Source organism: Rhinatrema bivittatum, chromosome 7, assembly GCF_901001135.1.
Source record: "Rhinatrema bivittatum chromosome 7, aRhiBiv1.1, whole genome shotgun sequence".
NCBI classification, from domain to species: domain Eukaryota; kingdom Metazoa; phylum Chordata; class Amphibia; order Gymnophiona; family Rhinatrematidae; genus Rhinatrema; species Rhinatrema bivittatum.
Window position 1 is genome coordinate 66,071,169 of NC_042621.1, and position 120,438 is coordinate 66,191,606.

Sequence of the window (120,438 nt, forward strand, 5' to 3'; positions counted from 1 at the left end):
TAGATTTAGAAAGTGCCGTATTTACATGGCGTAGCGTTTTACTTGCAGTTGTCTTTTGTGGATGACTGGTGAATTTTATTCTTGTGAGTAGGGATGGCCTCTAAACCAAAAAAAATGAACCGTGAGTCATAAGTCTGACAATATTTGCCAAGCGTAGGCTCCAGCCTGACTTGATTTAGGGAAGGTAACCCGTATAAGACGGAATCGCTTTTTGCATGTTTAACTTTAAGCCACAATATAATAAGGGAATGTTGTGAACAGGGCTGGTGTTTCCGTTAGGCAAACTAGGCGATTGTCTAGAGCGCCAAGATTTTATTTTTTTTTTACCTCTTTATTTATAATTTAACATATCAATGCAATCATATCATGCTACAAGAAAAGAAAGCATTCGATAAAGAAAAAAAAAAGTAGATAAGAAAATATACATACTATTCAATCAGAAATATAATATATCGAATTGCTAACTTACGCCACCATCATCTGTGGAGGCCCAGAAAATCAGGGCGTGAAAATTCAAAGGAAAAAGGAAATCTATTCCCAAGGACACATCTCAACATTATACAACAATCCAGGAATAAACCCACATTAACACCTTCTTCTCCATAACATCAGACCGCAGGAAGACTCTCATTGGGAACCCTAGAACTGATAAAGCTATGCAATTGTGAGGGTTCAAAGAATTATCACATTTTTCAGTGGAAGAAACAACCAGACGTTTGCAGGGAAAACGCAAGAAGAAACGTGCCTCCAAGGATACCACCTCCTGGCGCATAGCCGAGACTTTCTTTCTACGAACTTGCGCAGATCTGCAGAAATCAGCACGTTCTGGGGCTTTGAACCCCATAAAAGGCGAATGAGCAAAACGATAAAACAGGTGGAGAACCGAGTCTCTATCCTGAATAGAGGAAGACGTCGCCAACAGAGTGGCCCGATCTGTCTCATCAGTCACTGATGATTCCAAAACGGCTGTGGTGTCTAAGCCTTCACCCGCCTGAAAGGGCAAACCGGGGCATTATCCCCACTTGCTGCCTCTCTTCCAATAGGGAGGTAGAAAAGCTTTAACCAAAACAGGTGCGGCACTATGGGAAAGACCAAGAGCATCCCGCCTATATGCTTTAAAAAGTTCCGCCGGCGAAATCATAGCCATCACAGGAAAGTTGAGAATACGAAGATTCCTGCTTCTAGCAAAGTTCTCAAGATGCTCAGTCCTACGATGGATCACATTTCTGTCCTGAACAAGCAGACAGTTTCTCAGTAGATTGCTTTAAATCTGCAAGATTTTGGAGGCAGAAAATTCTGCCAGTGTGAGATTCGGAAGGGTGTTATACCAGATCCAATATCGCCAAAGAGGAGAACACTGTGCTGGACCCGCAGCAACCAGTGAGCGCAAGAACTGTGCTGGAGCTGCTGCCAATAGTTACATGGGGGGTGTGTGTGTGGGGGGGGGGGGGGGGGGGGGTGTGTGTGTGGGGGTGTGAATGACCAAGGTTCGCCTAGGGCGCCAAAGATGCTTGCACTGGCCCTGGTTGGGAAATCAATGGACCGCACACCGCAGTTATGCATCAGCACGAAGAGGCAAACCCTGGGGCTGCTCAGCAGGACAACGGGTGGCTCCTGTGCCTGCTCCACCTACCTCTGATTAACCTGGAAACAAGATGATGTCATCTCTGTCAGGTGGGCAGGTCAAAGCATGGGCGGGACCAGAGACAATGCAGCTTTTGTGCAGAGGAGTCAGTCCAGAAATAAGGTAGTGATGGGCCAGTTTTGCCCATCCCTGATGTAGTAAACCCAGAGCCTACAAAAGACCAGGAATATTTTCTGCCCCTTTGAGTGTAATGTGAATTGCCATTCGCGATCTTTGAATAATAATTTGTTCTTTTGCATAACTTTTTTTTTTTTTATACATTCCTAGCTGTAGCTTTTTGGTATAATCTGATATTGCAAAGCTCGCTCTGGACTAAGCTCCATCTTTTACTGTTCACATGTGTATGGCTTGTATTTTGTGCAAAGGAAATTAACAAATAAAAAATAAACAAAAGAAATGAGCCTGTACAGCAATTAGACACTGAGAGCACTGAAATGCAGCATCGAAATACTTTTTTTTTTTCTTCTCAGTTTGAATATCTCTGGTATAAGTTTCCATTCTTTCTGACTTCACTTTCAGCCATCTTCAACAGAAAGAATGAATGCAACTGAATTTAAGAAAAAGCGAGAGGATTGTCCCCCCTTTAATAAGAATTGATTTTGAAATAAATGTATACCCTGGTTAGCAGACATGAGGGAAAGAACATATTTAGTATGTTTGATTTACTAATGACTTTTCAAAATAGTGTATTGTTCTCTGTAGATGTATTTTTTTCTTTGTTGTAAATGGAATAAAAATTTAATTAAACTGATTTTAGCAACTCTACACAGAAATGTCTCCTCTGTAGTCATGCCTCGGGCAAAGATATAATGGTGCAAACAGAGCAGACTATTTCCAGCTGAATAGTTGTTTTTTTGGGTTGGGTTTTTTTTTTTTTTATCACAGCTGGTAGAATAAAAATGATGAAGCGTCACCTCAGGCCTGTAACAGATCATTAACCGAACAGCAGAAGATCTACACAGCAAACATTACTGCTTATGACCCATCCCTTCCCCAATTACAAATATAACTTGCACTTCCAGAAAGAAGAAGCTTCACCTTTAGGGAATATATTGATTTTTTTTTTCCCTTCTAAGAATGTGTTGTAATGCAGTCAACGTCTTCATGCTATTTTTTTTTTCCAACAGCGTTTGACTCTCCAAGGGATTTAAGTCATCTGCTGGTCTCGACATTCACAAAAGCATGGCGGTTCTGTCTGGAAGGGCAAGGGCGGGGGGCCATCCAGCATTATTTCAAGAATGAGGGTTTACAAAAAGTTAATTTCTTGATTAGAGGATAATGTCGCAATAATTTTATTGGAGGTCCCTCTTTTCACAGAATCTTTTCTCATGGGTCTTCCTGCAGAATCTTTTTGGGTCAGTGCACATTTTGAAACTAAAATGATGAAACAGTTTGAAACAAACACATATGGGTCCATTTTTGAAAGATGAGCCCCTGAACCTAGGATCATAACGTTTGTCAGGTTTTCAGTTGAACTAAAGCCCCCGAGAGGTCAATATTCAGAGAGCCGGTGAGCGGATAAGTTATCTGAGTGAAGTTTTATGTGCATATCCAGATATTCAGACATCCAGAAATATCCAGATATCCAACAAGACCGACGTGCACGGGTCTACTGCTGAAAATACCCAAATTAAGTAAGCTGCATAACTTTTCCTGAATAACATTATGGCAACTATTTTTCCAACCAGACTTATATGCATAACTTTAACCAGACAGCGCTCAATATATAGCCCCCCCCTCCCCCAGTGCCACTTCTTATCATCCAGACAAATTTTGTGCACACAATGAGTTATGTGCACACATGTATCAGCAAGGTGGGGGAAATGTTCAAATCGAGACTTTTGTCTAGCTAACTCCAGACAAAGCTTTTGAATATCAAACTTAAATTTTAGGCTGAAAATTCACCTAACTTAGGGCTTGATTTACTAAGGCTTTTCTCCCATTCTGCGTCTGAGAGAAAAGCCATATCATTAGTAAATGCTTATTACAGGAGACCTTTAGGTACCTAAATTTAGGCAGCTAACTCACTTCTCCCACCCTGACTCTGTTCACCCCTTTAGTAAACATAAGAACCTAAATTTAGGTGTTGAGAGGGAGGACATTTTTGTGAGGGAAGGGGTTGTAAATTCAGAGAAACACTCAACCTTTACCCAGACTTTAACCTCTACTTGTGCTACAAAACCCACGCTGGTGTGCCCTTTATGAACTGGACAGAAAGGGGAATGTACCTAAGAGAAAAGAGAAACCTGGCCTCATACTACACACCCTTCAACATCAAGTACAGATAATAACAGCTTGCAAGTATTGTGCTTTCTGCCTGCACTGGCTCCCTGCCTCAGGACAAAGAAAAAACAAAACAGCAGATGCAGGGTTAATAGCCAGAAACTAGTGATGCAATCATGCTCCACAGTTTTTTGTCTGAGTTCAGCTGACTTTGTAAGCCAATGAAAAGGGCACTTCCTGTTTTCTTTGCTCTAGCCTAGTGGAGCTTCAGGCAGCTAGAGAGAACCCGCCAAAAAAACGTTACCAGATGAATTGTGTTTTGTCTGGAGAGAGAGAGAGGCAGTATTTGTTCAAAGGCTTGGAAGGACAGACCCAGGAGCTCAGATCAAAGAGCAAAGGAGGAGGCATCAGGATGGAAAGGTTGATGTTGGAGCTGTGTGTTATAATTAGTGAGGTTTGAATGGACCCTTGGACACTGTGGCAGCTGACCACGCCCACGGGGGGACGTCCCGTGAGGGGCCACAGGTCAGGCTCAGCTTAGGACACACAAACACAGAGATTGATCTTTTATTAGACAATGTGGTGAAGCCACCCGAGGTGGCAGTGGTGAGCAGCAGAAGTAGCCCGGTTGAGCTAGTATCCCTCAGGCGCTGGAACAGAGACTCCTCCGGTAGCAGTGCTGTAGTGGAAAGAACTGAGAATAATGAGTACAGTGGAATATGCACAAAGCCCCAGTATGGAGAACCCCAGGATAGGGAGAGTAGGCCCTCGAGGAGCAAGTACCTGATCCCTGAGAGCTGAGAGTCTTGAAGGTAATGTACTCACACAGCGGTTCCACGTAGGAGATGGCACTAGGGCTGGAAGGGAGGCAGACCCTCGAGGAGCGAGTACCTGGTTCCAGGGAACAGCTCTGAGGTGGAGATGGGAGTACTCACTGGTGTTGAAGATAGCAAATCCTTCCAGGCAGAAGAGAAGGTAGGAGCAGGCAGCGAGTCAGGGAACATGGGCCCTCGAGGAGCGAGTACCGGTTTCCTGATAGCGACCTGAAAAGCAAGTGAGGCCCCTGAGGAGCGGGTACCCCGCTAGCGTTAAGAGTCCAATGAAGATTTGAGAGGCAGAGTAGCTGGGTACAGAGAGCGAATCCCATCCTTAAGATGACCCCCCTTGCTAACTCAAAGGCTAGCAAACATCGTAGGCTTTAAATATCCGGGCAGCATGACGTCATCACAGGGGGACGCCCCTGAGGTTCGTGCCAAGTAGGAAATAAGAGTGAGGGCCGCGCGGCGCGTGCGCCCTAAGGTACCAGCGGAGCATGGCGGGAGGCAGCGCCCAAGCCGGTCCGGGGACGCCGGAGAGGACGGCAGGCAAACGCCGCGGCAGCCAGACATCCATCCATAGCGAGAGGAGGTGCAAAGAGAGAAAGGTAGGCGGAGTGAAGCCGTCGGGAAGGGACGGTCGCAACACTGTGCCAGGAGCGAGACTGTGCTCTCCCCATTACTGCAAGAAAGCCGGCTGGAGAGATTGGACTACAGATAATCAACTGTGATCCTTTCTACTTGCCAACAGATTCGCAGACTGGGCAGAGAGAAGAGACGCTTTTCAAGCATAGGACGACCCAGGTCAGTGAGCATTTACAAAAAAAACCCCTTTAGATCTCTAGGGAGGGAGGATGGGTAATATCAAGCTAGTTTGAGAGGACATTGTACAAATCTTCACAAGAGAGCACTGTTCTGTTCGTAAGTCTCACTCTGCATGAAAAAGTGGCCCCTAACCCCTACACTACTACCTAAACCTCGCCTCGAGTTACTAGGTGGGCCTCCTATAGTAACTGAACCTGCGCTGTCACACTCTTTTTCCCTTTTACAATCAATGGAGAGTTGAGCAGTCTTATTTCTGGGGGGGAATGTCACATTTACCTTCAGGAAGATCTAGGTGCCCAACCTCTTAAGATCTTTCAATATCTACCTCATAGGGGCATTGGTTTCTCATTCATTACCAGTTCTAGGGCTTTATTCAATGAATATTTCTTTAGGAGCAGAACTGAGGAAAGGTCCTTTTTTAATATGGCCCATCCTACAGCTGAAAGCTATGCTGTTTCTTACCTTTCTTACTCTTCTCCAAACAAACATTGTCCTCTTTCTCAATCCTTTTTTTTTTAAATTTTGTAGCCCTTTACAATTTTAAAACAAACACCACCATTCTAATGCAACCTGCAATTTGCTTGTATATTTAGTTAAAAGCGTTAATAGTATAATCAGGGGTTAAAATGTACCAATGTTAAAAAAAAGAGAAAAAAAACTCGTGTATTTTGCAAATGGCTGCTACTGTCTCTTTAAGGGGAGCTGTGAGCTGAGCTAAAAACAAGCCCTGGCTGTGTATGATGTCATGCAAGGAAAAAAAGGGAATGAAAGCACCAGGTAGAGACTGGCTAGACTGCTATGCCAAGGAGACACAGGAACAGAAGAAAATTTATGCAAAAAACCCCCCTAAGAGCTGGTGCACAGCAGGAGATCATAGTAGGAGTTCTGCAGGGAATTGTGAGAAGCAGAAAGGCTGCTGATTGAATTATTTGACGGCAAGGTAAAACTGACATTGCTTTGCGTGGGATCAGAGATGCTGGGGATCTGAAGCCTCTCTCAAAAGTACGAGATAGATCCTGAGTAAGAAAAGCCAAAACGGGGAGTTATTAAACTGCTTCACTGTGCTGACTCCCAGGTGGGGTAAGTACGTGAGAGAGCCTGAGCTTACCACTTTGGGGAGGGCCGACGCAATAAAAGCTCGCGGTAAAACAGGTGCGCGTGTTTTTGAGCGCCTGTTTTCCTAACGCACGCACATCCGCAGACCCTGGGCATCCCATGTAATTATATAAATTAGTAGCCGTGCTCTAAAGGATGCGCGAGAGACAAATTGTGCGTCCCTAGTACTCAAAAGCAGTGGGCGCCCTGGAGATGTGCCTGTGCACGGGTTAGGAAAACGGATGCTCGATACAAGTGTGCGTTTTATCCTGCCACAGATAACTCACATACACAATATGCACGCACGCCTGCAGCCTGTATATTGTGCATATATATACATATATATATACACACACACACATATATATATACACACACACACATATATACACAGACATACATACACACACACACACACACATATATATGTGCCTACGATTTTTTTTTTTTTAAATCGATTCCTTCATTTTTTTGTAAATTTCATTCCCTGCAAGCAGTGACACCAAGTAGGAAGAACCACTGACAGCAGGATTTTTTTTTTGTTTCTTTCTTGAGCCCTCGGCTCGCAGTATGACACCACAAGCTGCGGGGCTGCCATTACGTTTGCCGTGTTCACGAGGGTGTTTTGGGGGCCCTGGGAGGTTTTCCTGCATCGGGGACAATGATGAGCACTATTAGCTGCGCACTTGTTTCAACGTGCGGTTTTTGGACGCACTAATCCCGTTACTGCTTCGGGAGTTATTCCAGCTGGTCCAACCATGCGTTAAGCTGTGCGCTAGGCTGAGTGCAATATATTGCATTGGCCCATGAGTCGCTATTCAAACAGCCAGAGCCCCCAGGGGAATCCAGAGGGGCTGACGCCATAGGCCTGCATTAAGAGGACCTACAGAGAGCAACGGGTTTGGTGGGAATAACTACAAGAAAGGATAAGGAAACTACAAGAGACACTAAAACTGTTTCCTCTCATTCAGCCAATGGGAGATATTCCTGTGCACTCTGCAAACTGCTGTGATTTGAAAGAATACGACACCTATGATTTTTGGGTTTTTTGTGTTACCTTTTTTCTGTGTCAAGTCCAGAAACCCCCAGGCAAGCTGTAAAATATAGGGAGAAACCATCAGTTTGCGGAAGATCTACAGTGAAAGTGTAGGCAGAGTTTGGCTTCTTGATTTGTTTAAAGTTAAGGAGACAGGTAACGTCTGGAAAATAGGGTGATGGGATCAAGGGGGTTTACCTGTTTTGCTGCAACTGGATCCCTACTGTGGGACTGGATGACAGCAGCCACAGGACACCTTTGACTGGACTCCATCCAAGTGTAATCATGAGCTCACAACTGTTGTGAACATATAAGAACATACCATACTGGGTCAGACCAAGGGTCCATCAAGCCCAGCATCCTGTTTCCAACAGTGGCCAATCCAAGTCACAAGTACCTGGCAAGTACCCAGACACTAAATAAATCACAAGCTACTATTGCTTATTAATTAATAGCAGTTTATGGATTTTTCCTCTAGAAACTTATCCAAACCTTTTTTAAACCCAGTAACACTAACTGCTGAAACCACATCCACTGGCAATGAATTCCAGAGCTTTACTATGCGCTGAGTGAAAAAGAATTTTCTTCAATTTGTTTTAAATGAGCTACTTGCTAACTTCATGGAGTGCTCCCTGGTCCTTCTATTATCTGACAGTAAATAATGATTTACATTAACTTGTTCAAGTCCTTTCATGATTTTGTAGACCTCTATCATATTCCCCCTCAGCCATCTCTTCTCCAAACTGAACATCCCTAACTTCTTTAGCCTTTCCTCAGAGGGCAGCCGTTCCATGCCACTTATTATTTTGGTCACCTTTCTCTGCACTTTCTCCAGTGCAACTATATCCTTTTTGAGATGCGGTGACCAGAACTGCACACAGTATTCAAGGTGTGGTCTCACCAAGGCATGATACAGAGGCATTATGACATCCATCCTTTTGTTTGCCATTCCCTTCCTAATTCCTAACATTGTTTGCTTTTTTGCTCGCCACAGCGCAGTGAGCCGATGATTTCAATGCAGAAGCACAGCAGAATTTTCTTGCTTTGTGTAAATCACATTAACATCCCTAACAGAAGCAGAGTGGCTCTAGAGTGTGTTTGCAAGATCGCAGTGTTTTTCTGATGCTGTTCATATGTGTTGTATAACTTGTAGAATAAAGAGAAAAAAAAGGAAAGAACAAAAATATTGTTCAGAAAGTTAAACTGGAGGGGAAGAGCGAAGAGGATATTTAAAAAATATATAAATAAATAAAAACTCCTGCCTAAAGTTGTGTTTACAAGGAAAGTGAAGTAAGAAACTGTTTTAGAGTGTCTGTGAAAACTGGGATATTGGCATCTTAAAACTTCAATGATTCAACCGTTTTCAAATTTCATTCTTCTGCTAATAGGCACAAGAAAATAAATGAAAGTTGATGCACTGAGCGGATATCTGGTTCTTGAGACAGTTTTACTGTTTTTGTGTCCCCTCCTAACCTATCTGGGAGCAGTTTTTTTCCAAGTCTTTTTGCATCAGAGAATCTCTGAGGGGCTACATTGACGCGTCACAGTAGGTAGGTGGTGTCCCTCTTTCGTGTAAATCCCTGGGAAAGCAGCGGGGGCCCCCCAGATTTCAACCGGGCAGCAAATGAAGCCCCCATGGTCTTGCTAGGACCCAAAATGTGGGAGGGACCCAGGAAAGCGGTCGCTCACCTTCAGCCGGTTTCCATTACACTGTTAAATTGTTAACCTATGCTCCCCTGTTATACTGTTCCTACAATTGTTTTAATGTTTCAATGTAAAAAATGGTACGACTCCCGTCATGCTATTATCCTGTTATAATGTGAACCGATGTGATGTACCCCAACGAATGTCGGTATATAAAAGCAAACAAATAAATAATAAAATTGTGCGCTGAGCTGATGAAAAGCGCGTAAATCCCGAAAGCCAGCCACAAAAGTGATCGCTGATCCATTAAAGAACGGACCGCGCTCACAGCTCGTTATTGACCCTTACTTCTCCCCATGCTGATGCACAAAATCTGGCAAAGCCTAATTATTTTAACGTCACGAGGAAATGGGTAAACCGCTTATTGTGCAGGCAGAGTTACAAAGTTAAGGCAGGATAGAGGCAGTTCAGAAAAGGGCTACTACAATCATACAGGGCCTGCACAGCAAAGCCGACAAAGAAAGGCTTCAGGCACTTAAAATATTCTTGCTGGAGGAAAGAAGGGATAGAGTGGAAATGACCAAAACTTTGACATGTATGATGGGCTTCAATAAAGTATGGGAAGGCGAAAACTTCCCAAGCAAAAGACATTCAAGGACAAGGAGTCATGATTGTCCAGCTGCAGGATGGAAGGTGTAGAGGAGACATTGGAGACTATTTCTTCGCCGAGAGGATTGTGGCCACCAGCGCGGGTGGTGGCGGCAACCAAACCTGTGGAAGAATTGATAAATGGGTGGGAGAGGCACAGAACCCGACGATAAAGGGACGGTGGGGAGCATGACACACAGAAGATGTGACAGGGAGGGCTGCTCATGGGACAGCTGTGGATGGTGGTGGTAGAGGAAGAGCTGAGAGGTCAGATGGGGGGGGGGGATATGAGAGAGGGAGCTGGTGCAGGTTTAGGCAATGGGAATTTGTGGGCTCATCTACCCACGTGGTAGAAAATCAGAGAGCGAGAGAGAGAGTCTCAGTCAGGGCAGACAGGATGGGCCAGTTGGTCTTTGTCTTGCCGTTGTTTACTACGTCACTGGTAAATTTGCAAGGAGTGAACCCTCTCTGGGTTTTGTCATTTTGACTGTTTTGGGGAGATATTCACACATCTCTGATAAAGAGTGGATTTCCCCATCCCGCCTTTTCTGTTCAGGATGGCCATAGTGGAAGGTAACAACGTTAGTATCAGAGGTGTGGCTAGATACTTGAGAAGATTTGGGGCTCGGGCACCTGGGCACACTGGCAATTTCCAGATCCCTGCAAGCACAAAATATAAGGCTCCAATGCAAACATTGGGAGCCAATGCAAAACAAAGCGCGGAAAGCGGGCGCTGAAAAGTCAGCGCCTGCTTTCTTAATGCGCGCACGACGCCTGCAAGGGGGGGGGGGGGGCGCCATGCTATATTATAATTAGGGGGGGGCGCCTAAGGGGGACCCTAGCGCCTCCTTGCTAATGTGACCTGGTGGTCTGCCGGGTCACGAGTTTATCGGCGTCGAGTTTTCATAGCGCAGCCGGCCCGTTATGAAAACCAACACCAAGCATATTGGTGTCGGTCTTCTTAATGCGGCGGCAGGCAGGCGATAATAGCTGAGCAATAAACGTGCATCTGAGACGCACATTTATTTTTTTCCATTCGGAGTGAATGAGTAATAGGCTCCTTTCTCATGCATTTGCATGTGGTGAGCGCTATCCCATTCACTCCGCGTCGGACGCGTGTTAAATAGGCGCTAATTCCCCTATTGCATTAGGGGGTGGATTAGTGTCTATTGAACCCCTGTCCGACTGCGGGTTATACAGTGCGCTCGGCTGAGCCCACTGTATTGCATCAGCCCCATTCAGGGCCAGTGGAAGAATATATTATGCAATTAATTTTGTGTTGGATAAAATAAACACCCAATTACATTTAGCAGTTCTATTTGTAAATTCTCTCTGGAGGGATGCGTCCATGATACTTTCTTACATTGATTAGCTGATTTATATCCTCTTTCAGGCAAAAACAACTCTATCGACCTTTGAAGGCTCTGGCTTGATGTCTCTCTTTTCTCATTTGCTGCTCACATCTCTATTTCTTTTACATTTTTTCTCTCTTTGGTGTCCCCTCCTTCCTTTTTCTGTTTCAGATTTGTCTCTTGCTCTTTTTCCTTTCTTCAGCTCTATATTTTTCATTACTTTTTTCTCTCTCTCACCCCTTCTTCTGCTTCTCTTTTTTCCTCTCCTTCCAGTTTTCTCCTGTGTTTTCTTCTCTCTGTCCCCACCTTGTTCATTCTCACCTTTCTCCCTTCCAGCTATGTTCTCTCCCCTTATCCTCTGCTATTCCTGTAGCCCACCTGCCTGCTCTCTCTCTTTCCATCTCCTGGCTCCTCCCCCTTCCTCCCGGGTACTGCCACCTCTTCTCCTCCTCCTGTTATGTATGGTGCATTGTCCTGCCTGGTTTTCTTATGCAGTTGGATTTTATGTTTTCAGCTGCTTCACCCGCTAGGAGCAAGCAATTTTAGGATCAGAGGGCTAGAAAAGCGCCAAGAGAAACAAATAATTAAAATGAAATCCTCTCCCCACACGTTTTTCTCTTCACCCTTTCCTTCTGCATCCTCTCCCTCTCGCTGCTTCTGCGATCTCTCTCTTCTTCCTGCAAATGCTGTTTCTTTCTCATGCAGGGGACTCTTTCTCCCCTTTCCATCTTTCTCCTGTGGGTGCTTCCTCTGCTTCTCCTTCCCACCCCCCAGCCAGCTTGGTCCCTAGCACTTTCCCATACCCTACCTTCCAGCTCAATACCTTCTCTGCCACCCCCCCCAGCTGAAATTATGTGCTGCTGCCTGCTCCAGCCCTCCCCAAAAAGCATGTGGCTGGGGGAGGGGCAAGGGGAGGCTGCGGTATGGAGCAGAGCAGCTTTTCTTCTGCTTCTCTGCTCCACCTTCACCTCCTTCTCTCTTGTTTCCTGCAGGATAAGAAGGGAGAGGCTGGATTGGGAGGGGGGGCAAACTTTTTTTTCTTTTCTTTTCTATCTGCTCTTTCCCAGCTTCACCTCCCTGTATGCTGCCTGGGAGGGGAGGGGCTGAAGCAGGAAGCAGATGGCTGTTCCCTGTGGAGAGACATTTGGGGCCCTGGTCATTTCCCTGGCATGAGCCCTGCGCGCCCAAGACTTGCAATGATCCCTGGTGCTTATTATGTGCTCGAACAAACTGTTCTGTATCTTTAAAAAAAAAAAAAAAAAAAGGAGAACATGGACTTGGTGAGAGCCCTGTTATAAACTAGCGGTGATGCTCGCTGTTCCTGACACACCGAAAGGCACTACTCCCCTCTCACCCCGCATCCCAGCAGCTTCTTCTTTCGCCTCTGGGCTTTCCAGCTTAAAATGATTTCCCTTTGGGACTCCGGTCCACTTCTGCTCCTGAGCCAAGCAGCAGATTACACACTGTCACTCTCTGGCAGAAGGGCTGTGAATAGTCCCCGCCACAGCACCCCTGGCCTGGGCCAAAAAAGGAGGAAGAGATTTCATTGATGGTTTAGGGTTTTGCATATTTTTATACCGTGAAGGAAACATCATGAACCCGAGTGAAATGTACAATGCTGCCATTTCAGTAGGACTGAGGCTGAAGGGAGGTAGATCCTGGTATTGATATAAATCAGTTTTCAGCAAACAGTCTTCATGGCTTCTGAACTGGACAATAAAATCTAGAAGTAGAAAAATGCTGGTAATTTGATTGCTCAGTAAGACTGCGATCGCCTTAAACTACATACATGATTATAGCCTGAGTAAAAGGCAGTTCTCTTTTAAATAGGATTATATACTTTATCACCTTTGAGAATTTCATTAGATTGAAGCATAAATGGGTCATTGAACTGAAAAGCACAGTATCCCTCAGCTATGATTTCATTATAATCCAATTTGCATTCAAAATGATGCCTAGTATATAGTTCCATGCTTTCATATGTTCAAGGAAGAGATGTAACCTTTATATTCTTCAGTATTATTCCAATAACATCATTTGTTCTAGAGTGGAACACGTCTGCCAGAATGAATGGGTGTAAGTTGTGTCATTGTGCCACAGTCAATGGCTATTGTGTTCTAACATTTATTGTACAAGAATTCAAAGAGCAACATGATCTCTTTGCTCTGGTCTTGTTATTAATACTGCTACTAATATGGTATAGACAAAAATCTTAAAAATAAGTCTCACATCTACTACCTTGTATTAAATTGTAGATGAACACAGCATCAGATCGTTAGTGCTAAAAAATTCAATAAACTGTCCTTTGCAACATAATGGGGTGCAAACATTCTTAAAGACATGGCGCTATAGATATCATTCATTTGCTGATTCACTACATTCACATGGTGACTAAACACACCCGTTAACAATCTTAAATGTATTTAGTTTATATTGTTTTCTCAGTACATCAATTTAAAAAAAATCACCAGATGCTGTGACATCTGAACTCTCCTTAAGTAACATTATTTCACAGCCCAACCCAACATAGGCCCATGTTTCGGCAACTCACTCATCTGCCTCAGGGGTCATCGTATCTAAAAATATAAAGAGCAAGATTACAATATCAACTCTAATAACACTGACAATACCAACTCAACACCTAAATAAAATAAAATAGAACAGAATGTCCCCCAAAACTAGAACACTCGCATACCTTGCCTTACGTAATGTGTCATTCATTAACAGCTTGACATTGAACCGCGTACCCAATGAAATGCATCTATTTAAATACACCACTAGCCAATTACACATCATGACGCAAACATATCATGTTTCCAAATAAATCAGCTCAATAGAATAATGTGCATGAAAAGATTCGACAGCAAGCATCCCAGTCAATTTCCTTATTAAGTCCTAATGGATGTACAGAATTTAGCCTGCGAATCCATCGTTGTTCTTTACATATTAAAAGGGCATCTAAATCACCCCCGCACTTATCACAAAATACCTTTCCCAATACTGCAAAGGTGAAATTATCGAATGAATGAGACATACAGTGCCCAACTAAATATACCTCAATCCGCTGTCTCGTGATAGAGCTACAATGTTCTATCATTCTTGTTCTCAAAACCCTTCTGGTTTCCCCAACATAAATAAGAGGGCAAGTGCACCATAAAATGGAAACACCACTACCACTCGAAGAACAGGTAGTCTGAGAATTAAACCTGTGCTTCGAAAGGTATTGCGTTGCCGTCAAAAGACTACGCGCACACAGAACAATTTCCACTATCTATTTTTGTGGATACGTTTTTACATCCTCATGTTTCCTGATTGGCTTCGTATGTACTGGCTTATTTAGGTGTCACCCATCGCATGAACTCCGGATCGGCTCATTCAGGATCCCGGTACCTGGGAGGCACACTCCCATGCACCTACAAAACTCCAACTGACGTCAATTGGAAATCCCTCCTCCAAGTCCAGGAGGTTCCCCTAGTGAGGCTCAAACCCACAGTCTCTGCCTGGTTGGGGAACTGAAGCTCTCCCAGTGAGCTACCAACTCCAGCCAGCTACCACTGAGCTTGGCTTCCTGCCTGAGTCTCAGACAGGAACAGATTCGAGTCCTTGCTAACTCGGGGAGCTAGTAAATGAGTGAATGTAATATACCCGGATGGCGTGACGTCAGCATGAGGGAATGCCCTGTAGGTTCGCGCCAAGGGTGGTACAAAGATGTGGGTTGCGCGCGCGCACGCACCCTAGTAGGTACCTGGGAGGAGCAATGGCGGGAGGCTGCACCATAGCCGTTCTGGGGATGCCAGAGAGGTTGGCTTGAAGATGCGGCAGTAGCCATCTTGCCCAGGTAAGCGGGAGGAACCGAGAATAAGGTGAGGCAAGAGGGGCGAAGCCGTCGAAGACCGACGGACGCAACAGGTGGATGTGGTGCATTGGTTTGATCATGCTGCTATTTTTTTCTTTTAGAGAAATGGGTCGAAGGGGTAGAGGAAATAATAGATGAGAGGGAGTTTGGTTTCTGTCTTGATAGCTTGGCCCTGCAGTTATGGGAGAAAAGATTGAGATGGTAGTGGAATGGGTCTATTAATTCGGTTCTGGATGACATCGCTCCTTTGAAATGGATCTCAAATAGTAAACAGCCACTTCCATGGTTTGTGGAGGAAGTCTAAGTGATGAAAAGGGAAGTTCTGCGCTTGGAGTGCCAATGGAAGAAGTTCCATTCCTCATCTGCTTGTGTTGATTGGAGGAGGATGACAATTAGATATAGAAAGCAAACCTTAGAGAAGAAAACAGAGGCTTTTTCATGAACTATAAGTTGAGCTAACTGTGCAAACAGGGAAATGTTTAGGGAAGTCAGGATGTTTTTAGACCACAAGAAAGTGCTGACTGTGCTGCTTTTGCATTGTTTTCTGAGGAGAAGATTAGAGACTTGGTGCAATGGTTGAAAGCACCTATTTATATACAGTCTTAAAGGGTTTAGGTGTTTCTGATATGTACATATAATCAATAAATACAAACATTTATATGCTCAGTTCCCCAGTCTTGCAATGTCTCTCTGCAGTACCTCAGTCTGCTTGCGTTTTTACTACTTTGAATATTTTTGCGTCATTTGCAAATTTGATCACTTTAGTTAATTTTCCCTTTTCCAGATTATTAATGAATAAGTTATACACTGGACCCAGTACAGCTCACTGGGGCACCCCACTATTTACCTCTTTGACCTACTCGTGTTTCCTGTCTTTTAACTAGTTACCAAGCATCCTATCCCTTGACTTTTTAGTTTTCCGAGGAGTCTCTCATTAGAGAATTTATCAAATACCTTCTGAAAATCCAAATATATTATGCCAGTTTGCTCACTTTTATCTATATTATTATTCACACCTTCAAAGAATTCTAATATGACAATAAGGCACAGCCTCACTTTGCTAAAGCCATGATGGCTCTTCACTATTAAGCCATGTTTATCAATATCTATATGATCAATAATTTTGTTCATAATAGCAGCTTCCACCATTTTACATAGCACTGTTGTCAGGCTCATCCATCTGTGGTTACTTGAGTCACCTCTGGAACTTTTTTTGATCCTTGGTATTGCATTTGCTACCCTCCAGTCCTTACGAATAGAGACAGATCTGAACGATGGATAATAGGTTACCAGTAGCAGATCTGCAATTTCATATTTGAGTTCCTATAGAATTCTGCTGTGAATAACACCAGGTCCTGATGATTTGCTACTATTTAGCTTGCCAATTTGCTCTAGCACCTCTTTCTAATTCACACTGATTTGATTCAGTTCCTCTGAATCATCATATAAAGTATAAAGAATGGTTATTGCAGTAGTTGTATTTATTCATTTTCTTCCAGTGGTTATCTCAAATTTGATTGCATTATGATCACTATTGTCAAGTGGTTTCACAGTTCCTCTTTGCATCAGTTCCTGGATTCCAGTGAGAACTAGAAGTAACGCAACCCACCACCATCTCTCATCAGTTCTAGGACCAGCATGAAGCAGTCATTTATGGCATCTAGAAAGTTGACCTTCCTGACATTCACCCAATCAATATTGGAGTAACTGAAATCTCCCCCTATTACTGTGTTTTCACATTTGGTAGCCAGTCTAATGCCTTAGCATTGTACAGTTCATTTCACCATGCTAGTCAAGTGAACAATAATAAACTCCCACTGCTATACTTTAAATCTCTATCTTACTTCCTTCTATGGAACTCTTACAATATAGTGCCATGCCACCACCATTTCTGTCATTTTGATATATTTTGTACCCTGGAATCACTATGCCCCATTAGTTGTCCTTTTTCTACCAGGTCTACTAGATGTCCATTATGCCAATATTCTCATCTAGTGCCATACACTCTTAACTATCCCATCTTATTTTTTAGACTTCTGACATTTACATACAGATACCTTTGTTGTTTCTTGGCCCTTCCTACGTCACCTTCCCTTCTATTATCTTCTCTCATCCTGCTGTGGTGGGTAGGAGGTGTCCCTCAAGTTTCAGTAGGTAAGATTTCCTCACTTTCTGCAGCCTGCTAAGTTCTGCCTCCACAGAAAGTCAGCAAAAGGAGCAACAAAGATTGTTGCTCTTAAGAGTCCTCCTGTCGCAAAGATCCTATTAGTCAAAGGACTGCTATCTTCTATGTACATCTTCCTCTCTCCTCCAACACATAAAGTAGATCAGGGCGCGCTCATTCAAATTATACCACATAAAGGACAGGAAACGCTGGGGAAATCAAGTGTATGGACTCATGGGCTTCACCAGAACTTAGGTTTACCATTCAAATCTAGGTAAGATATGCTATTGTCCAAATGAATTTATCTCTAGTTCAGAGTGCATTGATGGTCTGTGCCTTGGAAGGAGGATTAGATCCCTTTAGAGAATTAAGGGTGAAGGTTTGAAGCTGGATCTTGGACTGTAAAAAGGAGCAGAGGGCTTGAAACTTGCCCTCTGGATGGAAGAGGGCAAAACGCGTTCCCCTGTGAGTAAAAATGATTAAGGCTTGACCTCCAAAAGTTCCCTGGAGTGCTGTAGCTGAAAAACGTTTGGAAAAGCAAAATCATAGGGAGGAGTTTGATTAGTACAATAGAAGCTTAGCAGTTTCAAGTTTACCATCAGAGAGTGGTCTTTCCTGCAAGGAAGGCAGGGTAAACGTACACTCGATGGTGAAGGATTTCCCTTCTGTGGGATCACTAGGATATTTTCCTACCAGTCCAGAATAAGAAGAGAGAGTGAACATAAAGAAGGTGGTAATGTAATTTGGGAGCAAGGGAGCAAGCTGACAGTGGATATTCAGGTAACCTACATTTGGATCTAACAGCATTTATTGGAAAGCAATGGAAAGAGCAGTACAGGTTCAACACTCATATTACTATCTACCCCCACCCCATCCCTCTCCAAATATTTCAGTTCAAACCAGGCGCTCGCCCCAATCATCTCAACAAACTGACCACCCCCTTTGCTACACTCCAAAGCCCCCTGCCAGCCAGAGCAGTAGTTGTACCTCTCGAGAGGCATCCAGCATTGCTCTTGATGGGGGAAAGGTTCTGGAGGAGGGTTGGAGGGACCCAGAGCCTGGTTTACAGTGAAATATCTCCGGGGAGCAGAGGGGGGAGGGAAGGGAAGGGAGGGCTGGTTGCTATAGCACGCTAACTTGTTTTTAATTAATTTGGGGATAGAGGAATGGCTGTTTGTTTTAATTATGTGGCTGATTATGTACAGATGAGTAAAGGAGTGTACCATTAATCTGGGGAGATTCAACAGGAAACAACTGAGAGAGGTTTGTGTTTTGTTCCCTATGTGGGAACATGAGGATGGTGTGTCCTTGATGTTTATCATCTCAAAGTTCCTGCTTTTCTTGTGGATTTTTAGTTTGGGACTTGAGTTAACAAGCTGTGGATTTTCAGTTAGACTTTCAAGGAGACAGGAACAGTCTGCCTTGTCTCTCCTAATTTTTCCTCCTAATTTAAGGGAAAGGAGAAGGGACGTTCCCTTTAGGGGTCGATGTTGGAGTAATGAATAGGCATCAGACAGCAGCATTCATGGCAGGCAGGAGGAGGGAAGGCAAAGAGGGCAAAGAGGGTTTGACCTCCCGAGCCTCTTCCTTTTATTGTACATTCATACAAAGGCAGATGATGTGTCATTACATGATTGGCTACTTTCCCATAGCAACAGAAGAGTCATTACACCATTGGCTTTGGCTCAGGGGGTGTGCACGGATCATATCATTGGCTGCTGAAATCTATACCTCCTGACTTTGTCCTGCCTCTGACTAGGGAACACCCAGCCCTTCTTTCAGGCTAACAGGATTAATTATAGGCCAGAGAAATACATGAAGTCAGGTATCCTCTCCTAGGCAGAGGGGCTTAAGCACAAGTGATGCTTTTATTCAGGCAAATGTCAGGGAGAAGGGAAGTTAGTATTTAACCCTGATGAAATGGCTTGCTGGCAAGCGCATATTTCCCACATCTCACCCTTTTTGTTTTTGTTTAGGGCAGCTCAGTAAAGCTTTAGACCCTAACTGAAATCTGTTATGTCTTGGTATGGGCTGGAAATAGGGGAAGAGGGATTATGGAGAGAAGAAAGCTGATTCGGCGTGGTGTGCCAGCCACCGATGAGCTTCTGAATCTCCATATCACCCAGAGCTGGTGCAGGTGGTGTGCCAACGCTGCAGGGCTCGTGATTCCCTATTAGGCATCTTACAAGACATCTTTGTATTCGGGCTGAGAGCAAGGTTTCAATATGGATATGAGGGTTGGGTATGCACTGAATACAGCATCACAGGCAAATAATTAAGACAATTATGGTCATTATAATAGAAATCACCCTTTTGAGACCAGAAATATCAGGGAGCCAGGACCATAGCCAGTCCCATGGAGAAGTTGGTATTCTGTCTGAAAATGGTGCATCAGCAACCATGGTTTCTATCTGCTCTGTGGTATGTGTGAGGTTTGCTTTATAGTCTGATATGTACACACAGCAATGAGATCCAATTAATGCACAAACACCACCCTTAAGGCTAAAATGGTTTGTAAGGTATAGCTGTTCTGAATGCTACTTCTCTAATCTGAGAGACTTTTGTTGTAAGTAGTTTTAATGCATGGACTGTCTGATTAAATAGGGCAGTCGTCCAGTTAGCTAGGATGTGTAAGTCTCTGTAATTCATAGCTGTTCCCATTGGGGGAAACAGGCTTCTAGCTATCTGAGTTTCTGTATACTTTTCTATGGGATTATTTATCACCTCCCTTTTGTTACGGAGCCTTGCTTTGGGTAAATTTATGACTGCATAGTATAAGGGGAGGATGTAGCCTAAAGTGCATCTGTCTTTCCATCTTGGGGAAATGTACATATATGCTCTACGCCCACATAACATCCATATGTTTCATTGGTTATCATTTGGGCTATATAACTACAAAAGGTAAATCCTTCATCCCCTCTATACTTTCTGTACCTGCTTGGGTCTCCCACTGCACATCCTGAAATCTGCCAATTGCATACATATATGTGGTATAATAATGTAAGTGTTCAGTGATTAATACAAATGTTCGGTTACAATATGGATATTTCCCACCTGAATTCCCTTTCCCATCCCCTGTATCATAGTCCCAACAAAGAGCGGCAGTCTCTTGAATACAGCTACCAATGTGTAGTATGGTATTACCACTGGAGAAGTAATGAAAACCTCTCTGTAAAGGATAATTAGTCCATACTGTAAGGTTAAATGGTACAGCATGCATCAGTAGTTCTCCGCAGGCTTGGGTTGGCATGTGTGTGCAGATCCAACAGTCTGTTCGATTCAACAGGTGTGAAAAGTTCTGATTCGAGGATGTACATGTTGTCCTGTCAGAGTCCTTGTTCTGAAATCACCATAGCTGGAGAAATAAGGCAAAGGAGGAGGATGCAGAACACAATTGTTAATGAGTTGGCATTCAGGCAAGAAAAAGCGGCTAATAAGTTCTCTGGAGTTTTCTCAAGGCCTTGCTGTTCTAAGAGTTGTGCAGATTGGTTGGATAGGGCCTTGATCTGTCCCCAGGTCATGTGGTGCTGCTTTTTGCAAGGAGTCCGGTCTCTGTCCTTCTGAGGGCTGTGGAGGCTCAGGGAGAAGTTGGGGTCGGGTCCTGTAGACCTGGACACCTTTCCATCGTTCCACGGCTTGATACCTGTGGAAGCAAGCAGAGAAACATATCCTCGTTCCCCATTTTAAGGGAACGGGACCGTACCAGACATTAAATATTCTATACAAAACTGATGGCTGTGGGTGACTAACCCTAGTCCCATAATGATTACTCATGGCTGTGGTCTTAAATTTATTTTAAGTGATTTAAAACAATACTTTGTTCAGCCAATCCTGTTTAGGGGAAAATCCAGGGGCAATCCCCCTTTTTTCTTTTTGTTTGGTCCAGAGCTCTTAAGGGTATGATTTGCTCTCTCCACAATGGCTTGCCCTGTGGTGTTGTAGGGGATGCCAAATAAGTATTTAATATTCAATTAACAAAATTCATGCAAAGGAATGGCTGCAGTAAGCAGAGCCATTTTTAGTTTTCAGAACATAGGGTAGGCCCATTATCAAGAATTTTTTATGCAGTGATCAATTTTCATTCAGTAAAATAGCAATAAATGTAAATTAATCATTTAAAGGAAAAGTCATTTGCAGTAAGCAGAATCAAATGACAAGTATATTAGACATTACATTAAACATATGTTACACAAGACTGACATATATTCATTCATCTTGCAAATATTAATTTACACAAAACTGACACATATTCATCCATCCTGCAAATATTTCTTGCATCAAGACAGACAACAGATAACACATAATATGAGCTAAAAATCTTATCAAAAAGTTATCAAAAACAAAATTAGATCAAGGATCAAAAAGTCAAAAGTGAAAAGGTGTTAGAAAAATGTTAAAATAAACTGCAAAGTGTTCATCTTCACATCTCTTCATGGCAGGAAGGCTGTAAATCTGGAAAATATTAAAAACTGGCATACAGCAAAAAATTACTAAGGTAAGGATTAAAGTGAAATTCTTACTTTTTTAACCTTGAAGAAATCAATTCTATCATTCAATTTAATAAAATCAATTTGGAGTTGCAAGAAAAGGTTTGTGAGGGATTGCTTTAGATGTAGCAACCTCTATCAGTAAAAATTTTAAGGTTCAGAATTCTGTAAAAGTTTTGTGAAAAAGAAAATAAAACTGAAGTGTCCTTAATACAGAAGGTCTGTAGGCCTGAAAAATAAAAACTATTATACAACAGAATTATTAAAACAATAATATAATATAACTTGTAGAATAACATAGCGCCTCCTAGTGGAGACCCCATCATTACTTTATAGATTGCAACTATTGTTCCAGGTTGCAATCAATAATACTCTGAGCTTAAATTCAATGTGGAGTATCAGAATAGAATTTCTTCTTATAATTATTAGAATAGGAAATTAAACACGCTGTTTGCTCAGCTCTGTCTGCTGCATGCTAAAGTGACTGTAACTACTATTAATCTGTCTGAGTTATAACATATATAAACTAGAGAGAGAAACTGCAGTACTAAGTCCAGTTTTTTTTTTTTTTCAAAAGTTCTCCCTCCCTCCCCCATGAGTGGCTAGCAAGAGTTACAGAAAAAGGGGGGGAGGAGCAGTGTTTCTCAAAAGAAAAGAACTGCACCCAAGGAATTAATCCTTCAGTCAATAGGAACTTGAAGATAGCATTGTTTAACAAATTAGATAACATCGACCACAGACAATGGCTTGGCAAGGACTGGTTCCTTGCAGACAGATACTATTTTTCTCCTATAGGAAAATTGCAATAAGAAACTGTGCGCTGGCAATTCAAACTATAAACTTAAATCTCAGAGAAATGGAGTCATTTTAAATGTGAGCCAAATAAACTTTGCAAAAGGGAAACTTTCACATGTAATTTACACAGAATATTATTCAAATTTCAGTACAGTTTGTAACATAAGGCTGTGCATACACTTTGTGTGGGGGAAATACTCTCAGAGTATGCAGATTTTTTGTAACAATTCAAATAGGAATAGAAACCATTTTTTCCAAATTTGTACTGTCTGCACAGTTACTTTGCCTAATCTGTTCTGCAAGAGGTCATTGAAGTGTATAATTAAATCAATTTTTTCATAGTGATATTTTCTTTGCTTGTAACGCAGGAGTCTAATTAAATCCTTTTTTTCATAATGATATTTTCTTTGCTTGTAACACAGGCCCAAGGTCTTACACGCTGATCTCTTTGAAGACCTGGGGGCATAGTCACTGCACATGGCACTCAACTCTATTGCTGCCACACCTAGTTCTTTGTTTCTTTCTGTAATGGGAAGGGCTTGAATCCCTTTCAATAATTCCTCTCTTGTGAGATTTCCATGTTCTAGGTGAAATCCCATGGTGGTTGGTGGGGGAAGGGCTTGCAGGCAAGATGGAGGAAGGCTAGTTTTTTCTGACCTCAGTGTTTTCTATTTCCTGGGGCATTTTCTCTGAGGTGGATGCAGAGGAAGCCACAGGAGCCATGTGAGTGTGTGTCCCCAGATGTTCTATTTCATTTTCTGTCCCCCTTTGTTCATGGTTCTTTTCTGAGATGGGGAAGGCTTGAAGTCCTTCTAATAATTCTGTTTCTGTAAGGTTTTCTTTCTGCAGTTTCTGCTGAAATTCAATGCTAATCGCCCACCCAGGCCAGGTGGTGGCTCTATTGTTCTCAAGGGTTGCTTTTCTGAAGAGATGGGGAAGGTGTGAATTGCTTGTGCTTTGGGTGTAGGTATGAGGAGCTGAGGATACAAAGAATTTGCTGTCTCTGAGGAAGACTGAGAAGATGGGGGAAGGGTATGTCTGCCTGCTTCTAAAAGCACATGGTTTGAAACTGCTGTTTTTAAACCTTTTTTTTCTTTGCATTCGATGGCTTCTGTACATTTTTGCCAGATTAATCTTAGCTTTATGGGAGCTCTGGGAGCCGTATGAAGATAATTGCCGATTGAGATCCATTCCTGGGTATTTAGAGTTCCAGACTCCATGGAATACCAAGGGCAACGGCAAGCTATTTCACTTATTAATTTTTCTAAGTCCCCCAGGCTGACTTGCGCTATTTTTCTTCTGGTGATGAAATAATGATTATTGATGATTTGCTGCAACTTTCTGGCATGTAGCCGCTGCTGTACAGTCAAATCATTACCCATTCTTACGAGTGTGGGGAACAAACTTGCTGAGAAATACTTAAATATACTAAAAAGTACTTTAATATACTTACGATTGCAAATCTGTTGAACGATACGTATCTAGGCTATGACCAGCCGAAATAAGCATGGAGTTTATCATCACTGTCGCGGGTCACCAGATGTAGCAGTAATGAAGAGCTTTCATCGCAGGCAGGAGGAGGGAAGGCAAAGAGGGCAAAGAGGGTTTGACCTCCCGAGCCTCTTCCTTTTATTGTACATTCATACAAAGGCAGATGATGTGTCATTACATGATTGGCTACTTTCCCATAGCAACAGAAGAGTCATTACACCATTGGCTTTGGCTCAGGGGGTGTGCACGGATCATATCATTGGCTGCTGAAATCTATACCTCCTGACTTTGTCCTGCCTCTGACTAGGGAACACCCAGCCCTTCTTTCAGGCTAACAGGATTAATTATAGGCCAGAGAAATACATGAAGTCAGGTATCCTCTCCTAGGCAGAGGGGCTTAAGCACAAGTGATGCTTTTATTCAGGCAAATGTCAGGGAGAAGGGAAGTTAGTATTTAACCCTGATGAAATGGCTTGCTGGCAAGCGCATATTTCCCACAGTCAGCCTACAGTTGACTCATCTACCTGCTTTTAAAGATTGTTTTGGACTCTTTTAAGCCAATTATTGAGACTTTGCTGTGAGAGCCTCGGTACCGCTTCACAGTGGATAGGGAATTTGCTATGTAAGGTTACATCATGTGTAAAGGAAGATTCATTCTGGCAGAGTTTTATCTTTCCTCCAGAGGATTTAAGCTCTCTGGTGACCTGATGCAGAGGAATTATATTTTTGCATTAACTGTCTTTTTGCACTATTTCCTCTTTTTGGAGGCAAGGAAAGTTTATTCCACATTTCCTGCTTCTTGCTTGATTTTTTTTCCCTTTTTGGGTTCACTCTAATAATTTTTCCACTTGGAACTGATAATCCATGGTACCTGGGAGTCAGCATACCAGATCTTTCATCCAGTAAAATGCAAATTACAAATTTCATCTAAAGCAAGGGATCCCAGTAAAGTGCACTATCAGGAGACACAAAGAAGATACAACATAAAGGTAACGAGAACTTTGTTGCTTTTGAGGGAAGTCTTATGTGAAGGGGTGAGAAGTGCCCCCCAAGTGCTGCCCAAGGGGTTAATGGAATCAAGAGACAGCGTGAAGTACCCTCCTGGTGTTATCTGAGGAGTTAAAAGATGTCTAAAGGATTTCTTGGAAGAGATTAAATCTGGGACCAAGTTCTGATTAAATATTGGAACAGTATATATTCTAACCATTTCCAGTGGGATGATTTAAGAAGTAAACTGGGAGATAAAAGATGACTAAGCTAATTTCAAACCACATAATCTGAGGAATCTGAGTAAGAGAGAGAGAAGAAGAAATTCGTTGAAAATAAGGAGCGCTTTCAAAGTGAGTAACAGACTTTGCTAGAAGACATAAAATCACAACTTTATGCTATCTACCTGCTGTCTTGTTATTTATTGATGCTAATCAATCAAATACAAGAAGTGTAAATATTATTCAATCCTCTGATCAAACTATCAGTAAAGAAGCTGACATCTTCTCCAGAGTGTTTATTGGTTGTAAATTGGCAGTGCTGTGAACCAAAGGAGAGAGACAGGGCCTGATTGCAAAGAAACAGGGTGTAAGAGTTATTGTTCATCCCCACAACTTGGAGCCTGGCCTGAGAGACTAAAGCTATCCATGGAGCAAGGGAGAGGTGTTTGAAGCAGAAAGGGTCCATCCTTTATTCTTTCTACGTGCCCTGGATGCCAAGTAAAGGATCATTCCTACCCAGGGGTTACACAAATTGCCCCTGCCTGCCTCTCCACCCCTTACCAAATATAGCCATTAAAGTTCTGTTTATCTGGGTAAATGAATGTACCCATGCAGCTATATTCAGAATAGAAACTTACCCACATAAATTTAGCCAAGTATATTCGGCAGGAGATGTATCTCACTGAATATCCTGGATAAAGTTACCCCGTTAACTTTATCCAAGTAACCTGCTGCTCACTGGCTTATCAAATATGGAACTCTTATGTGTTCTGTAGCCATAAACCAGGCACCCAGCCACCTATTAGTGCATTTTGTGAAAATCCATCCTGTAGGTGAGCAGTTCACAACAGTCCAGCAATGCCCCTCCCATCATCTTAGAAGATTTTTTTTTTAATATCCACAACACGAGGGAAAGCGTCTAAGAGTTATCCTAAACTCTGCACTGGCCATGGAGAGGTAAATAATAAAGAAAACACTGGGAAGCCTCTGAATAGTGAAGCAACTACGCCCCTTTCCTTTCTAACCTCGAAAGAGTAATGCAAGCACAGTGCTAGCACACTTAGACTGCTGCAATACCATCTACACTGGCCTATCCCCCCAAAGAAACAACTTCACGCACTTTAAAATGCTGCTGCAAGAACCATCCCGGGCAGCAAAGCATGGGAACTTGCCTCCCTCCTCGTAATTGGCCTTCACTGGCTACCCATCTCGCTACATATCAAACTTAAGATCATACCACTCACTTTCAAGGCACTGAATATGTGTCTGAAAAGGTAAAAGGATATCCTGCAACCAGAAAAGTTTACTCAAGTAAAAAAATAGAATAAAATAACTGCCCCAACTTTTAAAACAATCAGACGGGAAAAAAACCTGGGTCCTGAGCCTTCAAAAGTGCAGCTGCAGATGTATGGAATGCACTTCCCCCATGAAGGGATCAAGGACCACTTAGAGTGCCAACGCCAACTATCCTTCAAAACCTTCACTGGCTGCCCATAAAATTCAGGATACTCTTTAAAGCTCTCATGATGATTCACAAGGCTCTACACAACATCTCTCCCCTCAACCTCTCTTTTCAACTAAAACAGCACACCTCAAAGAGACCGATCAGAAGTGCATACCAGAACATGCTGCACACCCACCCGACTACAACTTCACTGAGGAAACTAGCTTTGTCCACTGCGGGTCCCCTCCTTTGGAACAAGCTTCCGCCAGACCTCCGCCAATAACCTTGCATAGCAACTTTCAAAAAGAAGCTAAAGGCCTGGCTATTCACCCAAGCCTTCCCTGAGAGCTAAAACTGGAGGAAGAGTCAGTCGGTATCCACATCACTTTCACCACCTTACATATACTTTCCGATTGTGTACCCTGTATCACCCGTTCATCCCCGGAGAGTTAAAACTTGATGAAGAGACAGACGTTATCTACATCACTTTACATACTCTTTCTGATTGTTTTCCCAGTATCACCTACTCACACCCGGAATGTACATAGTTTTTTGCACCCTGCTTCAGTTTACCTTGTTCTTGAATGTTCTCCCTTAAGTTCTATGTCAACATGTTATAATGTATTCCGCCCCTGAGGCGACAGTTCAGTTCCATGTAAACCGGTGCGATATGTATTGTATACAGGAACATCGGTATAGAAAAAATCAAAATAATAATAAAATAAATATAAACATGGCTGTTTATCGAACAAACTAACATCCTCCTTTTCAGCACTTACGAATCACAAAGAAACTGTCAAGTAGATAGACTCGCGAAACCGACCTATGTAGAGAAACCTCATTGTGACATCCTGCCCCACGCTTCCCTATAAATCATACCTTACTAGCTATCATGCTGTAATGTAACGCAGCCCATTTTAATCCACCTCATTGTAATGTAAGCCCTATCCTTCCACACTGTAATAATCCTTGAAGCGGCCTTCTAAAGTAATCCCCGTCACTGATCTAATATGCCACACTGCAATTCGGTTTGAAGTGGCTGGCCAGCCATGACAGTTGGAATAGAAATTTTATATTCCACAGTGCAAGCAACCCAACAAGCCACCTCTTCTGATAATCTTTTATGTACATTCATCGGTACAGGATATTTCTAATTATAAGAACACATTTACTATGAAAAAAAAAGGATCTGTAAATATAAAATAATAGAATGTAAAAAGTCTAATATACAATCTAATTTTGAAATATGTACATGACAGCACTGTATTGTAAAACATATCAATCAGCATGTAGTCATCAGCAAGGATTGCACTCTATGCCTTTAAACAAAACTGTTAAAAGTGTTACAATTTAGTTTAATAAACAATTTATACAGTATCAAATCATATACAAAAATCTAAAAAAAAAACCTGTAGGAATTTTAGGTTATGTTTATAAATCTTGTGGTATTGTACATGTCCTACAAAAATAACATAAGATCAAACCAGCAGTAAAAATAAATGAAATGTACAATTTTGTCAAGATGGAAATGAATCCTAAAAAAATGTAATAATCTCAAATAAAACCTTTGAAGGACCGATGCAGTTACTTTTGAGTTTCTCTTTGCTCCCAAAAAAGCCAAGAGCCCTGGTAACCTCGCAGATATACAGGAATAACACATATGGCAACATAATTCCTGTGTCTCAGACCAGAGGGCCAGGACCCAAGCTTCCAAAATGGCTGACTTTCCTACAAAATATACCAACACTGTCTAAAACTTGAAAGACTCATCTTTTCATTTGGTGGAGGATCTTTTATCCACAAGTTGCAAAGACCATACATTTTATCCCATAGGTACTAAGATATTCAGTCAGAAATAAAACACCATCAAAAGGCAATAAACAATTTCACGCATTTCTCACACGACAGATGGACTAGGAACAGTAATTAAAGGGCAGCAATAGAAACGACTTAATATGAAACAGATGGATGCAACATACTTTTGAATCTTAATTGGCACTTACCACTGTAATATGAGCAGTAACTTGACACATGATAAACATCTGTATCAAAAACAGGTGTTTACATTTAACTTCTGACTTAGCATAACTGAACTGTTAAAATTATTGGTTTAGTCAACCAATACGGTTAGGAGTAAACGAGAAAACAGGCACAAAAAATACCTAAAAGGAAAAAAATTGTAGATTGTTTCTTGGTTACAACTACTAGAATCCCTCAGTTTTATCACTTATTTGTAATGGCCTCCATTCTACAAATTTCAATTTCCTAAGTGGCCAAATAACTGGAGATGTTTGGTTGTGGCTTTTCCCCCCCCAACCCTCCCCTCAGATATTCACGCTGCATCAGGAGGTATTCAGCTCCATCCTATGAAGCTGTTCTCCTTCGTGCAAGTTTTGCACCCCTCTGAATTTTGCAGAGTAAAGTAGACACTACTGTTTAAAATTGGTAAGAATATTGTCATCATGCAAAACCTTTACTTGTATTGCCGAACTAGTCCGATCGCTTCAGCAATTGCTCTTACCAGAAGTATTGGTTGCTCTGAGGAGCTGCACATTTTAAATTATTTATTTTTTTAGAAAATGAAATTTCTATAGCCTGATACAGCAAGTTAAAAAATATATATTTATATATATATATACATATATGTGTACGGAAACTGTTTTTACTTTTAGTCAGGGGAAGATTAAAAGTCAATGGATATCGAACCCTGGGCAGAATCCTCTCGACCCCGGACGTATATTTCACACGGAATCTCCTCCATCACCCTGTCTTCTATCCCTTGCTCAGGGCAGTCATGGGTCTGTTTGAAACTGTAAGTACTTTTCTTGAAGGTACTGTTAAATGTCTTCATGGGTTGGGGCTGTGCAAAATCGTTGCGGAAGGGAAGATCCATAGAGCTTAGGTTGGTCCTGCTTAACTTTATGCTCGCAGTTTGAGAGCCACAGTGATGATCATGGATGCACCTGGAGGATGTGGAAGAGCGCCTTACCTTCTGGTAGTTCTCAAGTTCGTCGGATAAGTCAGCCAAGTCTGCTGAGATCTCTTTGTCTCTCAAAGAAAACAACTCATAATGTGGTGGGTCAAACACCTCTTGGAAACCTGTCTTGTTGAACACAGTTTTCCGAGTCATGACCTTTTTGCGTGGCTGCTTCACTTGCACCAGAATAGAAATAATGAGAAGGACCAACACAATCCCCGAAGAAATGCCAATAATTGTTCCATGGGTCTTTGTGATTTGTTCAAAAAGTCCGGTTTTCTTCTTTTCTACAAAAAGAGAGGACGAGTCACCTTGAGATTATGTCATGCACGTCTCATCCAATGCAATATAATGTACTGCTCATGATTATAAACCTTAGAAGGACAGTCTAGATAGATATTTAAGACAGTGCAGATTGGAGCTTTTCCACAGGTGAAGCAAACTGGCCAATTATTTGGCATACAGCGCCTCCTGTAGCCTAAGATTTGTCTGGAACAGTCCAGGAAAATGTATTGCGTTAAGATGGAATGGAATAGTTTATGTAACAGAATTCCAGTGTCATTTAACCAGAAGCTCTATGTTCAACAAGGTTCTTGTCTCCAAATCTCGCCTTAGAACACATCACTTCCACAAAGTGTTCTGCTAGTCCTGAGTCTACGGCTCTTTCCTCCCCCTCAATCTGATCCCCACCCACATGGATTTTTGTCTTTCACCAAAGTGCTTCACTTAGTTTGTCAACTCTTTGGGAGCCTTTCTGCCCCTCTCTAGTCCATCTGTGTTACTTCTGTGACTCCACTTTATCTCTATTCTCTTTTACAGCACTGGGTCCATTGCTCTGTAAATAAAATATTAATAAATGCAGTGCATTTCTTTGAAATTGAAGAAATACTACTAGAACCAGTACCATATTGCAATTTCTAGCTTTTCAGTCAGGCTAAGAGAAGAACATTTCTTGATACGCCTCAAGAAGTGGTTGATTTGGGAGCTCAATTTTGCTTGAGTTACCTTGCAAAATGTAACATTCCTATGATCTTTCGGATCCAGAACAACTTAATATTTTTTTGGGAAATAAGAGGGATGAAGTGGGTGGAACTAAATCTAACAATTCCATTCTTCCAAGGGACAGTGTTTTCAATTAGATTTGTTTTGTACATAGCCTGACAGAAACTCAATCTCTCAAGTTTACTGCTAGTGGTCTTCTTAATACACTTGTTGTGCTAAAGAAAGCTTCTTGCTGGAGTTCATAAGATGAACAGTAAAAACTAGAAGTCCTAGTGGAAATGCAGGTGTTTCTGTAGCTAGGTCGGGTTGGCAGGCTATATGTTCCTCATATTGACCTGACTGATGGGGTGGGTTGAAAGTGCCAGAAACGCCACAGGGATCCAAGAGCCTGGATGTTCCAATAATAGCCATACAGGGGTTGGTGGCTGTTTGGATTACTGTGAGATACTGTGGTTGGAAATGTAGAGACTCCCTGGGGATCTCCACTTGTCGATGATGGCCCTAGTGTTAGGACTTGTAGTAAGGGAGGCATGGAGCATACCATTTTGGTACAAAATTCTCATCAGAAGCTGCTGCAGTGGTAGGCTCCTGCCTGTGGAAAAAGGAGGCGATACCTGGGATCAGTGTAGGTTTTTTAGTTAGAGCGGATTTTGTTGCTTAGCCTAATTCTATTCAGCTTGGACTCACATATTTTGTTGAGTAGGGTAAGAAATGAGAGAACAATTAATTATAATATACCTTACATCGCTGTAAACTTTTATTTTGGAATACCCAACCTGGTTTATTTGGGACTGGAAATCACAAGGATTTAAATACTGAGCTTGTACCTCCCTAGAATGACATTTGCACAATGCCTTGGGCCCTGGAGATACTATATATCCTTCTCCCTCCCCTGTTCAGAGAATCCATGCCAGGGTTTAGAAAGGCTTTGCTCGGACTAAGCCTTGGTACTGAGTGTGATCCCATCCTTCCTAGTCTAGAAGGGGAGCTACAGAAATGAGAATGGAGGAGTGCTGAGTGTAAATTAATAAGGGGCTTTTGCATGCTCAGCTACCCAGGAGGGTGGAGTAGTGAAAGAAGCTGGCAAAAACTGTCTAGGATAAGGAGCAATATCCTATAGGCGGTCGCACTCTATAGCTGTCAGCTGGGATATATCCTTGTCAGCGAGGAAGTTCTTTTTAATCAAGCCAGTGTCACCCACAATAATTGGGAGACTCTTTCTGTATCTTTCTGCCACATGTTGCAGGCCTGTGATTGAATCTCTTGGTACTTAATGATCTTCTGTCTCTCCCAACCTAGTAAAGAGACTAGCCAGTTGGTACTGACACTTCCATTAGCAATGCTGTTTTTGTATTTTTTTTTTTTTCCTTTACCGCTGTGTCTGATTTTCTAGCACCAATTCTATGGTGATTTTTAAGGTGCGATGATGTTTGCTGCTCTATTTATTTTATTGGTTATCATAAGTGAGATTCTTATTTGGAATTATTCCAATGAGAGTTTATTATTACTTCTTTCTTTCTTTGTATCAATATCCTCTGTTGTTTTGGGGGATTTATTTGTAGGAGAAATAAATATAATTTGGAGTTTATTATAGTTTGGGTAAAAGATCTCTCCAGTGTAAAACATGTAACTGTGGAGGTGGTGGTAATATTTTGAAAGTTAAAAAATACAGTTTGTTAACAGGGACTGGTAAAACCTGGAAGAGCAGCCGGAATTTAGCTACAGCGAACGCATGCCTCTTGAAAGCTTCACCTAAAAGAGCACAACGGTATTAGCTTATTACAGGAGCATTCCATGTTTGAAATATTAATACTATTATTCAGAATTTCTGAAATGACAGATTTGAAAGTTTCTCTATTTCTGTTCAAAGTTTGCAAAGCGGTAAAAACAGTGAGAAAAAATATCTATATATTTTCGCTATTTGAAATCGTATTCCCAGGCTCAGATCTAGTTCGTTGAGTTGGCCAGAGCTAAAACTTATTGTGGATATAGTGACCATAGTGAGGGGAAAGCTCCAGCTGTTGTGCAGGGAAGAGCTCCAGCTGTTCTGCATGGTAATACTTACTGACTGCATCTTGGCTGGGCTACGGAAGGGGAAAGTCCTACTGGGAGCCGAGGCCTGGGAGCTATCAGTTAAAGCAGTCCCCGCCATGCTCTTCCAGGAGTGGCCATGTTTAAGCAAAGCATTTAAGTGGTGCTAGATATAGTGGGGTCGTTGCAATGAAAACTAGAGTTAAATTTTAGCATGGATTTTACTTAACACGCATATTATAAACAGGAGTCCCCGCGAGACGCAGCAAGCTAATAGGATGCAAATAAAGCAGGAATTAAAAAAAAAAAGCATGCGAAGTGAAAACAATGCACTAACATGTTCGTTAGCCTGAAAAATCTGCACTAATGCAAAAAAGTGCTTTAAAACAGGAGCAAAGAGGAAGAGGTGTGACCAAAATGTCTGTGCATGAAATGATAACCTCTCTAGGGCTGGCAGCCACAGCAGAAGATGCTGCACCTTGCTGCGGGGCATCTCTAATGGTTGGGGTGACCCCTTCCAGAGAGCTTACCCTTTGATTTCACTTGGCATGCCTTGCCCAAATGGCTTTCCATGCAAGATCGTGCCCAAGCTGGGATGCCCAGGGCCAGTCTTACATAAAAGGCCATTTCAGTCAAACCCCTTCCGACTTCAAGCACTTAACCTCCTGACTCCGGTGTTTTATTAACTCCTTGGCCTGAGGTGGAATAAAAGTTAACTCACATTTCTAGTGGCTATGATATTTTGTTGCTGTGCCCTCTAGATAGTGTTTAGATTTTTTCTACTAACTGGCAATAGAATAACTTGGCCACCAGAAATGTAAGTTTACTCCATCATAGACCAAAAAGGAGTTACATTTCCAGCGTAAGCTTTGACCTACAGCTGAATAAAGCATAAGCTCTCTAGGGAAGGCATCTTCAGCAGGATAGCATGCACTTTGGTATTGTGCATTCCAATTTTGATGTATGGTTTAGCTGTAGGTGCCCTCCCAAGAGAGCTTACGCATTGTTCAGCTGAAGGTTTACATTGGAAATGTAACTCGTCCTGGGTCTGAGGTGGAGTACCATCCTTGGCACAATAGATAACATTGGCCACCAGAAATGTGAGTTTACTCTACCTCAAACACAGGAGTTAAAATTTCCAGCATAAGCTCTCTGAGGCAGGCACCAGTCACAGGTCTTCTTTCTTATCCTGAACGGCTGGACAGTAGATTCACAATGCTAAAGTCTGTCCTGCTCAGCTGTTGATGTCCACCCAGACAGCCTATGCTTTATCTAGCTTTAAATGCCTTCCCCGAAAGCTTATTCTTTTATTTTAGTTGCCATTCCTTGTCAAAATGGACTTGAATGAGAGAATGCTCCCACAGGTTGGGATGCAGAGCACCAGTCTCGCATGCGGTGCCATTTTGGCAAGTAAAATAAAAGCATAAGCTCTCTGGGGCAGGCACTTTCAGCTGAGAGGTATGCACTATAGTACTGTACATCTAACTTTGGTATCCTGTTCAGCTGCAGGTGCCTCCCCTTGCCAAGAGTTTTATGCTTTGCTAAGCTAGATCTTGGTACCTTCCCCAGAGAGCTTATGCTTTATTTTACTTGCCATTCTGTGCCAAAATGGCCTTGCATGGAAGAGTTTGCTCTCTGGAGTAAGCACTTATAGTAAGCTGAACAAAGTGTAAGCTCTCTGGAATGGGCATCTACAACAGTGTTGCCAAAGTTGAGGTGCACAAGGCTGATGTATTCTTCAGCTGTAGGTGCCCACCTCAAGAGCTTATACCGGAAATAAACTTCTGGGTCTGAGGTGGAGTAAAACTCACATTTCTGGTGGCCACAGTTATTCTATTGCTGTGCCCAGTCTGGTAGAAGCAGCTAGACACCGCCACACTGGGCACAGCAATAGGATAACATGGCCACCAGAAATGTGAGGATAGGTTTACCCCTGCTCTGATGCAGGAAATTTCCAGCTTTAAGAAAATGTGCTTTATACTGTCTGCCCTTTAATGCACCTCCCTGCGTTGCTGGGGACTAGCTAATGCCTTCCATTACGTGGGATTTGCATGCACCCATGCTAAGCATATTGTGGTTTTCTTAGCGCATGTATTTTCAATGCTACATACCTGAGGAAGATTAGACCTGAAAATCCCATGATAAAACTGGAGTAAAAACCAGCAGTAGGCTCAGGGTGATTTAGTACATTGGCCTCCATTGCCACTCATTTTTCCAAAGACAGGCAAGCCAGCTGGTTTTAGTCCCTCCAATGAGCTTACAGGTTTCCTGCACTTACCTTTCTGTATCACAAGTTTAAATAGAACAGCACTGAGTTAACAAAATAAGATGTCCACGTATATTTGATGGCAGAATTAATCTCGCAGATACCTCAGCAGGGTTACTGATTTACATGCTGATGTTGAAAGGTGCGTTTGGCTGAATGCACCTTTCTGCCTGCAGACCAACTCACATTTTCTGCCGATGGAGCAAGGAGTTTTGCCTGCAGAAAATGTGCGTTTCTAAATGAGAATACCGCTTAGCACCCTCGCATGGAAATCCCATTCAGTACTCCCCGATGCAGAGAAGTGCATTGGCCCAGCCTGGATTGTTTTTAGCGCTGGAAACTCCAGGCCGGAGATGGAGTTACGTTTCCAGTGCTACTGTGCTGACACTTAAAACACCCCCAAAAAATTAAAAAAAAAAAAAAAGACTAAAAAAGTCAGGAAAACTTCAAGCTGGATAAGTATTAAGTATCAGCACAGTAGCACTGGGAACACTCTCCTCCTTATTGGGCACTAATTCTTTCATCCCCTTAAAATGTGTTTGGCCTGTACCGAATACATATTTTAGGGTCAACGTATTTTCTTTACATTCCTGATGCCTTAGCATATCATTAGTTTGCTGCATCAGGAGATAAACATTTTTTAAAGCTGAGTGTTAAAATTGTGTGCTGAAATCCAGCACAGTGTTTTAATGCCCGGATTTCTATATCGGCCTGTTAGTAATGCTGGAAAGGAAGAATTTTATTCAAAGGAGTTGGAGTTCAGGATGGTGAAATTGCTAGGTCTGAAGCTCCTGCTCTGACTGGGGTGGATATTGTCAGAGCAAGAGGATGAAATGAGAGAGGAGCCTGGTTTTCTGCTAGCACTTTAATTGCTTCTAATTCGTTAGGTGTAATTGGAAGATAGAATCAGTGCTACACTTTCAAAACCAATACAAGCTTTCTTTGTCCCAGTCTCCGAGTGCCATAGCACTGCGAGATCTCCCTGCCAACCCCTTCGGCCTTCTCTCTTCCTCGTCCATGTCAAATTCTTCACCCAGGAACAAACCTCCTTCCCCGTGAAAAGTCTCCATCTCACCTAGCAGTCCGCCCACTGTCCCAATCAGTTGTTTCAGAATTACATTACATGAGGAAAAGACATGAGAGCAGACCTCTGTGTTGTCTAGTACTGAATGCTTATGAGGAACAAGGAAACGGAACAGTAAACTGAAGCTTTGGTAATGATATAATGCTGCTCCCCCTTCAACTCTTCAAGCAATAATAATATTAATATTAATTCTGCTTGCTACCATATGGCCAGTCTGTGCTATGCATGCCTCTGTAGGCTTAAAACAAAACGATGCTCTTGGGAATTGCATGTTCTCCTGATTCCAGGAAAAAGAGGACGAAAGGGCCATGCCTGTCAAATACAGAAGCCAAAGCTCAAGTAGTAAGCAAACATTACAGGGTCAATTTTGAAAATGGTTTGTCTGGCTAAGTCCCAGTCTTAGCCTGTCAAACTGTGGCATTTAAAATCCCACCAGTCTGACTGCCCCTAATATACAGGTCGATACAGTAACGTGCGGTTAAAGATTCCCCATCTGTAACGTGCTGGGAGCGCACAATACAGACGAGTAAGGCGATCCAGCGATCCAGTCTCCAGTTTCACGCGTCCTTAGCGCTTCGTAAAATAGACACATAACCCTTTCCGCACGCAGCATGTATATGATGTGTAAATGAACGAATTAGCTGAATAATGAAGGAATTAGCTATTCCCCTCCGATACTGTAACGGGCGCTGATATTATCTCCTTAGTAACCCGCTGTTTTGCCGCGGCCTTAACGTGTTAGTTTACTGCCTCCCCCTAGTAGGTGTTAGGACTGTGAGTCTAGTAACAAATCCATCGACACCGCTTAAGATACTCAAAAACAATAAAACACAATAAAAAAAAAGTGATACAGAGATGATCGAGAAAATGTAATGCTGTGGGACACATAAAACCTGTTAGAAAAAAAAATAAAAATTTTTAAATACCTGTCGGAGGGCCACGTGGGTCCAGGCGGCCGGAGCCGGGTGGTCGCGTGTTAAATCTAGGCCGCGGGCGGGTGGGCGCCTGTTCCAGGCGGCGGCGGGTGGTCGCGTGTTAAATCTAGGCCGGGTCGCACAGACGCGCATTCATCCAGGCGGAGGAGCCGGCGGCGAAAGCGGCCGGCTCCTCCGCCTGGATGAATGAATGCGCGCCTGTGCGACCCCTGCGATTCGGCGCTCAAGGCGTGACGTCACGACGCCCGACGTCACGGCATGTGACTGCCTTGAGCACCGAATCGCAGGGGTCGCACAGGCGCGCATTCATTCATCCAGACGGAGGAGCCGGCTGCTTTCGCTGCCGGCTCCTCCGCCTGGATGAATGCGCGTCTGTGCGACCCGGCCTAGATTTAACACGCGACCACCCGCCCCCCGGCTCCCGCCGTCGGCCGTCTGAAACTAACGCGCGTCTACCCGCCGCCGCCGCCTGGAACAGGCGCCCACCCGCCCACGGCCTAGATTTAACACGCGACCACCCGCCCCCCGGATCCCGCCGCCCGCCGGCCGCCTGGACCCACACGGCCCTCCGACAGGTATTTAAAAATTTTGTTTTTTACACTTCCTGGTGCCTGTCATTTCAAATGTCATTTGAAATGACAGGCACCAGCGCACTCAGGTTACTGTATAGGCGCTGTATTAAGCGCCTATACAGTAAAATGGGTTGCGCGGGCATAACCCTTCCCTAACGCTTCACAGCCGCGGCATGCATTTGCATGCAATTAGAAGAGTATCAGGCGCTAGGTCAAGAGAACTGTGCGTGCGGGGAGGAAGGGTGTGCCTGACACTGCCGCACTGTTTCTACCGCGGCCTTACAGTATCGAGCCGATAGCTGGCTGTTTTTTACCTGGCTAAAACCTTAGCCAGCTAAGTCAGGGGTGGAGCCCATCTTCCAGCTAAGTAAGCTGGATAAACACTGATTATCAGCAGTTACCTTGCTCATGCAGACAGAAAACTAGGGATGCCAGCGAGCAGTCCTAAAATTAAGCCAGATAAATCTATTCAGCTAACTTTGACATAGCTGGATAAATTCAGGGGTACAGGCGTGCTACCGAATTTCCCAGCAAAGTGTGTATGTAAAGCTGAGAAACCTTTACTACTGTGAGGAGTAGGACAGGTCTTCAAATCCAGGCTACCAATATCCTCTTGCAGAAAGGATCGCAAAATTAAATGGAAAAAAAAAAGAAAGAACAAATAAAACACTTCTAGCGCTGGAGGGCCTAGCGAATACTGGCACATCAGCAGACAACGCCATTTCAGATTTCCTGCTAGGAAGGTAATGTGACGGGGAAGGTGGTAGGACAAGGCCTAGGCGCTGCGCAGTGTTCACCTTTGCAGTGGTTCTCATCCCAGGGGTAGGCACAGTTCTGGATGCCGTTGCAGACCAGCGAGCTGTTAATGCACATGTTGCTGTGGCAGAAGAACATCCCGCTTGTACAGGGAGCTGGAAGAAAGGCAAAGAAGAAAGCACCAGGAAGACCGTCAGCAAAGAAAAAAAACAGGGGATTATTTGTGTTTCTACACAAGTACTAAAGTTCCTTTTTATTTATTTTTATTGTCTTTTTAATTACAATTTCAGTACCAGAGCATGTTCAGCATGGCATCCTGTCCCTAATCCTAGCAAATCGAGGTCTAATTTTTAAAGTGATTTCCATGGGTAAAAAGCATTTAACCCACATTAATGGGCCATCTGAAAATTGCCTTTTCTCAGTGCGGTCAAAAGCACGCACGTTGTCCTACAAGGTGCATGCTTGTAGCAGTGTTGAGAAGCCGCCGCTCCTGGAGGCGTGTTTAGGTTGGAGGAATAGAGAAAACTGTGGTCATGGATGATATTTTCAATATTACTTACACACCTACTTTTCCAGCAAAATTTGACCCCCTGGGACAAGCAGATGCAAGCGACCGAGCGCTCTTTGTACCTGCGGCGAGAGTCAAAAGTAATTCCCAGGCTTCTGCATTGAGAACGGGTACAAATGCTGCGAGGCAGAAGTAGGTGGCGTGGCCTTTGTTCCAGTATGGGTGATGCAACCTGTCAGCGTGGACCCCGGCCAACAGGGCACCTTTAAGAGCCCAGGCACCTGTTTGTGTTTAGTGCCGGAGACCCGCAGAAGGGTGGGCTCTGCGTACAGCGTTTTTGGCATTTCCAGCTCATGCTTTCTAAGTCTTTGAGAAGTCTGCACGTCATTCTGCTGCTACCAGGCGGGTCCAAAACTGAAATAATCAAAAAGTTCGGCAAAAAAAAAAAAATTATCCCAGAGGGAGAGATTCCTGGGCTACAGCTTTTGACTGGAGATCAGATTATCATGTGAGGGAGATGGGAAGGGGCATGCTTGCCCTCTGTAGACTCAGTGCACACTGGACCAATGGTGGACCTAACACTCTCATCCCGTTTTACAGGAGATCCCTACAGGATGCATGTAGGCGACAACAGCAGAGCTAAACATACAAGATAATTTTGTTGACAGTTAAATAGATGAGAGCCGGCTCATTCAGATTCTGGCGTTCTCTTTCGATGTTTGCTTAGTTGCTGAGAAGATATTGCTATTCACCATTTTCAGATCTGTTTGGGGCCTGGTAGTTTTCTCCTGCTCCTCTGAGCTTCTAACAGCTTAAGTCTGGATGCCATGAAATGTCATTTCTAACTGCCCAAGCTGTCTTCCCCCTGCCTTTTCCTTTTGGACCTGGCCTTTTCTTCCAGCATTTCCACCCTCCCCAGTCCGTAGACCTTTCCTTCCATCTGCTCCTAGCCGGTCACTGGGGCAGTGGCCCTGAGCTTGGGAATCGTGCACCAGGGCTCTTTCTGGAAAACTCAGTCGCCAGGTATTGCCCCAAGCCACTGGGCCAGCCCCATTCTCCCATCCTCCCCCCCACATATCTTAGCCCAGCTACAATCCCTGCTCAGGGGCCACAGACTGCGGCTCCTTCCATTGACAAGAAAACTTTACTTACTTTGACCAATTCCACTGGAACAAAGCAACAAATTAGAGTAATGAATGTGCTGATCTTCACAAAACTACATTGGGCAGATTTTCAAGGATTTATGCGCATCGGGGGGGGGTACGCGCCAGGCCTATTTTCAAAAGGCCCAGCGGCACACATAAAGCCCCAGGACGTGTGTAAGTCCCGGAGCTTGAAAAAGGGGGTGGGGCAGGGCCGGAGTCTCCAGGCATAGCGGCCATTTACTGCTGTGCCCAGGATCGCGGGCCGACCATTGGCCGGCGTATGTTTTAAAATCTGCCCCTATGTGCACATCACACAAACATCTGGAAAATATGGCTACATCAAGAACCACTAAAATATGGACTCTGGAGTCACTGAAAAACAACCCCAAAACCAATCCATGTTGTGTGAACGTATTAACCACTACATACCTTTCACATTCTCTCTCCCCCCTCTCCAATAAAAAAAGAAAATTTAAAGCTATAGAAAAGAAGATGTGTGAATATTTCTTGATGCTTAATTTCCTTCTTCGATATTTGCACATGGGATTTCTGTGTAATAAATGCATCATGAAATATTTCAGATCTTTTTATCTCTAAAGGAAAATAGGGAACAAATGGAATCATCTGATGACCAGAGGCAATAATCAATGGTGAGGTAGCTTTAATAATGCTCAGTGGCATCACAGTGTGTACTGAACTCTCTAAGATTTCCACGGAACTGGCCTGACCAGACAGACACAAAATCATGCTGGTCTTATTAGGTTAGGTTAGTTTCCTGACAGGAAATTAGACATCTCAAAAAAAGATATAGCTGAACTAGAGAAGGTACAGAGAAGGGCGATCAAAATGATAAAGGGAATGAAATTATTCCCCTATGAGGAAAGGCTAAAGAGATTAGGGCTCTTCAGTTTGGAGATGAGACAGATGAGAGGAGATTTGATAGAGGTCTATAAAATAACGAGTGGACTAGAACGGGTTAATGTGAATCAGTTATTTTACTCTTACACAAAAATATAAAGATTTGGAGACATTCCGTGATTTTACTAAGCAGCATGTTTAAAGCAAATTGGAGAAAAAATTTTTTCACTCTCTGCACAGTTAAGCTCTGGAATTCATTGCCGGAGGATGTGATAAAGGCAGCTATCATAGCTGGCTTTATGGAAGGTTTGGACAAGTTTTTGGAGGAGAAGTACATAAATTAGGAACCAGATAGACTTGTGGAAAGCCACTACTTTATCCCTGGGTGTTAGCAGCATGGAATCTATCTACAATTTGGGATTCTGCCAGGTACTTGTGAACTGAATTGGTCACTGTTGGAAACAGGATACTGAGCTTGATGGACTTGGGTCTGACCCAGCAAGGGAATTCTCATGCTCTTATCTAAATATGTTAGGGCTAAGTTAATACTTTTAGGAATCTGGCCAGTACTACTGAATTGTAAAAGGAGAAATACAATTTATTTGGCTTATAAATATGTGCATTGTGGAAGACAATACCACAATGATGCAATCACATTAAAATGAATTTTCCATTTTCAAGGTTTGATGGAATAGATTGCTAACTAGCATTCCACAGATAAAGGCTATTGTTAGATTTGGCTTTCATAAATTATGTCTGTTGCACAAACCCAAGCCTCTATTACGAGCTGTGTTAGGATTCGTGGGTTTCATGGATCCTTGGCCCAAGGTGAGGGTTGATACCACCTGAGTGGAGGAGCCCCACAGGTCCTCACCATCGGGAGGCGAGGTCAGCCGCAGCAGGAGATACAGTAGTGTGCAGAGGAACAGGGCGTCCTGCGTCACTGCCACGTGATCGCAGGAGCTGGGAGAGAGAGTACTGTGGGGGATCCCAAGGAGCAGGGTAAGAGACACAGTCCAGAGAGAGAACTCACAGTATACAGGCAGGACTGGAGATGCAGGCACCAGAGCAGGAACCTCTGAGAGAGAAGCGCTAGGCAGGCTCCGAGGAGCGGGGAGCGCGACACAGGAACTCCTGGAGGTCCGCAGCAGAGACTGTCCCGAGGGGCGGGGCTGCTTAGCGAGCGAGGCTCGGGTGTGATGACGTGGGCTGTCCCGCGGAGCGGGGAAGCCCGAGTCGAATCTCTGAAGAGGTGACGTCAGCAACCAGAGGAGTGGGGCTGCGCACAATGGAATCTTTGGAAGAGAAACGAAAGCACTACCCAGAGGAGCAGGGAGGTGCAGATTCCAGACACCAGGTGTAGAACGCAGGCACTGCCCCGAGGAGCAGGGAAGCACAGGTACAGTCACTGATATAGGCACAGAGGAGCATGGAGCGCGGAGTCGAGTCTCCAAAGCAGTAAGGCAGTTCCGAGGGACAACCCTGAGGAGCAAGGAGGCTGGCAGGCAGGAGCACTGGAAAGCGCAGGGCTAGCCCGAGGAGCGGGGAAAGCCCGGAGACAGAGTCTCCAACTGAAGCGCAAGCAGGCCCCCGAGGAGCGGGGTACCTGAGCCAGAGTCCAGCATAGCAGGAAGATCCGGTGCAGGAACCACGGGTCCGAGGAGACAGGAACAAGTACCAGTAGGGAAGGAACTCGTTGCCAAGTCAGCTGGCAAGGGGCGAAGACGGTGCTTAAGAATCCCAACCCAGTGATGTCATCAGTCGGGGACACCCCTAAGATTCCCGCCATTGGGCCTTCAAAGGAAGGGCCAGTGGTGCGCGCACGTGCCTATTTATTTATTTATTTATTTATTTATTTATTTAACTGCTTTTATATACCGGCATTCGTCAGAAACATCATGCCGGTTCACATTTTAACAAAAGGTGTGGAAAATACAGTGTAACAAGGGAAAGGGAAAAAACAGGATAACAAAACCAAAGACAGTCTATGAAGATACAGATCTAAAAAACTGAGTTAACGTAGCAGAATTCAACCATAGGTTAAATGAACAGGCTTAAAAATAAAACAATTGCAGTAATCAACAAAGCTTACGACGGCTGTACATATAATCAAATTTACCGTAAAGGCCCGGAGTCGGCGTGGGTGGCAATGGCGTCCTGGCCACCATGGAGAGTCCTGAGAACCCGGAGGAATGCGGTGGCAGCAGCTAGCCCCGGCCGCGAGTAGGCCCAGAGAGGAGAGCGGGGCAGCACATGACGTGAATTGAATCGGCCGTCTGCGACTGATGGTCATAACAAGCTGGAGATTTTTGTTCCATCATTCAGGACTTTCTGCTGTCGACACTTGACTACTGTAATTCAATCTATTTAGGTACTTTTACTGAGTGCTGCAGTATTGCTCATCACAGGTCATAACAAGAGAAAATGCAGTTGCTTACCTGTAACAGGTATTCTAGGACAGCAGGAAAATAGGGACGGTCTGGTCCCACAGAGAGCACGATGAAAAACAGTTGGGTTCAGGACTGGAATAGATTGTGTAGGACAGACTGGCCAAAAGCGCTGTCATGGTGACTGTCCCTGACAAGGCAGTAGTGAGCTGCGACTGTGTGGAGTGGAGTTCAGGTTGCGGCCCTGCAGATTTCAGCAACAGGGACCGCATGCAGATGGGCCACTGATGCCACCATAGCCCGCACAGAGTGAGCCTTCACCCTGGCCAGCCAGCTGGAGGACTGCCTGCTCGTAGCAGAAGGCAATGCAATCTGCTAGCCAGTTGAACAGGGTCTGCTTCCCCACTGCTGTTGCCAGCCTATTGAGGTCAAAAGACACAAAGAGCTGGGTAGACTGTCTATAGCTCACTGTACAGTCCAAATAGAAAGTGAGCGCCCGCTTGCAGTCCAGGGTGTGGAGAGCACGTTCCTCCAGGTCAGAATGAGGCCATGGGAAGGATAATTGACTGTTTGATGTGGAAAGCAGTCACCAACTTTGGCAGAAATTTTGGATGCGTGTGTAGCATCACACCATCATGAAAGAATTTTGTGTAGGGTGTGTAAGTGACCAGGGTCTGGATCTCACTGACCCTGCAAGCGGAAGTAATCGCCACCAGGAACATAACTTTCCAGGTCAGGAACTTCAGGTCACAGGATTTGAGAGGCTTGAACGGATGCCGCATGAGCAGGGCCGGTGGAAGCACTAGGACAGGTGCCAAAGATAATTTTATTTATTTATTAGGCTTTTTTTATTCCGATGTTTGGAGCCAGCCAACACAACGGTTTACAGACAATTTAAAATAATACATAGAAATCAATAAACTGTAAAATAATGACAGATGATAAAATCATAAGAATCAATTAAAAAATGCAGGTCTTCAACAATCAATAAAACTAATAAATTACTGATAATAAAATAAAAACAAATATTCAAAAGATTAAAGAATGATGATACAGATCAATAACTTAAAAACTATAAAATAGAGAAGATAGACATGGTCTAAAAACAATCCATAAAAATTAAAGTACAGATGGAGATAATTTAACCAATGCCTTCTTTGAATGCTTGATCAAATAGCCAGGTTTTAAGATTTTTCCTGAACGACTTAAGATTGGCCTGTAACTTCAGATCTGCTGGAAGGGTATTCCATAGTCTGGGATCTGCCAGTGAAATGGCTCTCTCTCTCTAACTGTGGCAAGTCTAGCTGAAGAGACAGACGGTATTGACAATAAATCTTTGTTGGCTGATCTAAGGTTCGCTGTGGGGTATGAAGCCGGACGACTGCATTTAGCCATTCTACTTGTTCCTGATAGATTGCTTTGTGTATGATGCAAAGTATTTTGTATTGAATACATTTTTCTGTAGGTACATCCTTCTGGAAAGGGCCCAATCCTAGACCTGTATCACTTCCTGGCAGAGGAGGAAGGAGCCCGTGCCACCCTGCTTGTTGATGTACTGCATTGCCACCTGGTTGTCCATTCTGATGAGGACGACCTTGGAGGACAGCCTGTCCTGGAAGGCCCACAAGATGTAATGGATCGCCCGAAGCTCCAAGAAGTTTATCTGGCAGTGAGCTTTGGCCATAGTCCAAAGGCCCTGGGTATGCAGGCCCTCCGAATGGGCCCCCCATCCCTGAGGCGAGGCATTGGTGGTGAGGATCATCTGGGGCGGTGTGGGCTGAAATGGGAGCCTGGTTTCCAGATTGGGCAGGGCCTCCCCACCAGGACAGGTGGAGAGAGTCCGTGACCGTCACGGGTGCCTCTAGATCCTGGGACACCTGTCGCCACTGGGATCACAAGGCCCACTGAGGGTCCCACATGTGGAGGTGGGTTAAGGGGGTCACGTGAACCGAGGCTGCCATGTGGCCCAGCAGGCGGAGCAGCAGATGGGCTGGCACTCTCTTCCTGCTGCGAATGAGGGTGGCCAGCAAGGAGAGGGCAACCACTCGATCCTTGGGCAGGAAAGCTTTCGCTTGTGCGGTATCCAACCTGGTGCTGATAAAGTCTAGCCGTGGAGACGGACTGAGATGTGACTTGGGGAAGTTGATGATGAATCCCAATGTCTGCAAGGTCTGAACTGTCAAGGCCAGTGCATGCAGGGCCCCCAGAGTGGGAATAGCTTCAGGTCAGCCAATCGTCTAGGTATGGAAAGACATGGACTGAGCGACACCTGAGGTAGGCAGCCACCACTGCCAAGCATTTTGTGAAGACACGTGGGGCTGATGCCAGCCCAAAGGGCAGTACTTTGTGCTGAAAATGTGCCATCCCCACCAGAAAGTGGAGGTACATCCTGTGGTTGGGGACAATTGCAATATGGGTGTAAGCCTCCTTCATGTCGAGGGAGCAGAGCCAGTCTCCTCTTCGGAGGAGTGGGATCAATGTGCCCAGAGAGACCATTTTGAACTTTTTTCTTATGAGAAATCGGTTTGCCTTGAGGTCGAGGATGGGGCGCAAGCTGCAATTTCTCTTCAGATTGAGGAAATACCTTGAGTAGAAGTTGTGGCACAGCTGCTCGCGGGGGACCGATTCTACCATATCCGCCACTAGAAGCAGAAAGTTCCGATTGAAGGACAACCTGATGGGCGGGCGAACCCTACGATGGACATGGGAGAGCGTTCTCTGGGAGCCTGCTGAAATTCAGGCAGTAGCCCTGGAGGATAATGGAGAGGATCCAACGGTCCGAAGTGATTGCCTCCCAGCGGCAGGCAAAGCAAAGGAGCCTGACACTGACTGGGGGATCGACCACCAGGGGGAACCGTGTTTGGCTCGTGCCCCCTTGCTGCCAGTTAAAAACAGGTGGACGAGACCTGCTGGGGGGCTGGTTGGGCCCTCAGAACCCGCTGCTGTCGGCCACGACCTCTAGGGCTGGACCGAGGCGGGCAGGCCCGGGTAGCTGGAGGAAAGTACTTCCTTGGCCAGTAGAAGGGCTTGCAAGAGCCCGGCCAGGAGGAAGGGTCTTCAGAGGGGCTGGCTGAGAGTTGCTGAAGAGTATCATGTTGATCTTTCAGCTGCGCCATGACCTCTTTCACCTTATCCCCAAATGGGTTTTTGCTTGTACAGGGGAGGTCCGTAAGCCTGTTCTGAACCTCTGGTCGGAGCCAGAGGTTCAGAACAGGCCGGAGCCAAGCAAGCCAGCCATCTAGCACAGACACCTCTGGCGGCTAGAAGGGCTGCGGTCTCAAACATGTCATAGGTAGACCTGACTTCATGTCTACCCACTTCAAGCCCCAGCGTAGCAATGGCTGCAAGAGACTCTTTGCTGGGGAAGGTCCTCTGCAAACTCTTGAAACTGCTTCCATAGGTTGCGGCTGTATTGGGTCATCTATAACTGGTAGGCCGCAATACGGGCAACCAGCATAGCCCCCTGGAACATCTTCCTCCCTATGCCATTGAGCTCCCTGTGTTCGTGCCCCAGAGGGGCGGAAGCGTGTGTCTGGGAGTGTCTGACCTTTTTAAGCGCAGACTCCACCACCTCTGACTTGTGGGGTAGGTACTGCCATTCAAAGCCCATGGCCTGTTGAACTAGATGAGTCGCATCAGCCTTCCTGTTAACCAGGAATACCGACACCGGGTGTTCCCGCATACGGAGGAGAAGCTCCTTAAAGATGTCATGTACCGGCACCGCCACGATCTCTTTTGGAGTATCGATGAAATGGAGGACCTCCAGCATCTTGTGACAGGTATCCTCCTCCGACAGGAGCTGGAAGGGGATGGCCTCTGTCTTGGCCCTTACAAAGCTGGCAAATGACAGGTCTTCGGGTGGAGATCAACGCTGTTCCTCTGGAGGAGAAGGCTCTGAGAGGAGGTTGTTGGAGAACTCTGAGGTTGAGTCTGAGAAGTTATGGCCCCATGAGTCATAGTGCCCAGACGCTAAGGGCCGGGGCCGATGGGCAGTAGGCCTGGGCCCCGAGGGCACTGAAGGTCGTGGGAGCACTGGCGGCATCGATGGACTCCCAGGCATTGAGGGGGGCATCGGCTGAGGTATGCCGGGAGGAACCGCCAGCGGCATCCTTCTTGGAGAACCCGGGAATCTGAATCACTCCAGTAGAGGGCGTCGGTGGCTGAGGAGGCATCAGAGGCCTCTCGGGCACTGTTTGCATCGGTAGGGTGCCAAGAAGGATGTCCAGACGCTCCAGCAGGGGTGTGAGCATCGATGGTGGAGGCTCGGGCACCGGTAAGGGGGCCGGTGGTGCTGGCAGCTCGACGCTCTGTAGCGCTTTGAGCACCATCGATTACATCCTGCGGTCCAACTCCTCCTGGAAGTACTGGGTAGTTAGGATTGATGGAGGGGGACGAGGCATCGCTGGCACATCCTCAAAAGGATCACGAGGAGGCACGGTGCCCAGCACTGTTGCCGGTGGGGAACACCTTGGGCTACTGGGGCACCGGAGGATGGGGCCTCCGGTGGCTGGTGCCACTTCGATGGCGGCTCAGCAGCCACCGATGCCGCTCTGGAACCATGGCAATATGGTGACTGATGTCAATGCTTCCTGGATTTCTGGCACTCGGCCCTGTTTTTCCCCAGCGCCAAGGAAGATGATGCCCGGAGATTAGAGGGAGGGAAGAAACCACCGAGGATCAATCTTCCTCTCCACGGTCCTTAGGGGTACTGGAGAGCGGGATCGCCAGGGGAAGAGATGGGGATGGTTCCCCGTGGTCCTTGAGCATGGAGGATACCAAAGCCGAAGTGGAAAGTTTTGGAGCGCCGAAGAGCTTCTCCATTTTATCCAGGCACGCTCGACGCCCTTTGGGGGTCATTTGGTCGCACAAACAACAACCTCGGACGTTGTGCGAGACCCCCAGGCAGAGGATACACACCTCATGCGCATCCATGATGGACATGGTCCGGGGGCACTGTTGAAAACCTGACGACGCCATTGAAAAAAAAGAGGCCAGCGCACGGTCGATGACTGACAGGCACCACGATGCGAAAGTCGGGAATCGATCGCGAATAATGAAGGCAAAAGCCAAGGGTTTCTACCAAACGGAGGAACCAAACGTGGACCCGATTCAGAAAACTCCCTGAAAAAGATAGAAAGCACTTTCAAGGATTTGGAGCTCCACAACAGCGAGGCTACTACACTGTGGAAGAGACGAAAGGGGGACCTCGCATGGACGCACGGATAGCAGCAGTTTCTAGAAACTTTGACAAAAGTTTTCTGTGCTGTGCTTCATCAGATGATGTCACCCACATGTGAGGTCTACCATCCTGCTTCTCCTAGGAGAAAATCCTTTCACCCGTTCTATTCGACCTCCACTAGCGTCCTATCCAGAGGAGGGTCAACTATAAAATGGCCATGTTAGTACACCAGCTATTTGCTATTAATTCACTTCCTCGGATAAATGCTGTGCTGTGGCTATATAATCCAGTATAATCCGCTCTGAAGTGCCAAAAAGCAGCATATAAAAATAAAAAAAATAAACAAAAAATAAATAAACAAACAAGCTCATAGAGAGCTCTGTTGGATGGACCCCACTATTCGAAGGGCCACGAGGGAAGGTGCTTTTTCAGTGGCGGCACCTCTATCTTGAAATTCTCTACCACAGGAGCTAAAGACAACGGAGTGCACAAAGACATTTAAGAGTTCATTCTGTACATTTTTATTAAGGCAAGCTTTCTTTTCAATGGTGACTGGTGCTAAGTTGAGCTGAAAGAGTGCCTTTGTTTGTTTTAATTTTTTTTACTTGAAATATTGTGCCTGTTTTGGCTATAAGCCACCTGGGGCCGAGGGATTGGTGACATACAAATGTGCATGAATAGCCTACTACCGCAAAGCACTTCTCTAGCAGCACGTGATGTATGCAGCGCTGTGCAAAAACACATCCGAGACAATCCCTGCTCGGTAGATCTTGCAATCTAATCATTACAAACACACAGGGCAAAAATGAGAATTTCATTGCTTAAGAAACTGGTTAAAAGCAATAAGGGTTATGATTTAAAAGCAGCCTCAAAAAGATGGGTTTTTAGACTAGATGTGAATAAAGCAAGAGAGAAAGCATGATGCAGTAATGCGGGAAGTTTATTCCAATTAGAAAGTCCAGGGGCTCGCAGTAAGGGCCACATACAAGTCTGTTTTTAGGATAGCCACAATGAATATTCCTCAGAAGCATTTGCATATATTCAGTCTAAGAACAAGGCTAATTTGCATAGCTTGGTAACTCTGAAAAACAGACAATTGGAGTTCAGCATGCCTGATCTAATCTAGTGGTTTTCAACATTCTTCTGGTGCACTACCCAGCCAGTCTGATTTTTAGCATATCCAGGCCTGGATTTAGGCATGGGCAACCTAGAAAACTGCCTAGGGTGCACTATTTTTAATGGGTCAAACATCTAGGCCAAAGAAGAAACTGCTCCCAAGGGCACTGCCAATGTTACCCTGTCCCTCCTACCTTCTCTCCAATCTCCAAGGGTTCTTCCTGCTCCCCATTTTCTGATTCTACCTATCAGTGCCAAAATCTTAAATCTGACCCTGTTGATATCCAAAATAATTTTGTTTTATTATATTCCCCTGGTCTGTTTTATCCTCTTGTTTTTAATGTATACCCGCTTGGTTAACAAGCTTTACAAGCAGTATATAAAATTTTAATAATAATAATAATATGTATTTGCACACAAGAGAGGCAGTGAATGAAAATTTACCTTATGCATATTCATGGTGGATCTACTGAAAACCAGATTGGCTGAGTGATGCTCACAGAGCAGATTAAGAATCACTGACAGAAATGAAATGGCAAGAGCTGGTATGTTCACTAGCGATGTAGTTGTCTTACTAGAGCATAAGGCCACAGAAGAGTTGCAGACACATTTCTATTTCAATGACAGCAATTCAAGCAAGAATGAAAAGTAGCCTGCTGCTATTTCAGTGTGCTCTCATTTTGAAAGGAGCATAGCCTATGTCACAGGTGATACAGCTAGTAAATAAAATTACTCTTTTCATTGCTAGCTGGATTGCACGTTGCAATGTCAAGGGACATCCTACACATAAACATTACCTTGATTGCAGATTCACACTACTGATGTCTTTCCTATCCCGTGTGGCTACAATTTGGGCTGATGACAGCTCTCCTCTTTTAACATCAATTGACTGTTCCAGGAGGCTGTTTCTGCAGAGGCTTGCCACCTTACCATACAGAGCAGCAATGAACTATCCCCTTTTTGTTAAAACATGTTACCCAAGCAGTAGTACAATTTTAAAAACATTCATAAACTTCAATATATAGCCCCAAAGAATTAAAAAATAACTATATCATAACAAACATAATACAAATACAAATCAATAATCAAATACAAACATTATAATAAAATCATAAAACAAATATTAAACATGATCACAACTTCAAATTAACTAAAATAATACACTAAATAGTAATAGCAATCATTATACTGACAGCAGTTATAATTTTACCAAACTAAAAGAATTGCATTTGCAAAGGCAGTTTATGTATTGTCAAATGCCTCACTGAAAAACCATGAAAAAATGAACAAGATATCGCTTCTGATAATCTAATTATACCATGTTATTATTTCAAAATGTTTTAATAATAAATTAAAGAGATTTCTCTTAAGTGATTCTCAATCTCTCACGAATGAGAGCGATTTTTCCCCACAAAGAAAGGATTTTTTTTTTACCACCAAAAAATTTTTTTTAGGAAACTGGTAAAAAAAAATCCTCTCTTTGTGGGAAAAGTCACTCTCATTCGTGAGAGATAGAGAATCACTTAATAAATTAAAGAGATTTCTCTTATTAAAACGTTTTGAAATAATAACATGGTATAATTAGATTATCAGAGGCGATATCTTGTTCATCTTTTCATGGTATTTATATCCCTCGGAAAAAAAAAAAAATGCATGTTTTTTGTGGTTTCTCACTGAAAAAAACAGGCATTAACTGTTTTCCTGAAATTTAGGTAGTTAGAGATGGAACAGATATCAAAATGTAGAGAATTCCAAAAAGAAGGTGCTTGATAACTGAATGTGGATTCCAAATGGGTTACTGATGGTGGAGGAACATGGAGAAGCCCTGCTTGGGAAGAGCGTAGAGTGTGAGCTGGAAGATAAGGAACTAACATTTTGGATAGGTAGAGTGGTAAGCCAACTGATAAGAGTAAAAAAATCAATGCTTAAAACCTTGAATCCGATCCTATAAGTAACTGGAAGCCAATGTAACCGTTTCAAAGCAGGAGAAAAGGATTGTATTTCTGAAGACCAAAAATCAACCGTAACAACTGAAGACGCTACAACTATATATTGGAAATACCAAGTAATAAAGAATTACAATAATCCAATTTTGAGATCACAAGTGCATGTACCAGAGAATGAGAGAGACTTGTCCCTTATCAGAAAACAAATGTCAAGTCTGTTGTACAACCTGTTAATACAAGCAGGCGGCAGAAGTTTTCAGATTAACTAGCTCATGTAAGTGGGGAGAATCACACACTTTTGGCTCATCCCATTCACATCCTAGTAGTATGATAAAAAAATAAATCATCTGCTCCATTTGCATACATTTACACATATTCTGGCTGTGGACCGCAAGGATTATGGATATTGGAATAGCTTTCTTTGATCTTTACCTACTTCTCTGTTCTGGGAAGCTTTCTACCACCTGCGACTGCTCTGCAGCTCTATGGAGGCATGGGGGTTAATTGGGTCGGATCTTCTCCCAGACTATACCGTCTGCAAAATAAACAGCTGATTGTAGACACTCAACACCCAGAGGGGAACGGAAACCTGAATCTGTGACCTTTAACCAACTCGCTGCTATTATAGGCATAATAAAAACAAAGAGATTTTTTTTTTCCACTTTCTCACACTCCCAATTTGCATTGCCCAGTGCGATGAGCAATGTTCACATAATAAAAATGCAAACTGGATCACTGTACAAACAAACGAAACCCTTAAAATAAATTATAATCTCGCACAAGTAAAATGCACCTTTATAAACCTGCACCATAGATGCAGAACTCATCTGAGGTTTCTAGGACACAACAAACCATAGGGTCCTGGCGAAGGCTTCCTGGAAAAGCTGGGTCCTTCATGGCTCTTTATAGGCCACAGAAATCACTGCACTGATGAACCTCTCCAGGGAGTGCTCTCCGTAATCCTGGTTAGGTCAGGGAAAAGGCCCTACCTACCTCGTCCCCATCCATCAGGCCACTGAAAGTGCCGGAACGTCTAGGAGCACTTCCCGAGACGACTGTAGACAGTGAGAGAGCTTTCTGCGGACTTAAATTTCCTAACCAACGAGGATGAACCCTGGATGCTCAGAACCCTGCACGTTGTCATACATTTCTAGAATCCAGGCTTGGATTCCCTTGTTCCTTATGCTGACATCTAAGACTGCTGACATCTAAGACTGCGCAGAAAAAGCTAAAAGCCAGAGAACCAAAGATGATGCATAGCTGTTGCATGTTAAGTGAAATATACAGTATATTTACTTATTAGAGGCTGACGTTTTTCTTATATAGAAATAAAATTAGTTGCCGACAGCAAAAATGACCATTAGATCACATGAGTAGAACATAAGCATATGCATAGGTATTAGTTATAGGAATTAGGTCTAAATTATAGGTATTTAATGAATATGGTAATGTAGAAGCTAATGCAGGCTGCTGATAGGTTAAAAGCTTATTATCACTACTTGCTGATCATTTATAATATGCGAATTTCACCTGTGACACCAGAGATTTTGGGCTCTGATCCTGGACAGAGACCTGCGTTATCAGTTTGCATGCAGATCTGTTAAGGTTAATAAAAGGAGAAGCCTCTGACTGCTTTTGTGGAGTACAGTTATTACAAAACGTTTCTTTTTTACTTTTAAATTAAGCTCGACAGAAATATGCAAAGCCAGTAAAAGGGGACTCTGGGAACGCCCAGGAGGGCCGTTTTTCTGGGGAGTTTGCACAGAGTTAGCACTAGCCCCTTAAAAATGTCGCTCTACAAGGCAACAGGAAGCCAACGAAATTGCTTTAGGAGCGGGGTAATATAGCCTGGCAAACTGCAATCAGCTAGCAATCTCACGGCAACGGGTGCACAGTAGTAGTAGTAGTTTAAGGAGTCTGCACAGTAGTGCAATGGGTGCACAAGCTGTAGTTTAAGGAGTCTGGGTGGAAGCTTGGTGAGGCTGCCAGGAAATGGAGGTGGCAGGTAAGTATAGCAAGAAACAGAGGAAATGGAGGGGGCAGTTTTGAACAGACCATATGACTGCAAGGTGTACATATGCACTTCAGTAAATGTTCATCTTCCAGCTCATTACCAAAGGGAATCTATCCCAAATTGCCTGCAAGGTCTGTCTCTGCATACATAGGGCCGGATTTTAAATGCTCTGTGCGCGTAAATCCGGCCAGATTTGCGCGCGCCAGCGCACCTATTTTGCATAGGCCGCCGGCGTGCACACAGCCCCGGGATGCGCGTAAGTCTCGGGGCTTCGTAAAAGGGGCGGGGAGGGGGCGTGTCCGGGGTCAGGGGCGGGGAGGGGCGGGACCAGGGGGCGTGGTCGAGGCCTCCGGGCCAGCCCCTGGGTCGGGTGATGGCGCGCCAGAGGGTGCAGTTTTCAAAATTGCAGCTAGGTGGGCTAAGTCCATGGGTACACACATTTTTCCCAAGGGAAACCAGATGCACAGAGGTTTCCTTTTGAAAGCAGCCTTCAAAGTCTGCGGACTAAAAGTACCCCACAGACTTTACACCTGCAGTTTGGGTGGGCAAAAATATTATTTCTGGAAAATAAATGCAGATAGATTTTAAAATCAAACTTACACTTTTTGTTTCTCTTGACCCACTCTGTCTCCAGAATTCCACTAAACAGTCACGTCTCTGTCAAAGCAGGCATGTCCCTTTAGCTGGGCCAAGGAGGGCACTATTCACTTGAGCCTATTTAATTGGGTAATTGATTTTCAAAATTGTCCTCATAACGTCAGGAAGGTGAAAACAGAGACAATAAGTTTTTTACATAGAAATAAAGACAACTGAAAGCTGCTAGAATGGGTGCCATTTTGTATTACCCAGCAAGCAACACACAACGATGAAGTGACATCAGAGATAGGAAGCAGAAAAACGGTGAAGTATGGCAATCGTCCACAGGGTGGCATCAACCTATAAGTTAACATCTGTAACAAATAACATTTTAATTCCCAGAATGGCAAAAATTAATCTTAGGCCATCAGATTTCACAGTCTAGTGATCCAGCTTTCTTTTTTTTTTTCAATTAATTTTTTTTTATTAACATTCAAATTGTTATAACAATGAACTAATGCAAGGCGAACACTGAGTGTGCAAGAGAACAATTCATCAAGGAAACGCAAGAAAAATAAAAAATGAACTCCCATTTATGTTAAATCCACGGTGCATTTCCTTGTGATATTACTGATATTTGGGGACCGATTCATTCAGCTTTTCCCCTATAGACACAGAATGGGAGAAATGCCTTAGTGGCACAGGCCCTTAATGTGCACTGTGGACTTTAAGATCCTGTCCTGGGAGGGGTTAACAAATGCTTTGATGTCCCCTTGTCTAATAAACTTTCCATGCTTTATTAAAAGAATCACAACCGCGGACCCAGACTGATGAAGTTTTATCTTCTGCTAAAATCACTGAACCACGTGACAGAGCACATATTTTCCCACATGGAACTCGCTTTAATACCCACTTTCATGTTACAGCCAACAAAAACAACAAGATGTGGAAGAAAAGTGTAAAATAAAATAAAATGAAAAAACAAACAAACAAACAAACCAAACTCTAGGCTGATGGATTTGCTGCTCTCCTCTCTCGCCAAGCACTGCGGTGACTGAGGCTGTCTCCTCCCCGTCCCCTGGCAGCTGTTTGGGATTTTACTCCTTTCTTCTCCCCTGGGGGTGTCGAGATTGCTGCCGCCAGGTCCCCTCCTCTGCGCGCTAGGGTTTCTGGGATCCTTCGTCTCTCTCTTCTCCTTCCATGGCTGTTCCCCAATCCCTAATCCCCACCCTCCTCCCCCCCAAGAGTTATTGCTGCTGCTCATTTCCTCTCTTCTTCCCAGGGACTGCTGCTCCCCCTTCCCGTCACCACCTGGACTGTTGGGTTTCCTACTTTCCTCTCCGAGGAGAATCTCAAGTGTTCAGGTTAAAACCTGACAGAACCTCAATCGGTCTCCAGGCCAGATGAAACCCACTTTGCTCCATTGACTATCTCGCTATAGCGTGCAAGAGGCCTCATTAAGTCATGAGTCATCCAATCTAACACTTCCCAAAAGCAAAAACCTCCAATCCCCTCCACTTTCCCTGCCATCAAATTTCCAACCTCCGTGGTGAAGCCTGGTTCTGTAATCTGTTCTCTTCTTGCTTGCATGGCGAATGCATGCAGCCCTTCTTCCCACCATCACTCCCAGTCACCGTAACCAGCTGGAGCACTGGATGGCAGCGGTGTTCCACGCACGCGGCAGGCTTACAGTCCCTAATGCCAGCAGCCTGCAGCTTGATCCTTTCTAATAAGCAGGTACCGCTTTGGTAATCTGCAGCTGGGAAGACATCCAAGTGCATCAGTGACTGCAGTTTCACAAACATTGCCCACTGTTAGGTGACCCAGCTATTTCGGTCGCCTTGCAGTTTGCGCAGGACAGAAGTGGAAGTGACCCTGCCATGCAGTATTCGTTCAGCAATGCAAACCCGGTCAGATATATCCTGCTGTTCTCATGGAATAATGCGTAGCACTTACGAGGCATTAGCTACACAGAGAAAAAAAAACACATTACAGTCCCAGAATCGGAAACAATAAGAACACTTACTACTGTGAGGCCCTTGATTTAGCTTTAGAGATTTTGAAAAGTGAAATCTGCACTTTATGACCGAGTAAAAAAGTCCATAAAAAACGATGGGGTACAGTGACCTTCCTTCTATTGTATCCCCCCACATGATCACTTGACACCTCCTTCCCTCCCCCCCCCCCCCCCACCAGAAACAGTGCGGACTCTGACCCTAATGTGCAAAACCACGGCTTCTGCCATTCTCTGCCTCCCGCCACTCCCTATTCTCACGGCCAAGCCATTGCTTCTGTCCCACCAGAGGCAACACCGAAGATGGAGTCGATGAGCCCTGAACCCCGGTGACTGCTCTGCATGAGCTGGAGGGACTTGGGACCAAGCGAACAATGTGCGGTATTCGCAAACGGTTTGGACCATTTTGCAGTCAGCACACACTCGTTCCAAATAGCTTGAACTACTGCCATTCAGTGCACGCACAGAGTGGATTGTGAGTGCAAACTCTGCGGTCACAAACTGGGAAGTCGCTAGTGACTGGTGTAGACTTTCTATAGGGTGTGTGTGTGTGTGAGTGTGAGTGTGCGTGTGTGTATCTATATACATACATCATACACACACTATTACAAATTCTTAAAAATATATTACTTCCTTGTTCTGCAGCTCACAGCAGGTTATATAAACACCACCCACAATTCAAACATACAATAACAAAATAAAAAAACAGCACCACTCCATCCCATGACGTCCACTCCCCACTGTCCATCACGACATTCTTGTAAACAGTGATATTCTTGTAAATAGTGATATTAAGCAGTTTCGTATTTTATACTTTATGCCTTATAATTTGTAAATCGTTCAGTGTTAACCTATCTTTATATTCACATGTTCATTGTTTCACTGTAAAGCGCTTATTGCTGATTTTCGTTTTAATGTGAACCGATGTGATGTTCCCAACGTTCATCGGTATATAAAAACTTCTAAATAAATAAAATATACAATAGCTATAGAAGTCTACACTATCAAACATTTTTCACATTTTTCTGTTTATTTCTACTTTTTTGTATAGAATTCTAGAATATGTTTTTCACTTGGCAGTTGTGAGGTAAGAAGCGTGAATAAATGGAACAAGCACTATTATAATGCAATTTGCTTCCGGAATATAGAGCAATGAAAGGTTAACGTTTCGAAAGGGGATGCAGACTCTCTATAGCCACTGTTATGTATATACAGTATATATATATATATATATATATATATATATATATATATCTTAAAGATCTAATGTAGAAACAGGGTTTTATCCATTCTGTGTCTATTGGAAAAATGCTTAGTAAATCTGTCCCTTAATGTTTTATCTTTGCTCATTCTTGTTTTATTTTCAGCGACTACAGGAACAGAAAACACGGAGCGAAGAACAGAAACAGAAAATATGATGGTCGATAAAGGACCATAAGGCACCCATCTAGTTTACCTAAATTATTTCTGGTGTAGTGCCATATATCCCAGATTATCTCTGGCTTTCCTTTCCCTTCTTTTGCAACTAGGGACCCTGTGTGTTTGAATAAAGCTATTCATCTACCCACTAGTCCAGTTATCCATTCATCAGCCTGTCATCTACCTGTGATGTCAGCATCCAGCCTTGCAACTATCACAAGATCTGTTCATAAAATTCAGGCTGTCTACAGTATCTACCAGTCTGTTTACAATGTCTATCCATCTAGCATTTGTACATCTGTGTCCACCTTACTGCTTCTCAATTCATTTCAAATTATAAAAAGTACATTTGAAAAGGAAGATATTTCTCCAGCTACTTTAGATGAATTGCGAGCGATGCATGGCACTTTCAGGACTGACATAATCTCCTTCTGAACCCCCCGTGTTCATAGTTTGCATGGGCTTTACTCGTTCCAGATTGTCGTCCTAGGCACAGCAGCGCAGAAAGCTGCCTGCCGACCCCACGGCCAATATGGAAGAGAGAAGCCAGCGTAGGCTGGAGCCCTGGCACATGCAAGTTTATCTCATGCATATTCACTGTGGGCAGCCTGACTGCCCCGTGGGGTCAGCCGGACGGGTTTGGGGAGCCCTGGGAATAGGGCCGCTGTTTAAGGACATGAACAGAATGGAGAGCAGCATGATTTTTGGAAACCTCCGCCCCCAAAGCAGCGCCAAGCTAGGTTTGATTAATTTGCGATCCTAATGTCAGGGTCCTGAGCGCTAACAGTCATCAGTCAGGCCTTCCCAGATCCAGTCCCTTCGTATTTATGGACCTGCAGGGACAATGATTCCTACATCGAGATCAGTTCAAGAAAATATATAAACTTATCACCCAACAGGGTGGAAAAGGATAGTTTGTTCTGAAAAGCAAGCACGTCATTCTCATTAGTCAGAGGGGACTGTTGGCAGGAGAAAAAACTTCCTTTTCAATCCCGGTTTTGCTCATCTCAAGAAAAAAATATAGGAGAATTAGAAGAGGTACCGAGAAGGGGGACGGAATAGCTCTCTTATGGGGAAAGGCTAAACAGATAAGGGCACTTCAACCTGAAGAGACAGCTGAGAGGAGATATGACAGAGGACTATAAAACCTTAAGTGGGTGGAATGTGTAAATGGGGGAACTATTAACTACCCTTTCATATAATACTAAAACTAGGGGGTCACTCTAGGAAGTTAATAGGTAGCACATTTAAAACAAATTGAGAAAGTATTTTTTTTCACCCAGCACACAATTAAACTGTGGAACTTGTTGCCAAAGGATGTGGTGAAAGCAGTTAGATTAGCTGGATTTAGACAAGTTCCTGGAGGGGAAAGTCCATAAACCATTATTAGCCTTATAGACTTGGGGAAAAACCACTGCTTGTCTCTGGCTACGAGCAAGGATGGTGCTTTTTTTTTTTTTTGGGATCCTGCCTAGTACTTGTTACCTGGATTGGCCGCCGTCAGAGACAGGATGCTGGGCTTGATGGACCTTTGGTCTGACCCAATTTGACATTAAATGATGGGGGTTTTTTTGTTTTTTTTTTTTAAAGCCCTGGAACGCAGCTTGCGCTGGGGGAAGAGCGATGCGCCCGCGCGGCGGAAATCTACTTACGATCCACGAAGGAGGTGAACAGCATCCTGAACCTGCTCCGCCTGCTTCCTTCGTCCGCCCACATGCGCACCACCCCTGTGCCGGTCTGCAGCATCACGTCGCTCGCCACCGTGCTGCAAAACTTTGCCTTCAGGTTCTCGATGGAGCTGCTCCCGTCGTACACGGCCACAAAATTTCTCTTGCACTCGTTCGAATGCTCCATTTGGTAGTCCAGGAACCTCAGGTACACCTGTTAAGGGGGGGGGGGAGGAGAAGCAAGCACTGGCTGTAAGTGTAGCAATAAAACATTTCGCATGGGAGTTTTAGGACCTAGGCAGTAGAGCGGGCCGCCTCACTGAACACCACGGTGCCTGAAGAGCGAGTAAAGACGCCATTAAAGCAAAGGTGAGAGCTAAGAGCGAGCAGGAGACAGAGGGTTAAAAACAGAATCCCTAACTCACCAATGCAGACTTTGTTTCCGGACATATCTTGACTGTGTGGAAAGAACTACTGACACTGGGGAAGCCAAAAACCAGCCAGTCAGATTGATTGAATCTGGCTGTTCTAGCACAAATTATTGATGCTTTAATACTCTCTGTACCTTGCCTTGAGCTGTCCTGGAAAGGAGAGGGATGAACTGAAGAAATAAATACAAGCCCTTGGCACGGGTGATACATCTCATGCTTTAAGGACTCTAAGGGGGCAATTTCCAAACCCCTCCAAGCTGAGACAAACAAGCATAATACAAATCTAATCAATCAATCAATCCGCAGGGTGATCTTTGGCTGCGGTGTTTTGAGTCAAAGGAAGAGAGAGACAACAACCCCCAAACCCCATGTATATTTTCATTTTGAAACTTGTGGCAGGTACGAAGTGACAGCAGACGTTTGTACCTGCCTTTTCCAGGGAAAACGCTAGGCGCGGCTTTGAAAATGCCTTCCACTCCTGTCGTTTTTCAGCACCGCCCTCCCCCCAAACCTGATCCTGATCCCCGGGGACACCTTCTTTAGGGGCCACTACAGGTCCCGCGCACACTTTCACCAGCACGGATGGAGGGCGGCTGTCAGAAAAGGACCTGTAAATTGTTAGGATGTGCCTCGACCGTCTGCTGCCAGGACATGATGAATACATCGGCCACCGATAAACGCAGGAGTTCACAGGATTTGCAGAAGTCACCGAAGCTGCAAAGTTAATCACTGCTCACCTGATTAACAACCCCTCTATCACCAAAACGTTTTACTTTATTCCCCGTCTAACGCGTGCTCTCGGATGCCAAGGATTCCCACATGAAGCCGTTTGACTTCCATCACTTTCCCAGGTTGCGTTTTTCTCCTTCCTGCTCATGCGGGTGTTTGCAGAGCAAAGATAAAGAAAAGCAAATAACCTGAAAGCATTCCTGCTTTATTATTTTATTTTTTTCTTCTTTCTTCAGAGGCATATAATGTTATTTTGCGGGTACAGCTTTTAATCCTGCCAAAAATGTTTCAGATAACCGTCCGCATTAAAAGCAATGCCTCTCTCCATCCCAAAACAAAAAGAGCTCAGGGATCCCCTCAGTCAATCCACGTTCACAGCCTGGCTTTATGGCTGCCTTCTGCTTATCAGCAACTGAGGAATATTCATTAGCATCTACATTTTACTTTTAAGCAAATAAGCACCAGGTAATTAAAAACTGGTGTTGATAACCAAGGGAACCACAAAGCAAAGAGCAGTTAATCGGCTACGTCCTCGAGGAGAATGCAGTGTTTCACCTCTCCTGCTGGTTTCTAGGCCTGGGGGGGACAGCATGCACAATCCGTTTCGCTCCTGGTCATGGCGAACAGTCCGGCTTTATGCTGACCTCTTTCTGCCCCCGCACGCGGTGGCCAAGCCTGGCAGGGCAGAAGCCAACCCCATTGCCAACTCGTCTGGAATCAGATTTTCACTTCACTGGAATATCGAGATTAAAAATAAAATAAAATGGCCAATTTTCAAAGTCATTTCCCCTGGTAAATAAGTTGTCCAGAAATGTTTTTCCCCTGATCCCACTAAACCTTCTCGTGGTGGTGATTCCGTGACACAGATACAACCCCCACCGGGGGGAGGGGTGAGAGCTACCCTGCTTCGGCCCTGGGAACAGCTATCAGGCCCCCAGAAACGTCTCGGGGGGGGGGGGGGGGGACGGGACGACCCAGGGGGTGAGACTTTACCAGGGCTCAGTCAAAGTGCAATGTCCTCACCGAAGTATTGGTTCCAAAATAGAATTTTATTGTAGATCCAGAAAAAAAAAAGAATTCACGCTCTTCAGGCCGAACTCTTCAAATGACCGACAGCCCAAAACAAGCACAATCAAAGCCCTCACTCTTCAGATTAGCTTCTTTTGGAACGAGAGGGCAAAAATCTGCTTCAGCCCCTTCGGGGCAGCATTTTTCACATCAATACTCTTTCTCCCTGGAGCTTCCCCAGCAGGGAATCTCATCCTTTTTTAACTCCTCGGGTTGGCTTTTTTTGGGGATATTTATCCAATTCTGGGAGTCAATCAACTTCTTTTCTTTAGTTCCTCTTATGCCTCAAGAGTCTTCACACTCACTAAGTGTCTTGGGAGTCTTTCTCCCTTAAGATGCCTGTGTAAGCCTTGTAAATAAACTCTAACCCAAAACCATCCCCTTTGGGGGAATGACCCCCCCCCCCCCAATATCACAACCTCTATCTACCTCAACCCATTATTCAAATCCTGCAGGACAGTTACCCAATGCCCCTTATACCCCCCTCCTTAAGAGAGAGGATGCTTGCAGATTGCAGGACCTCAGTAACAGAGAGCTCAGTGACCTCTGGATGACTTTAGAGAGCAGGAACCTTCTAGCAAAGAACCTTTATTGATCCTAGGTAGGGATACAAATACACTTTTAGCCCCATTGGGGGAGAAGGGAGGTGTTCCCAGGGGTATGCGTTTTGGATGCAATCAGAAAATAAACACATGTAGAGTGCGTTTTGAAATCTACAGGCATTATCTTCCTTTTAAAATTCTGGCTAGATAAGAAGACAGGTGTAAAAGTCCATTTTGTACCTGTGGTAATCTTTCAAAGAGAAAGTACATGCAAAAATTATCTATGGATTAAAAACAAATGTAGCCCCCCCCCCCCCCTGGACTTTGAATCAAAGCTGACAGAGTGAAAATTGCCCCACCTCCTCTCAAAGACCAGCAGTTAAATATTCAGATTCCAATAGTTCAGATGTCACTGAGGAGGCTATTCAGGAGGACATAGGAACATAAGAAATTGCCATGCTGGGTCAAACCAAGGGTCCATCAAGCCCAGCATCCTGTTTCCAACAGAGGCCAAACCAGGCCACAAGGCCACCTGGCAATTACCCAAACACTAAGAAGACCCCATGCTACTGATGCAATTAATAGCAGTGGCTATTCCCTCAACTTTATTAATAGCCATTAATGGACTTCTCCTCCAAGAACTTATCCAAACCTTTTTTTGATCCCAGCTACACTAACTGCACTAACCACATCCTCTGGCAACAAATTCCAGAGCTTAATTGTTTGTTGAGTGAAAAAGAATTTTCTCCGATTAGTCTTAAATGTGCTACTTGCTAACTTCATGGAATGCCCCCTAGTCCTCCTATTTTCCGAAAGTGTAAATAACCGAATCACATCTACTCGTTCAAGACCTCTCATGATCTTAAAGACCTCTATCATATCCCCCCTCAGCCGTCTCTTCTCCAAGCTGAACAGCCCTAACTTCTTCAGCCTTTCCTCATAGGGGAGCTGTTCCATCCTCTTTATCATTTTGGTTGCCTTTCTCTGTACCTTCTCCATCGCAACTATATCTTTTTTGAGATGCAGCGACCAGAATTGTACACAGAATTCAAGGTGCGGTCTCACCATGGAGCGATATAGAAGCATTATGACATTTTCTGTTTTATTGACCATTCCCTTCTTAATAATTCTTTTCTGACTGCTGCCGCACACTGAGCCGATGATTTTAAAGTATTATTCACTATGATGCCTAGATCTTTTTCCTGGGTGGTAGCTCCTAATATGGAACCTAACATCGTGTAACTACAGCAAGGGTTATTTTTCCCTATATGCAACACCTTGTACTTGTCCACATTAAACGTCATCTGCCATTTGAATGCCCAATCTTCCAGTCTTGCAAGGTTCTCCTGTAATGTATCACAATCCGCTTGTGATTTGTAATCTAACTCGTCGTATTCCTTTCCAGATCATTTATATATATATTGAAAAGCACCAGTCCAAGTACAGATCCCTGAGGCACTCCACTGTTTACCCTTTTCCACTGAGAAAATTAACCATTTAGTCCTACTCTCTTCCTGTCTTTTAACCAGTTTGTAATCCACAAAAGGACATCGCCTGCTATCCCATGACATTTTAGTTTTCTTAAAAGCCTCTCATGAGGGACTTTGTCAAACGCCTTCTGAAAATCAAAATACACATCTACCGGTTCACCTTTATCCACATGTTTATTAACTCCTTCAAAAAAATGAAACAGATTTGTTAGGCAAGACTTCCCTTGGGTAAATCCATGTTGACTATGTTCCATTAAACCATGTCTTTCTATATGCTCTACGATTTTGATCTTTAGAATAGTTTCCACTATTTTTCCTGGCACTGAAGTCAGGTTTACTGGTCTATAGTTATCCGGATCACCCCTGGAGCCCTTTTTAAATATTGGAGTTACATTAGCTATCATCCAGTCTTCAGGTACAATGGATGATTTTAATGCTAGGTTACACATTTTAACTAATAGATCAGAAATGTCATTTTTGAGTTCCTTCTGTACCCTAGGATGCATACCATCCGGTCCAGGTAATTTGCTACTCTTTGGTTTGTCAATCTGGCCTACTACATCTTCCAGGTTCACTGTGATTTGGTTCAGTTCATCTGACTCATCACCCCTGAAAACCATCTCCGGAACTGGTACCTCCCTAACATCCTCATTAGTATACACGGAAGCAAAGAATTAATTTAGTCTTTCTGCAATGGCCTTATCTTCCCTAAGAGCCCCTTTAACCCCTCAGTCATCTAATGGTCCAACCAACTCCCTCACAGGTTTCTTGCTTTGGAAATATTTTAAAAAGTTTTTATTATAAGTTTTTGCCTTTATGGCAAATTTCATAGATAGAGTTTCTTGCTTATGATAGGAGGTGATCATTTTATGCCAAGAAGGAAGTTTTTATGCACAGTCGGCTTAGTGGTAATGTGCCCATCACTAATGGTGATTGGTTCATCACTAATCAGATAATGTGTGGCCGCCCCTTCACTTAGTGCGTACTATGTATATAACCTAAAGCAGTGGCTATGGCATTGAGTGAATTTTCTATAAAATGTACAGTACCAGGGTTGTGGCTTCTACTTTCCCACTCAGGCAGCAATAGGAGAAAGTAAGCTATTTGCCACAGGTCAAAGAGTTTCTGGGGCCAGCAACCTGGTAGAAAAGTCAGCATTGAAGGAACTGCTGGGTCAGTGGCCTTGTAGCCATGTGGGGCATCTGGGTCTGATCAGCCTGTTGGCCAAGATTAAAGTGTAGGGTTGCAGTATTTATTTAAAAAAATGTTCTCGGCAAGATACATAAAAACATGCATATTTTATAATAAAACAATGCAAAAGCTCTTGAGACAAAAATCCTCAATCTTGTAACTTAATAAAGCCATTGGCATCTTAATTCTACTATAAGAATATCAGCCTCAAGGTGATTAGGTTACTGCAACAAGTTAGTATTAAAAAATGAAACCAAATACCGAAAACAATATAGGGAAAGTTAGCCATTGGGCTACTTAGGAGTCTAGATTGATGGCTGAATTGGTAGTGCTCTTCATCACAAAGCCAAAATACTGCACCTGCATTTCTGTGACGCGATCCGATTTATTTGTTAATGTTTAAACCAAGTGCCTGCAACAGAATGCCCTGCACAGGAGGCTGTTCTTGAATGCTGCAGTGGACGGTCTCCGTGTACGGTGAGAACCGGCATGTGTGCATTTCTCGCTGCAGCCAACCTGATTGTCTGGAACACCCTTCCAGATGAAGAGCGCACCAAACCCTGCATTCGCGTGTTCAGGAACAGTTAAAAATGGGTTTTTTTGCAAGCAGGCATTTGAATCATCTGATTAATAATTTCAAAATGGTTTTTTTTTAAATGAAAGTGCAACATTACGTAAGTCACAGATGGAAGTCCATTACCCAGTGACTGATACAAAATGGACTTACTTTAGCTTTTGGAGTAGCCTTAACTGTCCATATGCAGTCAACCGCCTGGCCAGGCTCTGTCTTGTTTTCTTGTTCCACCTGGCTGGAACGGATTATTCCATCAGCTCCGGAGAGCTCAAACTGGCAGTCTGAGGAAAGGAGAAAACTCGGAGTCAAGGACCTGTTTGGAAAATTCATTAAAAAAAAAAGAAAATAAACAAACCAGAAAAGCAGAACCTGACCTGGGATGGGATTTAAAATACCTCCAAGGTATGTGAAGTCTGGGTCTGCAAGAGAAAAACATTACAAATTAGTGGTGCCAATATTGATTTCTATTCAATATTTATTATGCAATTTTATATTCAAAAACTCTAAAAGGTGAATTTTAAAAGCCCCAGGCGCACCAAAGCCGGGAGGGTACGCAGAGAAGTTGGGCTAGTGCACGCCGTGCATATTTTAATAAGCGCGCGAGGTCTGGTGGGGCGTGGGCATTGCTAGATTAATCTGCGCAGAAGTATTTACGCGCTCAAGCGCGCGCCGGGGTCCCCCTGCCACGTAACTTTACTTCTGCTATGGATGGCGTGTAAGTCCAGGAACAAAGAAAAAAAATAGGCTAGTCAGAGGGGTATTAATGGTAGAGGCTAACAGAGTAACAGGAAGGCTAATTAACTGGGGGGGATAGACAGTCCTGTCGTTTACCTGGGCTAACTGGGAACAAATTGGGGAAACTGGTAATCGCGTTGGCGCACGTGTCTACTGAAATCTCCCCACTTCCGCAGTATTTTATACCCTGCGCGTATATACGCTCGTTATGTTATAACATTGCCACGACCTTTGGCGCAAGCCAGCATACGTGTGTGCGCGTGCACCCGTGCGGCTGTTTCAAAGTTACCATCTAAGCAATGTACAAACATAATAACAGATACAATAAAATGAACATCCATGTCACAAATATCAACTATCAACTATCAAACAAATTCAGCCCTGAATAAAGCCATTTACACGCTCCTGACTATCTGAAGCCCGAAAAACAATAAAGAACATAAGAACATAAGAAAATGCCATACTGGGTCAGACCAAAGGTCCATCAAGCCCAGCATCCTGTTTCCAACAGTGGCTAATCCAGGCCATAAGAACCTGGCAAGTGCCCAAAAACTAAGTCTATTCCATGTTACCATTGCTAATAATAGTAGTAGCTATTTTCTAAGTCAACCTACACATTTTACAGCTCCAGCCTAAAAACAGACATCCAGACGTCCCAAAGCTCCAAGGGCATGAGAGCCAACACATACCCAGTTAGCTGCCCAGCAAAGTTCACTGAAGCAGAAAAAGCCATGATTTTAAATGCTTACCAACCAACGCCAATAGGCCTCACAGCTGCGTCAAGCTTGCAAGGGTACACAATATTAGGGGTTTGGGAACCTGCCTGTTACTGTGCACCTCGTGCTCTCTTCCCCCACACCCATCGAGGCCGGCAGTGCTACAGACCTCTCTATTAACTCCTTTATCTACACAATGCGAAGAATTCAGGAAAAAAAAACAACGTGCTTTCTCCACAGAAATAGACTTATTTGTCACACTTGCCAAGATTAGCATTTAGAAGAAAATAAAAATGGTACATATCTCCAATGTCCTTGCTGCTGAGCACCAGTTGATACTGAAGAAACACCTGCTTTAAACATGCCAAAAACCTTAGCCAACGTAAGTATTAAAAGCAGGTACTGACTGATTAGCCCCACTCAACTTCAGAAGATTCCCCTCTGTTTACCTCTGGCTGGAGATCCCGGGGACCGTCTGGAGGGAAAAGCTTGCTTCCTTGGTTCGGGTACTAATTGAGGGGCATCTCTCCACCTTGTCCCACCCCTGACTTTGTGCCAGATTCCAGGCAGGGCTTTCCTCTCTCTAGACTGCCAGCTATTCCTGGGCCTTCCTCCTTCAAAGGGGTTCTTTTTGCATCGTCAGCCTCCCTTCTCCCCTCTGTTTGCCCCTTCTTACACTAGCCAGCTGATGCTTATGCATAAAGTTCATGCATAATCATGCCGTGAGCGGATGGTGTCGTCTCTGCATTGCAGATTGCTTCCCCCTTTCCTTTTTCTGGGTCCTGCCCCCATCTTGACCAGCGCTGACTTGCCGTGTCAGCATTTTCTCCTTTCTGAGGCCTCCCTTTGTCTGCGGGTGGGGAACACGGCCTGTCTGATGGACTCTGCTTGGACGGACTGTGACTTCTGCTCTTAGAGATAAAGTTGCTGCCTTCGCTATCCTCTGGCTGCTTGTTGTTTATTTACCCAGGCTTATAGTCAACAAGCAGATTTCGATAAGCCAGCCAGCTTATTCATGCTGGTCAAAGTTTCTTGTCTTCTTTCTTTCAGCTAAGGCAGTGTTCCTTTGCTGGGGCACCTGTCATATTCCATCTTTTACAGATTGTTTCTTCTAGATTCATTTTTTTTGTGCTTTCTGTGGTAAACATGGGTATCTCCCTACAGAAGCAGTGGTACTAGGTGCAGTTAAAATAAAGAAATTAATTGAGGTTACCTCTTCTTATTTTGTGTTCTGAGCTTTATTTCATAGGTGCCTTTAAATAGGTATTCAATGAACCCGGCTGGCTGGCTACTGTGGGATCAGACCTTTGATGGCATAATCCATCAAAGGTTGACAGGGTGCTCGAACTTTGGATTATGCCATCGAGTTCCACACCATGACCACTGAGTTAAATTGGCGAGAGAATAGCCTTCAAAGCATCTTCTTAGCGGGACTTTCCTCGTGGGTGAATGATGAACTAGCTGCTTGGGAGTTTCCAGAGTCTCTGGACGCACTCATTGATCTGGTGGGTAGGATCGACCACCACCTCCAGCAGTGAGCCCGAGAGCTGTGACTTCCACGGAGACCAGTGATGTTGGCCCCATCCTTCTCACGTCCGCTTACTGGGGTACTGGCACCACCTCCTACTGCCGCAAAGTCTGAGGAACCTATGCAACTGGGACAGGGTCATCTCTCCCCAGAGGAGAGGCTTGGGAGTTTGCTCTTATTGTGCCAGGAAGGGGCATCTGTTGGTGCACTATCCCCAGAGGCTGGGAAACTAGCAAGCCTAGGAGCCACTGGGAAGATGATCCTAGCTTTACTATTCCCGCTCCCCAACTCACCCTACCTGTGTCCATCATAGTGGGCAATCATGAGTTCCCCACCCTAGCCTTGGTGGAGTCTGGCGCAGGTGGGAACTTTATTATGAAGACCCTGATGGACCATCTGAAGTTACCCATGGTTCCCCGGGGGACACCCCTAGTCATCTCTTCCATCCATGGAGAACCACTTCCCGGGCAGATCACTACGACCACAGCTCCTCTGCAGCTCCGCACCCGCATGTGGAAAATATAACTCTCTACATAATCGAGAAAGCGGTGTACTAGGGTTGCCTTGCCTACAGCTCCACTCTCCTCAATTTGACTGGGGATCACTTTAGTTAACGAGCTGGGAAACTCATTGCCATAATGCATATCTACTCCGAATTGAGCCCCCGGCAGCTGTTCCCTTGGCTACAACCATCGTGGGACTGCCACCTCAGTATGCAGATTGTGTGGATGTGTTCTCCAAAAGTAAGGCCGAGATGCTGCCCACTCAGCATGCTTTTGATTGTGCCATCAACTTGGTATCGGGCGTCAACCCGCCACAAGGAAGAGTATATCCGTTGTCAGTCCTGGAGACAGAAGTTATGTCCTGGGACATCAAGGAAAACCTTGACTGGGGCTTCATCAGGCCGTTTTCATCTCCTGCTGGGGTGGGGTTCTTCTTTGTGTCCAAGGAGGATGGTTCCTTATGCCCTTGCATAGATTATCAGGGCCTAAACACAATAACTAAAAAGGATCGCTACCCCTTGATGCTCATCTCGGAGCTCTTTGACCGACTTCAGGGAGCCAAAGTTTTCACAAAATTGGACCTCAGGGGGGGGGCCTACAACCTTATTCGGATAAGGTTAGGCAACGAATGGAAGGTGGCGTTTAACATGTGGGACGGCCATTACGAGTTTTTGATGATGCCCTTTGGCCTATGTAACACACGTGCGGTATTCCAATACAGGATGAACAAAATCTTCAGGGATGTTCTGTACACCTGTGTCATAGTTTAACTCAAGAACATTCTCATCTTCATAAAGAATCTCTCATCTCATTGACAAGATGTTCGTCAAGATCTTCAGCAACTACAGGCAAATAGTTTATATGTCAAACTGGAGAAGTGCATCTTTGAGAAGGAAAGTTTACCCTTCCTGGGATATATATAGTTTCTAGCTGTGGCTTACATATGGACCCGGAGAAGGTCAAATGTATTCTGGATTGGGCACAATCTTTGGGTCTCCGTGCCTTGCAGAGGTTTCTAGGTTTCGTGAACTACTCCCGGCACTTCGTGCCCAAATACTCCCAGATCGCGGCTCCTCTCACGGCACTCACCAGAAAGAGAGCCAGTACCAAGGCTTGGCCCTCCTGAAGTGGTCGCCACCTTCCAAGAACTGAAGCGGGCCTTTATCCACAAACCGTGCCTCCACCTCCCAGACCCCACACATCCATTCATTCTGGAAGTTGGTGCCTCCTCCTTGGGCGTAGGTACCTTGCTGAATCAACACTCCAGTACAGGAGTCCTTTGCCCCTGCTCCTTCTTCTCCCGCAAGTTCACTCCCGCTGAGCAGAACTACGGAATTGGAGACAGGGAGTTGCTAGCCATCAAAATGGCACTCAAGGAGTGGAGACAGTGGTTGGAAGGAGCACAACACCGAATTACTATATATACTGACCACAAGAACTTGTAACACCTCCACTATGCCCAACGACTGAATGCAAGCCAAGTCCGATGGTCCCTGTTCTTTTTGCGTTTTGATTTCGAGGTGAGGTATTGACCTGCTACCAAGAACGCTTGGGCGGATGCCCTCTCTCAATCCTTTGAGGCAGAAGACACGCTGGATCCCTCTAGGCACATTATCGATCCAGCCTGGATTCTCTTGACCTCTTCTGTGACCATCCCCCCAGGAAAGATGGTCGTTCCACACCGTCTCCAACAGAAGGTATTGGAATGGTCCCATGACTCCTGTGTTGCAGGTCACCCTGGATAGGCCCAGACTCTCACCTTGCTCCAGCAGTATTACTCTTGGTCCCAGATGCAAAGAGATGTCAGGGCCTACATGGACTCTTGTCCTACCTGTGCACAGCAAAAACTGTTGGTGGGATGATCTTGGGGGCTATTATAGCCATTGCCAGCCCTCAAGGAACCCTGGACTCATTTGTCCACTGACTTTGTGGAGGACTTTCCCCTCTCTAACGGCTGCAGCACTATTTGGGTCATGATTGACCAGTTCTCAAAAATGGCTCACTTTGCTCCTCTCCCAGGTCTTCCCTCAGCACCTGAACTAGCCTGGCTGTTTACCACCCACATTTTTCACCTGCATGGCTTGCCCATGCATATTATTTCAGATCGAGGAACCCAGTTTACTGCCAGATACTGGCACTCTCTGTGCAGGAAATTCAACATTACTTTGGATTATACTACAGCCTATCATCCTCAAGCCAATGGCCAGGCAGAACAAACAAATCAGACCTTGAAATCCTTCCTAAGGGCTTATGCCAATGAATGCCAGGACAATTGGGCGACCCTACTTCCATGAGTGGAATTCTCCCACAATTTCCACATTTGCTCCGCTACAGGTGCTTCCCCGTTTCAGATCATATATGGGAAACAGCCTTCCCCACCATGCCAGTTCTATTACCTGTCCCCTCACCAGCAGCACAACTAACCACACAAAAGCTCCAGAAGCTGTGGATTCATACTAAGGACATGCTTCAGAAGGCCGCACAGAGAGCCAAAAGAGCAACAGATGCGCACTGGCGACAAGCACTGCAATTCAAACCAGGGGCCAAGGTGTGGTTAAGCACCCGCCATATCTGGCTTAGAATGCCCTCCATGAGACTCGCTCTCTGCTATATCATGCCCTTCCCCATCTCGCAGCAGGTGGGGCCCGTGACCTACCAGCTGTGGCTACCCGCCTCCCTGGGGGTCCACAATGTGTTCCACATATCCCTCCTCAAGCCATTAATCCTCATGTGGCCATTCTGAAAGGTGCACAGACCTCTATAAGTAGCGAGAGAGGAGGACCAGGTCTACCAAGTGAGTGAGGTACTGGACGTTAGACATCGGAACAAAAGATGGGCGTATCTGATCTCCTGGTAGGGGGTACAATCTGGAAGAACATACTTGGGAACCTGCCTCGAACATCTTGGCCAAGGAACTCCTAAAGGCATTTCATGCTGCTCACCCTAAGAAACCCAGGCCCCTTTGGGGGGGGGGGGGGTTAAAGGAGTGGGTACTGTTGCGTTTGGCCAGCCACGTGTCCATCCCATGATCGGCCACTCTAACCTGCAGCCCTGAACCAGGAGGGGCGACCAGTGGCACCAGTCAACGAAACGCGGCTGACCACCACACAAGCCTGAGGTGGCCTGTGAGAGACGCCGCTCAGCTGAGTGAGCGTCCCTGTGCGCGCTTGTCTGAACTGGCTTTAAAGGGCCCGCGGCAGGAAAAGTCTTGCGGTGCCTCCAGATGACATCATAGGCCTGCCACTGTTTAATGCCTGTTCTGTACCCCCTGTCAGACGCCTTGGCAATAGGTGAACTACTTGAGTAGCTGATTGCCACGCTGTTCCTGGTTCCTGCTTCATGCCTTCAATTCATGGTTCCTATTCCTGTTCCTTCAGTGGTCCTATATCCTCGTCTGGTGATTCCTAGTCAGTCTTCTCCACCTGCTGTCCTGCCTTGCCTTCCTCCCTTCGGATTGACTCTTTAGCTTTTTGGACCCCGATTTCATCTTCGTTTTGGATTCTCGACTGACCTCTGACTTTCTTTCACATTGCTGGATTACTGCCCACCCTGACCTCGGTTTGTCTTCGTTTCCGCTGTATGCTGCCCGCCTCGACCTCTGCCTGAACTGACTTTTCTTCTCACTGGCCTTCGACTTCTGTGACAGATCCTTCACCACCCAGAGGCCCGCGCCTAAGTCCAGCCAGCTCCGGCACCCAAGGGCTCATCCTGGGGGGGGAACGAGGGGCTGGTATTGGTGAACCTCCTGTTGGCCCTTTGCTCCAGCCAGCTCCGCTGACCAATGGTGAGGACCTGCTTGCCTCCTCCTCCCTGTGGGTAGCACTAAGCTCACCTCAGCCCAAGGGTCCACACGTGCAACAGATAACTCTCCACTCCCCCTCTGGATTCTTTAACTCACCTGCCGTTATCTTAAAACAGGAGGAGGACAGGGCCTTGCAGCTGTTCAGGTGCTTCCTCTCTCCTCCCCTGCCAGGGCCTGATTGGCACTCTTAGAACCATGCGGTTCAAAGCACAACACTGGGACCTCACAGGGGAGGAGGAAGTAAACATCTGAGCAGCTGCAAAGCCCCATCCTGCTTCTCCTTTTGTTTTAAGACAGCAGTGAGTAAGTGAATGAATCTGGGATCGTCAGTGAGGGGGAGCGAATAAACTAGGGAAAGCCATGGGAAGGGAATTAATAAACTGAGGATCACCATGAAGCGGGCGGGCGGAAGGGAAAGAGTAAACAGACTGGGGATCGCTGTGGCAAGGGAGGGAACGAGTGAATGAACTGGGCATTGCCATTGGGGGGGGGGGACCCTTGGCGTCTCTGTTAATCTCAAGCTAACTTCACCCCATATGTGACCAATGCTCATGCTCCTCCCACAGGCCGTCCAGTGCCTGCCTTTGCATGCAAATGTATAAATGCATGTGGGAGAGAGAGAAAGTGTGTGTGTGTGTGTATATGTGTGACTGAATATGGGAAAGAGAAAGTGAGTGCGTGTGTGATTGCATGTCGGAGAGAGAGAGAAAGAGAGAGTGAGTGTGTGTGTGTGTGTGTGAGATTGGATTTGAGACAGAGAGTATGCATGTGTGTGTGTATGTGAGACAGGGGAAGGTTTGTGGCACCCTCTCCAACCCAACTAATTTATGACAATCTCAGGGTGACTGGAAATCAAAACTTCCCAGGTCTGAAGAGCAGGGTTTTTTTTTATCATTATAAGTTTTAAGTATTGAGTGTTATTTGATGTCTGCAGTTTTGAAATATTTCATTGATGTTTGGAAATTTAAAAAAAATGTGTATGAGTTTTTGATTATTGGATGTTATTCTATTCATCAGCTGTTTTGAAATATTTATTCTTTATATTGGTATGATTTTACTATTATGATTGATAGGTTATTTTCTTAATTTTGTTGTTTGATGTTTTATGAGGCATTGTAATGTTTCCGTTTTTCCATTGTTGCACTTCATATAGAGTTTGGCTTGTTACACTTTCCAGTTCAGTTTTTGTCTGAATGCTTCTATTTATACTTTTTTATGGTCACTTTATTCTGTATTTGGCAAGGTTCTGCATGTGCGATGACTACTATTACTATTAACATTTCTATAGCGCTACGCGACATATAATTCTGTTTCTAAACGAGGAAAAAATATCCATTTCAATCATATTTTTACATAACTCGAATATTTTAACTAAAAATGTCAATTAAAATTAATATTCAAGGGTTGTGTGAAAGGAATCTGGCAGATCAGAGTGCCAATCAGCTTGTGGCACTCGAGGACCCAAGTTACCAACCCCCAGTTTAAATCTTGGCGCACCACTTCATAAGAACATAAGAAATTGCCATGCTGGGTCAGACCAAGCGTCCATCAAGCCCAGCATCCTGTTTCCAACAGTGGCCAATCCAGGCCACAAGAACCTGGCAATTACCCAAGGTTGCCTACCCCATTATAGAACTTTAAAAGGGAAAACAGAACATGGTACAGTTCTACATTGCTCTTCTCCTCAATATTTCTAATAGCTATTGGCATAAAATAATTTATTTTTTGTATGAATCAGGTTCAGCGTAACAATGTGGGAGAACTGGAAGAAACCAGAAGAGAACCTTAAATAAGTAAAAATTTTACACATCACAGAATGTGTTACAGCAGTGTCTTTAAATCTATTCAGAAGTAATAACTTGGAGACCAAGGGAAAATAAAACTTGGAGACCAAGGGAAAATCGGACCCAGTCATTATGGGTCCGATTTTCAAAAGCATTTACATGTTTAAAACTGGGTTTTACAGATGTCAATGCACTTTACCAGCATTAAGAGGTTTTTGAAAATTGCTATGATAATGTTACATTTACATGCGATACGCCTTTGAAAATTCACCTGTATACCTGGTATAAAGGAATATTTTGCTCGGAATCCCAGCCCTTCAAGTTCTTCATCCGAGGAAAACTTTATCCACATAAACCTTCCTGTTGACCTGATCAAGTTAGGGCTTTTTAGTCCACAGTAACGATCTATGAGGGGGGAGAAACCAAACGGTCCGTCTCGAATCTCCAGGTGGTCAAACCGACATTCGAAGGATGGCTCGATGTGATAGGGTTCATCGAAGGTCAGCTCAATTCTTTGGCGTGGAGCCGCTGCAACACAGCATAGCTGAATGTTAAAATGCAATGATGGCGGATGTGAGAATGATAAAATAACTGAGATTAAAAAAACAGAATCCTTGAAGTAGACAAGAAAATTATCGTCCGATTCCTCATTTGGATAAAACGAATTGAACAAAGTTCACGGTAGACTAGAGAGACATATTTTACTATAGTCAGGTTTATGCCCTCGATTTAAATTCATGGACGCATAATGTGGAATCTCTAGTTTTGTGCTGGACATTGTGAAAGCTTTAGAAAAAAAGATGTGGTCTCTTTTATGAATCCAAGCACCCTTTAAAAGTAGTTTATAGATCCACTGAGATACATTCTTTCATTTCTTCTTACAAATTTTTAGGAGTTCACATCACTGCGGCTGAGCTTTAAAAGGAAATAAACCGTGAGAATAACACTTTTGGATGGAGCACATCCCTTGAACGAGGAAAGGGTGAGCAGCAGCCAGCTCACTGTTGAGAATGACCACATGAAATCTACTGACCGCTGGGTGATCACTAACCAGCGATATCACAATTCATTTACCATAGAAATGAAAAAGAAAGCTTAAGAGAGACACATGGCACGTTACCTTCCAGGATGTAGATGCATTCCTTGTTCGGAGGGTACGTATCAGGAAAATTTGGCGATGCAAAATGACCTCCGTTGCTGGTGCGAATCCAAATGCCACACTGAGTAGGGGGAATGTGTTTGACTCCCATATTTATTTCATCTTAAGAAAAAAAAAAAAAAAAAAAAAGGAAAACCACAGCTGTAAGCTTCTATTTTGACAAACCCAAACAGTATTGGTTAGTCACAACAGTGGCAGAACTGCATCTATGGAGCAGACACAACAGACTTTAGGGAGAAGACCAGAGACCCAAGAACAGCTGTGCTAGCTGAGGAATTTGAAGGCAAGGAGATAGATATTCAAAAGACCTGCAGCTAATTGGGTCATTTCTCATTAGGGCCTTAACATTAGCCAGGTGGACTTATCTGTCTAATTTAGACGGGATATTCGGTTGCAGCTGAATATCCACAGATATATCACTACTTAGCTGGATAAGTCTTATCCATCCAAGCTATTGAGCAGGCGCTGCTTAAGCCTGAAACTGTATCCAGCTACGTATGCCGCACCGTTACGCCCACTGCCCGCCCACCAGTTATCTGGCTAAAATCTTAGTCGCATAGGTGTCTTAACCAGCTAAGTGGCAGCCACTAAATATAGCTGGATATTCAGTGGCTGCTACTTAGCCGGAAAAATCCTACTTAGCCCGCTAAATAGCTGTAGGGAACCTCTGGCTTCCCTTATTAAAAGGAGTGTATAATCTAGCTGGGGAAGTTCAGAGCAATTCAGAAAAAAAAAAGAGAGGTTTGGGTGTTACTCCCCTATGTGGGAGCTGCAGATGGCGTGGTCTAGTTATCATCCTCAAGCACCATCAATCCTTGTGGATTTAGGCTGCATTTTCTGAAGGCAGGAGCTCTCTGTCTCCTGTTGTTTAGTTTTGCTAAATTATTTCCTTGTGGTGGGTCAGCCTGAAGCCTGACCTACTTGTAATTGCTTGATGCTCTTGTAATCCAATTTTGGGAGACTTTCAATTGTGAGACTCTTGTGTGTACTGTGCACGGAGGATGAGGGCATCCCTGTGCATGGTTAAATCAAGGGAAGGGAATGTTCTGGAAGAGTTCTCTCACTCCCCCAGAGGATAGACCTGTTAGTGACCCGATGGCAGCGGAGTTTCAACTAAGATCTGTTCTTGCTACCTCTTCAGTTGGGAGGCGAGGGCATTTTTCCACCCTTCCTGTCGCTGTTTTGGGTTTCCCCTTTTTGTAAAAAAAAAAAAAAAAAAGACGATTTTTCTTCCACCTGGAGCTGAGTGCCCTTGGTACCAGGGAATCCGTTTCCGTGCTATTGGGAAGAGGCGTCTCTCACCTTGGAAGAGTCTGAGGAATGAAGGTTTGTTCATCTAAAAGGAGTCCCTGTCATTAGCTTGAGGGAGGGAACAGAGTATTCCAGGACTGTGCTACCCTTGAGAGGAGAGTGCCCATCTGGTACTTCATAATGAGCGCTAAAGTATTTCAGAAGACTTCAGGAAAGGTAGGAGAACTGGGACATATGTTCTGATCAACTACTGGGACTTTATTCTAACCTCTCCACAGTGGGGAGAAAGGAAGTGACAATAATTTGGGAATTGAGAAGAGGCCTGAACTATCTTCAATTGGAGTAATCTGAGAAATTGGGAAGAGGAAGAGATCAAGTGATAAGAAGTGTGCTTCCAGAGGAATTCAGAGACTTTGCTGTTAAGAATGAGGTGACAAGTTTATTAATCTTCCTTCTATAACATTATATTTATTGACTTTGTTTGAAACATGAATTGAGTGCTGTAAATATTCTTCAGTCATCAAATCAACTATCAGTACTGAAGTTGGAAACCACATTGCTTCTCAGTGTGCTGTTTGGATGCAGAAGACTGTGATTATTCTTAATGCAGTTCACAGTGAAGGAAAGGGGCTTGTACTGGGACTATTGCAAGAGAGCCTTGGAACTATCCTTCCCCCCCAGCCCACCCCCACAGGGAGAAGGTGAAAGGCTATCCATGCAGAGACAGAGAGAACGGTGGTCAGAAGGCGTCCATCTCTCTTGCTGGGTGCCCCTGGGTGCAGTTTAAAGGCTCTGGCCCAACCAGGGGCTGCATAGTTTTTAAAATATTGACCTCAAAGTGATCGGCGCAGAGATATAGACAGCACATGAGCTCGCGTCCCTTGAGTTCATCTGATATGTTCTTTATTCTAACTTGGGTATCTCTATGAAGGCCACAGACAGGTCTGGTGTTCAGAGTAACCAAGCTATGAAAGTTAACCTTGTTCTTAAAACATTTTGTCTACAAAGGCATCTGATGAATATTCAATGTGGATTGCCCTGAAAAATCAGACCTGATTGTGGCTCTCGCCGAGAGCTCCTTGCTCTGTGGTTCTCAAGCCACTCCCTTAAGGAGCACCCTTGCTGGTCTGGGTTTCAGGAGCTTGACAACGAGCGGGCATGAGATACATTTGCAAATACTGGGTCGCCAACCTAAGCACTAAACTGAACATCCTGAACGATCGTTGGGTTGTGAAGAAGGGGGTCACACTCTTAATTTCAAAATAAAAATATGATTTTAAAGCAGGACAAGAGGGTAAGTACAAGCATTGGTTACCAGTCAAATACAGAATACAGTTTAAAATTCTATCCATTATACACTCTCTCATTCATACCCCTAACTCAGTTACTTTATGCACCATCCTCCGCATTTACAAACCTACCAGACACCTAAGGTCAATGGACAAAAATCTTCTTGATATTCCATCACCTCGACAAGCCCATTTAGATATTACCAGAAAAAGAGCTTTTTCAGTCATAGGCCCCATTTTATGGAATTCATTACCAGACTCTATCAGATCCATATCCAATTCCAAACAATTCAAAAAATCTTTAAAAACACATTTATTTCAAATCGCATTTCACATACCACCCACCAAATAATGCATCATATTCCCAGTTTTGGCATCTGATCCCGATTCTTTTACTTGTTTACTGATTTGTTTAAATTACCTATTTTTTTAATTTTATTTTATGTTAATGAACAATTTTTGTAATTTTTATATCTTCTATAACTAAGTTATTTTTAAGTAACCCTTATTTTTTAGTTTTATTAGTTAGTTTTTATCTTTATTTTATTTGATATTTGTAAACCGTTTTGATTAAACACTGTTTGTAAAGACGGTATAGAAATATTTTTAAATAAAATAAATAAAATAAAAATAAATAAACCAGGACAGTTCTCCTTTAAAATGACAAAAAAAAACCCAAAAACAACTTGCTAACAGGGATAGTAAAGCAAAAAGCAAAACTCATCCATACCTTGTGTCTTCTGTGCCACAGCAATCCCTTCCACCACAAGGATCGTTATGAAAAAGACTAGCAAGACAGAGAAAAGAAATATTAAAAAGCACAGCCGGAAATTAGAAATATGCATTCAAACTAGTTTTCAAATAGCACATCAGACCGCCTTTGACAGTTTTCCCCAGGTAACATTTCCTGTTTCAGTCCTCCTGCATGCGCTGTTCGGGTGCCGTCTGCACGAGTTGATATGCCATGTGTTCGGATGCCTCTTATTGTGTAAGAGTGTTGCCGTGCGCTTACAGGTTGCACAGTTCTAGCAGACGTGTAATAAGCTTGCTTTTCTTTTATTCAGAATGTGGCATAGTTAATTTTAACTCCCTTTGATGTTTTAATAATTCGGCTTTGATTGGGGATGATTTAGGATGTTCATGGCTTGAAAAAAAATCACTCATTAATAAATCAGAAAAGAAGGAGCCTAGCACTAAATCCAGTGATTTCTTTTGATCCCCCGACATCTTGTTCCTACCTTATTTTATTTCTCAAATGCATCTCAAGGGCAGCAGGTCAAATGCCTCCTGTTTTCAGCGCAGGATACCTAGCAGCAGCAGAGGTCTGGCAGGGCACTTCCTTACACGTTTTATACAAACGGACTCGCCTTTTCCCTCCAGCACAGGCAGATTCTACGTCATGCAAGGCCTGGGCCTCTGAACGTAGACAGTTATGCCTCGCAGCATTTTAAGTGCCCTTTAACTTAAATCTTTTTTCCCTTCAAGCAACTAAAATATTTCCAAACCATAAATCTGATGATTTTGCAAAAAAAAAAAAAAAAAAAAAAAATGCATTCATTGCGTTGGGCTGCGGTTAGGGGGTGTGGGGAGAGGGAGAGTAGGATCAATGGTTTTTGTTTTCCTATATCCCTCCATCTTTGATTTCCCACCACCACGGATGGCAGGTCCTGTGACAAGAGGAACCCTTATCAACCTGCCTCCTCCGAGGGGCACTTTTACTGCCACTCGGCTGGCAGATGTCTCCTGGCCTCTGCATAGCACCTTCATGATGGGCGCCGAGCATTGCCCGAGCCTAACCTGGATCTCCCTTACTGCATGCAGCACACAACTCCTCAGCTCGAGCCACACGACTGGCCCTTGCTATTAACTAAATTATTATGGACATATTGTTAACGATATGTTCAAGCAGAGAGGACCTTTTCTAAACTACGCCAATCATTTGTAGAATAGTTTAGGCAAGCTATTCATCTTAATAGTATTAATTCTGCCTGAGAGAGGGTGGGATCACTCACCATCAATTTAAGTCAGTCTTGATCTGGTCGATAACTGCAGGAACAGTAAATCTCTACAGTTCTGTGAGATTAGTGAAAACCTTTATCCCCCAAGATAGCTAATCTGTTTCTCCAGCAAGGGTGCAGAAACCCCCCGCTAACGCCTGACTCAAAACTACAGGTGAAAACGTCAATCACATATATCCAAAATTCACTGCTCTGAATTTTGCAAAAATAAAATGAAATGGATTTAATCTGAAAAGTGGCAGATGCAGATACTGAAATGTAAAAAACCATCTTACAAGGAACTGCTCAGCAATTTCCAACAATCGCCCCCTGTTAAAGCCTCAATATAATCATAGGTCCATCAGTCATGTAATTTTTTTTATACATATTTATGAATGCATTTAAAATTCTCCCCGAACATTCAGTGTTACTTCCCTAATGCACATCCCACAGAGCTCAAATATGACTTATCCAATGTCTATCCCGACAAGGGTCCATGTGTCGAAGTTGCTCTGTTATCAGGGGAAAGCATTCATCTAGCACTTTAAATGCCATCATTGTGCTTTGCTTGCAGGAGAACGCTTATAGACTGGGAGTGAGGGAGACACTAACCACTACAGGGGCTCGAAACAGAAACGTCAACATAGTGTTTTCCGTGATGCACAGCAGCTTCTGAAAACAATAGATGTTGGATGTGTAATATTTGAGCTCTATGGGACATACTTTGCAGACATGACATCCGAATTTTGTGGGAGAATTTTAAATGCATGTATAAAATATTTAAAGATTAGGAAACTAGTGGCCCATGATTGTATTGTGGAACTAATATGAGGCAATCGGAAACCGCCAAGCAATTCCATGGGTGTTAGTCCTTAAATTTTCAATTTTTTAGATGAAAGTAGTTTCATCTTTTTGGCAAAATTAGAGGCAGAAATCCTGCATGTTTTGGATTTACTCATATCCTTTTTTGGTGTGTGCTGAGATCAGTAGACTGCTAGAGATACAAATTTTACCCTCTCCAAAATCTGTGTCTGATTGGAAAGCTTGTTCAAGAGAAAGTGCAAGAGTCTTAAACGTTGTCCCCTGTCAGGGCTGTCACAAGTGTTGAGCATAAGGAGTGGTCAGTTTGCAAACATGCAAGACCGAAAGGGTAAGACGGGAGGGGACCCCGTTTTGTCCAGTGACCGCCCCTTCTTCTATTTCCTGCTAGGAAAACCAGACTTCAGTTTCAGGAATGTGACAGCCTCCCATGGCTTAACAGTTACAATATTTTGCCTATAAATCTTAGGCATACTGGGGCAATTTTTCAAACAGTTTAGGCTCCTAACTTTTGGATTAGGCTCCTAGATTAGACCTTTAGAAAATTTAGTAGAACTGAGTTCCCTAAAAAGGGGGCAAAATTAGGGTGAGGAAAACAAACTTAGGAGCTTAGCATTGATTTTCAGAACTAGGCACCTAATTTAGGAGCCTAAACCTAGGCAAATAAATAGCAGCCCTTATGTGAATTTTCAGCTGAAAACATAGGCACCTAAGTTCGGCTGAAAATAGGTGCCTAGCTTAAGACCTCATTTTGAGGTCTAAATTTAGGAAATCTGCTTTTTTGGAATATCCGTCCCCTAGTGTTCAGGTACTGGTATCTAATGGATTGAATAAAGCTCACAACTGATCCTCCTGTGTCTGTTATGGATGGAAGGTGAGGCTTTGGTCAATACGGCATGCGCTTCCACGTGATGTAATCTGGTCTGCACAGCCAAATGTTCAGGCAGAAGGTATTTAATTTTCTGGAGAGGGTAACCTCACGGGAGGTTTCTAGGAGGCCAGAATGAACTTTACTGGGTATTTATCCAGAAAGGACAATTGTAATATGACATGCAGTTGACATTGGTGCTTAGCAGCATTAATGGTAGCCTGGAACGAAGTTCAATCTATTTCTGTATTTCATCAATTTATCTAGCACCCTTCCCTCTCAAGGGGTACAGTGCTGGTTCAGACACTGGTAGGAGTTGGTATCTATCGCTTCCTCATATAAAATGTTTATTACGCAGAAGACTAAATTGGTCATCTCCATATGGGATTTTTGTCTGTCTTCATTTATCAAAGGTTGGACTATACAGTATACCCTGAATTTGGACAGAAGATGGCCCATCAGTAGACGAATGCAGATAAAACGATCTGGTGCCAGGATTGCCTAAACTCTATCTGAAAAATGATTTGAGGGGATTGGGAAGGAGGAGCAGAAGGGACGGGTTGGGGGAAGCATTAAACAATATATTAGAGTGGAGGGTGGGAGACCCTGGAGATTGGAAATTGGGGGAATCCCCTCTCCCCCTTCCTAGAATACCATAGCAGGGTCTCTGAAGTGGATGGCGGCAGGAACAGGCTCCTCCTTGGCACATTTGCACGCCTCTATGGTATGGCTGTTTGACACCTTCAAAGTTTGGCACCCTAGACTATTGCCAATACCTAAATCCAGTTCTGTTAGGGTGGGATTTTTCCTTACTATACTATAAATAATGCAATGGTACTGTTTTGATATCTGAACCCTACTGTCTATTCTGAGGGGCGGATTTTAAAACCCCTGCGCGCGTAAATCCTTCTGGATTTATGCGCGCCGGCGCGCCTATTTTGCATAGGCCACCGGCGCGCGCAGAGCCCCGGGACGCGCGTAAGTCCCGGGGCTTCCTGTCGGGGCGTGGTGGAATGGCGCGGCGTTTAGGGGGCGGGGCACTGTGTTTCGGGGGCGGCGACATAGGCGTGGTTTCAGCCCGGGGGCGTGGCCGCGGCCTCCGGAACAGCCCCCGGGACCGGACCACGGAGCAGGGCAGCCGGCTGACAGGCGTAACTTTGCCGACAAAGGTAAGGGGGGGGGGGGAAGGTGGGGGGAGGGCGAAAGAAAGTTTCCTCTGAGGCCGCTCCGAAATCGGAGCGGTCTCGGAGGGAACAGGCAGCGTGCGCTGGGCTCGGCGTGCGCAGGTTGCACAAATGTGCACCCCCATGCGCGCACCGACCCCGTATTTTATAGGATACGCGCGTATCTTATAAAATCTAGCGTACTTTTGTTCGCACAAGTATTTAAAATCTACCCCGAGGTTTTAAAAAGGCTGGATGATTTACTTGAAAGTCTATGTCCCACAACGAAAACAAATTGGGGTAGATTTTCAGAGCCCTGCTCGCCTAAATCCGCCCAAAACCGGGCGGATTTAGGCGAGCAGGGCCCTGCGCGCCGGGAAGCCTATTTTACATAGGCCTCCCGGCGCGCGCAGAGCCCCGGGACTCGCGTACGTCCCGGGGTTTTCGGAGGGGGGCGTGTCGGGGGCGTGTCGGGGGGGCGGGCCCGGTCGACGCGGCGTTTCGGGGGCGTGTCGGCCGCGTTTTGGGGGCGGGTACGGGGCGGGGCTATGGCCCGGGGGCGTGGCCGCGCCCTCCGTACCCGCCCCCAGGTCGCGGCCCGGCGCGCAGCAGGCCCGCTGGCGCGCGGGGATTTACGTCTCCCTCCGGGAGGCGTAAATCCCCCGACAACGGTAAGGGGGGGGTGTAGACAGGGCCGGGTGGGTGGGTTAGGTAGGGGAAGGGAGGGTAAGGTGAGGGGAGGGCAAAGGAAAGTTCCCTCCGAGGCCGCTCCGATTTCGGAGCGGCCTTGGAGGGAACGGGGGGAGGCAGCGCGGCTCGGCGCGCGCAGGCTATACAAAATCGATAGCCTTGCGCGCGCCGATCCCGGATTTTAGTGGATACGCGCGGCTCCGCGCGTATCTACTAAAATCCAGCGTACTTTTGCTTGAGTCTGATGCGCAAGCAAAAGTAGGCTGTTCGCGCGCCTCTTAAAATCTACCCCATTCTGATTAAAAAAAAAAGAGATTGAGCTTGGTGAATGCTGTAGTGCAGAAGCTTTCAAATCTGTTGGAAGTAAATCACTCAACCCCCTCTTCCTAGTCCCCCGCCCTCACTATTCGCTCACTGTCCCCAGCCCCCACTGCTCGCTCTCAATCCATCGCAGATGCTCCTGGCTGGCTCGGGGCAGCGCTCCTGTCATTCTCAGCCGCGTGCTGCCTAACATTCCCAAACTTCTAGGCAAGCAGCGCAAAAAAAAAACAGCCCAGGGATTTAGGTGCCTGCATGGCTCAAACTTTCCCCAGTGTCCCACAGGGCTCAGAGTCAGAAGCAAATAATGCTGTCACACGCTTAGGGGCGGATTTTCAGAGCCCTGCTCGCGTAAATCCGCCCAAAACCGGGCGGATTTACGCGAGCAGGGCCCTGCGCGCCGGGAAGCCTATTTTACATAGGCCTCCCGGCGCGCGCAGAGCCCCGGGACTCGCGTACGTCCCGGGGTTCTCGGAGGGGGGCGTGTCGGGGGGCGGGGCCGGAGCGCGCGGCGTTGCGGGGGCGTGTCGGCAGCGTTTTGGGGGCGGGTACGGGGCGTGGCTACGGCCCGGGGGCGTGGCCGCGCCCTCCGTACCCGCCCCCAGGTCGCGGCCCGGCGCGCAGCAGGCCCGCTGGCGCGCGGGGATTTACGTCTCCCTCCGGGAGGCGTAAATCCCCCGACAAAGGTAAGGGGGGGGGTGTAGACAGGGCCGGGCGGGTGGGTTAGGTAGGGGAAGGGAGGGGAAGGTGAGGGGAGGGCAAAGGAAAGTTCCCTCCAAGGCCGCTCCGATTTCGGAGCGGCCTTGGAGGGAACGGGGGGAGGTAGCGCGGCTCGGCGCGCGCAGGCTATACAAAATCGATAGCCTTGCGCGCGCCGATCCAGGATTTTAGTGGATACGCGCGGCTCCGCGCGTATCTACTAAAATCCAGCGTACTTTTGTTTGCGCCTGGAGCGCAAACAAAAGTAGGCTGTTCGCGCTCGTCTGAAAATCTACCCCTTAAAGTAGCGAATTTTAAAAGCCCCTACCCTACGCGCGCTGAAGCCAGGAGATACGCGAGTATTCCGGGGCGGGCGTGCGCCGCAGGGATTTTAAGACGCGCCCGACTATGGGGCGGATTTTCAGAGCCCTGCTCGCGTAAATCCGCCCAAAACCGGGCGGATTTACGCGAGCAGGGCCCTGCGCGCCGGGAAGCCTATTTTACATAGGCCTCCCGGAGCGCGCAGAGCCCCGGGACTCGCGTAAGTCCCGGGGTTCTCCGAGGGGGGCGTGTCGGCAGCGTTTTGGGGGCGGGTACGGGGGCGTGGCTATGGCCCGGGGCGGTCTGGGGGCGTGGCCGCGCCCTCCGTACCCGCCCCCAGGTCGCGGCCCGGCGCGCAGGAGGCCCGCTGGCGCGCGGGGATTTACGCCTCCCTCCGGGAGGCGTAAATCCCCCGACAAAGGTAAGGGAGGGGTTTAGACAGGGCCGGGCGGGTGGGTTAGGTTGGGGAAGGGAGGGGAAGGTGAGGGGAGGGCAAAGGAAAGTTCCCTCCGAGGGAACGGGGGTAGGCTGCGCAGCTCGGCGCGCGCCGGCTATACGTAATTGATAGCCTTGCGCGCGCCGATCCAGGATTTTAGCAGATACGCGCGGCTCCGCGCGTATCTACTAAAATCCAGCGTACTTTTGTTTGCGCCTGGAGCGCAAACAAATGTAGGCTATTCGCGCGCCTTTTAAAATCCGCCCCTTTGCGCGTATCCCCTGGTGCATGCAGAAATGGGAAAGGCGAAAAGGGGGCAGGAGGTGGGTGGCACATGAAATGTGCGCCCAAGTATTTACTTCCTCTATGGATGGCGCGTAGGTAATAAAATAAAAGAGTCAGGGCTAGTCAGCGGGGTTTGAAGGGCCGGGGCTGACAGGGTAAAAAGGAGGCTAATTAACTAGGAGGGGTTAGGAAGTCCTATCCCTTACCTGGGCGAACCGGGAACGGACCAGGGAAAATGGTAATTGCATCAACGCGCCTATCTAATAAAATCCCCCCCCCCCTCTACTTACGCGGAGGAGCCGGCGTTTGCACACACACCCGCATGTCCATATCAAATTGCGTGCACGTGTGCGCCCACACAGCCAACTTTATATCCTACGTGCATATATTATACACTGGCGGGCAGATTTTAAATGCCCTGCACGCCTATTTTGCATAGGCCGCTGGCGCGCGCAGAGCTCCAGGACACGCGTAAGTCCCGGGGCTTCCTGAAAGGGGCGTGTCGGGGGCGTCGCCGAATGACGCGGCGTTTCGGGGGCGTGACGCGGCGTTTGGGGGACGGGCTCGGGGGCGTGGCGCCGGCCCGGGGTGTGGTCGAGGCCTCCGGACCAGCCCCCGGGTCGGATGATGGCGCGCTGTTGGCAGGCATAAATTGTGAAATAAAGGTGGGGGGGGTTTAGATAGGGCCGGGGGGGTGGGTTAGGCAGGGAAAGGGAGGGGAAGGGGAGGGGAGGCGAAAAGAAAGTTCCCTCAGAGGCCGCTCTGATTTCGGAGCGGCCTCGGAGGTAACGGAGGCAGGCTGCGCGGCTCGGCGCCCGCAGGCTGCCCAAAATCGGCAGCCTTGTGCGCGCCGATCCCGGATTTTATAAGATATGCTCGGCTACGCGCATATCTTATAAAATCCAGCGTACTTTTGTTTGCGCCTGGTGCACGAAGAAAAGTACAGGATCGCGCTATTTTTTAAAATCTACCCCAGGCCGTGTCTCTGGGTGCGCGCGCTGGCATACGCGCGTACATGTATGCCCGCGCGGCTGACTGAAGGCTCATCCTCCCCGCACCTGCGTTTTCAGGTTTTTATTTTAATTTTCCCCCAGTAATTTATCAGTGATTCTCCTAACAAATGAAAAGGTCAGAAAAATCAGTGGGGGGGGGGGGGGGGGGGAGTGACATTTTCCCCACTGACGTTTCCCCCTTTTTGTTCCTTATAATAAAAACCGGATAAATTCCCAAAGAAATACATTTTTAAAAACCCTGAAAACGCAGGTCCCGGCATGCACCGCGCTTCCTGGAAACCCAGCAGGAGATCGGGAATGGAAAAGGGGCCACGTCCCAGTACTGGGTGAGAAAACCATTGCCGCAGTAAATTAGAAGTCCAATGTAGCAGTGACAGGTGCGTGCAAAAAAACCCAAAAAACCAAACAACCACCGTGCCCAGAGCTACCTGTGATACAACAGCCCCGTTTAATCGGCACCCCCCCCTTTCCGTATAATCATTTTGTGTTGGGCTCGAGTCGGATGTTGTGCTCATCCTTAAATCTTGTAGGAAACAAAATGAGATTTTAAAAAACAGGAAAGCGGCATCGCGTTATGCAGGTAGAGTGGGCTTGCAACTGGCTCCTCTGCTCTTCTGCATTGACCTCTCTCCATGCTCCGTCCTTGTTTTAACAGACAAAACGTATTGCTCTGAGTACTGCATGTCTGCAGGTTCAGCCAGGATGGCCCTGCTTGACTCTGCGGGTCTACATGGGCCCGTTACACTTCTCTATCCATCTATCTATCTATCCGTGTGCTGCTATTGTAATGTGCTGTGCACAGCTTTGGGTAAATCTCGTATTCAGAGAAACCTGGTTCATAAATCCGAGTGGTAAATAAACAAATCTCTCTGTGTGTGTCATGTTTTATGACAAATCTAAAGAGCACAATAGGCTTATCAGGAAAACTAGTGACTCAGACTGAGAAGCGTCGTCCAGCCGAGTGAAATATTGCCTTGGGAGGGCGTTATCCCGCCACAGGGCGCCAATATTGTCCTCACTCTGGGCCCAGTGCCAGGTCGTCTCCGGTGCGTGACATGAAAGGCCGAGGAAGGGAGGGCGGTGGGGTTGCCATGACAACCGTTGCTCCATGAGCTGCCCCCCCCCCCCCGGGACAGAAATGTGATGTTCTCGTTTTAAGCTAAAGGTAAAATAGGACTCCAAGCTAAAAACGGGGGACCCGCGTGGCGAGAGGTGCCAGGGTGCCGCGCACTAGACCGGATGCTGTTATGACTCTATTGTATTTAATTTAATACCCTCTTCGGGCCTTTTTCTTCCAGCTGCTTAAGCTTCCAAGTTTACGGTCCTTGTTAAATGTAACTCTTTGTTTCTTCTGATTATAAAAAAGTTGTTCCAGTTATTCTATCCCTGTTCGATGTAAACAGATCTGATATGGTATTTAACCATGAAGGTCGGTATAGAAAAATGCTAAATAAAATAAATAAATAAACTCCCAAACTCAGGGCATTGTTTCTGGTGCCTGATGGATCGGGGGGGGGGGGGGGAAAGGTGTCCAAGCAAAGAAGAAGAAAAAGCAAAAGTCCGTTTGCAAATGGAGAACAACAGTCGGAGGCAGCAGTGACATAATCACAGAGGATTAGGAGCGCAATAAAAGTTTGCTTATCCCGTGAGATTGCTTAAATGAAGATGTACAGGCACATCCACGGCTCTTCAAGGCAGGTGCCATGAGGTCCAACTGCAAACAGGGCCGGCTCTAGGGCAAATGGCGCTGCCCCCCAGCCATAACCCCTCTTGGCATTATTGTTCATCTATTCTCTCCCCACTTTCTCCAGGCCTCTCCCCTCTTCTCCCTCCTTCCATCCATCTGCTTCCCTCTCCCTCCCTCAGTGTTCTCCCTCCTTTTCTCTTGCCTCCGGCTACTTTCTCCCCCTTCTCCCATCCCTGCCAAGCATTCTCTTCCTCTCCCCCCCCCCCCCACTCTCATTTCTGGCATTCTGTCCTCCCTCCATCCAGGCATTCCCTCCCCTCTATTCTGCCCACCAGCGACTCCACTCCATCCCCCCCCCCAGCTCCCAAATCTCCCAATCCCTGCACTCTCCCCAATCCAATTGTGTTCTCCCACCCCACAGTCACTACTGCCCCCAGTCTCCACGTCCCTACTCTTCCCTCCCCCACCAAAAGCTTCAAGCAAGCCTCTGCCTGTGCTTTTTAAAAAGTAAACAAAACCCAAAACTCCCCACCAAAACAAATCCCCACAACACATAACTTTTTCACTTTTAAAGGACGTAGCTTACTTGGAAAATCTGAATGACTCTTGAGGCCAATATGCAAATGGTTTGTCCGGCTTTAAATGTCTTCCCCTATCCTGGCAAATTGTTTCCTGGAGGGGGTGTTCCTAGTAGGGTGCGGTTTCACTTTGTCCTGGTAGCGCTGCCCAGACAAAGTTACCCGAGTAACTCTGTCCGGGTAAACAGCAGTCCTAAAGTCACTCTGTCAAGGCAGCCTTACACCAGCCAGCCTGGCTTCAGGTTCAGCATCCAGGTCACTGTGCCCAGAACCGGCCAAGTTAATTTTACTCAGACACAGCCGGCTGAATATTAACGTCCATAAAACTGTACATACACACACACACACACACACTCTCACACACAAACACACACACATGCAGCAGATCCACAGGGTATCCAGTCTCCTGCTTCTCGGCAAGTTCATGTAGGGCCCGAGCTGCCTCTTCTGTGTCAGGTCCTCGCCCACTGGATGACCAGCCCAACGGGTGATGCCAGTGTCGCCCCCCCCCTCGTGTGCCTGGTGCCCACGGGCGACCACCCAGCTCGCCCTTCCCAAAGACCAGCCCTGATTCCCTCAGCTGCGGCCTCCATAAAACATTACTCCCAGCGGAGGCTCACGCTGCTGCCCAGGCCAGGGGCTCAGAAATTCATGGCAGGGTTAATTTTACATGGTCTCCGGGGCCTCAGCGAATTCCGGGACACAGTGTGCACATTTCGCCGAGGACACGGAGAGCCACGTACAGGATGGGTGGGAGTGAAGGTTTTATTGATGTTTCTGCCGGCCTCTGAGACGAGCGGTAGTAGGGTTTGCACGTATTTCGCTGCTTGATGGACTCCTCGGCGTTTGTCAAAGGAAAGGTCATTCTGAAAAGCATTTCTGTAGGTAAATTATTGTTTTCCCCCAGAGAAACTTACTTTTTCCCCATAAACTGGCGAATTTTCAAAAGGATTTTCACATGTAAATGTTAACTACTATCACAGGAATTTTCAAAAGCCATTTAAGCGTGTAGAGTGCACTTATGTGAGCAAATCCCGTGGACAATTCAATGGCATATATTGTAGCAATTTTCAAAAGCCCACTCACTCGAGTAAATCCCAGTTTTATGCATGTAAATGCTTTTCAAAATCTGGCCCATGCAATGTAAAATTAGGCACCTACGTCCTGCTCGTATGTGCACGCTGAGCAAACGTAATCCTGGGGGCGAAGCTGGGAGCGGGACACACTTCCTGGCAGACGTTTGGGTTTTCTAAAGTGTGCACGTACGTTTTCCTGAAATGTTTCTACGTACATTTTAGCAGCTGTAATTGTATGTGGGTAGATTTGCTGGAATAATCTCCAAAGTGAAGTTATGCAAGTAAAGTTTGCTTTGAAAACTGGTGTAACGTATGCTTCTATTTGGTGGTTGAGTTATATGTGATGTTATATTACCCCACCCCGCCCTGTCCTCAGGTGGACAATCTTCTAGCTTGAGGGCAGCATTTTTTAGTCTTCAGTGATTTAATACAGGGCCAGATAAAGACAAACTGAAGCCCTAACTATGGAAGTCATTTTCCAAAGGTATCGCACCGAAAAGGGGCTTTTTGCGTGCGATACCTAGATCGGGGCGGGTTCTGGGCGGCGTCCGCACTGGAAGGGGGGAGGAGTAGGGGCGGCACCGGGGCGGACGCTGCGAAGACATCGCTGACGGCGAAAAGGTAAGACCTGTTATCGCCGTCAGTAACGCGGCCAATAGCACCACCTTTCACGGTGGCGCTATTGGTTTGCGAAAGCCGGCCCGCCCCCCACTTCGCCCCCCCCCTGCCCCCCGTTACCGCCGGATTTTCTAAGCTCTGCAACTTAGAAAATCCAGGCCTATGTCAAGTTTAAGAGGCCCTTCTAACATTACCAAAAAAATGTTGACATATAGAACTTATTTTGTATTTTGAGACTCTAAGCTGTAATTTAGGTAGCTTATGCCTAAATCTGGCACCAATTTAATGTTTTTCATGAAGTAATTGTGGTACAATGCACTTAATTTTTTTTTTATGACCACTTTGCAGTAATTAATTTAAATAATTTTTTAAAAAAAGGAGACAGATGATTGTATCACAGGAGTGCATGAACTTTTTGTTCAATGAATTACTGTCTACTCTTGTTCAACATGGACAGATGCGATTGTCCACCAGATTCATTTGTTTATTTTTATTTTTTGAGGGTTTTTTTACACCATTATTATTATTTTTTTTTTACTGCTTGTTTCCGTGTGGTGTTATTGATTTCTGTTTGTTTGGAGGGGTACCATAAGAACGTGCCATCTGAGAAAGTCTATGCATACTTCCCATGTTATCAGGTGCCAGCTACCTATCTTGTGCTAATTCCAAATATAGGCAAAACAAAAACAACAAAAAAAAGGTGTTACAGTCAGGTTTTTGTTACAGCAGCTAGGAATGACCTTATTGACTCCTGGTTCTACTACCATGAGTATTAGTTTTTCAGAATTCACAAAATAAAAGCATTACAAGTAGCCCCCTAAAAGTGATATATCAGAGATAACCAAAAATAGGTGCTGTGATGCATTTCACTGGGAAATATTTATTCAGTACACACATTTATTGAGGACACAATTACTGGTCCCAGCAATATCTTTTACACGAATTACCACTCCTCTTACAAAGGCATTTCATACTAAGGACAGTACATCTCATCCTGCTATTGCCCTCAATATGCAAGTTCAAGTTCAACCAAGAATAGCATTATCTTATGAACTAGCATATATCTTATTTCCCCCATCCAACAAAGGATAGCCTACAGTGGCTTTCAAAAGATTAAAATACAATTCTGCATCGATAAAATACATTGCAAGCATATAAAAATACAATATAAACATATACAAGAGCAACATGCAACATACATTATACATAATAAAATAATGTCTTTAAAGATTCTAACATAAAATCTAACTCAATATAACACAATAATCAACCTCTTCAAATAACTCCAACTCCAACCCTCCAAGTTGCTCCATGATTTATGCCCAAAACTATGAGGGGTAGATTTTAAAAGAAGCGCGATCAGCCTACTTTTGCTTGCGCATCAGACTCAAGCAAAAGTACGCTGGATTTTAGTAGATACGCGCGGAGCCGCGCGTATCCACTAAAATCCTGGATCGGCGCGCGCAAGGCTATCGATTTTGTATAGCCTGCGCGCGCCGAGCCGCGCTGCCTCCCCCCGTTCCCATTTCGGAGCGGCCTCGGAGTGAACTTTCCTTTGCCCTCCCCTCACCTTACCCTCCCTTCCCCTACCTAACCCACCCGCCCGGCCCTGTCTAAACCCCCCCCTTACCTTTGTTGGGGGATTTACGCCTCCCGGAGGGAGGCGTAAATCCCCGCGCGCCAGCGGGCCTCCTGCGCGCCGGGCCGCGACCTGGGGGCGGGTACGGAGGGCGCGGCCACGTCCCCTGGCCGTAGCCACGCCCCCGTACCCGCCCCCAAAATGCTGCCGACACGCCCCCGAAACGCCGCGACGACCGGGCCCGCCCCCGACACGCCCCCCTCCGAGAACCCCGGGACTTACGCGAGTCCCGGGGCTCTGCGCGCGCCGGGAGGCCTATGTAAAATAGGCTTCCCGGCGCGCAGGGCCCTGCTCGCGTAAATCCGCCCGGTTTTGGGCGGATTTACGCGAGCAGGGCTCTGAAAATCCGCCCCTGAGTGAATAACAGATGGCTGACAGATCCAAAGGGGGCTCAGTTAAAGAATTCTGCACATCTTGATGCAATCTATTCCTCAAACATCCAACAGGAATTTATCCATGGTAGAATTTAATGGAGTTGTGCCCATCAGTTCATTATAATCTTCATTTACTATTAAAACCACCTAACTGCTGCTAAGCAATTAACCATAAGAAGAGAAGAACATGCCATACTGGGTCAGACCAAGGATCCATCAAGCCCAGCATCCTGTTTCCAACAGTGGCCAATCCAGGCCATAAGAACCTGGCAAGTACCCAAAAACTAAGTCTATTCCATGTTACCATTGCTAGTAATAGCAGTGGTTATTTTCTAAGTCAACCTAATAGCAGGTAATGGACTTCTCCTCCAAGAACTTATCCAATCCTTTTTTAAACACAGCTATACTAACTGCACTAACCACATCCTCTGGCAACAGATTCCAGAGTTTAATTGTGGGTTGAGTGAAAAAGAACTTTCTCCGATTAGTTTTAAATGTGCCACATGCTAACTTCATGGAGTGTCCCCTAGTCTTTCTATTATCCAAAAGAGTAAATAACTGATTCACATCCACCCGTTCTAGACCTCTCATGATTTTAAACACCTCTATCATATCCCCCCTCAGCCATCTCTTCTCCAAGCTGAAAACTCCTAACCTCTTTAGTCTTTCCTCATAGGGGAGCTGTTCCATTCCCCTTATCATTTTGGTCACCCTTCTCTGTACCTTCTCCATCGCAATTATATCTTTTTTGAGATGCGGAGACCAGAATTGGTCTGCATCTCCACAGAATTGGTGTAGTCTCACCATGGAGCGATACAGAGGCATTATGACATTTTCCGTTTTATTCACCATTCCCTTTCTAATAATTCCCAACATTCTGTTTGTTTTTTTGACTACCGCAGCACACTGAACCAATGATTTCAATGTATCCACTATGATGTCTAGATCTCTTTCTTGGGTAGTAGCACCTAATATGGAACCTAACATTGTGTAACTATAGAATGGGTTATTTTTCCCTATATACATCACCTTGCACTTATCCACATTTAATTTCATCTGCCATTTCGATGCCCAATTTTCCAGTCTCACAAGGTCTTCCTGCAATTTATCACACTCTGCTTGTGATTTAACTACTAGGGATGTGAATCGTTTTTGAACGATTAAAATCGTCAGATAATTTTAAAATCGTCCAAAATCGTTAGAGTGCACGATACAATACAAATGCCCACGATTTATCGTCAGGGGCATTTGCATTGTATCGTTAAATAGGGGGCGGGAAAACCGGCACACCAAAAAAACCCCAACACCCACCCTCCCGAACCCCCCCAAAATGCCCCAAATGACCTGGGGTCCAGTGGGAGGGCCCCGGCGCCAGCATTTTTGTGTGGGAGGTAGAGGAGTGATTCAGATTTTCAGTGCTCCCCCTTCCCGGGTGTCATGAAATGAATGTTTGGAAGTCAAGAATAACTGCAAAACTAGGTCAAACCAAAAAAAAAAAAAAAAGGGTCCATCTAGCTCTCTGTATCCTGCTACAACATTAGCAAGCAGCTGGTGCTCAGAGCAGTGCTTCTCAGTCCTGTCCTGGAGGCACACCTAACCAGCCTATTTTTCAGAATAGATCTGGAAACCCAGGGTAAGTAAAGCTCTCATGCATAATCATTAACAGATATCCTGACAAGCAGACTGGTTAGGTGTGCCTCCAGAGCAGGGGGGAAAGAACAAGAAATAAGGTAGAGGATAACTTTCAGAACAGCCTCTGTAGAGCTAAAGTCTGCTGGACACTTCAGCCTGAGTTTTGAAAGCGGACTTAACGCACGTACGTCCGCTCTGAAAATCTGTGGTTTGTCCAGGCTCGCGTGCGGAGATTTAGCCCTTGCTCGGAGCACGTATTACTTTCTGTGCATACTTCTGAAAATCTAAAGCATGCATATTAAATCCTTTACCTGCCCTGACTCCGCCCCCCTGGAACGCCTCTTCTATAAACATTAAAAGTAGATGTGAAATCGAATTTTTGGGTACTTTTTTATCCACACAACCCTCTGGTTGATTTTACTTGCATAAAATATGCTTTTAAGTGCATAAAGTGCTTTGAAACTCAAGCCCTTGGAAGAATCTGCCACCCAGGCTATGACATTCTAGGTAAAGCTTCGAGCCTATATGGAGAAGCAACCCAAAGCCGTGGCCGCCATTTTTAGCAGACTACAACTGACTGAGCTAACTGGTCAGCTTAAGAGAAAAGGGGTGTGCAGCCAGTTACCAGCAGTTATGGTTTACGTGTGCCTTGAATCCAGGTGCCACATCCCTGACTGGAAAGTTAAACCACCTACCACTGATCTCCCTTCTATGATGTGTCTAATCCCTTTTAGAACGCAGTTATGATATTTGTCTCCACAATATCCTATAGCAATAGAGTTACACAGTTCAAGCATGTCTTGTGCGAAGAAGTGTTTACTTTGCTTTCTCTTAAACCTGCCACCTGATAATTTTAACTGGTCAACCTCTTAGTGCTTGTATCAGGAGAAATAATGAATATTTACTTCCTCCATGCCTTCATGATGTGATATACTTCTCATCATAACTCTTAAGACATCTATTTCACGAGTTGAAGGGTTCTAGTGTTTTGACTTTCTGCTTGCATGAAAAATTGTCCCACATCTATAATCATCTTTGCTGCCCTGCCTATTGTTCGCCACTTTAATGCCTATGGTAGGAAACCAGATAATCAAATATTAATAAGTAAAATAAAATTCCCTATACTTTTTCTAGATGTAGTATGCTATTTATGAGATGGGGTGACTAGAAACAAGATGTGGGTGCAACACTGTGGATTCCTAAAGGCTAGAGGATGAAATGAAGAAAAGAGTGCATGGGGGTAACTTGCTGGTGTGGCAGTTATTACCCTTAACCAATGGGGTAACTTGCTAGTGTGGCAGTTATTACCCTTAACCAATGGGGTAACTTGCTGGTGTGGCGATTATTACCCTTAACCAATGGGGTAACTTGCTGGTGTGGCGGTTATTACCCTTAACCAATGGGGTAACTTACTGGTGTGGCGATTATTACCCTTAACCAATGGGATAACTTGCTGGTGTGGCAGTTATTACCCTTAACCAATGGGGTAACTTGCTGGTGTGGCGGTTATTACCCTTAACCAATGGGCCTTCATGCTGTTCATACAACTCCATTATTGCTCTCTGCTTCAACAACAGGGAGAAAAGAGGAAAAGGGAATTAGATTCAGACAGCAACTAACAAGGATCCTGATTTTTACAGTAAGGGGGAAAAATAAGAATGGGGGTGACTTGCTGATGTGGCTGTTACTACCCTTAACCAATAAGCCTGATACTGTAGATGCAGCTTCAACATTATTCTTTGCTTCAATGGCAGGAAGTGATGGGGAGTTGGACTCAGACAGGAACCGATAAAGGCCCTGATTTTGACGGTTTGGGAAACTAATGTATGGCATGGCCGATGCTACCATAAGCTTGCTGGACAAACTGGATGGACTGTTTGGTCCTTTTCTGCCATCACTTCTATGTTTCTATGGATTTGTATAGTAGCATAATGATGTTTTATTTATTTATGTATTTGTTTATTTATTTATTTGCAGTTTTTATATACCGACATTTGTTTAGAAACCTCACATCGGTTCACAGATAACAGAAACATTACAGCTGTGCGAACTAGAACAAACATATGCAACAGTGCTTTACAATAAACATTTACAATACTCAATAAACAATAAACTTTACATACTTTAAACTTGTTAACGAAAATATGCTTTACAATAAACATTTTGTTTGTAAATCTCAAATTCTACCTTGGCTCTTTTGACTGCAGTTGCACATTGAGCATATTGTGAACTATCCACAATGAGTTCTCTTTCCTGTGTAGTAACTGTCATGCTTTAGATACTTATATACAAGATATTTAGATATGAAAAAAGCCCTGTCATAAAGAGACTCAGCCGTAGAGTCTTAAACCAATAACCATAAATGTGTTTATTATTTTCCCCATAGTGCCCTCTGGTGCCCTATAAGCTTTACAAACTCTGAGCCCTGTGTAATAAGTGCGCTTGCAAAAAATCTTTTTTAAACTCCCGATGCAGGAAAATATGCTAATGCTTTGGAAGTTAACAAGCGTGTTGACTTGCACCACGTGCGTAAAAACACGAGTTAAAATGTGCGCTCAGCCTTTTGCATTCGCCGAGAGCACGTTAATCCAGGCGTCTCTAAATGCTCACAAGCTTGAAATCACAAGAAGCACAAGTCATGCTTTGTGCACGTAAAAATCTTTTATGGTTTTGCGCCCATAAAATATTATTTATGTGCAAAAAAATTGCTTCCATGCCAATGCTGGGTTCAGCATGTGGTTACAGCGGTTAAGCGTGACATTGTGCTATGGTGGTGTAAGCCCGCTGCTCCCACGCTCAGTGATGTACACATGAGATTAGATAGGGTGTTCTGCATGGAAAAATTAACTGCTATAAGAAATGACAGGGTGACCAAGTCTGAGAAAGTCTGGCATCCTAACCTCAAAACATTCAAAAAGGATCGAAAAACGTGGCTGTTTTACAAAGTCCACATTGACAATCAAGTATTACAACATCCAAACACCCAACAGAATTACCAACTGAAACCACACAAAAACAAGTCATCAACCAGCACCGAGCAAACCCTTCTCATTCAAAAATGATTTTATAATCGGACTATAAAAAGAATAACTTTGCGTTTATAATATGTATCCTGTTATACCCTTAATTCACATATGTTAAGAGAATACCTTTTGAATCTTGTAAACCGCTGTGATGGCTTCACCGAATGACGGTATATAAAACTCAACAAATAAATAAATAAATTTAGACTTCCACTGAAGGCTCTACTTAATCCTTCTCTCACATTGCTCTACTTAATCAGGGATGAGGGGTCCTTGGGGGCCGTAAATCTAATTATGATCTGAATTAGATTTTATATTTGTTTCTTATTATTTGCCTTTTCTTTCGACCCTGCCCTGGGGATGCATGGATACGTGTTAGTCCTGTTTAGGCTCGGATATTCTACATTTGATGTTCTTTCCTTTTCTCCATGTACCCAACCAGCCCCATGGCTATAGGACTGTGGAGACTTTTGCAACAATTGTTCCCTTTGAATTGTTTAACTTTACTCGGCCTTCACTGAGTTGAGCTATAGTAGAGGGAGGGGGTGGGGATAGGGATTTAAGGGAGGGGTGAAAATAATTAAAAATACCACATAGTTGTCATGCGTAGGCAGTTCGTTGTTGGACTGCATGTTCATGCAATCGTGTCTTCCACACACTGGTTGGTATAGAATCAATGACATGTTCTTGTTGTTTTCTTGGTGCTTCGTTCCAAAAAAAAAAAAGCGCTTCCAGCACAGAAGACTTTTTGTGCACATAAATTGTATTTTATGCACAGAAAACGTGCCAAGCAAGTTTTCTGTGCATAAATCCTGAATACAGGTCCCAGCACCAGAACTCCTGCTCCTGCTTATAGACTAACAACAATGCCGGAAACCTCTACCCCATCTCTGACCAGAAGTAAACTTTCCAGCAGTTAGAAAACATGAGTTAAGCCTGCGGACCTCTTGGCATTTGGGAGTAGTAGTTAATGCCTCCATTAGCATAGTATCTCCATGCGAGGGTGCTAAACAATGCGCACAGTTTTAGGAGGACATATTTTTAGACACAAAACTCCTTGCTGCCTCGGGAATATAAGTTTGTGCACAAAAAGCATGGGTACAACTGTGGGCAAACCTGTGTGCTCTGCTGCAAGCAGCATATTACATCGTTACACTTTCTATTGTGAATACTTTGATATCCTTCAAAATGAATGTCATATATAACCCCTGAAGCAGACAGAACTACTCTGCCCCAGCTGTCCATCTCTAGACTATAAATCCAGTGTAATAACTGATTTCACTATTTAGTCCCATCTGATGGTCACAATATTGGGTGGATCACAGCTCTGAGGAGCTTGGAGGGTCTGGAATAGTCCCCTTGGCCAGTGCAAGATCTACGTAATCTCTGATGATCTGGATATGATGTTGATTATGTCTGGTCAATTGTCATCTGGAGCAAGTAAAAACATAGTGTGTCATGTCGCCCTGTAACTATGGCTGTCCTGTCTCAAAGTTTCTTACCATCCGTTTCAATGTGACCAAGGTGTCCTGGGATGAGAACTGGTAGCAGTTTCACTAAATGACGTCTTGTAGCATGAGGGTCAATGGGGTTTGAACTCATGGGCCTGGGACTTGCAGGCCATGAAACCTGCTGTGAGGCTGCTGGCTTTCCCAGGCACCCTAGCATTTTTACCTTGTATTCCTGGGAGAGCTAGATACACCTCTGCAACATCTAGATTGGACCAGGCCTGGGTGTGCCCCAAACTAACATATTAAAAGGCATGGCTAGAAGGTTCCCAGTTGCTGGTCTAACTTCTTTCATGGCATCCACCCTATGGAAGCTCTGTCTATCCAGCCAATGATCCTGAACGTGTTCCAAAACACCTACTGTATCTGAATGTATCTCGCCTTGAGCTACAATGAAATGGTGTGTGCCAAATACACTAAATAAAATACTCCTGTGCTCCTGTCTTGCTTTCCTGTCTTGCTTTCCTGTCTTGCTTTCTCATTCAGTTTGTGTCCAGCTTTGTGTAGAGTTACTGTGCTCCTCTTCAACCCCTGGGCTCTACTGTGATGCCCCAGCCTTGCCTCTACCCTCCGGGGCAGCCTCTGCACATCAAGTCCAGATCTTCCTGACAAATAATTGTGTTTAGGTTTTGCACAATTTTGTTGCAAGACAGTGAAGTCTGTCCATTGTGGCGGAAGTGTTGCTGGTAGCAAAAAAAAAAAAGGTAGTGTGGAGAATTTAACTCTTTAAAAGCTTAGCTTTTAGGTTCTGTTAGTATAGTGTGATAGCTCAGAAGGGCAAAATAGGGATAGAGTTGACAAGAAACCTTTTGCAGTGGCCACTGCTCTTTCTACCAGTCCATTCACTCAGGGAAAATATAGACTTGTCACACAGTAGACATCATATTGAGCTAAGAAGTCTGAAAACAAATGGGCCTTGAACTATGGTCCATTGTCGGTTATTAGGGTCTCAGGTGATCCAAATTGGGCAAAGAGGATCTTCATTTCTTTGACTATAGCTGCGCTGGTAAGAGTAGGTTAAAGCAAGATTTTGATCCAGTGATAGAAGTAGTCAATCACTAATTAGGTTTTACCTTTAACTTCACATAGATCAACTGCCACCTTCTACTATGGGAGGTCAGGCAGTTTTGACTTGAGAAGAGACCTTGGCTAGGCCTAAGAATGAGGCAGTGCTGCCAAGAGCGTCCAATGCCCGGCAACCATTGGTTTGCTTGCAGCTCACCCCGCATGTGATAAGTCTGAACTGACCAAGATGCATTCTCTGCACTATCTCAGTTCCTTGGGGACTATGACATGGTCCTATGTCAAAATCCCATCTGGTTGAATGATATTTTTTTTACAGTATCTTTAACAAGTTTGACCAGACCTCTATGAACTTTTGGACAACTCGAATATCATCATCAGTCTGTGTTGCTGCAATCTGGGCTGCCATTAAGAGGGCTCTATTGGTCTTTGGGCTTCTATGGCCTAGACACACACTGAAACCTCCTGGTCCAGTCGTCCAACATATTTGCTCCTAGCAAAATCCTTCCCAGGCATATCATTGTTCCACTGGAGTAGAATTTCCGTCAGATGAGTTATCTTTGACATCAGAAAGGTGTTTTACATCTTTGCTTTTGAGGAGGTTAACTAGTGGTCGATCCCCAGTCTGTAAGATACTAATAGAAGCTTTCAGAAGCCCAAACATTTTCCAAAGCATTCCTCTTCTATTAACATTTCTCTGCCTTTTCAAGATGCTGTTATTGTGTGCCTGCAGCAGGACTCCTCATGAACCACAACAGCTCACACCAGTGCTCACCACCGTTGACCCGTTAGGTTTGGAGGAGGACAGCACGGGAGCTTCAGATACCATCTGCTTCAGAGCTTCTGAGGCTGATCCCTCGTCCACCTACTCTCAGGCCCAAAGTCTTCTTTCACCGGGTTGGATGGGCTCAGAGGCCCCAGGTGGCTTCTTTTGGGGAGCAGGAGGGGGTCATAAGGCCTCAGTGAGGCCCCTCTTTGTTCTGTTTTTGTTTGTTTGTTTTGGCGGGTTTGGGTGGTGGTTTGCCCTCTGAATCCCCATTTTCACCTGGGTAAATTGCTTTTTACCCACACAAATGGCTTTGAAAATTGTCCTTATATTAATATAGTCCGGGGTGGGCAAACATTTGTGTGTCGGGGCCAGTGGGCCATATTATAGGTTCTCACCCACAAGAGGGGCCAGAGTGGCGTGGGCTTCCCTTGGATGTCTCAAGCTGGAGGTTGGGGGAGGTTGGAGCTTCTCAGTAAAATACATAGTTACTAATGTTTAGAATGTTGTTTGACGGTTCAAAATTTCTTCCAATGGAAAAAAAAAAAAATCACTCGCTCAGCAGCAGGAGACCCTGCGTACAGGTGAAAGCAGCACCTCTGCTCGGTTCTCCAAGGTCAATAACACTTTGCAGAACCAATGACCCCCGACCTCTACCCAGCATTACCTCCGCCCCCACCCCATTCGCAATAAGAGTATCCCCCTCCCTCTCTCTCTACCCAGGCACACTAGCATAGTCTCCACCCAACCGAGCAAAGGCAAGAGGACAGGGGACTGCTGGGGGCTATATTCTCACTGCAGCAAGGATTTTAAGTGAAGCATTAAATGCCTCTACCCTCCCATCACCACCTCCTTCAGTGGGAGAGGGAGTCTGGGGGAAAGGGCCAATCACCCCCTCAGTTACTGCAGGGGGGAACAGAGTGGCCAGAGAGCTGCCCCTTACTCACCTCTGGCCGCCACGGCACCATCACCCTGACCCTGTTGCGTCCGTCGGTGCTAGACGGCTTCGCCCCGTATGCCTCACCTTGTTCACAGCTCCTCCCGCTTACCTTGGGAAAATGGCTACCGCTGCGTCTGCAAGCCGCCCTCTCTGGTGTCCCCGGAACGGCTATGGTGCTGCCTCCCGCCATGCTCCTCCCAAGGGCCTACTAGGGTGCACGCGCGTGGGGGGCTACCCTCATCTTTACTCCAGCATTGGCGCAAACATCGGGGGTGTTCCCCTGTAGTGGCGTCACGCCATCCGGGTACATAGCCTGTACTTGTTTGCTAGCTTGTTGAGTTAGCAAGGATTGGTCTCGGCCGGTCTAAGCTACTCTGCTCCGCTGGAAGCTCTCTCTCTGCCCTTCGGGGTAATTGCTAACCTGGGTACCCGCTCCTCGGGGGCCCTCTGCTTTATTTCAGGTGCCTTACAGGGATCAGGTACTCGCTCGAGGGCCTGCTCTCCCTGCCTCGGTGTCTGTACCATCTACATCTGCCTGGTGGAATCACATACCTACAGCTACCATCTAGTGAGTAATCTGACTCTCGGTCTGTCTCATCTACAGCATTGCCTTGCTGGGAAACCTACACTGGAGTTCCCCTATACCAACGGGGTGAGAAAGGTCCCCTCTGCCGAGGGTCCCGAGACTGCTACATCCAGACTACCTCATTACTGCCTTCTCTGTGTTTGTGCGTCCAGAGGCTAGCTCAGTACTGTGGCTCCCCACGGGGCCCCTTCCCGTGGGCGTGATCATCTGCCACAGTACCCAAGAATCCACCCAAACACCGCTTAACCATAACAATCCCCAGTCCGAAGCCTGCATAGTGCACATGCCCTGCCTGGAGACAGGAAGAGGAGGAGAAAAGGAGAGACCATCACAGTTTCCTACTCCAGCTACCACTCACATGACTTGGGATGCTGCCCCTTCCCCACCCACCAGTGGCATCAGAGAGCTGACTCCTAGAAACATGGATCCTAAGAATGCAAGGGACGCTGGTTCAAGATGTGCCCAACAGCGAGACGGTATCAAAGCTTTGCTGAATCCAAGTGAAACTTCAGCTAGCACATGCTCTTGATCTAAGTTTCTGATCACCCAATCAAAAAATGTACCACAGGTAGTGCAAAATACAGTGGCAAGACTGATGGAGAACCTTCCCTGGCTCCCAGTAGCCTACAGAGCCAAGTTGAAGATTCTAGTCCTGGTATTTAAGAGCAGGAATGCCATAGGGTCATCTTATCTGTTGGAGAAATTGATGCCATACAGTAAGTGCCTGGGCATACATACACCAAGATCTTTAAAGCAGGATTCATCATTATGTACACCAAATAAGAGAGATCCTTTTGCAGAGGACTTGGACTAGAGCTCTCTTATCTATGGCCCCCACTTCCTGGCAGGGTGCGTCCACTGGGAGATTATTCTAGAAAAAATATAAGTTAATGCTTGGCTATTCCATCAAGCATTTGCTTTTATAGACTGAGCAGAAAGCGGGCATATCTTTAGCTTTTGGTGAGTTAGGAAGAAGTTGGGTATTGAAACAAGTTTTACTGACTGACTTTAATATTGTGATTTGAAAAAAAAATGTTAAAATGTGGTGGAAACGGACAATATATGTTGGGAATTTGTGATTTCTAGATTCATATGGAATATCTGGATCCATATTTTATTATGTAAATAGCTTGAAGCATTTTTGACAGAAGAGTAATAATGTAAATAAAAAAATAAATTGTATTTTTGATACAACTCCTTCTGGTAACACCACGCTGCCTTAGATCTTGCATCCCATTAGGTATTAGGATATTTCATTATTCTTTACTAGGGATGTGAATCGTTTTTTGACGATTTAAAATATCGTCCGATATATTTTAAATCGTCAAAAATCGTTAGAGCCGCGATACAATAACAATTCCCCCGATTTATCGTCAAAAAATCGTAAATCGGGGGAAGGGGGAGGGGAAGGGGGAGGGCGGGAAAACCGGCACACTAAAACAACCCTAAAACCCACCCCGACCCTTTAAAATAAATCCCCCACCCTCCCGAACCCCCTCAAAATGCCTTAAATTTCCTGGGGTCCAGAGGAAGGGTGCCGTATGGCAACACGATTCGACTGCAGGTCGTTCCGGAACCCCGCTGGACTTTTGGCAAGTCTTGTGGGGGTCAGGAGGCCCCCCCAAGCTGGCCAAAAGTCCCTGGGGGTCCAGCGGGGGTCCGGAACGACCTCCTGCAGTCGAATCGTTTTTCCGTACGGAAAACGATTCGCTGTAGGAGATCGTTCCGGACCCCTGCTGGACTTTTGGCAAGTCTTGTGGGGGTCAGGAGGCCCCCCCAAGCTGGCCAAAAGTCCCTGGGGGTCCAGCGGGGGTCCGGGAGCGATCTCCTACGCTCCTGACATCGGGGGACAAAAAAACAAAATGGTGCCGGCGCTACCTTTAACCTGTTGACAGGTCAAAGGTAGCGCCGGCGCCATTTCTACAACGCACGGAGGTCCGAGAGTAAAAGATCACACCGGGACCCTTCCTCTGGACCCCAGGTAATTTAAGGCATTTTGGGGGGGTTCGGGAGGGTGGGGGATTTATTTTAAAGGGTCGGGGTGGGTTTTAGGGATGTTTTAGGTTGCCGGTTTTCGATTTACACGATATTTAAAAAACCCAAACTGCGACAATCCGATTCCTTCCCCCTCCCAGCCGAAATTGATCGTTAAGACGATCGATCACACGATTCACATCTCTATTCTTTACTGCAGTAGACTTTTCATTTAATTTTCCCACCAATAAGCTGAGCCTAACTGGCCTGTAGTTTCCATCCTCCTCCCTGTTACCACGCTTACGAAGTGGGCCAACTTCCACCATTCTTCACGTCTGTGGCAGCATCCCCCATCTCCAAATATCTAGTGAACAGATAATTCAGAAGAAGGGCCTGCCTAGGAGGAGGGGCCGTGTCTGTGAGCACGCCCAGGCACACAGGCCCCGTCCTAATACCGCTGGTTGCAGGTCAGAGCTGAGATCCGGGAGTTAGGGAAGCAGAGAGATATGCAAAAAAAAGAGAAATTCTCTCTCTTCTGACCCCCATCTGCTGGCTTGGTGACTCCCCTTTGCTGTCACTAACCGTAGCTGAGAACCATGGAGTTAAAACAATGATTGGGGTATCAGGAAAGGAGAAAAGGTTTTTAACTAGGATGAAGGTGCCGAGTCATGGTGGCTGCCCCCTTTATGTTATTTCATTGGGTGGAAAAAGTTTTGAGCTAGATTTACTAAATCTTGCTGAGGTAATAACATGCGAGAAACGCGTTTTACACGTGTTAAATGCTGTTTATCGCGTGATATCGCCATATCGCAGCACTGTCGTGCAATATCCCTGAAGATTTCCTCCTCCATGCAAATTAGCTGCTTTGTATACATTTGTATGCATAAAACAGCCTAATATATGCAAAGCAGCTAATGCATAGGCAAATCTATAGTAATAAAATAATGCAGCTGACTTTGAAAAAAATGCAGCCACATTATTTTATTGCATTTCAGGGAGATGTAGTTATTTGCTTCCCAGGGACATTGGGATGCTAACATACAGCCAGATATCCCCAGAAAGCCTCTTAAAGGTACAGGCCTCCAAAAAATTGCATTGCCCGTTGTGGAAACCATCCTCATGGTCTTGATAGACCCTCCAGTGCACCCCGGGGCTGCCTGTTGACCCTCAAAATAAACAAAAGATTACAGTAAGAATTGGATGGTGACACCCCATCCCCTACTCTAACTCCTCCCCTTTTCCTTGAAATACCCCTGCCCCAACAATGCCCCCCCCCAATAGACCCACTGTTGACCCAAAAGCCCCTACCCTCCAGACTCACCTTCCAAAAAAAAAAAATCCCTGGTGGTTTAGGGTAGGCCCCATCCTCCTCCTCCTCCTCCCCGTAAAATAAATACCTGGAGGAATAGGGCCCCCACCCCTTAGATCTCCGCTACCTATTAGAAGTCACATTGGAGGGGGCCCGGGGCAGCTCCTAGCTCTGGGCCCAGTCCATGCCATTTTGAAAACTGGCACCGACCGACCTTTGCCCCTACCCCTTGGCACCAGGTGACAAAGGCAGAGGCTGATCAGCACCAGGTTGAAAAATGGCATTGACCGGGCCCAGAGCTTGGGGGTGTTCTGTGCCACAATTGGCCCACCAACGTGACTTCTGATGGAGGAGGTTCCAAGGGGAGACGGGGATGGGGCCTACCCTAGACCACCAGGGATTTTTTTGGAAAGGAGATCTGGCTGTCTGGGAGGGTTTTGTAGGGGCAGAGGGTATTTCAAGGAAAAAGGAAGGGGTTAAGCTGGGGGGGGGGGGGGCACTGCCATGCAATTTTTACTGTAATTTTTAATTTTGGGCCACCTCGACAAGTGGCCCCGTGATGTGCAGGGGGAGTCTAACAAGATCCGGGGGGGGGGGGGGGGGTTTACATTTTTTTTGGGGGGGGGGGAGATATTTGGGCCACTTGGAGCTTTAAAATGATGACAGCCCTGGCCAAGTTGGCCACCATCGCACGTTTGATTTTTTTTTTCATGGGTTTTTCCCACAATGAAAATTCGTACCACAATATCTCTGACATTTGGTCGGGGAGGAGGAGAATATCAGGGGACTTCCCCTTCCCCGACATATTTTTCCCCTCCCGTGATAAAATATTGCAGCTTAGTAAATAATCCTGTGAGTGTGATAACTTGACAGCACAAAATCTGGAGATTCTGGGGCACTTTCATTAATAGCTCATTACTTCCTATTTGCATAATTTAAATGGACATCCCTCTCAGCACAGCTGCAAGCATTTGTCTTAGTGTGAGATTTTACCCTCACAGATTTTTACACTTGCTAAAATGCTTTAGCCATGCTGGGTCAGACCAAGGGTCCATCAAGCCCAGCATCCTGTTTCCAACAGAGGCCAATCCAGGCCATAAGAACCTGGCAAATACCCAAAAACTAAGTCTATTCCATGTTAACGTTGCTGGTAATAGCAGTGGCTATTCCCTAAGTAAACTTATCCAAACCTTTTTTGAACCCAGCTACACTAACTGCACTAAGCACATCCTCTGGCAACCAATTCCAGAGCTTAATTGTGCATTGAGTGAAAGAACTTTCTCTTATTAGTTTTAAATGTGCTACTTGCTAACTTCATGGAATGCCCCCTAGTCCTTCTATTTACCGAAAGTGTAAATAACCGATTCACATTTGCCCATTCTAGACCTCTCATGATTTTAAAGACCTCTATCATAGCTTCGACCCTCAGTCATCTCTTCTCCAAGCTGAACATCAGTAACCTCTTTAGCCTTTTCTCATAGGGGAGCTGTTCTATCCCCTTTATAATTTTGGCTGCCCTTCTCTGTACCTTCTCCATCACAACTATATCTTTTTTGAGATGCGACCAGAATTGTACACAGTATTCAAGGTGCGGTCTCACCATGGAGCAATACAGAGGCATTATCACATTTTCCGTTTTATTCACCATTCCCTTCCTAATAATTCCCAACATTCTGTTTGCTTTTTTGACTGCCGCAGCACACTGAGCCGACGATTTCAATGTGTTATCCACTATGACACCTAGATCTCTTTCCTGGGTGGTTGCACCTAATATGGAACCTGACATTGTGTAACTATAGCCTGGGTTATTTTTTCCTATATGCATCACCTTGCACTTGTCGACATAAATTTCATCTGCCATTTGGTTGCCCAATCTTCCAGTTTTGCAAGGTCCCTCTGCAATTTATCACAATCCGCTTGTGATTTAACTACTCTGAATAATTTTGTATCATCTGCAAATTTGATTACCTCACTTGTTGTATTCCTTTCTAGATCATTTATAAATATATTGAAAAGCACCGGTCCAAGAACAGAGCCCTGAGGCACTCCACTGTTTAACCTTTTCCACTGAGAAAATTGACCATTTAATCCTACTCTCTGTTTCCTGTCTTTTAACCAGTTTGTAATCCACGAAAGAACATCACCTCCTATCCCATGACTTTTTAGTTTTCTTAGAAGCCTCTCAGGAAGAAATTTGTCAAATGTCTTCTGAAAATCCAAATACACTATACAAACTGGTTCATCTTTATCCCCATGTGTATTAATTAACTCCTTCAAAAAAAAATGAAGATTTGTTAGGCAAGACTTCCCTTGGGTAAATCCATGTTGACTGTGTTCCATTAAACCATGTCTTTATATGCTCTATGATTTTGATCTTTAGAATAGTTTCCACTATTTTTCCCAGCACTGAAGTCAGGCTCAGTGGTCTATAGTTTCCTGGATCGCCCCTGGAGCCCTTTTTAAATATCGGGTTTACATTGGCCACCCTCCAGTCTTCACGTCCAATGGATGATTTTAATGATAGGTTACAAATTTTAACTAATAGTTCTGAAATTTCATTTTTTAGTTCCTTCAGTACCCTAGGATGCATACCATTCGGTCCAGGTGATTTGCTACTCTTTAGTTTTTTCAATCTGGCCTGCTGCATCTTCCAGGTTCACAGTGATTTCGTTCAGTTCATCTGACTCATCACCCCTGAAAACCATCTCCGGAACTGGTATCTCCCCAACATCCTCATTAGTAAGCACAGAAGCAAAGAATTAATTTAGTCTTTCTGCAATGGCCTTATCTTCCCTAAGAGTCACTTTAACCCCTCGGTCATCAAATAGTCCAACCAACTCCCTCACAGGTTTCTTACTTTGGATATATTTTAAAATGTTTTTATTATGAGTTTTTGCCTCTACGGCCAACTTATTTCAAATTCTCTCTTAACCTGCCTTCTTAATGTTTTACACTTAACGCAATGCTTATGCTTTTTCCTATTTTCTTCAGATGGATCCTTCTTCCAATTTTTGAAGGATTTTTTTGGCTAAAATAGCACTTATGTGAGTACATCCTATGGACAATTCAATGGCAAATATTGTAGTAATTTTCAAAAGCCCGCTTGTTTGAGCAAAATGCATTGCACATGTAAAGCCCAATTTTAAGCATGTATATGAATTTTTAAATCAGGCCCTATGTTATATTGGTAGATGGTATGATAACAATCTATCAGTTTTCTCTAGGATGCAGAGTTCAGGGCTGGATTTAGGAATAGATGACAAACACGTGCCTTGGTGCCAGATTCTGAATGGGGTGAAAAGCTAGGATTCCCTCCGCTGATATTTGTTTTCTGGGGGTCGCGATCTCCCCGACTCCTGGCACTCTGCCTATGGGCACATAATCTTAGATCTGGCCCTGGCTGAGTGATGAAATAGCTCTGTTAGGCAATCCCCTCCACTGGTTACCTCCATGAGGATCCTTGACGGGGGTCCCAGAAACGGGAGCCACAGGATTCTCACCTCCACATGCGCACAAATACAGAAGTTGGTTTCTGCAGCAAAAGCATTCAAAACCCTGAACAGAATGTTATAATCACAGGGTGCCACTCCTTGCAGAGTGTGGTCCAAAGTTTTTGTTTTCTATGAACATCTTTTGGTCTTAAAAACGAAAAACACGTCCCTTCTCTCTTCTGCAGGCACACCCAAGAGGGTCAGATACAATATTAAATGAACGGCTGTAAAACGGAACTGCAGAACACATAACTAATTATTTCATTAGCAGTTACCTAAGAAAACAAAAAGACTGTCCTTGTAATTAAGATAATGTGGAGAAGAAACGTGATTTGCAGATACTGATCATGTATTGCTGATGAATATCTAACAGAATCTCGTCCTGTGATTTACATCAGCAGAGAATAATCGCCCTTATACTGCTCCATTTAATTCAATACGAATGAATCCTTACATAAACGAAAACATTCAGAATTGGAAGCCTGTATTATATTGTCAGCAGTTTTTTTTTTCTAATTGCAGATCATTCTGAATAGCACATTTTGATGTTGGAGTTTGCCTCTCAGCAGTACATTCCATGTAACCTTTTACACCCGAGATGGATAAAGGCCTGGGGATAGTCTGCCAAATAGGCTCCCAAACGTTATATTGTTCAGGACTCCTTCTTCTACTGTTTTCTGGGGTCGCAATCCGGAGAACCGCATACCCCCCCCCCCCCCCCCCCAAAAACAAACAAACAAAAAAAAAACCCCAAACAAACAAAAAACAACCCCTAGATTTCTCTGGGGGCTACATGCTCCCTTTTACTGGGCCCACCTAAAAATTATTCAAAAGGTGGAGGATGAATCGTACGTGAGCTGTCCAAGCACGTCAGTAGGGTAAGGTGGTCTCCAAAAACTCACGTACAATAGCACCTTAGGACCATGCGCCTGTTATTGCCCAATAAAAGAATTATCATAACCTGCAAAGGCATCCAAGTATGGCAGAAGGAAATTCACCGGCTTCCCCTACAAACCGAAACGGAGGTGCTGCTCGCAGCTCTAAACGCTGTGAGGGTTACGCTGACTGCTCCGAGTCATTTGTATCCCGCTGTCTCGGTACTTCAGTTTTTCCTGGCTGAATGCCCACAGTGGGGCTCTCTCTCTCATATATAACCCAGTCAGTCAGTCTTGCAGGATTCATTATCAGGCGTGCTCACACACACACACACACACACACACACACACACAAAGACTTTGGAAATTCCTGCTCAAAATCGAATGCATCTTTAGATATTTTGTTGTCAAACAATGGTAAGGCTTGCTTCGAAAAGCCTGCCAGCCTGCCTGAAATGGTAGCCTTTGACTCAAGTGTGTGTGTGTGTGTGTGTGTGTGTGTGTGTGTGTGTGTGTGTGTGTGTGTGTGTGTGTGTGTGTGTTTTCACAGACAGCAATGAAACGGAGCCATTTGGAAGGGCACGCTCACCTGTAATCCCTGTTACCAGGCTGCCAGCTCGCAGTGCACAAGTGTGGCACCGAAGACGAGCCTGATAACTTCATTGCTGTGTCAACGGAGAGAAGCTTTGCTAGGTCCTGCATCCGAACACAACTTAAAATAGCATTTCGGCCCAGAACTCCCGAAGGCAGCTGGGTTCAGGGGGGCTCGGACACGCAGTTCCAGCTGCTCGTGCAGATTTTGAGAGAGGAAGCACCAATTTGTTATGTTGTGTTGCCCTTGTACACCACCTCCCTCAACACTTTGACCCCCCCCCCCACCAAGCAGTTCACATCAGCCTCCATAAATAATTCATATTTAAGATCAAAGAAATGGAATACAAAAAACAAACTACAACAGTAACAAAATCTAACAAAACAAAAAAAGGGGATGCAGAATAGAAATAAAATGCATAAATATTTCCCTTCTGTTTTTTTTTTCTCTTTAATACATGACAATCCTCGCCACCAACCCCTTCAGCTATTCTGACTACTGCTGGAAAGGGAAGGGGCGGGCAAGAAGTCTAAATAAATACTATGATCGAGACCGGAAAACCCACTTAACGCACAAGTGGACAACATTTTGCAGCCTGCATCATCCACGTCTCCGAGTCGGAAGCTATGCACAATAGTTCCTGGTCCAAGGACTGAAGACACTGGTGTTCACAGCCCATAGAAGGGAGGAAGTACCCAGCCGCGGCGCAAAAGTGACACCTGTTGGCTGCTGCAAGAATACAGGGATACTGGGTTTCTGTGGAAACTGGAAGGGCTGTGCTAGAGAGGAGGATGGGCACCCCCCCCCCCCCCCAGTAACGCTTAATGAAGAGGCTCATGGCACCACCAGCCCAGCTGGAGCGAGTTCAGATTACAGTGCCATGTAAAAGTCTTCTCACGCTGGTGCATGCTTCATGTTTTGCTGTCCAGAAAATACAGATCAAAAAGCATTAAAGAAGGAAGGGGTGTTTCGCTGATCTACACGACATACTCTACACTTTCAGCTTAAAAGAACATTCATAGAAATATTCCAAAAGTAATTAAGAATTAAAAAAAAAAAAAAGAAAACGCCTTGACTGTATAAGTCTTCTCATCCCTTGACGCAATACTTGGTGGAAGCCCCTCTGTACTCTATGTAGAATTTGTCATCTGAGAACAAATCTTGCTTTTTAACACCCAAGTTTACGTGTGGAGTGGAAGAAAACTAAAAAAAAACAAAACAAAAGTTTCCTTTTATTGGATTATCTTGTGGAAATCACTTAAAAAGGACTCTAAAAACTGAACATTTTTCCTGAAAATGTCCTTAAGTAGCCCTGAATGATGTGGAGCACCTCCAGGTCATCGGAGTCTGATGGGAGGCATTGAGCCCAGCCGTAGGTTATCACCCTTCGCTACAGGCCATGAAGCAGCCTGCCCCCGGGTGACCCCTCCTGTCCGTGTGCCGCAGCAGGCATGACCTGGGGTTTAATAACTGACCCTGTGAATCCATTTAGGAAGTGGCATTCCTGAACAAAATAATGCTGAACATCGAGGCTAGTTTTAGATTTCCACAATTCAAACAAAACAAACAGAGTTAACAAAATCAGGTCTTCTTACATATTATTCCCTCCTCCCCCCCCCCTCAGAAAAAAAAGCTCCTAGAATAATCGGAAAGCTGTGCGCTTCATTCAGCAAGAAGTCACTTCTAGAGAGCACAGTGCGACAGAATTAGGTTTTACAGTTTTGGTAACCATCAGGGGGCCACACTGCCCCGAGCTGAAAATGACACCGACAGCGGAAGGCTCCCAGGTCCACCCCTGAGTTAGTTCTTCTGCAGAGGCAGCCCTTACAGCTCCCCCGTGGGAGGGAATCGGGGTTCATTGCTTAAGGGGGACCCCTAGTGGTGAGGTTTAGGGTCCACGTCTGAGGGTTCCGGAAGGACCCCTGGCCCAGGATCCTTGCAGCAATGACCAAATTAGGAACGTTGGGGGGAGGGGAATATAAAATCCCTGAGTAGTTACAAATGAAGGCTCAGGATACCAGATCCTAGCCCTGTTTCAACTGAGCTGGAAATAACAAAAGGAGCAGGAGGAAACTGTCCCGACTCAAAAAAAAAAAATAATTCTACAGCAATCTTCAGTCTTTCACATTTATTCAATTATTTATTTATTTTAAATCGTTTATGCGCTGCCTGATCTGAAATATTCAAACATGGATTATAATAAAACATTCATAAAATATACAGAACACACACAATTAAAATATTAAAGCTACATCACAATACCAGCACGCCCTTGCCCACAATCTGTCTCATTCTCTGCAAAAGCTCTACCAAATAGTTCTGCTTCTAATCATTTTCTGAATTGCAAATACTCATTGGCCCCTGATTGAAACTGGTAGTCACTCTATTCCACACGACTGGCCCTGAAATAGAAAATGCCCTGGCTCTAGTTTTCTGCATCCCATACGCCGGTGCTGAGGGGAATTGCTAGAAACCCCGGACTTCTCAACTAGGCACATAAATAGAGATATTATGAACAATTTTTGCTTTTGCTCCTTGCAATGAAAAACCAAAGTAATCTGTGCTGGGCTATATCCAGACACGGAATTTAATCGTCTAGAATATCTTGGTATGGTGTGAGCAGCAGTATTGCACTCGGCGAGAGAGATATTCATTCCTACTACAGTAAAACAACCCCAAGGGTTGGGGCAGCAGCCATGGAGGAGAAGCTCCCTCGCCAAACTGCAAGTCACAGGGATGGAAATCCCTAGCCCCGGGCTTCCCAAACGCGTGCCGAAGCGCACACACAGCCGGTTGGGTTTCCGGGGTACCCCCCCGGGCGAATGTACAGGAGATAGGCGTGCAAATTTCTCTGGTATCTTGAAAATCCAGCTGCTTGTGGGGGGTGGGGTCACCAGGTGGGGAATCTCTGCCCCCTAAAGTGAAAGGTTCTGAGTTAAGGAGCTGCTCGGCAGCCTTTCCTAATCTCGGACACACCGGATTGCCTGCAGGAAAATTATTCCGGGGGGGGGGAGACTGACATCGTAACACAAAAAAAATAGGGATGTATAGGGATGTGCAACGAGGACAAGCCGTCATCAAAATCCAGGGGGGAGGGCAACCCCCCAGGTAAGGTGAGCCTGCAGCAGTGTCACCCTCCTCACTGTTCTGCCTTCCACCACGACCCACCGAAGCCACCAACATGTGGCGGCGTCAGAAGGAGAGGACGAAGGCAACCCAAACGCCTCAAAGACCAAATGACCTTGGGCTCAGTTCCCGTACACAGCTCGGGGCTAAGCCCCCCACTCACACACGCCTCCTCTCTGCAGGGCAGAAAAGCAATCCACTCTTTTGTATCTTTTTACATGAGACATGAGGGAGATTGGTATTTTATGGGCTCAGAGTGAAGTAAGAACAGGAACACCGGCCGTGGACTATAGCAACCAGCACGTATGGAGCTAACCTTTAATAACTGATTAAATCAGTGCAGCACTTTTTCATTTGTATTTATTTATTTCTGCTGTTTAGTTGATACTCTAAAGCTCAGGGATCTGACAGGTTCCCCCTTTCTATGCATCTCCCACTAGGAAGCCTGGGGTTTTTCCATGTACAGAGTGATTTATCCCGGGAACACTAACCCGCTGCACGTGTGGGAATTCCAGCATTCCTAGTAAATAACGCGCCACGGTGCATTTCATTTACGGATTCAAAGTAAGCGTCGATGTGGTCTTGTGCATGCTCAAGATGCAATATACGAGCACAAAACCTTCTGCATTTTAAGACCTTTCAATGCTTTCAAATGGGTGTCGGTAGCGCATGCAACCCTGAGGCAAAGTGAATTAAAAATGGATTACTGGGAATACTAAGCAATCCTTTGTTTTAAAATGCAACAAGTAGAATTCTTTATGGCTTACAAATCTGGGTCTAGGTGGAAAGAGCTGTGAAAGTTGCACTACACACACAAACCGAAAACGCCTGCCTGGCTGTTACCACGTTTTTTGTGAGTTATGCAGGGAGCCAAGAGAATAATTCGAATTACTGAGGTTGATTTTTTCTTTCGGGGGGGGGGGGGAGAAGGAGAATTCAGAGACCCCCCAAACTTTTCCAGTCCGCCCTGATCACACAGGAAACAGAAATGACAGCCCTAAGAAAGGCAGGGCACAGATTACTCCCATTGACCTGAACACAAGAGTCCATTGGGCTTTACCTAGATCCAAGTAACATGGGAATGGGTTATATTACCCTTAAAGTCAAACCAACCAGTCCTCCGATGGTATTTTCAAGTCCCTTACCGCTGAAGTTAGGACGGTAGAGGTTAATCACAAGCCCCCAGGGGGGCGGGTCATGCTTTCTCGGGGCTCCGCTTTAAACCCAGCAGCTTGCGTTTAATTCCTCCTAATAGGAAGAAGGGTCGCCATCACCCCCGCAGCGGCGAGCAGCTCTCGATCAGGCAGCTTTCTCCCGCTCGGACACTAACATGGCTTTTTTTTGTGTGTGTCTCTGTGTTGTTGTTGTTGCCCTGATTTTGGTCAGAGCTCGTTTAGCAATTGAACGTTGATCTCCCACCAGGGCCCTTTGATAAAGCCCACCCAGCGCTGGGATCCGCACACACGACTGCAGCGGGAAGGAAAGAAAGACCCCTTTCAGCAAAAAGACTTTTGTCTGATTTCTAAGCCACCAAAGAGGAGGTCTAGCTCTCCAACTATACGAGGTTAAAAGGGAGCAAAACAAAGAGAAAAAAAATGTATCAGAAGCGATAAACACGAAAATGGGTATTTGGAGCAGAAGATGCAGAGACAGAAGTGCAGATCTGAAGATTGATTTTGTTTTAATTTTTTTGCCAACCTTTTGACTTCTTACAGGGCTTTCTGGAAAGCAACCAGTTATATATTTTTTTCCCAGACTACAGACCCATCCAGGCTCTTAATACTGGGGGAGGGGGACCAAGCAGGAAAACCTTCCTCGTAACTGGAGGAAGAGCAGATCCCCCCCCACCCCCAGCCTGTTGTCATCTGTGGCCAGCCCCACCCGCCCAGAAGTGGCTGCACGTGTCCCGGGGGGGGGGGGGGGGGGGGGGGAACAAACACCGGGCACCCGATCAGCAACAACAAACATTTCCTCCCCCCTGGAGCTCGTTTGCTGGCTTCTCGTTCATTCTTCCCATCCCAAGCCCCAGCAGCCACAGACCGAGTCAGAAAAAGATGATCTGCTGGGGGATAAAGTTGGGAACGGGATTAATATAGCAATGGCACTTTCTGCAGAGCTTTACAAACCCTGTCTAGGGTGATGGAGAGCTGCTGAAGGAGGACAAGACATGACATGCACCATGGAGATTGCACACGGCTCCCAATTTTATTATTTTTTTTTTACGAGAGATACTCCTGAAGATTTATTTTAAAACGGTTTGGTTACACTGCGCCGGCTCCTGTAGGTTTAGGTTTCATTTAAATTATTTTTTTTTTCCCCATTTCCTTAGGGGCCGGGGCGAGGAGGCAGAATTATTGGGCCAATGACAACCGCTATTGGCAGCAGTTCACTCCTTGCTCCCATAGGGGGCGCTCATAGACCAACGCAGGCTGAAACTTCTGCTACACTACAGCGAGGGAAACTGGGGGGGTAGATCCCCGATTTATTTTCCCTGAAAAGAAAATCAGCTCTATTTCAGCCCCTTTTTTTTTATAAAGGCAGAAAGCCAGCCTTACCTTTCGATGCAAAGTAGAATTTTTCTAATGCCATCTTTCTTGTGCAATGGAAGGACACGAATCCAAGTTGGCAGTACCAGGGGGTTAGGATTCCCTACAATCCGAGGAGGAGAAAGCTTCCAGCCTGTGCAGTTTAGGAGGGGACGCTCCGATCCCCGGCCATTCTTCAATTAAGTGCCACAAGTTAGTCCGCCGATCTCTCTTAGGTCTCCCGAGAGCTTCTCTGCTGAATATTCCCACTCCTTTTCCTTGCCATGCCAAGCGTCCCCGTCCCCCCCAAATCACTCTAGGAGGAGAGCCGCGCTCCCCGCCCGGCAGCAGCAGCCACGGGCCACCACTCACCCCCGCTGCCCTCCCCGGCCGGGCTGCCGGCGCCGAGGGGAAAGCAGAGCTGCGCTGGACGGCCGCCCGTGCGGGAAGTGGGGCTCGGCGTCTCTGTGCTGTTCGCTATCACTCACTTCCATCGGGGACGGGCGCGGCGGGAAGCGGGCAGCGGGCTGGGCGCGGTGAGCCCCGGGGAGGGGGAGGAGGAGGAGGGCTGGGGCTGCTGCTGCTGCCGCCGCCCGGCATTGCTTCGGCGGAGGGAAAGGAGTCCGCAGCTGCCCCGACTCGGCTCCCCGGCTGCACTGGAGCTTCCCAGCCAACCAGACGCGCTTCAGCCGCCGCGCGCTTGAATGAGCCGCTTGTACGCATGTGCCCGCCCCCAATCCCCTTCGCGTGCCCACAGCCGGGGGGGGGGGGGGGCGCTCCGGGAGGGAGACACCACCGGGGAGCTGCTTTCCCGCCATCCCCCTGAGGGGAGGCGGAGGGCTGTCACCGAGATGGGGGGGGGGGGGGGGGTACAGGCTGTCACCCCGCACCGGCCACTGTGAAGAAATTGTTCAAACTTCTCCGAAGGAGGAGGAGGAGGAGAGAAAAGCTTCCCGGGGCTAATCCGCCACAGCGGGAGGGGGGGGGGGGGGGCAGAGATACCGTGCTCCCTGCTATGAGTGCCCGCAAAAAAAAAAAAAAAAGGGGGGGGGGAGAATAATAAAAAGAAGTGGGGATGCACAAAAACAGCTTTACAAAACCAAGCAGTTATTACAATGCAAGGGTGGGGGCGATAGTGGCAAATCTGCCCTCCTCCCCCGCGGGCACCCATGGCCCTGCGTATGCTTGCGCTGGCTGAGGCGAGCCCCTGCCTTGGGAGATGGGGCTTGCACGGTTAAGCAGGTGGAGGATTTGCAGGTTGCTGCCCAAGGCAGTAGGGAGCTCCCTGCATGCAGAGCTCGCTTTAGGCTGCGGCGGCCCCCCCTTTACCTCTCAGCACCTGGATATGGTGCCCAGGCATTGCACCTCTGAGAACCTGCCTCCCTCCCCCAGAGGAGTGCACACACTTAATTCACTGCATGCCAGTTAAAGACCATGCACAAGATTTTAATTTGTGCATGTTAGGGAAAAGAAGAACTTGGTGTCCATTCCCCTATCAGCACCTCCAAAAAAAATGTTTTCTGGGTCCTGCAAACAATTTTACTATATGAATCCGTGGTATTTGCAGAAGCGCTTCTGCCTTACTGGTGTCATGTGACAATGGTGGCGGCTGAAACAGAGCTGCGACTTTACAAAATGTTAATAAGAGCTGCGTTTAGTCTTCTGTGTAGACCGCCTTCCCAGCTATTCATCATATGGTGTATTTTGCTTTTCTGATGTGAGGTGTTATTTAGCTAGAACAAAAAGGCAGTAGGATGGAGCAAGAGGCTGATTGTCTGTAGAATGTAAGATGGAAATGGGCCATGAAACACCAGGAAGGATTAATATTACTGAAGTAGCAAAACTTACTACTTCTCTGCAGGGAAATATGTATTTTCTTTTCCTGTGTAACTTGTACAAATAACATTCCTTGTTGTAAGAGCTGTTGGTAGTGGCCTTGGTTTTGTTTTGGGACCCCACTGGTTACTACTTTAACATAATTCAGGCAGAACCACTTGAATCAGGCCTGGCGTGGACAGTTGTGCACACCGTGCATTTGCATGGGGCGGCATACATGGGAGAGAGGCTGCAGCAGTTTTTGCTTTTAGCTGTACGTGTGGACACAGCTTTCCAGCTCCCGTTCCCTCCCCTTCGCAGAAAGGCCGGTGGTGGGGCTGAAGCAAGAGTAGCCCGCAGGGCCGTGGTGGAGCTCATCCCACTGTAGCCTGGAGAAAGGAAGCTGTGGGTGTGTGAGAACCTGTGTGCGTGTGTCTGGGTGAAAGCTTCAGTGTGTGTCTGTGTCAGACACACGCATGTACTCAAGCGCTATGTGAGAACTTTGGGTGGGTCAGAGCTTGTGTGCCTGTGTATGGTTTTGAGTCTATGTGAAAGCTTGACTGCAAATGTATATATTGTGTCTGTGTGAGAGCTAGGGTTCATGTGTGTGTGTGTCTGTGCGAGAACCTGTGCGCTAGTATGTGGGTCTGTGCAAGTGCCTGTGTGTGCCTATGTATCATATATGGGTTCTCAGAGGCATGCTCTCACACACAATGTGTTTGTGAGGGAAAGAGAGCATATGTGTGTGAGAGAGCATAGAGATGTATATAAGAGATGGAGTGTGTGAGTGTGTGAAGATAAAGTTTGTGTGGCCCTACCTCTCCAATCCATGACAATCTCAAGGTGACTGGAAATCAGAAGATCCCAGGTATGGAGAGGAGGAGAGCAGCGAAGTGGTAGAGTGGATTATTTATTTATTTAACATTTTTTATATACCGAAGTTCTAGTAACAATGTTACTAATCACTTCGGTTTACATATAACATTGGAGTGACTTAACATGTGTGTCTTACATAGAACAGGAAAATGAACTTGGAGAAAATTGAATAAATAACAAATAACATTTGAACAACAACAATAAATAATAGCAATCTTATAGACAGGCGATTAAAATGAATCAATTATGAATAAGGTATCTGCAAAATAGACATGAGGGATTGGAAATTAAATTACAAACTGTTTGACTGATAGGAGACAGTGTGTAATAGTAAATGGACCCTACTCTGAAGAGAGAGCAGTGCTAAGTGGAGTGCCACGGGGATCAGTATTGGGACTGGTTCGGTTCAATATCTTTGCGAGTGACATTGTGGAAAGGACAGAAGGTAAAGTTTATCTATTTACGGATGATACCAAGATCTGCAACAGAACGGACATTCCTGAAGGAGTAGAGTGAATGAAAAGTGATTTACGAAAGCTTGAAGAGTGGTCGAAGATTTGGCAGCAGGGATTCAATGCCAAGAAGTGCAGTCATGCATCTGGGACGCTGTAATCCAAAAGAGCGTTATGAGATTGGGGGGGGGGGGGGGGGGGGGGGGAACGGGAGAGGCTGATGGGTACGGACCAAGAGTGGGATTTTGGGGTGGTAGTTTCTGGCGATCTGAAAAATGGCAATGCAATGTGACAAGATGATAGCTAAAGCCAGAAGAATGCTGCACTGCACAGAGAGAGGAATAACCAGTAAGAAAATGGACGTGGTGATGCCCTTGTACAGGTCCTTGGTGAGGCCTTATCTTGCATTAAGGGCTCCGTTCTGGAGCCCTTAATGCAAAAGGGTTAGAGACAGGATGGAGGCGGTCCAGATAAGGGTGACCAAAATGGTGTGGGGTCAGTATCAGAAAACCTATGAGGAGAGACTGAAGGATATGAATATGTACACCCTGGGAGAGAGGAGGCGCAGGGGTGTTATGATTCAGACCTTCAGATACCTAAAAGATTTTAATGATGTGCAAACATCAAACCTTTTCTGTTGGAAAGAAATCAGGTGAACTAGGAGTCACAAAAATGAAACTCTAAGGAGGACGACTCAGAACCATCAGAAAATATTTCTTCACGGAGAGGGCAGTGGATGCCTTGAATGCCCTTCCGGAGGAGGTGATGAAAACCAAAATAGTGAAAGGCTTCAGAAGGGCATGGGATAAAGGAATGGAAATGAAGAAAAGAGTGCATGGAGTAACTTGATTGTGCTGCATTTATACTCTTAACCAATAAGACGGTTACTTTGATGCAACTCAAACATTGCTCTCTGCTTCAATAGCAAGGCATAACAGGGAACTGGATTCAAACAGCAACCAACACTGCTGGTCTGGGAAACTTATAAGCATGGGGTAACCTACCCGGCAAAGCACAAACTACCATAAGCTTACTGGGCAGACTGGATGGACCTTTTGGTCCTTTTCTGTCATCTTTTCCATGCTTCTGTGTTTCTATGTTATTAGTTTTAATTATTGGGTGTAATTTGATGTTTCTACTGTTTTGAATATTTTATTGTTTTTTGGTGGGACATATTAGAACATTTAAATTATTAGATTTTTTTTATTCATCAGATGTTTTGAAATATTTTATTGGTGTTTGGGAAATTTTGGATATTTGTTAACTTTGAAATATTTATTCTTTGTATGACTGATTTTACTATTATCATTGATGTTTTATATTTCTTGATTTTATTTTTTAATGTTTTATGAAGAATGGTACTGTTTCTGTT

The 120,438-nt window shown here is 45.3% G+C and overlaps 1 protein-coding gene across 1 annotated transcript; it reads right to left on the reverse strand.

Annotated features, from left to right (window-relative positions):
• Nucleotides 1-29,329: 29,329 nt before the first annotated feature.
• Nucleotides 29,330-116,611, reverse strand: NETO2 (neuropilin and tolloid like 2). Its single transcript, XM_029608469.1, has 9 exons — nucleotides 115,954-116,611; nucleotides 78,703-78,759; nucleotides 75,394-75,534; nucleotides 74,553-74,801; nucleotides 65,580-65,624; nucleotides 65,359-65,486; nucleotides 59,166-59,394; nucleotides 38,393-38,506; nucleotides 29,330-29,992 (listed from the first exon to the last, which is right to left on the reverse strand). Exons 1-9 carry the CDS (start codon nucleotides 115,985-115,987, stop codon nucleotides 29,412-29,414), a joined length of 1,578 nt encoding a protein of 525 aa, XP_029464329.1. The 5' UTR covers nucleotides 115,988-116,611; the 3' UTR covers nucleotides 29,330-29,411.
• Between the last annotated feature and the right edge of the window lie 3,827 nt (nucleotides 116,612-120,438).

Bases quoted from the DNA above. Each gene is read 5' to 3' on its own strand.
- NETO2 (XM_029608469.1), bottom strand. From the start codon at position 115,987: ATGGCATTAGAAAAATTCTACTTTGCATCGAAAG. The intron at 65,487-65,579 runs GTCAGGTTCTGC...TCCTTTCCTCAG, and splicing joins TATTTTAAATCCCATCCCAG to ACTGCCAGTTTGAGCTCTCC. The intron at 29,993-38,392 runs GTGAACACTGCG...CTCTTTTTGTAG, and splicing joins GGATGAGAACCACTGCAAAG to AAAAGAAGAAAACCGGACTT.